Source organism: Eubalaena glacialis, chromosome 17 (assembly GCF_028564815.1).
Source record: "Eubalaena glacialis isolate mEubGla1 chromosome 17, mEubGla1.1.hap2.+ XY, whole genome shotgun sequence".
Taxonomy (NCBI): Eukaryota; Metazoa; Chordata; class Mammalia; order Artiodactyla; family Balaenidae; genus Eubalaena; species Eubalaena glacialis.
The window spans coordinates 2,959,930-3,104,108 of record NC_083732.1 but is presented as its reverse complement, the minus strand read 5'-3'; the positions used below and the strand labels follow the sequence as shown (position 1 = coordinate 3,104,108).

The window sequence follows — 144,179 nt, the reverse complement described above, 5'->3', positions numbered from 1 at the left end:
GTCCTTTCCTCACAACCATGGTCCTTGTTTACGTTGATAAGTTCCTCTAGGCTGCATGACTAGAAGCTCTTGGGGCAGCAGGGTCAACATTGCTATGGTCCGGTTTCACTTCTATAATTCCATTGATGTTTCACTCAGATTTCACTTCCAGCATGGTCAGTTTTTGCTTCTTTGCTGCACTTTTGTCTTCGTCGGCCAGTTTCCTTTTCTGTGTCTATTTTCAGGAAATGTCACAGGGGTTTACAACTGGGAGAGAAGGAGGCAACAGAGCTACATGCTTTGCTGCCTGTGTGTGACCTGAGTAAGCGCTCAGGGACCCATCACCAAAGGACTCTGAAAGATGTGATGACACACACCCGCTATTTATGTAATGACATACACGCTGAAGATCTAGCAGTTAAATTTGTACTTTATCCACTTACAGTTCATGTATCATGGGCACTGACGTTTTAACTGAGTTGTTGGGGGGCTGCTTTATTGAGCTGAACGGGGGTAAATGAAAATTCATGCATATCGGGACCAACCAACACAGGGGCTGCCTGTACTGTTCTTACTTGCACATGCCAATAACTTGGAGGAAACTTAGGGAGAGAATAGGACCTAAGCCCTGCCTCCTATTCCCTACATTATTTCTATGCAAGATCTTTCCTTTACCTATTTGCTACAGTAGCTAAAATCCCACTGATGGTCAGCCACCCTTTGGTGTTAATACCCTGCCCTCCTTTGATCAATAGTTACTGAGTATGTCCTGTTCCAAACACAAGGAACGTAGTGGGAGACGAGCAGAGAGGGATGTAAACGGAGCTTCCACTGCAAAGGAGAGAGTCAGAAAACAAAATGAACAAATAAACCTAAAGCATGATTTCTGCCTGTGAAACTTGCTTTGGAAAAAGTAGAAAGGGCGACGTGATAGAACCGAAGGCAGAGTGGGTGGGAGGAGGCTTGTAAGCGTGAAGGAGAGCAAAGGCCCGCTGAGATTTCAGATGAGCTGCGCCCTGATGATGAGAAGGAACCAGGTTTCAGAAAATGAAAATGCATTTGGAGTGTTTGAAAAAAAAGCAAGGAGTGCGGCTGGGGCCCCCGGGTGAGGAGGGGAGGAAGGGGACGTGGGATGGCAGAGCTGGGCCAGATCTCGGAAGGCCTGCAGGGCCCCAGAACGGAATGGGGTTTTATTCCACTTACAATGGGAAAAGGTTGGAAAGTGTTAGGCAAAGGACTGGTGTGATAAGAGCTTTGTTAAGATGGAAATATATCTGGGAAGGGTGACAAGCTGCTGCCAGTTGGAAATAGAAATGGTAATTCTGTAGCTGAGCTGAGCAGAATAATTTGGGATGAGGGGTGCCAGCCACACTGAGTAAGATGAATTGGAGCTCCTCCGTGCAGGGATGCAGATGCTCCAGGGCACCCAGGACTATCAGGAGGACAATGGGCACCCCTGGGCAGGAGGCCGACCCACGCTGCCAGGTGCTCTCCGGGCTCGGTGATCCGGCCAACAGCAGCCAGTGTGCTGGAGGCATAGACACTGCCTGCTAAAAACGGCAGTTTTCTATCCTGAAGGTTGTCATTGCCTGGCGTCCTTTTTCATTCCTTATCTATTGTCGCTAACCCAGATCCCCTAAACCCAGCAGAGAGGAGAAGTCGCTAAGAAAGAAAGAAGATGCATAGTGAGAGGCAGGAGGAATTGTTACTTCGCTGTGTTTCCAAGATCTCGGAAGGCAGTTGAATCTTTCCTCAATGCCTGGGGTCCTGGAAGTAAACCTGGAGGTCTGAAAACTGAAAGAAATCAGATTAAGAGCCCTTCCTATGATATTGTGAAATAAGGATCTTTTGTTAACAGAGCCTCTTTGGGTTGGGGGATGGAATAGACAGGCTTTAAAGTCAAACAGGCTTAGATTCAAATTCCAGGGGTAAATCATTTTATGTCTGAACCTCAGCTTCCTATTTGTATGGAAAACGGGTTTTATAATGATATTGACCCCACATGCTCCTCAGCAGGAGAGATGAGGCAAATATATAATATGTCAAAATCCCTGGCCCATAATGAGTGTGAAATAAATGTCTGGTATGTGAAATACGGAATCCATGGAAGTTCCTGTCTCAGATAGATTAGTCATCTTCCTCGCCCTCCGGCCATTCCTCTCCCCGCCTCCCTCCCTTGAATGGGATGCATGGCAGGCCCAGACTATCTGAATTTTCTTCAGTATTAAAATATTATTATAAGGTGCCAGGATAGGAAAAAGAGAAAAAGGAAAACAGGAAGTCAACAGGAACAGGCAACGTGGAGCGGTTCTGGGGGAGGTGGAGAGCAGATCGAGGCAGCGCCGTCTTCCAGCGCTGGTTTGTGCAGCTGGGCGGGAGCAGTTTGTTAAAATGATGGGATCGCACCCCATCCCGGCCCTGAAGCATCAGCCATCAATTCCCCGTGCACAGCACACTCTGGCGCAGCTGTTCCGTGAACGGGGAAGAGGGCCCTCCAGGCAGGCTCGCAAACACATTCTTAACTTTTTAAAACATCAAGTGACTGTGAAATGGTATTGAATGCTAAAATCAGAGTGGCAAGCTAGACAAGAATCTGGAAAGGTCATCCTACCAATTTCTTTGTCTTATGGCCCAAATAGGGAAGACGCCAAAAATTAATGACATTCAATTTAACAAATATTAATAGTGCACATACCACATTCTAGACACCTAGCTGGGCAGGGAGACTACAGAGATGGGTGTACCCAAAGGGAAGAAGATCTAACATCCGATAGCAAACTATTTTTCCGTTTAATAACCCTTCACCAACTTGTCCCTGACATTTTATTCTGTCCCCAAAGTAGAGAAAGCCATGACCTCTCATGGGGATACCGGAGACATTTAAAGACTGAGACTCGGGGCGGCTAGAGGACGCAGGCGGGAGCGTGCGCGGCTGCACCCGTGGGTGGCAGTTCGGGTGAGGCTGCTCCTGGGGGTCGTGGCCATCCAGTGCCATCAAGGGTCCCAGATGGTGCCTGCCATCTACTGAGGCCAGGTGGATGACCCTCCACTGCTCCGCAGCAGATGATCTGTAAGATGGCCTGGTCCAGGCTTCTAGCAGATTTGGATCTCTCTCTTCAGTCCAAGTGCAAATGCTGAACACACCAGTCTCCTGGGGCTACCGTCGGGACACTTGTCGCTTCAGCAGCAGAAATCCCAGGATGTGAGAGCTAGAAGACACCTGAGAGATGATCCCTTCCGTGGATGACAGGTTCTCCTGGGGACTCTGCAGTGGTTTGGGTGCCGTGTTGTCTGCTTCCAGAACAAGGATCTTCACCGTACATCAGGACCCAGGCCCCTCTGACATCTCCTGAATGAGAAACAAGGGATATTTAATAAAACGGTGTAAAATTTGTAGTTCAAAAAAAAAAAAAAAAAAAGACTGAGACTCTTAGCTGATTTCAAAGTTTTGGCTCAAACAAACAAGGCAGATAAGCAGAAGAGATGATGTCAGACTCCAAACTCTGTGTCACTTACAAAATGTCTAATACCCAAGGTATGCATATTTGGACACCCTAAGGAGATGTTTCCAGCAAAATAGAAAATTAACCTCTTTAGAACTATAGATAACTGGTCTACTAGCCTAGAGCAAACAAACTCCTGTCTCGTGTGTATCCCTGTAATTTGCATGACTTGAATATAAGTTCTGTCTGAAATAGAGGTACATCTTTTTTTTTTAAACTGGGTTGAAATGGAATTGAAATAGTAAATTTTTCCTTTTTATCATTTCCCTCCGCTTCCATCTGATGTTGTTATGTAGACCATGTTAGGCTTTCCTGATATCAGAGGGGCAGAACTGAAAGAGAAGAGAAAGAGTGATAGAAAAACTGTCTCGGGTTTGCTAAGGGAAGTTGGCAAACAGGGCTGGAGTAGGAATCTTGAGATTAAACCCCATCCTGGGGCAGAATTTTCCATTTATGTTTGAATCAGGTAGGTATACATTCTTTTATCATCTTTCTTAGTGTAAGAACCAGAGGAGAATTGGTAAATCATTTCAGAAGCAAAGTCAGACTGAGCTATGTGGTTGTTTTGTGCCTTATATAAAATGTATATAAGAATCGCCAAGCAATTAACAAAACTAGGCAAAAATTGGGGGGAAATTTACGTCTTACAGGTACAACGCAAACCATTTCTATACTCTATGCTTGCTCCTAGTTGCAGCCATTTAATCACTTTGACCTTCTTTAAAATTTTATATTCTATTTTCTTTATGTTCCTGTTAAAAGCAAGTTCAGAATAAAATCAAATACTCAAATAATCCACCAACTTTTTTTGCATTCAAAAATAAATGAAATTCATCACAAGCCCAATTAGAATCCCAGCAGTCTTTTTTGTAGGAATTGACCAGCTAGTTCTTAAGTTTATATGGAAAAGTCTATAGAATATGCAAAAAAGTCTTAAGAAGACTAAAGTTGGAGAACTTATACCACCTGACTTCAAGACATACTATAAATCTACAGTTTCAAAACAGTGTAATATTTATATAAGGATCAACCACTACAGCAATGGGATGGAATACAGAGGAGAAAAACGGACCGAAGCTTATAAGGTTATTTGATTTTCAGCAAAGAAGACAAAGAAATCAGAAATGGACAACCTTTTCATCAAATAGTGCTAGAACAACTGGATATTTTTGGGAAAAAAAAAAAAGCATGATCCCTACCTCACACCATACACAAAAATTATTTTCAGATGGATCATACACCTAAATGTAAAAGCTCAAACCATAAAACTTTCAGGAGGAAACATAGGCTATTTTTCTGACTTGAGGGTAGGTAAAGGTTTCCTAGAAAAAAACATAGAAAACAATAACAATAGGAAAAAAGTAATCATTGAAAACAAAAGACATTAAAAGAGAAAAGTGATAACTTGGATTTAATTATAATTTTAAATTTTTTATTAAAAGACACCTTTTAAAAAATGAATAACCAAGCCACAAGCTGAGGGAACATATATCTGTCAGAGGACTGGTATTAAGGATAAGTAAAGACTCCTTACAACTTAGTAATAAAAACAAATAACCCAATGAAAAAATGGACATAAGATTTGAACAGATACTTCATAAAGAAGATATACGATTGGTCAGTAATCTCATTAAAAGCTACCCAGTGTCGGGGCTTCCCTGGTGGCACAGTGGTTGAGAATCTGCCTGCCAATGCAGGGGACACGGGTTCGAGCCCTGGTCTGGGAAGATCCCACATGCCGCGGAGCGACTAGGCCCGTGAGCCACGACTACTGAGCCTGCGCGTCTGGAGCTTGTGCTCCGCAACAAGAGAGGCCGCGATAGTGAGAGGCCCGCGCACCGCGATGAAGAGTGGCCCCCGCTTGCCGCAACTAGAGAAAGCCCTCGCACAGAAACGAAGACCCAACACAGCCAAAAAATAAATAAATAAATAAATAAATTAATTAATTAATTAAAAAAAAAAAAAAAAAGAATCACTCAATGCCCCCAGTTCATTAAAGGAAGGGGAATAGCCAGGAGAATGCCAACCTTCTAAAAAAAAAAGCTACCCAGTGTCATTATTCATTAACGATATGCAAATTAAAATTGCGTAAGATGTCATTGCACACCCGCAGTAGCAAGTGCTAGCAAGCATGAGGAGTAACTGAAGCCTCAGACATTACTGGTGGGAATGTGAAAATGGAACAACTACTTTGTAAAATGACCCCACGCTTCCTTCAAAAGGGAACCATACACCTACCCTAGCAATTCTCCTCCTGCATATAAGCCAAGTATCCATCAATAGGAGAATGGAAAAACATACTATGGTATATACATAAAATGGAACACCAATTAACAATAAAAAAGGAACAAGCTATGAATACACACAACTACTGGAGGGGAATCTCAAAAGCATTATGCTGAGTGAAAGCCTAACCGAAAAGAGTACAAAGCGTATGATTCCATTTACATGAAGTTCTGGAACAGGAAAAACTAACCTGGAATGTAGAAATAAACATAATGACTGCCTCTGGGTGGGCAGGGACAAAGATTGGCTGGAGATGAGAAGGGGGGTGAGTTTCTCAGGTGAAGAAGTTCTAACTCTTGATAGAGGTTTGGAATGCATAGATGTATGCATTCATCAAAACTCACAGAATAGTAGACAAGATTTGTCTATTTCATTGTGTGTAAATTTTACCTTAAAAAAAAAAAAACTGTAAACAATATAGAGTTTAGGGGAATCCCCTGCTGGTCCAGTGGTTAGGACTCTGCACTTCCACTGCCGAGGGCATGGGTTCAATCCCTGGTCAGGGAACTAAGATCCCACAAGCCATGCGGTGCAGCCAAAAAAAATTTAAAAATATATATATATGTGTATATATATATATATATATATATATATATATGTATAGCTTAGGGAAAGTGTACTGATTTCTGCAACTTACTTTGAAATGCATCAGAAAATAAGATGGGTTGACGGATAACAGAGGGATGGACAGATTGATAATAGGCAATAAAGCAAATAAAATAAAATGTTAATGGTAAAAATCTAGGTTGTGGGTATACAGGTTTATAGTGTAAAATTCTTTCAACTTCTATGTATATTTAAAACTTTTCATAATTAAATGATGAAAAAAATGAACTTGAAAGCTTTTCTTATACTTCTTGTAAGTTTAGAATTAATGCAGCACTATATTATTAACATCCATCTGGAACTGTCTGCATCTTCCAGATCTGGGCCAAAATTGGCATTGCCAATCACGTTCTCACCCAGGCACCCCTCTTTATATTTTCACAGTTCATCATTCCCCCCCGACCCCTGAGCCCCCATGCTCTACACTCTATTCAAATCTGTCAAGAGGCATCGTGATGATTACTGATCATGCCTCCATCTTTGTGGTCATTTTGAAACCATATACCTGTCAATCCTCTACCCCCAAACCAGGGCTGTGGTTTTCCAGGGCTTTTTACTCCATCTGATCTCTGGGCAGAGGGTGGGAAAATAGCAGTCTCCTGGGCTGGTCACTAGGTAGCATGTTTGTCCAGGTGCCTAATTTCAAGAGTCGTCATACTGAGATTATTTTTAGCCACATAAATTTTTCAGCCAGCAGGTACCTTACACACCAGATGGCTCCCTGCTCCTGCTTTTCTCAATAGGACCTTCTAATGAGACTATTATATGGTGTGCTTAGGGTACCACAATTAGAGGTAAAATGAAGAGAGAAATCCAGGCTTTCTGATTTCACAAAGGTCCTTCCAGTGAATCCCCACCGATCTCAGTTATGTTAATCTTATTTTAAAAAGAGAAAGAGTAGAGATAAGGGGAAAGTTCTCCTTAATGTGACTAATTCAGACAATAAAAATATTATTCCAATGGTTATTTGTGGAAATGTTTTATAGGAATACATTTACTCTTATAAAGCACAGTAGGATTTCTGTGTGCTTAGAAGGCTGGGTGTCTGCTGGCCCACGAAAGCTATCATTAGAAGGAATTAAATGGTCTGAATGCCAACAGCCAGGTGCCATCAGGATTCTCAGATAAATAGATATGGATGGGGGAGAGAGTCAGATAGGAGAGGAGGAGGGAGCAGGATAATGAAAATGAAGATTAAATCTTGATTGTAATCTTTTCAATTCTGTAAGGCCATTTTCTAAAATTCTGTCATGTTGAAATGTTACCTTATTAATGACCATGAGCACGTCTCAAAAGATTCCAAACTTCTCCATACTCTGGTTTTTCAAAGATATTTTTTAATGCGGATTCAGACATTCTCTGTGATACTGGAGAGAGCCCTCTTGGGCAGCAGGGCCCACGACCATTACCAATGCCCCAGGGAGCCTCCAGTTGGGCTGCAGCAACTGGAATAATAACACCGAGCATTCTGATCTAGCCTGCATCCTCCCTTTGGAGCCCATGGACCACCTGCCCACCTGTTTCCATGCTTTCTATCAAGGCTACTTTCTACAGTAAGTGCACTTACCTCCACCTTTCGTCTCTTTCCTCTTGACTCATCACCTTAGTGTGAACATGATTTTCAACAATTGGTTAATTCTTTGCATTATACCTTACTTGTCCATTTTTGACCTTAGACCATTGTTTCCCTGTGATATTCCCATGACTTTACCTATTGGTATTCACACATCTACCAATGTAGATGTTCTTGTCTACGAGATTGGATCTCGTAGACAGGAACACACCTTGATAGAGAGGTTCAATATAGGAATTCAAGGTATAAGGGAAAGAACATAGAATCTGAAATCAGGAGACTAGTTCATCTCTCAACTCAGAATCTTACTAGATGGGTGGCTTTGAAAAGTGCACAACCTCTGTTCCCTTTTTAAAAGTGAAATAATATTATTCTGCCATCCTCTAAAAGTTAAGCTGATGGCCAAATGACAAAATGTTTGTAAATTAGTTTGGGTCCCCCTCCCCCGTCCCGTGCAGATGAGACAAGGATTTAAATGCAAGGAGTGTATTTGGAAGGTTTTGGAAACACTGGTAGAGAAGGGAAGAAGTGACACCGGGAGGAGAGAAGTGACACCAGGAGGAGAAGAAAGTGACAAGGCAAGAAAATTCTGGGGAAAAGTACAAAATGCAAGTCTCAGAGTCATCCAACCCAAGACACAAGGAAGCTGAATTGTTGGCTATGGAATGTTTCCGATGGACTTATCCCCCAGCAATATAAAAACAATTGTTTCTATCCCACCTGAGAGTTCCTTTGTAGATGACCAATAAATGGAAATCAAAGCCACACTGAGCAGCAGTGATTTTTAATCAACTGTAAGAACTGTTTACATTAAGCACTGGTTTAGAGGATTTACTCTGGGTCTTTCAGGGTAAACACTTTACAACATTCTTTCAGTACATGTGCCACTAACCATGTACTTAAAAAGTTCTGCCCTGGGATAAGTGAGGGTTAGACAGGTAGATGTGTAATTTATTGTAATTTTCTGTCTGAACTGGTACACTTTTGAGAGTGAGAGGGGGTGATATTAATAATCACGCCAGGATACATGGTCACCCTGAGTTTAGGTATAATGTGGCTGATTATTTTCAAAACATTTATAAACTTAGTGCGAACAAACTTGGCCTCGAGATGATGTTAGTCAATTTAAAATGTCTCTCACAAAAGCATTCCATGGTCTCATAGCAGACACCCTCGAAAATTTTCAGCTGTGAACTAATTCCTGTACCTTCTTCCCCTGTAGTTAGGTGGTTTTATACTTTTGTTTCAAAGACAGTTGTTATTGGTTTGACGTTCTTCGAAGATAAGCCTTTCTAAAATCAAACACACACAAGCACACACACAACTTTTCTTTCTTTATAATTTCTATTCTAAGTTTGACCTTTACTATAATATTTAGTTTCTTTTGCTTTTTGAACGGTAGCTTGGAAAGCATTAAAGTTTCTGCAAATATGTCTTAATAATCTCTTCTTTTCCTATTGTATTTTTCAAAAATACTAACTTTACAGGTCAAATTTATTTGTATTTTTTTTGGCACTTTTTCCTTCTTTAACAATACGGCTAAATTCTCCCAAATTTTAAAATAAATAGAAATATTTTTGCATGTATATTAAACCACTAAGGCCTATATAGTACGTCACATCCTTCCCAAATACATTCCTGTGGGATTGTAGTTTATGCAGGTGACTGCGTTACTACACAGCGAGGCCAATGCCATGGAAAGAAGAACTTATTACTTACATTTCCCAAGGGAAGGGGGCATGCACTCCATGCAGGGCACAGGGAAAATCCTACACGATGAGACAGGACTATGTTGTGGTACCAGAAAGTAAGAAAGTACACACACACACACACACACACACACACACACAGAGTGATGGGGTTGTGTCCAACCGACACAGAAGTCAACCAAAAGATCTCCAAATGCTCAAAGCTGGAACTAAAGAACGTAACATTGGGTCATAACTGAAAATATAAAGTAAATATCCATGAGTCCATACTGATATAAATAAATGACTGAATTTGTAAATGGGGAAGAATACACAAATCTCTTGGGCGAAAGAATTCCGAATAATTTCAGTAGATACTCTTCCGTCCAGGTGGTGAAGTGTAACTCCCGCTCTTCAAGTGTGGGCTGTGCACAAAGCCAGGGAATACCGCAGTGAAAAGGGGAAACGACAGTAACTTTACAGCGGAGGACCTGATCGATTCTATCTCAGCCAGTTGGTCAAGGTTAGCCCTGACCGCGGTGGGCCGTGTTGGTGGTGTGTATCCTGGATACAGATGATAAAAACGGCCTATACCCTGGCAGCCCCCCCCAAAACACAGAACTCCACTTGAATCAAGAGAAAAACATGGGACACGTCTCAGCTGAGGGACATTCTACAAAATGCCTGACCACTACTCCTTAAAATTGTCAAGACCCCCCAAAACAGAGAACACATGAGGGAAACACGACGGAAACATGACAACTGAATATATGGAGCTGTGAGCTCCTGGGTGGGACCCTGGAAGAGGGATAGGTCGTGGGGCAAAAACTAAGGAAATCTGAACAACATCGGAACTTTAGTTAAGGTTAACGTCTCAATATTGGTTAGTTAATTGTAACACGTGCACCGTACTAGTGTAAGATGTTAATAGCAGGGGGAGCTGGATGTGGGGTGTGTACTATCTTCACACTTTTTTCTGGAAATTTTCTACAAATCTATTCTTATTTAAAAAAAAACAACTCAAATTTTGAGAGATTAAGCTTTCCAGTCAGCAAAAGTAACTTCAACAATTTGTTTTTTACATTTGTTAATAAAAGTCATGTGTTTTTTTTTTAAGTTTCAGCTACTGTTTCTTTCTTTTTTTTTTTTTAAATTAATTAATTAATTTACTTATTCTTGGCTGTATTGGGTCTTCGTTTCTGTGCGAGGGCTTTCTCCAGTTGCGGCAAGCGGGGGCCACTCCTCATCGCGGTGCACGGGCCTCTCACTATCGCGGCCTCTCTTGTTGCGGAGCACAGACTCCAGACGCGCAGGCTCAGTAGTTGTGGCTCACGAGCCCAGTTGCTCCGTGGCATGTGGGATCTTCCCAGACCAGGGCTCGAACCCGTGTCCCCTGCATTGGCAGGCAGATTCTCAACCACTGCGCCACCAGGGAAGCCCAAAAGTCATGTTTTAAAAACTGTTCACCTATACAAAGGTTTATTTTCTGACTGGGTCCATTCACTCATGACTGGCATAAATAAATGATGAACCAAGAGGCTCAGAGAGAGGAGAGCGTTTTCTCACTTGACGGATTATTTTCTGACGCCGGACACACTGTCGGGCTCCGGCCACACAGCCGAGGACATGCGGGCTCTGCGCTCCACGTCCACTCGGGCTCAGCCAGGATGCCCAGGCAGACCGGAGACCACCAGAGCTATTCCCCACCCGCCAGCAGCTGGCGACACACCGGTCCTTTGGAAGACAATGGTCCTTTGCCTCTGCAAACACAAGAGAAAATGTTTGTAGAATGATTGTGTATATGCTGCAAACCACGTTAAAAGATAGGGAAAATGATTGCGTCTCTCTGCAGGAGACTTTGCGCTTATCTGCACCTTGGTTTCTGGGTCACCACTTAGCCTTGCCAGGTAGACCAGCGCTATTATTAGTCATAATAATTTTGGTAGTTGTTCAGTTTAAGAGTACATAGTGAAAATAAAGCACTGATAGATCAGGGGTCATTCATGTTTCACCTTGTCCTCAACAGATTGGACGGAGCAGCTAGCTGCCCTGGGCCCGGAGCACGTGCCTTATCTTGTGCCCCTCGCAGGTCCGAGCAACGCAGATCCATGACAAGCAGTCACGATGCAGCCAGCTAACTACTGTAGCAGGGATTTGTCTTGGGGTTGCTGCTGAGGTCCGCATGCTAAGTTCAGACATCAGAGTCAGAAAGCGGCATCTCTTCCCAAAACTGTTTCCAGATCACTAACTGCTCCCACATCCAAAAAACGCTCTCAAATCTCCACCACTCCTAGTTATTACTACTGTTAAAAATCAAAATTTCAACTGAATAAATTTTAAGACCCAGTTGACTCTCCTAAATGACTCATGAATCAGGTGGCATCCCACCTAGCTACTAGGGAACTCTGAGGGGTTGTACAAAAGGGAAGGTTTTTATGGACAGAAGGAGGGTGGGGCAAGAAGGTATTAGTAAAAGTGAAGAAAGGATCAGGGCGGGCCAGTTCACTTTGGGGGGAGGGAATAGCAGGGGCTTTGTAATGCAGATTACCTCACTTGTGAACCAGGAAATTTCAGATTGACTATTTATTTGTTTGTTTACTTATTTATTTTATTATTAATTAATTTAATTGGAGTATAGTTGCTTTACAATGTTGTGTTAGCTTCTACTGCACAGCAAAATGAATCAGCGATACATATACATATATCCCCTCCATTTAGGTCGCCACAGTGCATTAAGTAGAGTTCCCTGTGCTATACAGTATATTCCCATCAGTTTTCTATTTTATACATAGTATCAATAGTGTATATGTGTAGGGCTTCCCTGCTGGCGCAGTGGTTAAGAATCCACCTGCCAATGCAGGGGACACGGGTTCGAGCCCTGGTCTGGGAAGATCCCACATGACGCGGAGCAACTAAGCCCATGCGCCACAACTACTGAGCCTGCGCTCTAGAGCCCGTGAGCCACAACTACTGAGCCCGCGAGCCACAACTATGGAGCCTGCGCTCTAGAGCCCACGAGCCACAACTACTGAGCCCACGAGCCACAACTACTGAAGCCCGCATGCCTAGAGCCCGTGCTCCGCAACAAGAGAAGCCACCGCAATGAGAAGCCTGCGCGCCGCAACGAAGAGTAGCCCCCGCTCGCCTCAACTAGAGAAAGCCCGCGCGCAGCAACAAAGACCCGACGCAGCCAAAAATAAATAAATAAGTAAATTAAAAAAAAAATAGTGTATATGTGTCAACGCCAGTCTCCCAGTTCCTCCCACCCCACCCCTTTCCCCCTTGGTATCCATACATTTGTTCTCTACATCTGTGTCTCTGTTTCTGCTTTGCAAATAAGGTCATCAGATTGTTTTAAAGATCACACATCTGGCAGGGGTTGAAACTGAAATCAAGTCTCAGTTTGCTATCCTGGGGCAAATGACTTTTGGGCTTGTTACCTCTTTTAAACACTGTCAAATACAGACTCCCTGATTGCTGCCCACCGTCCACGGAGGGGTCTGGGGATGAGATAACGCAATCTTTATAAAGTTCTTAACACAGTGCCAAGCACGTAGCAAAGGCTCAATTCCTATAAGCTGTTGTTGTTATGATTACTTTTCTACTTTGACTCACAATCTTCCTTTCCTTCCCAACTCCTGCCAGAATTCTGGTGGTTCTACTGTGAAACAGACCATTCATTTCCTCCCGCTTTAGCCTTTGAGACCCCCCCCCCCTCAAGAGTTGGACCATTCACGGCCTTTCTCTCTCTCGTATTTGACGTACACTCCCATTACCAGGAAGGGGTCAGGGCACACCTTTAAAAGAGTGACACAGCCACTGAGAACACGACGCAAACTGGTTAGAGCCAACTAGTTCCAACATGGCGGACTTCCACTAGACCCTGAGCCTCATCATACGCTCCCTGTAACACATCAGCTAAATGACACACCCACAGGTGCCACGACTGTTCCGAGGCTAACCATAAAAGGCCAAAAAGTGGGCAGTGGCCGAATTCCAGGAAATCTCTGCTCCTTCCCCAAAATAGTTGGAATAATCCTCCTACTCATTAGCCTATGAAATTACCCAGCCCATAAAAACTAACCACCCCATATTTCGGGGCCTCTCTCACTTTCTGAGACAACGGCAGTCTGTCTGAGGCAGGAGGTAGATGGCCCCAGGCTGAACAGTTTCTCCCTTGTGGACAGAAACTCCATAATAGCAGAAGCTCCATAAAAGCAGGATGATGGAGGAGGCTGGGCCCTGCCCAGATAGAAGATAAGAGACCGCATATTCCTCATTCTCGAAGTCAAGGAGACCTCCCCGACTACACATGCGCAGAAAGGCTCCTTGGAGGTCAAAAGGGGAGGGGGTGCCACCCCATAGTAAGTGGTGTCAACTACCCATAGGCCTCTTCACTGGAATCCATCTTGGCTAAGAGATGCTCGCACACAGGGTAGGACCCTGAGGTAAACCAAATACGGACTCAGAACCAGGGAAAGCAAGGTGATTGATCAAAGGAAACCCAGAAGAAATGCCCCATACAAGTGATTCAAACTGCCACAAGCGCTCGACTCTCTCTCTGAGCCCGCCCATGTGTCTACCCACAAGTTCTGTACTCTTTTTCCTCCTAATAAACACTTTACTTGCTTCACTACTTTCCATCTCTGTGTGGAAATTCATTTCTTCATAGCTGATGGGCCAGGGCCTTGTCACTGGCCACTTGTCCGTGGTGGTCTGGAGGCCAGCATTCAGCGCTCTCACTGCCACTCCCGACGTCAGTCTGTGGCCGGGAACCGAAATCCTGCTTCAAGCCGCTGCAGGCCGAGGCAACCGAGATCATGTCTATGGAATGTGTATCTCTCTAAATAAACCTGCTTTCACTTTACTATGGCTCTCTCTTGAATTCTTTCCTGCACGAAGCCAAGGACCCACACTTCGTGGCCCGTCCCGTCCCAGGGACTCGCCTGAGACCTGGGACGTGACCCTCCTCCCACGCCCCACTCTTTCCTGCAACGACATGGAATCCTTCCACATTGTAAGTTCTCAGTGTTCTCCCCTCTAATCCAAGCTCTCTCTGAGAATAAGGGCTGGGGTGTGATCTTCCTGAAGTACTAGTCTGATTATGACCTCAGCCAGTTAAAAAACCTTCAAGGGCTTCCCCTGGTAAAATTCAGTGCCTTTAGCCTGTCATGAGTAAATTCACAATCCTGATTCAATGTAATTCTTCTCCGTTAATCTCAAGCCACAGATACTACACCCTCCAAACTCAAAACTCTCAACTCCAAGGATACCTTATCCTTTTTCCCTTTCTAGCCTGGGTGGCTGCAGAAGCTGGTCCTTAGGCTGGGGCAATGGAAGGGGAGAGGGCCTTTCTCCCTTCTAGGCCAGATGCTCTGGTTTACCTTTCATTTGCGTAGAGAACACTCCTGCAGCGGGACCTTTCCAAACCCCTTCTCTGACTCTCATCTCCCTTCCCTTTGTGTCACCTCAAGGTCAGTGTCCCTCTGTAATGCCCAGCTGTCCAGCACTGTTTGTGCATTGGGGCACCGACCGCAGAACTGAAGTGTCATGGCACCCGAAGGCTTTCTTCTCCCTCCTTTCCAGAGACTGTAAGTCCTCTGAGGATAAGACCTGGTCTGGTTGGATTTTTTTTTTTTTTAACTTTCTAGGCTTAGTGCTGCCTGGAACACAGGAGGCAACCAACAACTGCTAACTGAGCCGGATGAATCCATCTCATCTATTCCAGCCTGGAACTTGAAACTCTCCCACAAAGATTCACAATGTCCCCGCCTCCTGGGATAAATCTCCTCAAGGAAGGACGGACATAACTCCTACCTGAAGATCAAAAGGCCCTTTCATCTTCTTTTAAATTTAAAAGAAGATGGTTAGGAGAGGGGTATAAGCATAAATACCCCAAAGAGAATTTAAAGGTCTGTGAATTTACACTAACCTTTTCTGCAATATCCGCTTTCTTTTGCCTCTACAGGTCTTCCAGGAAAAGACGAGTGAGACTAAATTTTTTAAATGTAAATGAGATGTTTTTTTCCAATTGCTTTGTATTTCAAGTACAGAAAAAAAAGTGCTGAATTTATTTTTTGCCAGCTTAAAGAGTGAAAATAGTTGTCTTTTGAACATTTAGTTTGCCCTTAAATCAAATGAATTTGAAAAAAATATGTTTTAAAAACATTCTTCCGAGGCTTCCCTGGTGGCGCAGTGGTTGAGAGTCTGCCTGCTAATGCAGGGGACACGGGTTCGAGCCCTGGTCTGGGAAGATCCCACATGCCGCGGAGCAACTAAGCCCGTGCGCCACAACTACTGAGCCTGCGCGTCTGGAGCCTGTGCTCCGCAACAAGAGAGGCCGCGACAGTGAGAGGCCCGCGCACCGCGATGAAGAGTGGCCCCCGCTTGCCGCAACTAGAGAAAGCCCTCGCACAGAAACGAATACCCAACATAGCAATCAATCAATCAATCAATCAATAAATCTTAAAGTGTACAGTGGTTTAAAAAAAAAAACATTCTTCCTTGTAGATTATTCTATTTAACTGTGAATTAGATAATTTTCAAGAAATGAGATGCTAAATTAATCCTTAAATCATTGACTCACCAGAGTGTCTTCAGAAAGGCAGCATGTTTACTTTGAAGTTTATTATCTTTAAAGTTGAATGTTTTAGGGTAAATGTTTGAGTTCAAATGATTGTGAACTAAAGTACATTTGAAGGGAATGAATACTTGGGGCTAGTAGTCCAAGTATTTACTGCTTTCTGTTGTAGTGTTTCAACTCTTTGTATTTTCACTGACTTCTTTCTAAAGATGTGCTTAATTGTCATGATCTACTTGAGGGTCTTACCCATTTTAAGTACATAATTTGATGTTGACTAATGTATACAGTTGTGTCATTACCACCCAAATTATGATATAAAATATTTCCATCACTCCAAAAAGTTCCACTGTGCTCCATTAGAGTCTGTTCCCTCCCCCATCCCTGCAACCCATTAATCTGCTTTCTGTCACTATAGTTTATCATTTCTAGAATTTCATGAGTGGAATCATACAGTATGCAGTCTTTTGTTCAGGACAGGAGTAGTGTGAGAGGAGTGCTTTTCTGTCTGACTTCCTTTGGTTAGCATAACGCCTTTGAGATTCTTCTACGTTGTTGCCTGATTCTGTAGTTTGGTCCTTTGATGTTACCAAATCCAATGAACCAGTGTACCGTAGTTTATTTATCTACTCATCTGTTGATGGACACTGGGTTGTTTCCAGTTTTTGGTTGTTGTGAGTAAAGCTTCTTTAAAGATCTGCTATACTAGTATTTGTGTGGACATAGGGATTTATTTCTCTTGGCTAAATACAAGAGTGGGACTACTGAGTTGTAGGGTAAGCATTTAATATATTTTTTAAATTATTTATTTATTTATTTACGTATTTATGGCTGTGTTGGGTCTTCGTTGTTGAGCGCGGGCTTTGTCTAGTTGTGGCGAGCAGGGGTTACTCTTTGTTGTGGCGCATGGGCTTCTCATTGCGGTGGTTTCTCTTGTTGCAGAGCGCGGTCTCTAGGCACGCGGGCTCAGTAGTTGTGGCTCGCGGCTCTAGAGCGCAGGCTCAGTAGTTGTGGCGCACGGGCTTAGTTGCTCCGCAGCATGTGAGATCTTCCTGGACCAGGGCTCGAACCCGTGTCCCCTGCATTGGCAGGCGGATTCTTAACCACTGCGCCACCAGGGAAGTCCTAAGCATTTAATTTTTAAAGACTTAAACTTTTCCCAAAGTTGCTCTACCAATTTACATTCCCACCAGAAATGTATGAGACTTACAGTTGCTTTGTGTCTTTGCCAACATTTGGTATTGGAAGCCTTTTTAAGTTTTGCATTTAGTAGGTATGGAGTGGCTTCTCATTTTGATTTTATTTCCCTGATGACTAATAATCATGGGCAGATTTTCATGTGCTAATTTGCCATTTACTTCTCAGTGAGATGTACTTTGTTAATCTTCCTGTTTCTTTTACTTGGGGTATGTTGAGCTTTGACCTGTTCATTTTATAGTTTTCATCATATGACAAATATTCAGGCATTATCTCTTCACACATTTTTTGTCTGAACCCCTTCTCCCTCCTTTCTAAGACTAATTATATGTGTGATGTATATTAAGCTGTATTATGTTGCTCTATTCATTTTTTTAAAACCTTTTCCCTCTGAGTTTCATTTTGGTTATTTTCAATTGCTTTGTCTTCAATTTCACAAGCTTTTCTGCAGTGTCTTATGGTGTCTTACGTGCTGTTAATCTCATCCACTGTTTTTTATCACCTCAGATGTGATATTTTTCACATCTAGAAATTTAACTTGGATCTTTTTACAATTTATGTTTCTTTTCTCTAATCCCCTTGAGCATAAGAAGTATATCTTTAATAGCTGTTTTAATATCTTGTCTGCTGACTATATTAGTTATGTCATTTCTGTATCTGCATCCTGGTTTTTTCCTCTTGGTGTTGGGACATGTTTTACTGCTTAATTGTATGTCTGACAATATATGATTAGATGCCAATGCTGTCAATTATATGCTATTGGATGTTGGGTTTTTTTAAAAATTCCTTTAAATATGTTAGGGTTTCAGTTCTAAAATGCAGTTAAATTACTTGAAATCCATTTGATCCTTTTGAGGCTTATTTGTCTAGCTCTATTAGTGCAAACTATGAATGTATGATATGTAGCTAAATAGTCTGTTTAATCTGATTTCAATTATAACCAAATAGCTGGGTAGGAAAAAAAAGGTGGTCCTGAGAGCTAATCCAATTCCCTTTATTCCATCATGGCCAGAAGTAGAAATCTATCCAGAATCTTTTTTGATAGCAGTTCCATGAGAATATTTAAGTTCTCTTATCAGCCTTCAAGCACATCATACAGTACTGTTAACTGTAGTCACCATGCTATGTATTAGGTTCCCAGAAATTATTCATCTTATGACTAGGAGTTTGTACCCTCTGAACAACCTCTCCCCATTTCCCCCACCTACCAGCCACGGCTACCACCACTGTTTCTATGAGTTCAGCTTTTTTAGATCCCACATATAGGTGAGATCATCCAGTATTTGTCTTTCTCTGATTTATTTTGCTTAGCATAATGTCCTCAGGGTTCATCCATGTGACCATAAATGTCAGGATTTCCTTTTTTATGGCTGGGCTATATTTCACTGTGTATTATTACCACATCATCTTTATCCATTCATCCATCAGTGGACACTGAGGTTGTTTCCATATATTGCCTACTATGAATAATGCTGCTATGAACATGGGAGTGCCGATATTTCGCAGAGATTCCGTTTTCATTTCCTTCGGATATATAGCCAGAGGTGGAATTGCTGAATTATGTGATGGGTTTTAGTCACTTGTATTTCTTTAGTTACCTGTTGGTGTCATTTTGTCTTATTTCCTCCTTTTGAGTTCTTCATGTTTTTCTTAGAGATTTGTATGAGCTATTTAGCTAATAAGCATACAATCATTTTTTATGAATATTATTTCCTACTTTATTCTCTCATTTGATTCACAATCAATTCACAACCATTGTGATGTATAGACATTTAGATCTTTTATAGTCAGATCTCCCTACCCTTTCCTTTCAGAGGCCTGCCATAACTCAATGAATGGCTCAACAGCCAAACCAGAAACCTGAAAGATACATTATTATGTAAAGGCCCCTCCTTTGTTAAAAATTATTATAAATATAAGTTTATTATTAATGCCTAAGCTAGTAGTAGGCACGGTTGGCACCAGGACACCACAGAGACAAAAATAAACAACACCCAGCCAGTCATCCTGCCTCTCCCAGTATTTCCCTCTTCACTCCCATGTCCATCATCTTAGTTGCCATCTGCACCTCCTGCCTCTATTAATCTACGCATTGCTCCCTGATTGCCAGAGTGATTTTCCAAAAAGCCAAAACTGTTTCTGCCACTCCTGTGTTTAAACACCTTCCATACCTCCTTGAAGATTAAGTCTCAGCAGTGTAGCTTGACTTTATTCATAGTTCATCTCTCCCCTTTTATTTAGTCACGCCCTAAATCCCACGGATTTTGCACACAAATTATTCCCTGTGGTGTTGGGAAAGTTTTAAATATCTTTTCTCTTTAAACAATTTTTCTTCATTTAATATTACTGTCCTCTCTAATACACTCTACACTTTAATTGTCATAGCTGCAAACCTCCTTGGTTCCCCAAACAAGTGGAAATCTAACAAGTCCTTTCCACATTCTGATTTGCTTTCCCTTGAAGGAAGGATGGACATGCAAAGGCCATAATAAACGTATGCCCTGTCTACATTATAATGAAATACACAAGAGTCTACAGCGCCTTTTTTTTTTTTTTTTTTTTTTTTGCCGCATGACTTGAGGGATCTTAGTCCCCCCACCAGGGGTCGAACCCATGCCCCCTGCCGTGGAAGCACGGAGTCCTAACCCCTGGACTGCCAGGGAATTCCCCAGTGTCTTTTTAAATTTGCCTTCTCAGGGGTGAGGAAATATGCGTGATGGCAACCACACAGCAAGTCAAATGAAGTAGTCACATTCTTTTTTTTAATTTTATTTATTTATTTTTGGCTGTGTTGGGTCTTCGTTGCTGTGCGAGGGCTTTCTCTAGTTGCGGCAAGCGGGGGCCATTCTTCATCGCGGTGCGCGGGCCTCTCACTGTCGCGGCCTCTCTTGTTGCGGAGCACAGGCTCCAGACGCGCAGGGTCAGTAGTTGTGGCTCACGGGCCCAGTTGCTCCGCGGCATGTGGGACCTTCCCAGACCAGGGCTCGGACCCGTGTGCCCTGCATTGGCAGGCGGATTCTCAACCACTGCGCCACCAGGGAAGCCCGAAGTAGTCACATTCTTAAGATGAACTTCACAGTAATGATTATTTGTGACTGAAAATTGCACGCATTTTCGTTCATAATTTTTTTGCCCCCTAACTTATAGCTTCTGGAGGGGCAATTCATAAATAATCCAAAGGATGAGGGCAAGCATTCAGCCTCAGTGTGACTGGCTCTTTTAGGTGAAGGTACTGATTCATGTATAGGTTAGGCTGCTAATAAGCAGAATTGCACTTATCATGACTGGCCAGTGGCTTCTGTGGGGCAAGTTTGCTGGGTGCTGAATTACCCCAGCACAGATCTAACTGTAGCTAAAAGCAAACCTACAACACAACCCATCCTTGCTTATCCTTTACAAATAAGAGAAATCAGACTGAAATTCCTATGGTAGAGTTTCTCAACCTAAGATCCTTGGTTCTTTATTGGTAAACACTGAATTTTGTGCATCTTTCTGGGTCAGAATGTCTGTAGCTATAAGCAAATTCCAGAAGGGGTTAATGATCCCCTAAAATGCTAAAATCTATAGTTTGGTAACCGGAACTCTATTTCCTGTATATACCCTATCCCACCTGACCCCAAAATTGAAAAGTATTCTATCTAATCTTCAACCTGAATTTATTCTTCCTGTTGTCCTTATCCTTCATTTGCCTGTTTATTTTGAATAATAAATACCGAATTTATTTTGTTGTGGCTTAATATTCAAATAAAAATCATGTGATTGACATGAACTCAACATTTAAAAACATTTGAAGGTTTCTAGCTTATAGTGACCCCTGGTGTTATTTTGAAAAATATGCAGTATGCTATTCATATCTTTAAGATCATCTTTAAGATCTTTAAGATCATCTACTGATGGTCTACTGGCCGGAGTGGGCAAACTGTATAGAAAGCTACTCCTTCCTGGTGACCCATGGGGTAAATAGCAAATTTATCCATGTGAAATTAGATTCTGTGCACTAAACATACAAAAGAGCACCATTGTATTAGGTAATACCTGCACATGCTATTTTAAAATTTTACAATAAAACCATTTGGGAAATAAATTCATTTTATCAACTCAGAACTATTAAAGCAATAGGAAAAATAAAAAGTGATTATAGGAATTCAGACTTACCTAATTTAGTGGAAGGCAATATCTAAAAGGAGAAACATAGATATTTTTCAAGTGCCTTAAAATCCACAATTATGCAGAATTAGGTGTTCCCCCAAGAAGAGTAAATTTAAGAGATCAGTTGTCTATGTAATAATATGAGATAAATCTAAGTAACTCATACTGAATACTAGAACATTTATCTCTGGATATGCTATTGTAATGAAAACAAAATGTTCACCTCAAATCCTTCATGGATGTATAATCATAATTTAACTTGTCTTCTATTAATGAACAATCCATATTTTACTACTACAAACAGTAATTATTCTTGTTCATGTGTTCTTGTTCAGTTCCCATACGTGCAGTTATATCTATAGAATAAATTAGAATTGACACTTTTATGGTAACATTAATCACAATGGATTGTCAAATTGCCCTCCTTTGAGGTTGTAATACACTTACATTCCCTGAAATAAATATGTGCCCACTTTCTCACCTCCTTTCCAACACTATTTTTTACTTAAATACTACATTTTGGAGATATATATAGCTCTAGTTCACGCATTGAATAGTATTCAATCGTATAACTTGAATATACTGCTATTTATTTATCCACATCCCCACTAGTGGACAATTATGTTTTTCCCATGTCACTTTATCCTTGTCAGAGTGCCTGGTCCATGATAAATGTTTGTTGAGTGAATGAATAAACTAATGAATCAATGAGTAACAAAGAAACTGATTGCAAAGTATGCTAGACATCTGGTATGGACTGTAGTTGAGAATCCCTACTACAAATTGCAGTGTCAGAGGGATGCCCAAGAAACTCCAAGCCCAGCTACCTGCTGTCTTTTCAAGACCTTAGAGGTGGATGGGAAGGGTTGGGGAAGAATAGCCTTTCACTGCTTTTAAGCTCTGTATAATTTTTCAGTTTTCATAATTGGCATTAATATCCTCAATTATCACTTAATTGAAGTGTATATTAAGGATAATTTTTCTACTTTTAAATGTAAACAGTACGTTATTAGTGATCTTTTGAATTGTAGGGACACACCCAGCTAGCTACAGGCCACCACAACCTGAGCGTGGCTTATATTTACTGAATCAAGAATAAATCCGGCTAGGTTGCTTTGTTGTTAAAACGAGACCAGTTATTTGAAGCTCAAGTTTGAGTTCATATATTCTGATTCACCAGCTGGTTTTTATATCATGACAAAGGGGCAGCTTCCACATAAGAACTTTACAACACTGACCATCCAATGATGGCAAGTTTTGGCATAGGACATTATTCAATATTTGGGAACGATGCATTTTGTGCTGGGGCAAAGGAACGCTGAAATGTGGTCGACTGAGGCCAAGCTTAGAAATTTCTGATTCCATGGCAAAATGCCACACATCCTTCTTGCTGGTATCTAGCTTTCTACTATGGGAATAGAATTCACTCCAAAAGTTTTACAATTGTAAGTAAGAGAGAACATTTTAGGAGTATGTTAAAAGACACTAGTTTTGTTTCTCTCCTGTCCTATATTTTAGAATTGTACTTTATCTTAATGATTCTACCTCCTCTTATTATTTACCTGTCTTTCAAAATAAAATTGTGCACCAAGACTTTCCTGAAAGAGCCATTTCCGGACAATTTTTCTTTGAGCTGAGTTCATGTTGACTAGGCAAGCTACAAACTTAATACATTATTCATTTGGCAAGGGTTAATTAAATGCAAGACTAAGCATCTAGGGCTTCCCTTGTGGCGCAGTGGTTAAGAATCCGCCTGCCAGTGCAGGGGACATGGGTTCGAGCCCTGGTCCGGGAAGATCCCACATGCCGCGGAGCAACTAAGCCCGTGCGCCACAATTACTGAGCCTGCGCTCTAGAGCCTGTGAGCCACAACTACTGAGCCCGCGTGCCACAACTAACTACTGAAGCCCACGCGCCTAGAGCCCATGCTCCACAACAAGAGAAGCCACCGCAATGAGAAGCCCGCGCACCGCAACAAAGAGTGGCCCCCACTTGCTGCAACTAGAGAAAGCCCGCGTGCAGCAACGAAGACCCAATGCAGCCAAAAATAAATAAATTAATTAATTAATTAAAAAATAAAGTATGTTCTATTATTAAAAATAAATAAATAAAATAAAATAAAATACATGTATGTACTAATATTTCCATAATCTTGAGACAATTGTCTTGCCATGAAGTATACTAATGTCCCAGAAAGATATTCTTATTAAGAACTAAGAAAGTGCAGAAGTTTAAAAGTTACTAATTATATAAATAGTGTGCTACTATATTGTTTGGTTTTGAGAGAGCAATAATCAGCCCAAGACTGAGATAGCAACAAATCTGCCAATACAAATTATTCATGCTATTTAGAATTTTAAATAGAATTTGAGGAAAAACAGCCACTTAAGTAAGCCTGAGCTTGTATATAAAGCACCTACCATGAAACCTCACACATGCTCATTCCATTTTATTAGTTCCCTCTCCTTCTCTGAAATCAGTGGTGTACCCATTTAAAAATTTTTTTTAATTGAAGTATAATGGATGTACAATATTATATAAGTTACAGGTGTACAATATTGTAATTCACAATATACTTCATTCATAGTTATTATAAAATATATGCTATATTCCTTGTGTTGTACAATATACCCTTGTAGCTTATTTTATACATAATAGTTTGTACATCTTAATCCCCTACCCCTGTATGGCCCCTCCCCCTTCCCTCTCCCCAGTGGTGACCACTAGTTTGTTCTCTATATCTGTGAGTCTGCTTCTGTTTTGTTATAGTCACTAGTTTGTTGTGTTTTAGATTCCACATATAAGTGAGATCATACAGTATTTGTCTTTCTTTGTCTGACTTATTTCACTTAGCATAATACCCTCCAAGTCCATCCATGTTGCTGCAAATGGCAAAATTTCATTCTTTTTAATGGCTGGGTAGTATTCCACTGTATATATACCACATCTTCTTTATCCATTCATCTGTTGATGGACATTTAGGTTGTTTCCACATCTTGACAATTGTAAATAATGGTGCTATGAACATGGGGGTGCATGTATCTTTTCAAATTAGTGTTTTGTTTTGTTTTTTTTTGGAGTATATACTCAGGAGTGGAATTGCTGGGTCATATAATGATTCTATTTTTAGTTCCTCTGTACTGTTTTCCATAGCAGGGGCACCAATTTACATTCCTACCAACAGTGTACAAGTGTTCTCTTTTCTCTACATCCTCACCAGCATTTGTTATTTGTAGACTTTTTGATGGTAGCCATTCTGACAGGTGTGAAGTGATATCTCATTGTGGTTTTGATTTGCATTTCCTTGATGATGAATGATGTTGAGCATCTTTTCATGTGCCTGTTGGTCATCTGCACTTCCTCTTTGGAAAAATGTTTATTCAGGTCTTCTGCCCATTTTTTAAAAGTGGGTTGTTTTTTTGATGTTGAGTTGTATGAGCTGATTATATATTTTGTATATTAACCCCTTATTGGTCATATCATTTGCAAGTAATTCCCTTATTCAGTAGGTTGTCTTTTTATTTTATGGTTTCCTTCACAGTGCAAAAGCTTTTGTATCTAATTAGGTCCCATTTATTTATTTTTGCTTTTATTTCCTTTGCTTTAGGAGACAGGTTAAAAAAATATCTCTATGATTTATGTCAAAGAGTGTTCTGCCTATATTTTCCTCTAGTAGTTTTATGGTTTCCACTCTTACATTTAGGTTTTTTAGCCTCCTACAATAAAGAATTATCTGGCCAAAAATAATAACAGACTGAGAAAACCTGAGTTGGATTAACAAAAGATTTTTTGGGGGAGAAGTATTTTTTTGGAGCATTGTTTAAGATTGATGGCACATAGTGATAATAAAAGCAGACTGATTAAAGTTATATTTATTATTGTTAAATAATTAACATCGACAGTGCACTACCTCATTGCCTGCACCCAGGGCCAATCGTTAGATTTCCATTAGATTTCTCCTTCTAAAGGACTGCCACTTCAAGTGAGGGCTAAATCAGATTCCTGCTTTCAAAGTACTTTTAAAGCACTTCAGTGATAGTTAAGTGAACTAGAGCTTAGCAACAGGTGATTCATGTGGCTATATTTTTCTGTTTACTACTTATCTCATTTGACTTTTAAAGATATAATTTTAAAATGTTGTGAACTTTTTATTGAAATATAATTCACATACCAAAAATTCACCATTTTGGAACTTCCCTGGTGGCCCAGTGGGTAAGATTCCACACTCCCAATGCAGGGGGCCCGGGTTCGATCCCTGGTCGGGGAACTAGATCCCGCATGCCGCAACTAAGGCCTGGCGCAGCCAAAATAAATAAATAAAAATTTTAAAAAATAAAGAAATATTTTTAAAAAACAAAGCAAAAACTTCACCATGTTGAAGTGTAATTCAGTGGTTTTTAGTGTAGTCATAAATTTTTGTAACAATCATCACTATTTAGTTTCAGAATATTTTCGTCATTCCTATTTTCATCATTCCCCAAAGAAACATGCACATAATTTTTTTAAAAAAATATTTATTTTTTTATTTGGCTGTGCTGGGTCTTAGTTGTGGCACACGGAATCTTTTTTAGTTGTGGCATGCAGGATCTTTAGTTGCACCACGTGGGATCTAGGGATCGAACCCAGGCCCCCTGCATCTGGAGCGTGGAGTCTTAGCCACTGGACCACCAGGGAAGTCCCAAAACATGCACATAAGTATTCATATCTCATTCTTCCCTTTCCCTAGTCCCTAACAACCACTAATCTACTCTCTGTCTAGGAATTTGCCTATTCGGCACATTTTATATAAGTGGAATTATAGAGTATGTGACTTTTTCTGAGTAGCTTCTTTCACTTAGTATGTTTCCATGGTTCATCCATGTTGTAGCAAGTATCAGTACATTCCTTTTTATTGCCAGATAATATTCCATTGTATGAATAAGCCACATTTGGTATATCCATTCATCAGTCGATATTTGGGTTGCTTCCACTTTTTGGCTACTAAGGATCCTATGAACATTTGTGTCCACATCTTTGTGTGGACATAAGTTTTTAATTACCTTGGGTATATACCTAGGAGTGGAATTACTGGGTCATATAGTAATCCTGATTGTCATGTGAGGAACGGAAATTCTTGCATCACATATATTCTACTGTGTGGATATGCCACATTTTGTTTATCCATTGATCAGCTGGTGGATGTTAGGATTGTTTCCACTTTTTAACTGTTACGAATAATGTGGTATGAACATTTGTGTACAAGTTTTTGGTGGAGACGTGCTTTTGTTTCTCTAAGAATGGAATTGTGGGGCTATGTGATAGATAACTCTATGTTTAACCTTTTGAGGAGCTGCCAATCTGTTTTCCAAAGTGGCTGCACCATTTTACAATCTCACCAGCAACATATAGAGTTCCAATTTCTCCACATCCTTGTTATTGCCTGTCTTTGATTTTAGGCATCCTAGCCAATATGAAGTGGTATCTTGTAATTTTGATTTGCATTTCCCTAATAACTAACAAAATTGAGCATGTCTTCATGTGCTTATTGGCTATCTGTATATCTTTGTTGAAATGTACATTCAAATCTTCAGCCCATTTAAAAAAACTGGGTTGTCTTTTTATTATTGAGTTGTAAGAGTTCATTAGAGAGGCTGGGTACTTGTTCTTTATATGATATGTAATTTGAAAATATGTTCTCACCTTCTGTGTAGTCTTTTCACTTTTTGATGGTGTCCTTTGAAGTACAAGTTTTTAATTTTGATGAGGTCCAATTTATCTAATTTGTGTGTGTATGTGTATTGCCTGCATTTTTGGTGTTATATCTAAGAAACCATTGCCTAATGCAAGGTCATAAAGATTTACTCCTATGCTTTCCTGTAAGAGTTTTATAGTTCTAGCTATTACCTTTAAGTCTTTGATCCAGTTTGAGTTAATTTTTGTAAGTGGTATGGGGTAGGAGCCCCACTTCATCTTTTGCATATAGATATCCAGTTGTTCCAACACTGTTTGTTAAGAAGGCTATTCTTCCTCCATTGAAACGTCCTGGTACTCTTTGAAAATCCATTAACTTTAACAGTTCATTTCTGGACTCTCAATTCATTTCCTTTAATCTGTCTAACCTTATGTCAGTACCACACTGTCTTGATTATCGTAGCCTTGTAGTAAGTTTTCAAAGTGGGAAGTGTGAACGCTCCACATTTGTTCTTTTTCAAGATTGTTTTGGCTATTCTGGTCCCTTGCATTTCCATCTGAATTTTATGGTGAGCTTGCCAGTTTCTGCAAAAAAACCTACCTGGGATCTTGGTAGGGCCTATGTTGAATCTGTAGATCAACGTGGAAAGCATTGTCGTGTTAGTAAGTCTTCTAATTCATGCACAGGGGATGCCTTTAATTTCTTTCAACATTTGCAATTTTCAGTGTACAAGTCCTACATTTCTTTGGTTAAACTTATTCCTATTATATGCTTTTAAAATGGATGCTATTAAAATGGAATTGATTTCTCAATTTCGTTTTTTAAATTTATTGCTACATTACAGAAATCTAATAAAAATGTTTTTAAGTAAACAATACCACTGAGGCAGATGCATGAAATAGGAAAAGGATGTTTCTTTAATCACTTAGTGTGGACTTTTGCTTTTTTTGAATCTGTACTATCTGCTCTGTTGAAGACATCCATTCCATAAGTTCTCTAAAAAGGCTGGATGAACTTTCAGGAAACCTGTGATTCTCAGCTTATTTCTTGGTGATGTTGGACATTTTTCAAAATGATAATCCTTTTTTTTTTTTTTTTTGATAGGTAAGAAGTGATTTAGAGAGAAACACACTCCACAGACAGAGTGTGGGCCACCTCAGAAGGTGACAGCGGCAACAAAACAATAACCTTCTTGAAACAGGAGTAAAAAGTGTTCTCGGGAGCCTTGTATAGAAAGGAAAAGACAAGCATTTCACACAAAGATCTCTCTTGGGTCAGCTTCTAGGAATTTAGGGGTGTAAAGGAAGGAAGGGAAAAAGGGGAAGAGGTAAAAAGCCTATAATATGAATGTGACAAGAAAGATGTAAAATAAAGAAATTTGGGAAATTCTTTTATGTTTTAAATGTAACTAGATGTGTGTACTGACAAACACTTTATTAATTTCAAGAACTGATGGAGTTGCATTTTTCAAAACGTATCGAGTGGCCATTGTATAATTATTGTTCTGGGCCAACACAAAATGTCTTGAGTTGCAGTATATTTTACATGCCTTTTTTTTTTTTTTTTTGGCTCGCTGCACGGCTTGCGGGATCTTAGCTGCTCTGACCAGGGATTGAACTGGGGCTCTCAGCAGTGAAAATGCAGAGTCCTAACCACTGGACTGCTGGGAATTCCCTACATGATATTTTTTTATTTTAACCTAGAGAGTTAATGTAGAGTAGCTACAATAGGTATTGCCAACACCACTTTAACAGGAGGAACTTCAGATCATAGATTTTCCAAATCCAAATGAGATCTCAGGTTTTCCACCCCCTAAATGCCAAAAACCTTATGAACTAGTTATGTAGAAATATACACATATTTTAAAAAATTAGGGCAGGGACACATGATTTTAGAGGGCAGGAGCTCTCTGTGTTCCCCTTTGCCTGGCAAAACAATAAAGCTATTCTTGACCAGAGGGCAGACAGCAGAAGCTAGAAGAACTACAATTCTGTAGCCTGTGGAAGGAAAACCACATTCACAGAAAGATAGACAAAATGAAAAGACAGAGGACTTTGTACTAGATGAAGGAACAAGATAAAACCTCAGAAAAACAACTAAATGAAGTGGAGATAGGCAACCTTCCAGAAAAAGAATTCAGAATAATGACAGTGAAGATGATCCAGGACCTCGGAAAAAGAACGGAGGCAAAGATCGAGAAGATGCAAGACGTGTTTAACAAAGACCTAGAAGAATTAAAGAACAAACAAACAGAGATGAACAATACAATAACTGAAATGAAAAATACACTAGAAGGAACCAATAGCAGAATAACAAGGCAGAAGAACTGATAAGTGACCTGGAAGACAGAATGGTGGAATTCACTGCTGCGGAACAGAATAAAGAAAAAAGAATGAGAAGAAATGAAGACAGCCTAAGAGACCTCTGGGACAACATTAAATGCAACAATATTCGCATTATAGGGGTCCCAGAAGGAGAAGAGAGAGAGAAAGGACACGACAAAATATCTGAAGAGATTGTAGTCGAAAACTTCCCTAACATGGGAAAGGAAATAGCCACCCAACTCCAGGAAGCGCAGAGAGTCCCATACAGGAAAAACCCAAAGAGAAACACACCGAGACACATAGTAATCAAATTGGCAAAAATTAAAGACAAAGAAAAATTATTGAAAGCAACAAGGGAAAAATGACAAATAACATACAAGGGAACTCCCATAAGGTTAACATCTGATTTCTCAGCAGAAACTCTACAAGCCAGAAGGGAGTGGCATGAGATATTTAAAGTGATGAAAGGGAAAAACCTACAACCAAGATTACTCTACCCAGCAAGGATCTCATTCAGATTCAACGGAGAAATCCAAAGCTTTACAGACAAGCAAAAGCTAAGAGAATTCAGCACTACCAAAACAGCTCTACAACAAATGCTAAAAAACTTCTCTAAGTGGGAAACACAAGAGAAGAAAAGGACCTACAAAAACAAACCCAAAACAATTCAGAAAATGGTCATAGGAACATACATATCGATAATTACCTTAAACGTGAATGGATTAAATGCTCCAACCAAAAGACACAGGCTCACTGAATGGATACAAAAACAAGACCCATATATATGCTGTCTACAAGAGACCCACTTCAGACCTAGGGACACATACAGACTGAAAGTGAGGGGATGGAAAAAGATATTCCATGCAAATGGAAATCAAAGGAAAGCTGGAGTAGCAATACTCATATCAGATAAAATAGACTTTCAAATACAGAATGTTACAAGAGACAACGAAGGACACTACATAATGATCAAGGGATCAATCCAAGAGGAAGATATAACAATTAGAAATATATATGCACCCAACATAGGAGCACCTCAATACATAAGGCAACTGCTAACAGCTATAAAAGAGGAAATAGACAGTAACACAATAATAGTGGCGGACTTTAACACCTCACTTACGCCAATGGACAGATCATCCAGACAGAAAATTAATAAGGAAACACAAGCTTTGAATGACATAATAGAGCAAATAGATTTAACTGATATTTACAGGACATTCCATCCAGAAACAGCAGATTACACTTTCTTCTCAAGTACACACAGAATATTCTCCAGGAGGATCACATCTTGGGTCACAAATCAAGCCTCAGTAAATTTAAGAAAATTGAAGTCATAGCAAGCATCTTTTCTTACCACAACGCTATGAGATTAGCAGTCAATTACAGGGGGGAAAAAACGTAAAAAACACAAACACATGGAGGCTAAACAATACATTACTAAATAACCAAGAGATCACTGAAGAAATCAAAGAGGAAATCAAAAAATACCTAGAGACAAACGACAAGGAAAATACGACGATCCAAAACCTATGGGATGCAGCAAAAGCAGTTCTAAGAGGGGAAGTTTATAGCAATACAAGCCTACCTCAAGAAACAAGAAAATTCTCAAATAAACAATCTAACCTTACACCTAAAGGAACAAGAGAAAGAAGAACAAACAAAACCCAAAGTTCGCAGAAGGAAAGAAATCATAAAGATCAGAGCAGAAATAAATGAAATAGAAACAAAGGAACCAATAGCAAAGATCAATAAAACTAAAAGCTGGTTGTTTGAGAAGATAAACAAAATTGATAAACCTTTAGCCAGACTCATCAAGAAAAAGAGGGAGAGGACTCAAATCAATGAAATTAGAAGTGAAAAAGGAGAAGTTACAATGGACACTGCAGAAATACAAAGCATCCTAAGAGACTACTAAAAGCAACTCTATGCCAATAAAATGGACAACCTGGAAGAAATGGACAAATTCTTAGAAAGGTATAACCTTCCAAGACTGAACCAGGAAGAAATAGAGAATATGAACAGATCAATCACAAGTAATGAAATTGAAACTGTGATTAAAAATCTTCCAACAAACAAACAAAAGTCCAGGACCAGATGGCTTCACAGGTGAATTCTATCAAGCATTTAGAGAAGAGCTAACACCCATCCTTCTCAAACTCTATCAAAAAATTGCAGAGGAAGGAACACTCCCAAACTCATTCTATGAGACCACCATCACCCTGATACCAAAACCAGACAAGGATACTACAAAAAAAGAAAATTACAGACCAATGTCACTGACGAATATAGATGCAAAAATCCTCAACAAAATCCTAGCAAACAGAATCCAACAACACATTAAAAGGATCATACAACATGACCAAGTGGGATTTATCCCAGGGATGCAAGGATTCTTCAATACAGGCAAATCAATCAATGTGATACACCATATTAACAAACTGAAGAATAAAAACCATATGATCATCACAATAGATGCAGAAAAAGCTTTTGACAAAATTCAACACCCATTTATGATAAAAACTCTCCAGAAAGTGGGCATAGAGGGAACCTACCTCAACATAATAAAGGCCATAGATGAAACACCCACAGCAAATATCATTCTCAATGGTGAAAAACTGAAAGCATTTCCTCTAAGATCAGGAACAAGACAGGGATGTCCACTCTCGCCACTATTATTCAACATAGTTTTGGAAGTCCTTGCCACGGCAATCAGAGAAGAAAAAGAAATAAAAGGAATACAAATTGGAAAAGAAGAAGTAAAACTGTCACTGTTTGCAGACGACATGATACTATACATAGAGAATTCTCAAGATGCCACCAGAAAACTACTAGAGCTAATCAATGAATTTGGTAAAGTTGCAGGATACAGAATTAATGCACAGAAATCTCTGGCATTCCTATACACTAACAACAAAAGATCAGAAAGAGAAATTAAGGCAGCAATCCCATTCACCGTTGCAACAAAAAGAATAAAATATCTAGGAATAAACCTACCTAAGGGGACAAAAGACCTGTATGCAGAAAACTATAAGACACTGATGAAAGAAATCAAAGATGACACAAACAGATGGAGAGATATACCATGTTTTTGCATTGGAAGAATCAATATTGTGAAAATGACTATACTACCCAAAGCAATCTACAGATTCAATGCAATCCCTATCAAATTACCAGTGGCATTTTTTACAGAGCTAGAAGAAAAAAATCGTAAAATTTGTATGGAGACACAAAAGACCCCGAATAGCCAAAGCAGTCTTGAGGGAAAGAAATGGAGCTGGAGGAATCAGACTCCCTGGCTTCAGGCTATACTACAAAGCTACAGTAATCAAGACAGTATGGTACTGGCACAAAAACAGAAATATAGATCAATGGAACAGGATAGAAAGCCCAGAGATAAACCCACGCACCTATGGTCAACTAATCTATGACAAAGGAGGCAAGGATATACAATGGAGAAAAGACAGTCTCTTCAATAAGTGGTGCTGGGAAAACTGGACAGCTACATGTAAAAGAATAGAATTAGAATACTCCCTAACACCATGCACAAAAATAAACTCAAAATGGATTAAAGACCTAAATGTAAGACCAGACAATGGGCATCATCAGAAAATCTACAAATAACAAATACTGCAGAGGGTGTGGAGGAAAGCGAACCCTCTTGTGCTGTTGGTGGGAATGTAAACTGATACAGCCACTATGGAGAACAGTATGGAGGTTCCTTAAAAAACTAAAAATTGAATTACCGTATGACCCAGCAATCCCACTACTGGGCATATACCCAGAGAAAACCATAATTCAAAAAGACACATGCACCCTAATGTTCATTGCAGCACTACTTACAATAGCCAGGACATGGAAGCAACCTAAATGCCCATCGACAGACAAATGGATAAAGAAGATGTGGTACATATATACAGTGGATTACTCAGCCATAAAAAGGAACGAAATTGGGTCATTTGTAGAGACGTGGATGGATCTAGAGACTGTCATACAGAGTGAAGTAAGTCAGAAAGAGAAAAATAAATATCGTATATTAATGCATATATGTGGAACCTAGAAAAATGGTACAGATGAACCGGTTTGCAGGGCAGAAATAGAGACACAGATGTAGAGAACAAACGTATGGACACCAAGCGGGGAAAGCGGCGGGTGGGTGGGTGGTGTGATGAATTGGGCGATTGGGACTGACATGTATACACTGATGTGTATAAAATTGATCACTAATAAGGACCTGCTGTATAAAAAAATAAATAAAATAAAATTCAAAAAAAAATTAGGGCACATTTGAAAATGACAAGTGATTTCCAATGAATCCCTTCAACAGTACAAACATATAGAAAGTTGTGAATGAATTAGTATTTATCTGATGAATTCATTTTGAGAGAGAGGGTAGCACTATGGATTAAAAGGAGAAGGAATATTTAGTAGGACTGTAAGGAGTTTTAGAGATTTAGTCCTTTGTTTCTCAAGGCCATCATCTGCATTAGAATTCCCTTTAGAGCATGTTAAAAAAGAGTCTTGGACCCTGTCACTGGTATATATCTAGTGTATTAAAGAGTGGATAAATTTCTAATACTCCATTTTTCTATATAACAAAATTGGTTTAAGTAACAATCATGAAATAATAATAATGGCCAAAAAAGAAAGACTGAAAAATTTTTTTTTAAGACTGAAAGTTTTTATTGAAAATTCATATAATCAAGGCAGTCAAAACTAAAGTTAAAAAATAAATATTACAGAAACAAAAAGGAAAACAATTTTTCTATAGTTTTTATATCTGCCTAAGAGTTTTAACATTAATCTTTTGTTAAGAGATCAACATGACATGTCATGTAAATAACTCTCTAGCAAGTAATAAGTGAATTTTAATAAAACTGAGAGATCAAAAGATGTCTTACGTAACTACTAAATCTTACTGCTGATGTAATGCTTTCTTACTTGATTTTAGTTTTAAGTGGAACAACAGGCAATTAAGGATAAATTCCAATTTCAAAAGATGTTACTTAAATTCTGTAAAACATTTGCAATGTACACTAAATTTGGCACTTACCAAGGGGTCCCACAGAATGACTGAATGAGATGGTGGGATGGAGTCAGGAGCCCACCACTCCCTCAGTAGAAGGGACAGAAGAGTGACTGGAGCGGGTACCAACAGTAGGCATGGATAGGTTTGCAGATTACTTGGCAGGAGAGTGGAGTTCTTTCTCACAGCTTCCATTTCCTCGTGATGTAGGAGGTGAGATTACTGACCAAGAGAGAGGAATTGCAAAGGGGTGGGGATTAGGGATTTAAGAGCAGTGCAGTTTGATGGAGAGCAGAGTTGACTACTAGGGAAACAAACAGAGCACAGACGGCTGAGGCAGGAATGGACACCAGGTTTCCAGACACCCAGTTCAGTGCTCCCTTTAATAAACCCTATTAAAAAGGATGCCTACTGGGAAGTGTTTTACATGTATGGGCAGCAGGTAGGGTTCACTAAAACAAATGGATGATTTGAGGAAGCAGTAGTTTCTGCTTTTTTTTTTTTTTTTTAATAGATCTAAGACAACCCAGTTCTACTTTTTGACATTTTAAGCTCTTTGTCAAAATAATGAAAGACAGGAACTCGATGTGAAAAAATGACTGTTTTGTCTCAATCTATTGGTTTAAATCTGCTGGAAAATGAAGGATGCTGTATTTTCTTGTGGGTGTTGCATTAGAAACAATGTTGCTCACCAAGCTCACTAGCTTTGAAGATCCTCACTTGTAAATTAACTATCATCATCATCATTAATAACATGTGAGTACCAGCAGAGCAGCTGACTGGGGCAGCTTTAAGGTCTGTAAATAGCACTGGACAGATTAACTTAATAATCACATGCCAGAAGCCTCCAAGTATTGTACGTGACCATATCTTACACACCAAATAGCTATGGTCTTCAAAACAAAGTCCAAGACTTCTTAAAGGGGCTAACTTTTAAAAATGGAAAATTATGATTCATACTTTAAGTCATGTCAGTCGTGGTTACTGCTGTTTGAATATAATCTAAAAAATCAGGCTAATGACACGAAATTGTTTGAGAAATATCTGACACAAATGGAGAATGAAATCCCCAATCAGGCAGAGTTAACAAAATTAAGCTGTGTACTGTGATCTTCCCAATATCCTGATGTATTTTTGGTTAAAACATTAATGTCATAAACTTGTCACTACAATGATTTTTGAATGATCCCCTGTCCAAGTTTTTGAGATACTTGAGGGCAGAAATTTTCCACAGTACCTTACCTACTCAACCTTCAACTTGAATATTTGCATAATTTATTACATTCAATATTTTATTAATTGCTAAGTGCCCAGCTCTCTATAAAGTTCTAGGAACTTAAAAATGAGTAATTCATAGTTCCTTGTCTTAAGGGTTTCAGATTTAGATGGGGAGACAACAATTTACAGTTGTGTGATACGACGCCGAGGTGGTGGAAGGGGGCATGATCACTATATTGTCTAGAGGCTGGCAGCTGGCTGAGGTCCAAGCTCTGTTTTAAAGGATGACTTTGAAAGATGAACAAGAGTGGAAGAACATCCCTGGATGATGAAACTCGTACCAGGCATGTGTAAATGTGACAAGTGCCAGGAGATACCCTAGAGGTGGGTTGGGACCTAAGAGATTTTTATGCTAAGAAGCTTAAATTGTATCTAAAATGCCAAACAAAATCAGTGAAGGTTGTAGGCGGTAAGAGACAGGATGAGATTGGTCTTAGATTGAGTAAATAACGAAAGATGAGTTGGGTGGTGAGCTGAGGTATCAACTAAAAAAAACTGTAGGGCACTGTCACCAAATGTGTGAGTGCTCCGCACTGTACAGCATGCATTTGGGGAAACAGCTCCATTAAAGGACTTACATTTCAGCAGGTCAGATAGATGCTGAAAGATACAAGGATCTAGGGGAACTACGGGCATGTCAGGGAAGACTCCCTGAGAAAGTGACACTGAAGTTGAGACCTAGAGGAAACAGAGGTGTTAAAGACTGGAACTGATCTGAAGTACTTAGGGTGTTTAACAGCAAACTCTTCCTACTCCTCTTAAAGACTCAGAAAGAGAACCACTGTCTTTTGCCCTCATGGGAAATCTGTCAAAGGACCTAAAATGTTTATCAAATTAACGAAGTAATGTGCTGAGGACAAGATCAAGTCTCTTATCTCTGCGCCCACAGCACCTTATATTTTCATCATTTGCATCCGTATTATAATTACTTGAGAATTTGGAAGAGGTCCAAGTAAAAGAACAGATTTAAGAGCCAAGAGGGAGACACTACAAAGGGAAGGGGGAGAAAAAAAGATTTTAAAATGTGAAAGGGCAAACGGTTTAGAAAGTTCAAATTAAGTCTCAGCATTGTCCATTTAATGCAATAATTTGGGGGTCCTTATTAATCCGCAATTTCAGCAAGAAAAGTACAGTTGGCAAAAATGAGACTGTGGGTCGAGGACTTCCTATCAAGAAGCTTGGTTGAGAAGGAATGCTGCATGAGGATTGTTTGTTCTTGTTTTCATTTATTAAGGGAGAGGGCAGAGGGTTTTCAATATCCTTGGTTTGAAGGAAAATGTGACTTACTGAGAACTATTATGGACACACGCGGCATCAGGAAACTGTAACAGTGTTTTCTCTAGACAGCTAGATATATGTCAAAAAACTAATGTTGATACATTTTCACTTATCACTAGGAAAGGACATGAGGCATATAAACTCTTACTATTTACACTCTGGAGAAGAGGAAGATGAGGATCGAATTAGGTTTTGTTTTGGTTTTTTCCCCCAAATAAAGAAGTCAGGCAAGTAACATTTAAAACATTTTATTTAATAGATTATCACTGGCATATTCCAGTCATGATTTTACATTCTAAGGTGTATTTAATTTGTACTGATGAATGTCATTGATAACTAAAAGGAAGGTCAAGCACCAATATATTCTTTAGAGGCCTAATCCTGTGCTCCGCTTGCCAATTTTCTGGCTGAATCCCTTCTGACCACTTACTTTCTTTATGCTGGTTACGATGCTGTGCCTGATAAAATCAGCTCCTTTCTTCATCTCGCCAGTTCACACCTTCCCCCAAGGCATAACAACGGTTTAGCCTCTTAATTTTCAGTTCCCTGCAGAAGTACCTTGTTGGGGTGGTGTAATAAAACTCCGTCTTTCCAAAAAAAAAAAGTAAAAATGACTCGCCAAAGACAAGACCTCTCCAGGATCGGCAGGAGTGTAAACTTAAGAATCAAGTGGTAACACGTGTTGGCCCATCTCAGCCATAACTTTCAGATACCGGGTCAGCGCGATGGAAACTGAAAATCCGTAATGCTTACCAGCTGTTCGACGTTTTCTTTCAGTTCCCACCATTACAAACGAAGGAGCGCAGATTTCGCTTGCCCGTAGCGTGTGTTCTGCTTGGGCGCCCTCGAAAAGGGTGCTGACACGCCTCTTTACGCAATCGGAACTCAAAAGCCCTCTAGTGACTCAGCGGTAGCACCTCCAAGCTGTTACTCATACCAGATATTCCTGGACCTAACAGGAAGCCTAGAAGTCTTACGTATTACTTTACCTGCAACTCCAGCTCCTCAGACTTGAATACTTGCGCGCTGCGGCTCCGAGCCATTGCCCGTAACTCACCGTCTTCACAGCATCAGGACCCCCGACACTGCTTTCCTTAGGGGGCTCGTGCTAACCCACTAGAGAGCTCAGGCTCGAGCTGAAAAATGGGGTGGTCGCGGCGCTTTCGACCTCCTCCCCACCGACCCAGCCTTAACTGCCTTCTTTCCCTTCCCTGATCTGAGCCTGTGCCGCCAGCGCCTGCAGGCTTGCCAGGCCCCTGGCCGGCGGCCTGCAAGCCCGGCGGGGGGACACGCAGCCCCCCGCCCCGGCGCCCCGTCCCCTCACGGGGCCTGGGCCGGTGGCGGGCGCCCAGGGGCCGCGACAGGCCGAGGGGGCCGAGCTCTTCCGCCCGGGCTAACCCAGGATTCGGTGGGTCGGCGAGCGCAGGCCCACTCGCTGGAGCGGAGGTCAGGCTCACCTTGGGGCAGTGGCGCCCGGACAGCGGCCAGCACCACCCCGGGCCGCCCAGCGGAGCCTCCCGGGTCACGTGAGGACGCCAGGGCCCCGAGCTGGACAGCACCAGCACCGGCACCGGGCGGAGCCGGGGCCAACCCTTCCCGGCGGCCCGCCGACTTCCGGACCTGCGCGGAGCCGTCCTGCACCCTCCGCGCCGCCCCTCCCCCGCCCGCTTCCCGGCGTGCCCCGCGCAGGAAGGGCCGGAGTCGACAATAACAAACCCGCGGCGGCCGTGTCCGCGGCCCTGCCGAGCCCGGCGCTGCCTCGGCTCCCCGTCGCCCGGCCCCTCGGCTCTGACCGGCCGCGGCCCGCCCTCCCCCGGCCCCCGACCCAGAGCCGAGGGGCCTGCCCGTCCCCGCCGCCCGGAGGCGGCGGCCCCGGCCGCGGCGGTTGTGTCGGTTGGCGGCGCCGATGGACGGTTGGTAGCAGCCGCCGAGGACGAGGCGGCGGCGGAAGATGGTGCCGGGAGCCGCGGGCCCTGCTGCTGCCGCCGGAGGAGGAGGAGGCTCTGCCCGGTGAGTGCGGCGTCCTGCCCTTCGGGCGCGGCCCAGGGAGCGGGTGCCCGGGCGGGGGAGGCGGGGGCGGGCGGCTCCGCGGAGGCCTGTGCAGCCCCGGCCTCCCGGTGCCTCCCGCCGGCGTCGGGAGCGCCGGGGCCCAGGGACGCACCCTCGCCGCCGCCGCCGCCGCCGCCGGGCTGGGCCCCGAGGTGTCAGGCTCGGAGGCCGGACGGGGCGAGGGTCCCAGACGCGGCTCCGTCCCGCCGCGGAGCGCGAGGCTCCCCCGAGGGCACCATGCGGATAAAGTTACTCCCGGGAATGACTCAGCCTCCGCCGCCCCGCGGGCGGGCGCGGGACGGGGCGCGGGTGCGGGTTTCACAGCTTCCGCGGCCGGAGCCGGACGGCCCTCGTGGGGGGTCATCGCCGCCGTGCCTCCCACCGCCTGCCGCGTGCGCTGCGTTCGTTGTAGATGGTTTCGTGCCCGCGTCCCCTCCGTCTGAAGTGTAGTCGCCCCGCGGGGCCCTGGGCCGGCGCAGGTGCCCGCTGTTGATAAAGAGGCGCGTTGCTGCGAGACCCGGAGCCGGAGAGGAGCGTCCGCTAGGCAGGGAGCAATGATTTGGGCCGCAGGAGCAGGGCCTAACCGCCGTTTTGTATAGTTTCTAGGTTTTCGTGTGTGGGTGGTGCTTGTGTGCTTTCTCCCGAGGGTGGGAAGGTGAGCCGCTTAGGAGCCGGGTACTCAGTTTAAGCAGACAGCCTGTTTGGTGAAGCATCTCGCTGTTGTATGTCCGTATTTGATGTAAGCAGCGCCCTTCCGACCCTGACGTTACTATGAGGAGCAGCCGGGGACCCCTGAGGAAGGTGGCTGACTTGATCCGGAAGGAGACCCTTGCTGGCGATGTGAAGACCTCTTTTTCCTTTCTGTTTTTAATGTTGCCACAACAGAATACGGTCTGGATGAACACATTTTCTCAGCAACATTTTCGTGTTTAATACTGTGTTTAAAACCTAGAGTTTTAGAAAAGAGATGCTTCCTGTTGATAAATGTTTGTGTTGGCAAATGCCTGTTGATGGACATCGGACATGGAGTCAGACCACGGTTTTAAAAAGTAATTTTATTTCGTCTGTTTGGAACCTTTTATGTTAGTCACAGTTAAGATTAGTTTGGGGCCTGATTCTCATATGGTGATGTTGGATGACAGGGAAGGCGAGGAGGCGAAACTCTTGTCTCTGAGGACAGTGTCTTTTGGCCCTTGCCGACAAGCACAGGGTCGGAACACATGGCAGATTTGACTCCTAGCAAATGAAGTTCACTAAGTCAGGAGGGCAGAGGGCCCAAGACTTTTGTTTTTGAAAAGCCACACTTCTGAACTTAAAATTTTTATTATGTAAGCTTGAGGAGCTTTTATTTAGCCTCTGATTTTGAGACTGTCTTTAATTCTCATGCATTCAAGCAAATGTTTGAACACCTGCCTTATGCTTTACTTTGCAGCTGTATATAACCCTTCACAAAAAGTAGTGGGTAGTGAAATTTTCTCATTCAGGTAATGCTATTCTGTAACCCCAGTTAAGCTTTCTGTGTTCAGAAAATACTGGCTCAGGCAACTCAGGTAAAAATCTAGCAGCCTTTTTCCATGCACACTCATTTAGATGGTTATTCTTTTCTTACCAAGGCAGACCGTTGAACCAGTTACTGCAAGGAATACGGGAATGTGTTCGATATTGTTTTTGCCTTTTATAAAGAAAGAAAATTGAAGTCCTGTATACAGTTAATTACTATTTAAGCATTAATTGGAAATCTGAAGGAAAGACCCAAGAGAAGTGAGGAAGCTGACTGCGTGACTGTTTGGGGAAAGAAGGAATTGTAAATGCAAAGGCTCTGAGGACCTTGGTGTGTACGAGGAAAGGGGAGAAGGTTACTGAGGTGGGCGGGACGAGTGAGGGGACGCTAGAAGGAGCATGTGGTGATAGCAGAGGCTCTACAGATACTCAGGTTTCGGGGCTCTGAGTAAGGAGAGTAGCGTGCTCTAAGCCCCACGTGCAAAGGCACAGAGGTTTGTTCAGTAAACCGGGCAGAGCTGGGAAGCAGCTTGGGCTGAGAGTCATTCCTTTGCTCGTGAAATGTTAAACCCCAGCAGGGCCCAGTTAGCTCCAGCAACACGAGCAGTGAACAAAAGGAACTTTATATGTAAGCTTTGTATACAAGGTTGCAGGAAATGGTGAAACACCAGAAGTTTTCAGGAAGATAAATCGCAAACGCAGACTGCTCTGAGATGCTGAAGCAGACACAGTGCTGGCGGAGCCGACTGTGGAGTGCTGGGTTGAAGATTCCGTACTTGCCGTCTCTACGTAGTGATGAAAAGGATGCACATTCTCATTATTACATGACTCTGATTCTTCCATATTGGGGACCTAGTAAGGCTAATTTATCTGTAATCTGGACCCACTGTGCACGGCCCTGGGAGGGGGGCCTTTCTTCCATGGCTCGGTGAAGTTGCTGTTCGGTTAAATCTCTCTGCAAGTACGGTGCTGGAGCGCTGCAAGGGTCCCTTCCTCCGTCGGTTAGCGTCTGCTTTCACAGCCGTCCAGTGGGGACCCAGAGGGTTACGCAGTGTCTCCCCGCAACCGCCCCCCTCCCCCGATTTTGCTCTCTCTTGAATTCTCATATTTTATTGGCTTGTAATTACGCTAAGAGACGAAATAATGGTGACTCCCCCTCCTTTGGTTGCTGGTTCAAGACTATTTGCATCATGTTTTCCTTCATGTGCCGCACATAACTGGTCAGTAACCAGCAGAATATCGAAATGTTAGTCGCATCAGTACAGTACCTGTTCATATTTCCATGGCTGTTTTAGCCATTATACTGCAAATTCCAGATGTGCACATCCTTTTTTGATATTGCTGTATATTTACATATAGTCTTGGTTTAATAGAATGAAACTAATTCAACATTTGCTGTAAAAGATAGTTTTGGTTCCATTTCTTTACTCTTAGTATCTATTATAAAATGAAGCGTAGAACTAGAAAATTTTGCTGTAGATACTATTGTATGAGACTTCAGAGTTTAAAAAAGAAACAATTCGTTTTTACAGAAGGTGTTATAAGTCGATATTGATATTTCAAAATTGTACCACACACAGCCCTGGATTTAGCATCATCACGATGACACTAATACAGAAAAAACGGTTGTGGCTTCCATGGTTGGTATTTGGAGGCCGGAGAGCTATTTTGTAGCAGACTGACTTAAATTCATTTTAATGGTTATTCTGAGAATCTATCAAATGACACATGAAAATTTTTTAAATGTATTAAGGATGAAATCGACTGATACTCTCTATTGGGACTAATTTTTTAGACTGTGTATTTACAGTGTGACTGTGTATTTAGACTGTGTATTAAATATTTAATTTAATATTTCCAGTTCCAAATTATCTTTAAGTCATGTGTTTTACGCAGTTTTTATGAGTGTCAGGACACCACGGTGTGTAATACATTTATATGTACTGATATGGAAAGATTCCCATGATATTATATTATTCAACTCAAACAAATTGCATGTATGCGTGATGTTATCTCATTTCTGAGAAACCAGACTGTCCACACATAGACATGTACTTCCTGTACATGTAGGAAAAACCCGAAGGACCTACTCCACACTGCTGAGAGTATTCCTCTTGCCTCCATTCTTGTCTGTCGTGCTGCCCTTCGATCAGGTGGCCTGTCTAGTTGCAGGCAAGGCATTCATTTAGGACGCCCTGGACCTTTATGGAAAGGTTCTCTTTCGGGGAGTGTAAGGAAGATGGCTGACCTACTCTTCTTTCCTTCTTTTTCTCTTTTTCTTTTCTTCTTGGCAGAGAAAGAGGAGGATCAGATGGGAATAAATCTGATCTGGAGAGGTTGAAGCCCAGTTTGCAGTCCCTGGGTAACCCGGACAACTCCATTTGTGGTGAACATTACTAGTTTCCTTGATGTAGCGCCCGTGGCCCTCACTGAGGTCCACCTCTGAATTACAGTTTGCAGAATTGCAGATCAGGAGTTTCCTAATCCTTGTTCTTCATGAAGCTTTTGGTCCACCTTGTCCGGCGTCATCCACGTTGCCTGTGTTCTGCTAGACTTGAAAGCAACTTGCGGGTCTGTGTACTCCCAGCACCTGGCATAGTGTCTGGTTTATGTCGGGTGTTCAGTAAAAGTAGGGTGAATAATGACTGGCTTTGTTCAGTTTGGGAGGGCAGAGTTGTTGTCTGGGGCTTTCCCCTTGGTCTCCCCAAGTAGGGAAGCTGATTCTGAGTTTTGAATGGATTAGACCGGTTGACAGTAAGCTGGAGTGACTGACCTGATCATTGTGGTGGTAATCTCTCAAAGAGGAAACTACAAATTAATCTCCAATGATAAATGATAGACAGTGTTTTTTATGAGTATGAGAGATGCTTTCTTTTTTTATGGGCATGAAAGTACAATTGTAACATCTGTATGTCTGGGAATAAATGCAGCGGAATCAGTATTTTTAAAAATACATGTCTCCTTTCCCCTTCACTTATAGCTGACTTTATCCCAGGAGGATCCAGAAGAAACAGATGTCCTTTCATGATGGGAGATTATCCCCCCCCCAATAAGATAATTCACACCACTTGATAGTGAAGAGCTCTGTAAGTTCAAGGCAGAGAAGGGAAGACTGTGGGCCACCTGTGACTAAGGAAGACTTCCCAGAAGGGCTTTTTTTTTTTTTAAGATTTTTTAAAAATTGTTTATTTATTTTGGGCTGCCTCAGGTCTTAGTTGCAGTGCACGGGCTTCTCTCTAGTTGCGGCCTGCAGGATTTCTCTCTCTGGTTGTGGCGTGTGGGCTCTGTAGTTTGCGGCACGCGGGCTCAGTAGTTGTGACACAGTGGGCTTAGTTGCCCCGCGGCATGTGGGATCTTTGTTACCAGGGATCGAACCCGCGTCCTTTGCATTGCAAGGTAGATTTTTTTTACCACGGGACCACCAGGGAAGTACCCAGAAGGGCTTTTGACCACAGTTGGATGAGTAAAGTTCAGATGAGCCGAAATGGGGCGAGTATTTTATCTGGTAAGACTATGTATAGATAAAGTGAGAGTGTGGGTTTCGTGTAGGAGAGTAGCTGGAGATACTTTTAAGAAAGACAAACTGGGGTTGATTATGAAGTCCTAGAATGTTGAAGATTACTTAAAATTACAATTGGCACCATTTTAGAAGCTTTTATCATATTCCTTACACCATAATCTGAAATGCATTATTGCTATCCCTCTCATACACTCTGCAGAAGGTATGATTTCAGTTCATAAACTGATGTGCAGAGGTTCACTGAGAGTGGGAGAGTTGGCACTCAAATACAGGTGACTCTTGCCATTTTAATGCTAATCTAGCTTTAGGCCAGAGCTGGTGGATTCACACGTTTGACGGGGCAGGCAGAAGATGAAGCTCAGGGAGACTGTCTGTGCACCGAACCGGGTCCTGCACCCAGGTCACAGGCGGCAGGGGTGGAGGGGCGAGGCGGCTTTGCCCGCAGTGGTTGTAAGTGGAGGGCGTGTTCAGGAAGGGCTGGAGCAGGATGAGGAGAGCTTCCAGGCTCTAAAAGAAGGATTATGTCTTGGAAAATGAGGGGTTGGATTATAAAGGGAAAAAGGGATAGGATTTAGACAGAAGTAACTGAAGTCTTGGGTAGCAGAACCATCGTTTTGTTCACAAAAGAACTTAGGGAATAGCTTTAAAGGAAAAGCACTGAGTTGAAATGTAGATGTGTTGAGCTTGAGGAACAGTGTGGTTTCTGACTGGAGACAGTTAGCAGCGGCCGGGCGCTGGTCCTGAGCTGAGGACAGAGGTCTGGGAGAGTTCATTGTCTTGCCCTCGATTTGCATAACCTTCCTGTGTATGTGTAGTTTCTTCTCTACATTCTCACAACCTGTGAGTTGGGAAGTCTCCTTCCTTTTTGTATCAGAATAATTCAGGTTAGTTGAGGTCCATCAGCATCACACAGTCGGTAGTGGGGACAGGACTTGCATATAGGTCTTCTGACCCGTGATCTCACGTTCTTTTCACAGTTCTCTTCTCCCTCTTATGTGCACTTCAAGACAGTGAATGAAACTTGAATGGCCATCTAGGGAAGTGTGCAGAGTAAGCGGGGTGGGTCTCCCTGGGGCCCCGATTGGGGGCCAGCCTGGGACCAGCAAGTGGGGAGGGTTGTCTTGTCTCTTAGCTGGACCAGCTCTTCTAGGGCAGTATCTTCAGGTCCTTTATTTCTTTGGAATGTGTAGAGTGTTGTCTTTTTTTCTTTTTCAAAATGGAAGCAAGTATTTTTAACCCCAGATTATAAATGTGATTTTACAGACACCAGAGAGCATGAAAGTCCTGCATCCAGAGATAGACTTTGTTAAAAACATTGATGTTAAGTTGTTCCAAACTTTTTTAATGCTTGTGTCTGCGTATATATCCCTCAGTATTAGTTAATAAAATAAAAATAAAATCCACAAACAGAATCACATGATATATTCTGTAACTTGCTTTCTGTAACGAAATGATAGATATATCACTAATCGATGGGTCTAGATCTAATGAACATTTTAAAATGTCTGAGTAATGTCACATTATATAGTTGCACTGTAATTTATTTGACCGGCACCTATGATAGTCATTGTTCTGATGTTTCATTGTTAGTAACAGTGTAATGGAAATCATTGAATATATACCTTTGTACACTTGCCTGGTTATCTGCTTCCGATACCTTTCAAGAAGTGGAATTTCTGCTTTGCACATTTTAAATTTTGGTGCATATCGCCAGATTAAATCTCCTTAAAAGTTATACCAGTTTATATTCTTGTCAGAACTGTGCCAGTGTGCTCACTGTTACCTTGTCAGCAGTTTTATTTGTTAATCATTAATAAATAGTAATCTGAAGTGTAAAAATGGTATTTAAATAGACTTTGTTTTTCTGCATGCTGTGGATAGCCATTTAGTATAATACTTTGTTTGAACAGTTTTTACTTTCTCTCAGTTTGGATTTTTCCTATTGTGTATCTGTGTGTATGTGTTTAAAGATATGTTTGAATCTCTTCTGTTCCACGTGTTATCTATTAATGGGCCAGAATCCTAGTTTTAATTGCTGTTATAGTATGTCTGATGTGTTTTGATCAATGTTCTTTCCTACAGTGTCTGAATATAAGTACAGCAGGCTGGTAAGTTATATTCTCTACCGATAGAAACTAAAGACAGTGTCTATGCAAAGGGCCACATAATTTTAAGAAAATTTTGTGTCAGTGGTTGAGTTACTAATCATTTGATTTTTTTTTTTAATCTAATATTGGCTTATTTTCTTTCTTTTTAAAAAAATTGTATTTTTATTTTTGGCTGCATTGGGTCTTCGTTGCTGCGTGCGGGCTTTCTCTAGTTGCGGCGAGCGGGGGCTACTCTTCGTTGCAGTGTGCGGGCTTCTCACTGCGGTGGCCTCTCTTGTTGTGGAGCACGGGCTGTAGGTGCGCGGGCTTCAGTAGTTGTGGCACATGGGCTCAGTAGTTGTGGCACACGGGTTCGGTAGTTGTGGCTTGCGGGCTATAACCCGCAGGCTCAGTAGTTGTGGTGCACGGGCTTAGTTGCTCCGCGGCATGTGGGATCTTCCCGGACCAGGGATTGAACCCATGTCCCCTGCATTGGCAGGCAGATTCTTACCCACTGCGCCACCAGGGAAGCCCCTGACCCTTTGGTTTTAATTTAGAATTGCATTGTGTTAACTTGTGTAATATTGAGTATGATTTCATTTTGTAGAAATTAAGAAAAAGTTTATATATAAAATGAACATGCCAAATTTTAGAAAATCTTGACTGGTGGAAAGTAATGTTACATTATGAACTAAGCTTATATTTTATATGAGGCACATAAAGTTAGTTTCTAATTCCTTCAGCAGCAGTTGGCTTCTGTGTTGGTACTTTATAATTAATTGCATGTAAGGAAGGATGTCTGTGACCTCTTTGCTTACAAAATGGAGGCAATGAAATGATAAGAGCAAGGGCACGAAAGGTGAAGCTTATTCCTCCCTGTTCAGGAGGTCAGTGTAAACGGCGTGCAGCTTTATGTAGCGAGCTGTAGAAATGCGATGCTGGAGTGTTAGTCCAAGGAATTTAGTTGACTGAGTAGATGTTATCAAGCGTTTTTAGTTTGGGGAGAAGTACAGTGACATTAAAATGAGACCTAAGATTGCGTAGTTGGTGATGTCCTCCAGGATGGCTTTGACATGACCGCTGCGGGTAGAAGGAGCTGAGCTAGGCTGTTGGCCCAGGTGTGCAGTAGTAGCGCTGAGTTAGATCGCTTCCTGGGAGTAAAGTGGACAGAGGGGCGCACAGACTTGGGGCTGTTAGGTCTGCGCCAGGGAGTACTTCTTCACATAAGACATGTTAAACCAAACTGATCACCACCGGTAAAACCAAAGAGGTGGGTAGGAGGCGTAGTTATAAAGAGGAGGATATGTTTAAGGTAGAGGTGATTATTACTGTTTTGGTTTTTTATTAAGGAACCTTGGAATATGTTGGCTGCTAAAGAAACTACCAAAAATTAGCTGCTTGGATGTGATCTCTCTCAGTTACTGTTTGAACTCTGCTTTGTCATTTACTTACGGCTAGTAGTGGAGTTTTTGTTTGTGAGGACCTATTCACTCAACAGATAATCTTGAGTACTTTGTGTTATGTCACAAGATATTTCCTGTCCCTGGGCAGCATTTTGGAGTATTTACTGTGGAGTTGGCAGTGTGCTGAATATGCTCTTTTGCGGGGATTATTTTACTTGTTTTCCACAAAAGCGGTATGAGGCAGGTATTGCTAATATCCCTATTTGACAGGTTAGGAAATGGAAATTTAGATGGATGTGCACTGATGAGGACGTTGGGTTTTTTTTGTTTTTAACTCTGTTTACTTGACAGTGAAGCCATGTGGCTCATGGATTGGCTGGAGAAGATGTAACTCAGTAAAATTTTATAACTTTGATTTAGATTAAACAAAATTGGTCTTTATATAGGTCTTATGACATTTCTTTTAAAATAATTTAAAATATTAGCATGAATAAATATATTTTGTTCAGTCTGTTACACTTTTTAGCACATTTAACTTTATAACCCATACTTTTCAGTTAGAATCTGACCAGAGCTTTTATTTCGCTCACATACAGATTCCTATTTCCATTCCCTTTTTATTGTGTCCAGTCTGCAGATTATGAAAAAAATAAAATTAAATGTAGAAATAAAACCTTTCCTCTACCAAACAAACTTACCTTGCTGTGAAGCAGTGACATGACCACCTAAAAATTAGTAATACAAGGTTGAAGTAACCGCTCAAGATAGAAATAGATGGTTTTAAAGGACTTTAGTCTTAGAGGAGCTAAGGTAAAGGAGAGAGAACTTGAGATCAGGCAGCTTTATGAGGAAATGCAGGTGGTGGAAAAGCAGGGGTCTCTGTGATACGCCTTGGCTTGGACTGGGACAGAGTGCTTGCGTGAGAGTCACGGGACATCTTTCTCGTTTACTGTTTATTTCACATCTGGCTCTTTGAATTGTTAGTTACATCTTGTTACCCCCGCAAGATCGTACACACTTCAGGACAGAGACTCAATTTTGTCTGTTTCCACGTACACAAAATTTACCTTATAGAACCTCCCTCGAGTAGGTCGGCACTGTGGGTGTCGTCCAGGGCGTCTTTCCTCTCAGGGCAGTGACAGGTTTGGGGAACTCTTAACTCAGAAGTAATTTCATTTTTCTTGTCTGTAGTTTGAGAATAAGAAAGCCTGGATTGACCTTTATACTGTATATCGATCAGGTGTTGGTGCACAATGGAAGTTTGGTTTGTATGTTTCTGTATATTCATGCTTACTTGTAGGAAGTTATGATTTTCATTGCACTGGCAGTTGTTTCTGTTGCTTTTAGGCAGTGAAGCATAATGTTTATGCCTTGCTGTGGACACAGTGGCCACAGAGTCCCTCTGTACAGGCATTATTTGTATATTTTGCTCATTTTCATGGATTGGCTGCAAATATGATATGCTGAGAGCTGATAGGAGATGCTGGGTCCAGACTTACTTGAAAGTGGGATGAAGACGGCCTTGGAGAAATTATGGAAAAGAAAATTTCTTAGCTCTGTCTTACCACAGTGAAAGGCTGCTCCAAAAGTGTTTCAGTGACTTGTATCCATCAGCGTGAGAAAGGATGACCAAAAGGTGTGGGGGGAATTAAGTTTTTGTCCAGCATGAACGGTGGGAGATCAGGTTCATAATTTCTGGTGTGCGTGTAACCCTCGCACAGGCATATGTAAGTGTCATTTTGTTCAGTAGTTATCTCATGGCCAATCTTGCTTCATGTATGTTCCCCCCCCCCCCACTTCCTCTTGTCTCACTACTTTGATCTCGTAAATTATTTATTTATTTATTTATTTATTTATTTTTGGCTGTGTTGGGTCTTCGTTTCTGCGTGAGGGCTTTCTCCAGTTGCGGCAAGCGGGGGCCACTCTTCCTCGCGGTGCGCGGGCCTCTCACTGTCGCGGCCTCTCCCGTTGCGGAGCACAGGCTCCAGACGCGCAGGCTCAGCAGTTGTGGCTCACGGGCCCAGTTGCTCCGCGGCATGTGGGATCCTCCCAGACCAGGGCTCGAACCCGTGTCCCCTGCATTGGCAGGCAGATTCTCAACCACTGCGCCACCAGGGAAGCCCCTGATCTTGTAAATTTTGAAGAACAGATATGCCCCCGATAGCTCTGCAAGGAAGGTATTATCTCTGCTTTTGAGATGAGAGAGGTGTGTGTTTATTAAAGTTTTACTTACCTATCCCAGGAACACCGTTGCTTTTCAGGAAGGTCATAATTATTTATAGTAGATTCCCACTTATAATATATGAATGCTGAATGTCTTGTGTGCTTTAGTAATTACCAGTATTTTGCTGATCTTATCTATCCCCCTGTCTAGCTAAACTCTCCCCTCCCTCCCTCTCTTCCTTCCTTCCTTCTTTCATTTGTTTTTGCTAGACTGTTTTAGAACATTTCAACTATCATTTTACACATGAATTTTTTTAGAACTAATTATTTTTTACAACTATTATTTTATAACCAAAATGCTATTATCATCCAAAAAGGGGAATTGTAATTCTTTTTTTTTTTAGTTAATTAATTAATTTATTTATTTTTGGCTTTGCTGGGTCTTCGTTGCTGCGCGCGGGCTTTCTCTAGTTGCAGCGAGTGGGGAGTGCTCTTCCTTGTGGTGCGCGGGCTTCTCACTGTGGTGGCTTCTCTTGTTGCGGAGCACGGGCTCTAGGTGCGTGGGCTTCAGTAGTTGTGGCTTGCGGGCTCTAGGCGCGTGGACTCAGTAGTTGTGGCTCGTGGGCTCAGTAGCTGTGGCGCACGGGCTTAGCTGCTCCGCCGCATGTGGGATCTTCCCGGACCAGGGCTGGAACCCGTGTCCCCTGCATTGGCAGGCGGATTCTTAACCACTGCGCCACCAGGGAAGCCCTGTGCATTGGTTTAGTCGAATCTGGACTTAGATGGAGTGGTCCTCACAAGACCACTCTCACTTGGGATACCAGCCACAGGTTTGGTGGTGCCCAGGACCACCCTCACTTCGGACCAGCTGACTGCAAAGTCAGGCGTTCCCCAAGCTCACAGAATTCAGGAAAGTGCTGTGCTTATGATTACAGTTCTATTATAGTGAAAGGATACACATTAAGATGAAAAGCAGACAGAGGCAGATCCGCACGGAGGGGAGTCTGGAAGGACTCCAGGTGCTGAGCGCTGGTGGTGCCCTCCACGGGGTCGAGGGAGGCTCCGTGCTGCCCTCTCTGCCGCAGCACAGAGTATGGCGCCCTGGGGCTTACCCGAGTCGTTGGGCAGAGTTGTAACTGGGGCTTCATCACCTAGCGTCCAGTGGCTGGTCTTTAGTCTCTGGCTGCTCCTGGAGGCCAGACACACGTCTTTATTCCCCATTTCCTCTGGGGATCGGGACTGATGCCGTGTTTCCCAGCTGTACACACAGTTGAAGGAATAAAACAGAAAAGAGTGAGCGTAGATGTTGGAATTGCTTTTACTTAAAAATAATGTGCTTTTTTTTTTTCCTTCTTCTTTTGCTATTCTTTCTGAAAGTAGATATCATGGAGTTTGTGTTTAGATATAAAATTTTCATGTTGCCCACTAGGATGTAGGCTTTATGAGAGAAGGCAATTTTATCATATTGTTTTCTCTTTATTCCCAAAGCCAAGAAAATGCCTAGGACGTACTAGAGCCTCAGGTGAATTTTTATTGAATGAATGTTATTCATTGACCTGGGTTCAAGGCCCTGCAACATTTATTTACTAAGTTTCTGCCTTCGGCAAGTTGAGGAACCTCTGAGTCTTTTTGTTCATTTGCAGAGGGGGACAGTAATACTATAGATATCTTACACGTTGTGAAAAGTGAGTGAAGGAACGCGGAGCGTAATGACTGGCATGTGGTGCATCGCTGCGTAAGTGCTAGCGATGATTGTTTCATGTACCGTCTCCTCAGGACAGTGGAATAGATAGCATTTGTGGTCCTGGCAGCCAGCAGCCTGACATTTGCACGCAGACCCTCAGTGCTGTGGACCCCGGAAATGATGACTGACCTCACCAGCTGGGTTTTCTGCACGCCGTTCAGGGGAGGCCCTTGGTGTGGGCTGACGGTGAGAATGCGGAGTGAAGATTCGGAAGGGGGCTCTGGTTCACGCTGCCGGTTTGATGGCTGTAAACCGTAGTCAGGGGATGAAAACATGGGACATCCTATCAGGGCGGGTGGGCTTCGGAGCTGTTGAAGTGAGCTAAATGCACAGTGATGGGGTCAAGTGTGCCGATACAGTGGAGTGGAGTTCTGCTGAGTTCCAGAGCCACTGACATCAAAACTATCCTTGAAATTGGCTACATTGCTCATCAGGTGTGCAGACCGACTCAGTCTCAGATAAGTTTTGTTCAGGTTTTTGTCGGCGTTGTGAACGACTGCGGGTCACAGGTTGAGCTGCGGCTTTGGGTGAGCGCCCAAAGAAGACTGGTGTTTGTTTGAAGGACACAGGAGCTGCTGCAGCTTGTCAGAGTTTCTCTCATTTGCTGCAGGTGTTGTGGAGGAGGGCGGCGACACTGAGGCCGTCGCTAATCTCTGATGCTCCTGATTGAGAGTGAGGTCGTGAAAAGGAAAAGGAAAGATGGAGTGTTCCAGATTGAAGGAGATTAAATAGATTTTACAGCTAAATGCCGCATATGGTCCTGAGTTGGATCCTGTATTGGGAGAAAAAAAACTTTAGAGAATATTATTGGGGCAGTAATTTGAATATTGACTGTGGATTAGATAAACAGTAGTGATCAGTGATTTGATAAATGTACTTTGATTATGTACAAGAAAATCCTTGCTGTTAGGAAATACACATTCTGAAATATTTATGGGTAAAGAGACATTCTATTCTGTCTTCAAATTACTCTCATAGTTCAGAAAAAATATATCTAATATTTATATGTATCTAAAGAGAGAGAGGAAGAAAGAAAGAAAACTGTGCACATAGCATGAACTGGTCCAAATGGTGAAGCAGTGGAGCACAGTGGGTGAATCTGGGCAAAGGGCAGAAGGGAGTTTTTTGTACTATTTTTGTTAGCTTTTTTCTTATGTGTGAAACTATATCAAAACAAAAAAGATAAATAATGTTGAAAAGGAAACAAAAAAAGAAAACTTAGAATAATATAGTGGTTATTACAGACTTTATGTTTAGTCTCAGAGAAATGCTGTGTCTTCCTGCAGTGCTTTCCCCACCTTCCCAGGACAGGCTTCCTCTCACCCACTGCGACCTTGTCTAAACGGACCCACACAGAGGCCTGCTGCCATCACCCCAGCCTAAAGTAGGTCCTCCTTCCTGCCCACTCTTCGTTCATTGTAATGATCACAACTTACGTCCTGTTTGCTTTCTTCTTGTTTGATGCCTTCTTCTCCCTCAAGACGGTGGACTCCATCAGGGCCAAGACCATATCTGTTCTGTTCACAGAATTCCCAGTCCTGGCACATAAGTTCATAGGCGTTGGTTGGATTTGGATGAATGAATGAATGAGTGAGTGAAAGAATGAATCATCTCCGCCACCAGTGTTATTATATTTCTGTTTTAGTCACATACTTCAGCTACATAATCTGTCGTGAAACAAGATGGCTCCTCTTCACCTGTAAGATAAAGTTTGTGCATTCACTGACATTTTTTAACTAATTCGCCCCTTTATCCGTGAAACCTTCATTGACTGCAGTCATGCGATCCTCTGCTTAATCTCTAGTTTCCTCTCTTATAACAGCTCAGGTCTGCATCCTTTTTCCGGGGATGCAGCCTCTGGCTACTCTTTTCTTGTCAATCTGAGTGCCTTTCGTGTTTCCTTATCACTCTCTACACACTTCTTAGACAGTATTGCGATTATGGTCATTCTGCCTACTTTTCCTGGTGGCAGATGTTACGTTTTTTTTCATTGTACAGAATCTACGTGTGTTGAGTACGTTTCTCGAGTGCTTGTCTTAGGCATTGCATTGGATGTTTATATATATATCGTGTTGCTTAATTTTTAAGCTCACTGGATAAGATGAGCTTCCATTTTTTCTGGTAATTGAGGTTCACAGAAGTTCTGGGACTGTGCTGGTCTTATTTACTGTTACATCCCATGTCTAACATAGTCATGGTACGTAGTAGGCAACCTATGCGTGAATAAAGTCAAACTCACAAATAATCAGAGACAGGGTTTACATATAAAATAATGAAGTAGTATTAGCAAGCATTTGAAAATAGGTTGATGGCAAGGATACAGTGACCTTGTTGACTGGGTGCGTTCCCTGAGGAGTATAAATTGGTAAGAGAAGCAAGCCTAACAGCCTTAAAATCTTTGAATGCTTTGACCCAGCGATTTTACTTCTAGGAATCTACTCTATGGGAATAATCCTAAGCATAAGAAAAAATGTGTACCTGTGAGATTAAAAAACAAAAGCCTGGAGATAGTAAATAGACTGTGGTGAATTCACAGGTTGGAATGCTTTTTGGCCATCAATATTGATGTTTATGAAGTATTTGTAATGGTGTGGAAGGATGATTATTAAGTGATGGACAAGTAATTTAGATAAGTCAAGACACATTGGATAATGCTCTGGTATGAAATTCTCATTTAAACTTCCAGTGATTTTTCACATGTTTTTCTCTCACACTACAAGCCCCACAGGGGTGGGCAGGGGACCGTGCTTATTGCTACTACCCAGAGACCCAGCTCTGCTGCTTGGGATGCCCTGATAATCAGCTCTTTATTTATCACTTCCATCTGTTGGCTTCCTCGTCACTTTCCCTCATTCATTAAAAGATTTGGTTCTACTCTGTAGTGTAACAGGAGCATACATATCTCTTCGTGTAAGTTAGGTATCTGTTTAGTTGGGCTGAGCCACTGGGGTTGCATTTGTAGAGTAGTTGCATCGCCCATAATCGGTAGTGGGGCGAGTGTGTTGGTGGTGGGTGAAATGCAGCCTTACTTATCCTTGGTGGAGATAAAGAACCTGTGGTCAGTGCCACGCATGTGACTTCTTAGCAGTCTTCACAAGGATATAGAATAATCCTTTACTGGTGTAAGATTAATCGTTCATTTTATTGAGAAAGTATTTTAGAGCTAGTTCCCAGGAGTACAGGGTCCTTGCTTTAAAGAAGCTTGCCGTTCACTAGAGGTGAGAACTCTGCAAAGAAACATCACAATATATGCAGCGTAGAAGCGCACGTGGAGTGCATAGTCAGCACAGCTAATGGCAGGATTGTGTGATTAACTCTGTGAAAGACTGGGGGGGGGCAGGGGGAGGGTGCTCACAGCAGACAGAGGAAGGAGGTTCTAGGCTGGGGAGCAGCCCTCATGAAGGCTCAGAGACTCGACAGGGCTAGTTTTGTTCAGGAAGTTAGGCAGGGTGGTATCTGGGAGTGACAAGCTGGGGAGGGGTGGGAAGGGGTGGGGAGGCTGAGGGTGGAGAGGAAGAAGCCACGCAGCGTCTGCTGTTTTCCTGGATGTTATCATCGTGGTTAGAGACTCGAGAAGATGGAATTGGACTGTCTGGGTTTGAGTCCTCACTCATTAACCTGTGACATTACTGAAGCCCTTAATTCTTAGTTTCCTTGTCTATAAAGTGAGGATGATGATAGTATCTACCGTAAAGGATTCTTGTGAGGATCCAATGAAAACGTTTCATTTAGTAAAGCGTTTAGAACAGTCGCCTGGGACATAGTAAATACTGATAAATGGTGGCCGCTGCCATAAAGGTCATCTTGACCCTGGTGGGTGTTGGGGAGCAGAAGTGCCTGACCACCTGGCGTTGCGAACGGCCTCCCTGAGGGCGGTGGGAGGGTATATGCTGGGGGGGTGGGTCAAGGAGGTGGGGAGCCGGTTGAGAAAGTCCAGAGCCAGTGAGGGCTTGATAAAGCAGTAGCCACAGGAATAGGGGTAGGTAGCGTAGACACTGCGTCAGAACCAAGCAGACGTGGACCGTTACTGACGTTTGTGGATCTGTGAGGAAGACGAAAGATCTAGGACAGCACGCGAGAGAGTGGGTGAATGTCGGTTCCATCAACAAAGAGAAGCGAACATGAACAGTGAGAGTTTTAGGTGGCAGAGCGGATTCGAGAGGGGTTGTGTAGAGAACTTGGGTCCAGGGAGTGATTCAGGCTGGGTTTGGTCGTCAGCAGTGGTGGCTTTGCAGCCCCAGGAGGCGGTGAGGTCCCAGCCGAACGCTGGAGAGGAGGAGGAGGAGCCCAAGACGGGGTTGGGGAGGCGGCCTTGCCCCTGCCCAGCACTGTCCTGTGAGGCCCCTGTGATGTTAGTACTGTGTCACCTGTCGCTGAGGAAGAAGTTACCACGATCTTCGCTGTTTAAAACAGCACAGACCTATTATTTCACGTTTGTGGGCGCGGCTCGGTGGGGTCCTCTGCCTCACGGTCTCTCACAAGACTCCGGTGAAGGTCTCGGCCCGGGTGGGGTCTCGTCCTCCGGGGAGGGTCTCGGCCCGGGTGGGGTCTCGTCCTCCGGGGAGGGTCTCGGCCCGGGTGGGGTCTCGTCCTCCGGGGAGGGTCTCGGCCCGGGTGGGGTCTCGTCCTCCAGGGGGGGTCTCAGCCTGGGTGGGGTCTCGTCTGAGGCTCAGCAGGAAGGATCTGCTTCCGAGAGCTCGCAGTGGTTGTCGAGAACCAGCCGGTTCCTCGCAGGCTGTTGGACGGATGCCCTCAGCTTCTTGCTGGCTGTTGGCTTCGGTTTCTTGCCACGTGGGCCTCTCCATATGACAGCGCGTTCCATGGAAGCTGGTAAGAGGGAGGTCACAGTCCTGAGTAGCCATCATGTAAGTGACACCGCATCACCTTGGCCGAATCTCAGTGGTTAAAACAGATCACAGGCTCTGCCCACGTCCAAGGGGACTTGGGGAAGCGGAGGGGCTGGCTCAGAGGCCCGGTGCTACGGGTACCATTTTATTCCTGTCTTACAAAAGAAGAAACTGAAACAGTTAAGCATACAAGTAATGGGACCGTTATATTTTAAGGACTGAAAAATGGCTCTATGCTTTGACAGTGTTGGGGAGTTCTTTGGGGACTTTTGTTTGGTGTCTTTTTAATGCAGTGGTGTAGGTCAAGGTCATATGCTTGTGGTTCAGTGAATGTGCAGGTAGGAAGAGAAGCTGAGTAGAGATTACTCTTTCAGAAGGTAATGTTAAAAGGAAGAGCACTTAACCGTTTTTGTAGTCACACTGAATTATTTCTCTCTATAATCAGAAATTTTTCTTTTCCAGTTCACTGAGTTTAACCAGTAATGCCATTCAGTTGCCAATATCAAGCAAAGCAAACATAAGCCACTTTTAATCTGCTTTTTAAGGAAAGTGGTAAAATCCTTTTCACAGTGCCTGACGGTAAGTCACAGTTCCTGCCTTCATAACGGAGTTTTGATCTAATGCATTTAAAATAGCTTTTTTGGAAACATTAATTTTAAAGCCTTATTTGCTTTTTTCTTCTTCCCTCATAATCCTGCTCTAAGCTCATGTGGAGAGAGCATAAAGAAAGATAACTACTAGTTTCTGGAAATTTATTTATCATCATCTTTCGTCACTTACATTGATATTGGGGATTTTTACCTCCAATTGTTAAAAATAAAACGCTAGCTCTTGACATCTGTCCCTTTTATTTATAGATGAGGAAGCTTTATTTTATATACGGGGTTTTGACCTGGACAACTACGTAATGGCAGGGTTGCTTTAAATATTCTGATTTCCAGACCTGGGCACTTGCTGCTGTTCCACAAAGTGATGAACTGTTAGGGCCAGAGTTTCTTACGTGAGGTGTTTCTAACTCAGCGTGGAGGTGGAACTCAGAGTAAGAGGCACCTGGTGGAAGAAATAGGGACTGACTCTTTCCCTCCTATTGCAAGTGGTGGCTCTTCTTATTTGCTGTTAGTAAGTTTAACCTTAAGACTTTTTCATTGTTACAAGGAAGAAGCAGGGGAAGAACTTTTGGAGTTAGGAAGATGTTGGACCAAATTTTTAATTTTAATTTTTCTTCTTAATGTAGGGTGGTCCGTGAGAACAGTGTGAAATATACACCAAACTGTTCTAACTACTGTCCTCTTTCTTCCTCAGAACAAATTATTTTTCTTTATGATAGAAGTTACGCTTCTCATTAGCCTCATTACTGTTAATTTTTGTTTTTTAAGCAACAAGTTTACTGAATTGTCCAGTTAGCCGTTCTAGACATCAAAACCTATTCTGTTTTTTTGTTGCTTATGTAGTATAACTGTGCTCTGTCTTACGTGAGCATAATTGTCTTTGTACTTGCGTTTGTAAATTGACCACTTTTCTTGTCTGTTTCTTTCAGTAATCGTTATCAGAGTGAGGTATAAGCTCACAGAATCCAGAGAAATCATCATGAAGTTGTATGTATTTCTGGTGAACACTGGAACCACCCTGACATTTGACACTGAACTTACAGTGCAAACGTGAGCTGGGTTTCATTGATTCTCATCAGTTTTGCATTTTGTACATGTAAAAAGTTAAAGAAAGATTTGATTTTTGAGAATACTGTTCCTTTATTAAATAAGAGTAGCAATATGGCAAGTCTTAACTTTTTCATCCTCAGCATATTACGTATACAGTTGTCGTCTTCCTCTAAAGTGCTAATGATAAATTTGTTAAGTTGTGCTTTGTTCTGTTTGCGTGACTGTATTTTTCAGAGTAAACATACTGATTTCAAACCAAAGCAGTCGAATAGAAGTAAGTTTTCATAGCTGGTTGCTCTTCTGAGTTTCACAGGACGCTGCTGGGGGGGTTATTGCTAGCTACATAAACCAGCACGTACCAGTCCTGTGGTTTTTTGTCATTGTTTTTATTATTTTATGTGAATAAAGTCAATAGTGTTTGTTTTGTTTGTTAATGATAGATTAAAATTTCAAATTAATCTTATTTTTTTAATGGAATTATGAAATTATTTTTTTGAAAGTTCTAGTATAAAATCTGATTTGACCTGTAAAGGAATGGTTTTTTGAAAGATTAGGAAAAGGAAGCAATTTTCATATGATGTAGACTTCATGTGTTTCGTGTAATGTGATGTGGAGATTTTAACACACATCCTTTGTTCTGAGGATTTTAACAGACCTGATGCTAATTTGAGCATGTTCCTTTGCTACGTTATATAAAGATCACAAAAATAAATGTTTCCGCTGCCTGCATTTCATAGACTCACTTTTAGGTGTGGCACACGGGTGATCGTTGACCTTCTAGTTATTTATGATTGGCTGGTTGATTATGGAATCCAGCTGCAGAAACAAGAAGCTTGTAGTTTTTGCTACTGTTTTTGGGGAAATTTTTAGAGTGAAGTTCATTTATCTGTCAGGTATTTTTACATAGTGCCACTTGGATAATGAAAAAAGTTGTCATTGGGCAAATGTAAATAGCTGATGTCTTGGCCCCCTGCCCCCCCTCTTTTAAAGTGTGGCTGACCTGAAGCATGCCATCCACAGCAAGTACAAGATCGCTATTCAGCACCAGGTGTTGGTGGTCAACGGGGGAGAGTGCATGGCTGCAGACCGGAGAGTGTGCACCTACAGCGCCGGGACGGTAGGTGTCCAGGGCCTTTCCTTCCATGCAGACGCACGCCAGCTTCACGGAGGGGCTTGGGGCTCGTGGTCGCGAGGAATGTGTATCTGATTGGTGTATGGAGGGCAGTGTGCACGTTCAGTATTTGTAACATTTTACTTCTTTTTTTCTGCATTTTTACTTCTATAGGACACAAATCCAATTTTTCTTTTTAACAAGGAAATGATCTTATCTGAACGTCTACCTGCTATTCCTAAAACTACCTTTTCAACAGAAAATGACATGGAAATAAAAGTTGAAGAGTCCCTTATGATGCCTGCAGTTTTTCACACTGTTGCTTCAAGGACACAACTTGCAGTGGTAATTGTAATATTTATTTATACCAGTTTAAAATTAAAAATTGGCATTATTTAACAGAATAATGTCTTATTCACATGCTTGGTAATGTTTTTGTGGACATTATTAGCTTACTAGGCATTGGCGAATGATCTAACAAATTGATTGCTTCTAAAAGCATTCAAATCTTGGGCTTCCCTGGTGGCGCAGTGGTTAAGAATCCGCCTGCCAATGCCGGGGGCATGGGTTCGAGCCCTGGTCCGGGAAGATCCCACATGCCACGGAGCAACTAAGCCCATGCACCACAACCACTGAGCCTGCGCTCTAGAGCCCGCGAGCCACAACTACTGAAGCCCGTGTGCCTAGAGCCCATGCTCCGCAACAAGAGAAGCCACAGCAGTGAGAAGCCCGCGCACGCAATGAAGAGTAGCCCCTGCTCGGTGCAACTAGAGAAAGCCCGTGTGCAGCAACAAAGGCACAATGCAGCCAAAAATTAATAAAAAATAAATTTATTAAAAAATAAAAAAAGCATTCAAATCTAAATAGCAGAGTAGTCTAAATTATAGAAGAAGCATGCCAAAAACATGAAAAATAACAAACTTTGAAAAAATATTTTGTGATTACTTTGTCTGGTTTTTAAATTTCAGGCGTGTGCTTTGTTAGTCATCCTACGTTTGCAAACAGTTACAAGATCTTAGAGTAGAACAACTGTCTTAAACATGGTTTGTTTACTCTTTCCTAGATGATGGTGTGCAGATAATGACTTCAGGACATTGCTTTGATCAGTGCAGTACCTATGTTTGAGTAGGCAGACATAGGCACAGAGAGCTTAAAGAACTCTTAAGATTGCGACTCTTTCTCTCATATCCATACTTAGGTCCTGGAGGGGCACCCAGTTTCTTCCTAATACGTACCTCTTGTGTTGCTGCCTGCGGTCCCCATGCATTGCTTCCCAGTCATTTGGTTCATGTTTTGTTTTTGTTTTTGTTTTTTTGTGTTTGTTTTTGACTTGCTGGTACTTTACTGTAATACTGGCTATAAGCTATCAGTAGTGGGACACATTTTGCTTTCAGACAAAAAAAAAATGTTATCTTTTAGAATCAACTGAAAAAGAGTACTTACCTTTTATAAAAATAATGAAATAAACTATTAAGTAGTAATATTTGTGTTTTTAAAGAAATATCAGAGCAGGTTGTTTTAATGTAGTACATACATTTGTGAAACTATACCATTTTTCACACAGGATACAACGTAAAAAGAGAATAACCCCATCTTTCTGGAGTATGCTTAATAAACATTAAAGAGTCTGGAAATGATTTTTAGAAAGCAAAATTATTTTTAAAAAGACAAACTGTAAACTGAATTTATGTAATAGAGTCCTTTAGATTTCTGATTATTGGTCTATAAATAAATTAATAAAACAAATAAAGATAGGTTACACAGTTGCATGCCACTTAAAAAGCAATAGTTTTGATTTAATTGAAAAATATAGATATTACATGCTAATAGAAAAGTGTAATATTAGATATAAAAATTATAGGCTAACCAAATAGGATGTATGATTGTTAAGTGATTAGAGTAAGAAATCAAAAGAACAAATAAAACTTGATAAAAAGATTTAAAAATCAGACAGATGAAATGAGAGAGAGGATTAGTGTAGCAGTAAACAGTCTTTGCAGTATCTAGTGATGCCAGGTGACAAGTTAAAGAATTGTAAAGGTTTCATCCAGGCATGGATTAAGTCAAGTAGGAAAGAGAAGGGGATATAAATAGTAGCAGAGAAGAGCTAGGAATGGAGTTCCTTAAACTAGCAAAAATCTGGATAGGATAAAATAGAAATAATAAAGTGAATACTAAACATAAAATAGTGAGATTAATACAGTCTAGTATTTGGTTATTAATTAGCCAACTTTTCTCTTATTAAAAGAAATTTTATGGTATGATCAAAACAGAAAACAACTATGCCATCACAAGAAATACTGCTAAAACAGGTTGCTAAAGTATGAGAAGAAAGATATGCACAGAACTAGTAGATAGTGGTTGTTAAAAGCAAACAGAAAAAGGTGAAATTAATAATAAAAGATTTAATTTATGAAAAAGGCAAGCCACATCTGTATTTGCCTATCAACACAGGCTAAAGATAACAATATTAATCCCAGGAGAACTTTTAATATAATGACGTACGTCAGTGTTCATAGCAAATGGTGGAAACAGCTCAAATGTCCAGCGGATGGATACACAAAATGCAGTATATTCGAATGTACAGTGGGATATCATTCCGCCTTCAACAGGAAGGAAATTTGTGATACGAGCTACAACATGGTGGAACCTTGAAGAAAGTATACTAAGTGAAATACGCCAGACACGAAAGGACAAATAGCATAGCATTCCAATTATATGAGGTCTCTAGAATAGTCAAATTCATAGAGACAGACAAGAGAATAGATGTTACCAGGGGCTGAGGAGTGAGGGGAATGTTGAGTTAATTGTTTAATGGATGCAGAGTTCCAGTTTGGGATGATGAAAGAATCCTGGAGATATGGGTGGTGGTGATGGTTGCCCAGCAACGTGAATGAGTTCATGGTACTGAGCCATACACTTAAAGATGGGTTAAAACGGTAAAATTTACGTGTGTTTCACCACAAAAATTTTTTTAAGGGAGATTTTAATACATTTGTCTCATAATCAAAAAGATCTTGTGGACTAGATTGAATTCTCTGAATCCTAAAAATATAGAATATACTTTTTTTCTTATAGATAAAAACCCAAAAGAGTATCAAAAGACTAATATATTAATAGCAAAAAGCAGATGTTATAGGGATGCAAGGATGGTTCAATATTTGGAAATGTATTAATATAATTAATTGCCTCAATCACTAATACTTTACAGGAGAAAACACAGCACGTCATATTAATGTTGTCTGGAAGAGGCATGTGTTAAAATTCAGCAGCTGTTCCTAATAAATTAAATAGCCCTAGAAGGGAGCAAAATAAATGTAACACAGACTTGACCAAATATAAAAAGATAATCAGCTTTCAAGTAAGTGAAAAGCTAGAGTCACTTGCATAAATCAGAATAAACCTGTTCAGTATTCTTTTGGAACTTCTGAGAAATTTACTGAAATAAAAAAAATCAAGTAAGTGGTGAAGTTAATGGAAAAGAAGCGAAAAACATCCATTTTAGGTGATATGATTGCATATTTGGGAAATTTGAGAGAATTTAATAAAAACCCACTGGAAGGAATTGTAAGGTTGATTGGGTGTTTGATAAATATATAAACATCATTCCTATATCTCTGTATTGGCCCTACTTTAGAACAGAAATGGGAAACATATTGCATTCTCAATAGCAACAACAACAAAAGTCTATAAAGTTCCAGAACATAAAAAATTATTATTTTTTTAATCTTTTAAAAATTTTTTATTTTATAATGGAACATAGTTTATTAACAATAAAACATAATCAAATGAAAAGATATATTCTTAATGTTCATGATCATATTCTGATTACTATCTGTTCACTAGCTTAATTAGTTACAGTTAATTGCTATGATGAAGCATTTTTGCTTTGGGGGGTGAGGGGAATTTGGTTGTTTTGTTTGTTTGTTTTATTTGTTTTACATAAAATGGATGTTAAGTTTGCTTGGAAGGATCAGTGTCCAGGAGTAGCTAAGAAAGTGATGAGAAAGAAGAATGGGAAGTGGAGGGAAGAATGTACCTCTCAGATTGTAACATTCACCCAAAGCTACTCTAACCAAGACAGAGACCGACAGTCAAACTGTCCATCACGTCAGCAATTAGAGGCTCGGTCTTTTTTTTTTTTTTTTTTTTGCTGCGTCACTGGGTTTGTGGGATCTTAGTTCCCCCACCAGGCATCAAACCTGGGCCCCCAGCAGTGGGAGCGCGGAGTCCTAACCACTGGACGCCAGGGAAGTCCCGAGCCTCTGTCTTTTAACCATCCAGAGCGTGGTCTCCAGAGTCAGGTTTCCCAGTTACTTGTGTGACCTTGGACTGTTGTCTTTACTGCTAGTAAATTTAATAGTAGAGTGTTGTTTATTGATAAACATATTTGAAAATGGACATATCACAATTATACATTCATAATTTTTAGTGCAGTTTCACAAAGTGAACACAAATTTTAAAATACGGTGTCACCCCAAAAGCCCTACGTCACGCTTTCTCCCTTTCAGGACCCGTTATTTCTCTTCCATGAAGTTAACCAATATCCTGACTCCTAAAATGGTTTGTTTTCTTTTGTGTCTGGCCTCTTGGACTCACCATTACGTTCCTGAGGCTCGTTCATGTAGTTGCGTGTATTAGTGGTTTGTATTCATTGCCGTGTAGTATTCCACCATAGAAAGTTCACAGTTTTACTTTTGATGGTTATTGCTGCGTTGTCCTGTGTGGACCTCTAGCCGCATGTACTCCCAGGAGCAATGAGTTCGTCCTCATTATCACGGCAACAAGCAGGAACCAGAAACTGAAACTTTCCTGTAACAGTGCTTCCTTTGAAATGAGTTCAGAGCACATCCATGCGTGTACGTAAGTACACATACGCAGACGTGCACACAAACATTACCTGCTTTTACCGATTATTTCTTCTTTTCCAATATAGGAAATGTATGAAGTTGCCAAGAAACTTTGCTCTTTCTGTGAAGGTCTGGTCCATGATGAACATCTTCAACACCAAGGCTGGGCTGCAATCATGGCCAATCTGGAGGATTGTTCAAATTCCTACCAAAAGCTACTTTTCAAATTTGAAAGCATTTATTCGAATTATCTGCAATCCGTAGAGGACATCAAGTTAAAACTTACTCAGTATGTTTGCCATTAAAATGGATAATAAGATGTTTGTTTAAAATACCTTTGCAGTTTATCAGTAGTTTTAGTAACAGTAATTTCGTTTCTAGTAGGCCATATATTTATTATAATTGAGGTTCATGTTTTTGAGACTTTTATGATGAGTTTTATGGACTGTAAAATTTTTTAAATTATGGACAGTTTTATCCTCCATATGTTTTATGGATCTGCCATGTTTCTTTTTCTTGTATTTTCTTTATGTAAAAGACTCAAAATACTTTTGAAATCGTTTAGAAACCCAGGAACCTTTGTCTCTTGCCTTGCTACCAATTTTACAATAAAGTAAAGCAAAATGCAGAAATAACAATCTAATGGGAGTGGAAAAGTTTTCAAACATTAGGCAGTCAAGGAAAATTTTATTTTTCTTTTTAAATATTGCCATATGATGAAAGCTTGCTGAGATGGAAAAAAGCCTTTGTGTTCTGGTTCTCATTTAGATGTTTTTCTGGTTCTTTGCATATAAGCCCATCTGATACCCATTGGTTCTTTTTTAAAAGGGCTATAATGAATGTAAAAAAATACGGCAATAATTCCACACAAATGTAGCCCTTTGTTGTGTGTGTGTGTTTGTGCTTTCAGTGTTTTGTATTCATTTTTTTGGTTCTTCTTAAATTTTTTATTTAACTAGAGTTGGAGGGAAGTATCATTTTCTTTTTCTTCTTTCAAGTGAACTTTATTAATTCAAGTTTCTCTATTTTGTGGTATGAATATTTAGAACACTTTGGCCTTAAGTGGACAATGGGATGCATCTTGGGAAGGAAGGAATGATTAATGAAGACTGGAAAGAGCATTTAAAATTTTTTATAACCTGAAATTTCAAGTAACTGTTTTTTGGGGGGCGGGTAGTTCTCTCAGATGTTAATTTAATGTAGGAGCCTGAATCATTTTACATATGTTTTTACAGAAGTCAAATCATCAAGATTTCATCTTTTCCCCATGTTTTTTTTGACAGCATACGTCTATCTACCTGTTTATTTTCAGGGAGTGATGAATGCAAGAGTTAACCTTAATCTCTAATAAGAGTGTTAATTTTATGCTTTGCTTTCAATATATCAAAAATGTTTTGTCTTTAAGCTAATCGAACATTAAACTTTCTATGGTAAATCTTTTTTATAAGTTCCAATTTTTTATACCTTAAGGTTTGTTAAAAACCAAGTGTCCACATGTCTAGTGTAAACTTGCTATCTTTACTTTAGAGGGTGTTTCAGTGTGTGAACGATATCCTCCTTCTCTCTGTCTTCTTTTAAAGAACACCTCATGGACTACTTAGATGCATGTAGTGTTAACAGGGAGGTGGTGAGATTTCTGTGTGTGATAATAACATATTATTTCTTTCAAAATGCTAACCTCTGACTAGAGCAGTCCCATTATTTTACTGACAGGTCTTTTGTACTTTAAGTTTAGGAACTGCGGTTTCAGTCATGGCCAAGATTCCACTGTTGGAGTGCCTAACCAGACATAGTTACAGGGAATGTTTGGGAAGACTGGATTCCTTGCCTGAACGTGAAGGCTCAGAAAAGGCCGAGATGAAAACCTCCACTGAACTGGTGCTCTCTCCCGATATGCCTGCAACAATGAACAAACCCTCCTTAACCTCATTTCACAAGTCTGTGGAACATGTAGCCCCAGATACCACAGATGCTGAAAGTGGAAAAGAAATGAGGAAACCTTGTCCAAGTCCTGTCCAGCAGGACGAAGCTGCAGTAGATGCTAAAGACGGTGACCTGCCCGTTTTTAATGTTTCTTTGTTAGACTGGATCAACGTGCAGGATAGGCCTAATGACGTGGAATCCCTGGTCAGGAGGTGCTTTGACTCCATGAGCAGGGTAAGAGTCTTCTGATTTTTCTTGTCATTTAGCCACTTGAAACTATGTCACCTGTACTAAATATTTTCTGTACAGTAATGGGAGAAGGGGCGGGGGGTGGTACCATGTTATAGCGGAAATAATGAGCCTTGGAATAAAACTTTATAACCATGTCTAAGACTTTGGACAAATCAGATCATTTAATGCATAACCTTATTTATGAACTGATAGTAAATTTGGGAAGATTATTAGAAGTAATATAGGTAAAATCTGTATGCAGTGCCGAGCCTTGAGGTGTCCACTCCAATGGGGATGGTCTTGGTGGTGGTGGTACTTTGAATTTTTTTCCCCTGATCCTGTAATATTACTTGGACTTTTTAATATCTCCTATCCTCTAATTTGTCCCTACAGTTAGGCTCTTTGATCTGCTAGGTAAAACTTGAACAGTCTTGCTGGTTTTCATTATTGTGCCTTGAGTACTGAGCATTCTCTACAAGTAAATCTACAAGTAAATCGGTAAAATGATAATATTTGGCCATTGCTGTTTCTTACATTAACTTAATAATTCATATGTTCACATTTACAGATGCTGTAGAACTTTCAAGCTTTTGGGGGGAAAATATTAATGATATAATTTCGTTTTTATCTATAACAGTTTTTTACACTGAGAATGATTGACGTTCGATGAAATACACAAGTCTCGAGTGGTTAGTTCACGGAGTAACCAACATCCAAAGGCAGATACATTGGACCTTTCCGCCTCCCGGAGAACCCCCATGGGCCTCTTTTGCATCACTCCGCCCCGCCCCCCCCCCCCACAGGGAACTCCTCTCTGAGGTTTAAAAGAAGTAATTTTAGATACTGTATCTGCCTGAGATATTTTAAAATTCAAAACCTAGACATTGTATTTTTAGTTTTAGTTTGTAGCTATAGTGACTTGTGTTTTGGATTAAGTTCTCCCCCAAGTACACTTATAAAAACTTTTAAACCTGGGGAATAAATCTGGAATAAACCTCTTCAGATCTGATCAGTAAGTGGATAGAAAATCTTTGAGGCCTGAGAGGAAGTTGCTGAGGCACATGCGTCAGTGATGCAGACCATATGAAACAATATTTTGAAGGCTGCTGTTGTCTAAAGATGATGGGCAGAATACTTAAACTTTTCTCAAAGGTAAACTTTTGACTCAGTTGGAAAAGACACTTATTAATCTTTGGTTGGTTATTGGGGGAAAGGCAGCGCACTGTCTGGGATACCTGGAAAATGGCAACATTTTTTCTTGTTTAAGTTATTGGACAGTAAAAATGGAATGCATTCTAAAGTTTATTCTTAATTCTTTCAGTACACCCATTTCCTTGATGACATCCTTTAGGCATTTCTTTCATTTTGGCCATTTATTATTTGTTGTCAAAGAACGCTTCAATTAAGACATTTGCCAGGGCGGGGAAGCATGGAATATATTGTGCAAAGATTACTGCCAAAAATGAATGAAAACTAGTGTTCCTATTCAAACTGTTGACATTTTAGTAGCCTAAAAATTCCATCTGTGATTGTGGAAAATCAACCACATGATTGTGATAGGGTGATTGAAGCGTCATTTTGTATAATTCCACATGAATCAGAGAACAGGGCTCTAGGCTGCGAGAACCACTTTTTTCAAGGGCTTGCAGTTGGCTTTGTGTTTGCATGTTTAAGTGAAATCTAGCAAAGCCTTAAGTTTTATTCACTTTATATGACAAGAGAGAAGAAACAATTATCCTTTTCTGGCTTAATAACGAAAATTCACAATAATTTATACCTACAGACTTCAGTGAATCTTAAAATACTCTTTCATGCTTGTCTGTGTAGTTGTGTTGTACTCTGAGTGAATTATGAGATACAGAAACATTAGAACCAGGAGCCATGGTTTAGAGTTTGTTTTTTCTTCCTTAAATCACTGCTGTGTTTTATGTATAGCTGTAATTTGGCCCAAGTTGAAATTTTGAATTATTTTAGTCATCTTTTTTAGCCTTTTATCACCCTCATAATTTATAAATAGTCAATACTTTGGATTGGAAATGTGTGCACATTGGACTCACCATGGAAATGAGGAAATGTTCACATATGCACAAGTTTTAGTTAATATTGTGTGAAGCAGGTGCTGCCCGTGTTAAATAATGGCTGTGTTAACTTTTTTGTGATGTTAGAAATGCAGCTTCTTATTGACTACACTGAATTCTTGATAACAGTAAAATAGTTCATTTTTAACTGCTTTTGTATGTTGTCTGTGAGCCTAACACTGTACCTAAAACGAGTAATTTACAGTCCCTTTGATTGTGGTGATCAGGGAAGACGTGAAGGAGGTGGTATTTGACTAGGTCCCTCACAGGGAGGCTGAGGTGGGCTTCAGCAGCTGGCAGGACAATCCGTGTGAACAAAGATCAAGCTAGAGAAACACAGCATTTGTCTGCAGTTCAGTGTTCTGTGCTTTTGGGACGTGTCTGTGGGCCGAGGGAGCCATTTCGGGATTTCAGCAGAGCACAGCTTAGTAATCATGGCTGATGTCCACGTGGAGGTGTGAGCGGGCAGGCAGAAACCCAGGCTGAACATTTGTGAGAAGGATGAAGGGTTGAACAGGCGTTGGGAGTTACCTCCTTCGAAATACTGTAAGAAACAGTAAGGATGGGCCATAGCCCAGAGTCCTCCGGGATCTCGCCTGTTTATGGAGGAGACGGAAGAGGAGCCAGACCCAGCGGAGGGGACGCCCGAAGCTGCGAGGGGGTGGTCTCCCTCCCACGGGTAGGTGGGCTACACTGTGAGCCCCGCCGGAAGCCAGTGCACCGAAGACGCCAGTGTGCAGTGTTCTTCCGAGGGAAAGTGGAGCAGGGTGGAGAGAATTTTGGGGGTTCCTTGAATTACCTAAATTCCAGAAATCTTGGAGAATTAAAGCCCGGGAACAGGAGAGATTGCAGAGTAAGAGAGTGTAGTTGATCAAGCAGCTTCCTTGAGGAGCTACAGACTGAAACTAAAGGTCTCTCCAGGAGGGAGGGAGGTTTGAAGGTGTTGGCTATGTTTTAGGAGGAAGTTGATTGATCAGACAGGTAATGACCGAAGAATGTGTTTTCGTTATTAATTCTGCTCCACTTCATAAGACCTTGAAAATAACATTTTCAGTGGGATATTGAGAATTGAATGAATTGTGGCTTGAATTGAAAGGTGTAATGGGGCTTCGCTGGTGGCGCAGTGGTTAAGAATCCGCCTGCCAGTGCAGGGGACACGAGTTCGAGCCCTGGTCCGGGAAGATCCCACATGCCGCGGAGCAACTAAACCTGTGTGCCACAATTACTGAGCCTGTGCTCTAGAGCCCACGAGCCACAACTACTGAGCCCACGTGCCACAACTACTGAAGCCCGCACGCCTAGAGCCCGTGCTCCACAACAAGAGAAGCCGCCGCAATGAGAAGCCCACGCACTGCAACAAAGAGTAGCCTCTGCTCGCTGCAACTAGAGAAAGCCCGTGCGCAGCAACAAAGACCCAACACAGCCAAAAATAAATAAATTAATTAATTTAAAAAAAGTGTAACGCCTAGAACTAGATTCCTACTTATGTATCCCAATATAATCAGTAATAATTGTGTTTTATTAACACCGTAATTACCCTGTTCTTGACCTTCTTGTGGAAATACAACCTTGATTTCTCGTGCTTTTGCTTTTCTGTATTTTTCACTATTACTGTTTTTCATTAAAGCTGTGTATCAAAATAGTGTGAAATACATTTTAAGCTATTGGCTGAAAATTTCATTCGCACGTGTTTCCTTGTCATTCAGCTTGATCCACGGATCATCCGACCCTTTATAGCAGAATGCCGTCAGACTATTGCCAATCTCGATAATCAGAACATGAAGGCCATCAAGGGGCTGGAGGACCGGCTGTACGCCCTGGACCAGATGATCGCCAGCTGCGGCCGACTCGTCAACGAGCAGAAAGAACTCGCTCAGGTGCTTATCGCAGACTTCTCTCAGGAAAAGGAATTTGCGGTTTTCTAGACACGTCTTTTACGTGTGCTGTCAGTTTGCTGTGCGCCGTGTTCTCACTTCACCCATGAATACTGTTAACGCGGTATTACTGGTTCCACGTAGTAAAGAAGGAGGCCAGTTCTTCACGTTCAGGTTTGAGAACACCACGTGAGCTGAGGCTGCGGAGGGTGACAGCCGGGAGGTGGCCCGGAGACGCTGTGAGTGGCAGGGGAGACCTGCGCACGCTGACAGCCCCGTGCTCGACCCCCGAGCAACCTCTGCTCCCTCCTCGGGGAAAACGGGGAACCTCAGAAAATTTAGGTCTAGTTTAATGCAGTGTTCTCGGAGCCCTGTTGCCAGGTTAGGTTGATGACCAGAAGAAGGTGGTGGAATCGTGGGGAGTTTTCCCCTGGTGACTGGCTGTGACTCTGGACTGCTTTGTGTGCCCCCTTCCCTGGCGAGAGCACTCCGTGGAAGCAGCCTGGAGCCAGAAGAGGTCGCTCTTCTAACCTCGACGCTCACACACGCTCTTCTGGTTCCACTTTCCCTGCCACCGTTTTTCCTCTAAATGTGTTCTTTCATTAGAACATCAGAGTGGTCGTTTTAATGTGTACAAATGTTTTATTTCACCTGCGCGGCTGAGGACGTGCAGTATCGGGTAGGTAGGTAAAGTGTGTAGATGGAGCCTTGCTGTGTTCTTTTTAAACATGTTTAAAATATGTATAGCATTTTTATAGTTTACTGAGTTCATCTTGTAATTACCAGATTCTCTTTTTCTGTCTCTTGATTTTGGATCCGGCCCCCTTACTGTGAACTGAATTTCTTTATCTTGTGTTTGCACCGAATGGAGCCCTCCCAGTGCAATGCTAAGATAGATGTGATACTGGGTGTCCTTGGTTAATTCCTGATCTGTAGAAAATGATCAACATTTCACCATTACAGTGTTCATAGTAGGTTTTTTTCCTCCTTGTTTTAAGAGAAACCCTTTTTCAGATTAAGAAAGGTACATTCTACTTCTAATCTTGGACCATCCTTGGATTCTTGGAATAAGCTCAACGTGGTCATAGTATATTGTCTTTTTAATGTATTAGCTGTATTCCTTTTAAGGAATACATACATCCTTGATGTATTAAAGTCTATCATGCGTTAAAATATCCTTTAGTATTTCCTTCCAGGGGCAAATTCAGGTTTTGTCATTTGAAAATCCTTTGTTTCTGAAGGATATTTTCTCTCAATAGAGAATTCTAGGCTGTTACTGATTTACTTGTAGCACTTTGCCTTTGGTTTGGGTTTTAGCAGTTTGACTGTGAGATGGTGAGGTGTGGCTTTCTTTGTATTTCTCCTGCATTGGGCTTGTACTTCATGAATTGTGGATTGATGCCATATTTTTCTTGGATTCAGTAAAAAGCAATTGAAAACCTATTAAGATTTTATTAAAGGAGAATAAAGCAGTAAGTTACTTTTTAAAAATAGATTAAATTACAGAAAAAGCATAGCCACAGTTAAGCACGCAGCATATTGGAAGAAAAATAAGATATAAAATAATTACTAAAATTATCTTATTTTCAGATATTGAATCATCTCAACTTTTTTTTAACACACATCATTTAAACTTAAATATTTTCATGATATTTAGAAAAAAACATGAAACAGAAAAGAGAGAGAGAACTACCAGAAAGTAAGAAGACACACTTGCTGTCCTTTGTTGGTTGTGTGGTTGAGCCCTGCAAGGATAATTATCTATAGTAGCAAGTGTGACAGCGAGATGGGTGTGCAGATCCTAAAACTTCTATAACATGGTAACTAGTGAGTAGAGTAGGGAAGAAACCTGTAAATACAGTGAAATACTCAGCAAGATGTCTCATCAAGATGTCTTTGGACTTTTTTTTTTTTAAGTGTTTGCTCTTGGCTTTGGCACATCTGTCTGAATTAATCTATAGCCTAAAAACAATCCCTGCCTAACAAAAAGATGCAAGGTTCACCTGTGAAAATAAATAAGGATAGCTAAGAAAAAAGTGTGATAATTACTTTTCCTATGAAACAATAAAATATACTGTAGAAGTCATTGTTCTAAAGATAATGATCACAGATCAGTGGAACAAAGTATATAATAGCCCAGAAACACCGGAGGAAGGAATGACTTTTCAGTGAGTAGTGCAGAGTCGATTGATTGATTTTTATTGGGGGAAGTGTATAATATGCTGTTGAATATCATTGATTAGGTTAAATCTGTTGTTAGTTTTCACGGGGCTTAAAGTCAGTGCCCCTGTTTTTATTTACCCGTGCTCTGACTGAACTGTGGTGTAGCAGGAGTTTACAGTCATAGGTTCTAGTTCTGATTTGCCTGCTGTGTCCTTGGATGTGTTGCTTTAGCTTCCTGGGTCTCATTTTCTTTTTCTAGCACGAAAATGGAACAGAATTAGATGAGCATAAATTTCTTAAGAACTCTGACTCTTTTGCTATGGACACACCTACTACACTCAGAAAAGTAGGAGATTTTAACATCTTACTTGAAAGTAGAACAGTTCATGTCTAATGTAAAGCTTTTCCTCTTAAGTGAATGCTCATGGTTTTCATGAAAGTTAATATCCTTTAAAATATTTTCTCCCAAAGGGATTTTTAGCTAATCAGATGAGAGCTGAAAACTTGAAGGATGCGTCTGTGTTACCTGATTTGTGCCTGAGTCATGCAAATCAGTTGATGATTATGTTGCAAAATCATAGAAAACTGTTGGATATTAAACAGAAGTGCACCACTGCCAAACAAGAACTAGCAAATAACCTTCATGTCAGACTGAAGTAAGTGATTCTAGGGTATCTAATTCGGGATGTTGAGAGTTGATTTTTTTTTATTTCTCCCGAGTGATGGCATAATCTTATCACCATGTTGACATACTTCACTGGTTGATTAACATGGGCTTGGATGATTTTTACCGAGTTTGTGTGTCTTGATTTCTTTCTGTAGGTGGTGTTGCTTTGTGATGCTTCATGCTGATCAGGATGGAGAGAAGTTGCAGGCTTTGCTCCGCCTCGTTATAGAGCTCTTAGAGAGAGTCAAGATCGTTGAAGCTCTGAGTACAGTTCCTCAGATGTACTGCTTAGCTGCTGTTGAGGTTGTCAGGAGAAAAATGTTCATAAAACACTACAGGGAGGTATGCAGGTTGGATTGTACTTTGATTGTGCCTGAGCCTCAGTGACTTGGTATGTGACACTAACAGAGGCTCTCCTTTTCTCAGTGGGCTGGTGCTTTAGTCAAAGACGGAAAGCGATTATATGAGGCTGAAAAGTCAAAAAGGGAATCCTTTGGGAAATTATTTAGTAAGTGTTCTTTATTAATAACTTATACTTTTTAAGAAAAAATGCTGTTTTTATTTCATAGATATGAATAGCATTATATAGCATGAGTTGTAAAATAACCATATTGTTAATTTCTTTACACAGGGAAGTCCTTTTTAAGAAATCGTCTGTTTAGGGGATTGGACTCCTGGCCCCCATCCTTTTGTGTATGTAATTTATTTTCTGATATGACTAAATCCTGTGTGTGTTCACACCTTTATTTCAGAAGTAGAGATATTTATCAGAAACAAATTTTTTATCAAAATGTTTTTGGCTTTAAGATGAGTTCATAGTTTTTGGTCAGGAGTCTTCACTGCATGGGACGATGAAGTCCTATTGCACTGTCGAGATGGGTGGGAACAGATTCTCCCCCTCACTTCATCTGTCTCCGCCCCTCCTGTCCCTGCCGCCCTTTCCCTCCCCCTCCCCACCCCTCCCCCTCCCCCTCCCCTCCCCTCCCCTCCCCTCCCCTCCCCTCCCCCTCCCCTCCCCTCCCCTCCCCTCCCCTCCCCTCCCCCTCCCCTCCCCTCCCCTCCCCTCCCCTCCCCTCCCCTCCCCTGCCCTTTCCTTCCCTTCCCTTCCCTTCATTCATGTTGCACAAATTAGAATAGGGTGACCCATCAGGTCATCTTCATTGAAACCATGAAAAATAAGGTTGCTGTATTTCTAAACCAGAGTGGTCTGGGGACCACTTATTTTATTACATGAAAAAAATGATTCCGTGATAAAAGAAGTTTTGGAAATGCTGTAGGTTTGTTGTTTTCTCCTCAGACACACTGCTTAACTGTTAAACATGTGTTTGTACTGCAGGATTCCTTAGGGCTTTAAATGTATGTGTTTTTGTGTATCTATGAATGAGCGTCGTAATAGGCAGGATTTCCCACACTCCTTTATCTAGGAACCCTGCTTAATGAAGGGTGTCTTGACATCTCTAAATCTGCGTAAGTGATGACTGAGACCATTGGAGTTATCCTAAAAGGTGCATTTCTTGGCAATATTTATAAAGAAATGGTAGATAATTTTTTTATGAATCTGAAATTGACTAAGACTTTGTATTTTGGAAAATGTAATGAAAAGGTGAAGAAAAGGGCAAGGAGAAAGTTTTGCGTAAGAAAAAACGATCTTTACTGCATTAAAACAACACAGCACACTAGTGGGTGACAGGAATAGATACAGACGGCTGGGGCTGTCCTCACGACTGTGCTGTCGGTCAGGTAGAAACTTGGGAATAGCCTGTGTAATAGCGAGACAATTGGGTTCCTTTAATGCTGGCGGGAATACCAGAATTCCCATGAAAAGATGCTGAGAACAGAGAAGTGGGGAGTGAGCACGGCAGTTGATCACCAACAGCTTGCACGTCCCTGTTATTTCAGACTCAGAAAAGTGGTCTCCCCATCCTCACTGAATAGTCCTGCATTTGCATTTTATTATTTTATTCTGTTTCTTAGGCGTGAGTAGATCATTTGAAGCATTTTTGTTTATTTGTTATTGAATTTCATTATACTAAGAAACCAGTTACAAAATTATACTGTATATTTTTTGGTAAATTATTATTTTTTTAATATAGACACAGAAGCCTCGAAAGTTTGACTGTGAACTTCCAGATATTTCATTAAAAGATTTACAGTTTCTGCAATCATTTTGTCCTTCCGAAGTTCAGCCATTCCTCAGGTAAATACAGTTCATGTTTTTAGCTTCAGTTACTGCCTTGTGGTGATTTCGGTGTTCGGGAGCTGTGGGAAGGGCAGCAGCACCCCTAGGAGATGCCGGAGTAGAGGAGGACATCCTGGTAACTGGCTCCTTCGTGGCTGCTTTGGGAAGTTTCTGGCGAGTATAAAAATGATCCAGAAAAAAAGATCAGAAAATGAAGAAGATAAAGTAGGAGGAAATTAATGCCTTACATGAAGTTAATTCTTTTCTGGTAGTGCTCTGACGTTGTTGCATACTGTGAGAGATTTCTGATTTATCACTTTATTTATTTATTTAATATATATATATATATATTTTTTTTAATTGGAGTATAATTGCTTTACAATGGTGTGTTAGTTTCTGTTGTACAGTGAAGTGAATCAGCCACATGTATACCTATATCCCCTCCCTCTTGGACCTCCCACCCCTCTAGGTCACCACAGAGCACTGAGCTGATCTCCCTGTGCTCTACAGCAGGTTCCCACTAGCTGTCTGTTTTACACACGGTAGTGTATATATGTCCATCCTGATCTCCCGATTCGTCCCACCCTCCCCTTCCCCCCCCTTTAGTGATATGTCTTAGTCTGCTTAAACTATTCCTGGTATTGATTGAAAGAGGATGGTGAGTTGCTTTTGACATAGATTATAGTATTTGGTTGCAGTTATCCATTTTTCATTGAGAAATTAGAAATCTAATTTGATTGTGCTCTGTTTCAGGGTGCCCTTACTTTGTGACTTTGACCCTCTACACCAGCATGTACTTGCTCTACATAATTTGGTAAAAGCAGCACAAAGTTTGGATGAAATGTCACAGACCATTACAGACCTACTGAGTGAACAAAAGGCAAATCCCGTTCTTTGCAGTGGTTCGCCCCGTTAGCGTAAATGCCTGTGTCGCTGCAGCTCTGTAAGCCTGTCCCTCTCTTTTCCAGGCGTCCGCGAGTCAGACCTCCCCACAGGCGGCTTCCTCACCCCGGATAGAAAGCACGACAGGAATCACAGCTACTACCTCACCCAGAACACCCCCTCCACTCACTGTGCGTGGCCCCTTGTGTCCTGCAGTCTGTCCCTTAGAGGAGTTGTCTCCGGATAGCATTGATGCACACACATTTGATTTTGAAACTATCCCCCATCCAAGCATAGGACAGAGTCTTCACCAGGCTTCGCTAGACTTGGATTCATTAGCAGAAAGTCCTGAGTCAGATTTCATGTCTGCAGTGAATGAGTTTGTCATAGAGGAAAACTTGTCATCTCCCAATCCTGTCAGTGACCCACAGAGTCCAGAGATGATGGTGGAATCCCTTTACTCCTCAGTCATCAATGCCATCGACAGCAGGCGAATGCAGGACACGAGTGCCCGAGGTCAGGAGCACTCGGGCCACCACGCGTCTCTCAGCGTCCAGTTGGAGAAGTGCCGTGTCACTGCCCACGACTCGCACCTCAGTGTACAAACCATAAAGGAGGACCTTTGCCACTTCCGAACGTTTGTGCAGAAGGAACAGTGTGACTTCTCAAATTCTTTAAAGTGTACAGCAGTAGAAATAAGAAACATTATTGAAAAAGTAAAATGCTCTTTGGAGATAACACTAAATGAAAGACACCAAAAAGAACTACAGTCTTTAAAAAGTGAATATGAGGGCAAACTTGCCGCGCTAGTAAAAGAGAGTGAAGAAAATGAAAACAAAATCACAAAGCTGAAAGGAGACTTGGTGTGCCTTGAGGAGGTTTTACAAAATAAAGATAACGAATTTGCTTTGGTTAAACGTGAGAAAGAAGCTGTCATCTGCCTGCAGAAGGAAAAGGATCAGAAGTTGTTAGAGATGGAAAATATAATGCACACGCAACACTGTGAGATTGAAGAACTGAAGCAGTCACGAGAGACCGTGCTGGAAGACTTAAAGAAGCTCCGCGTGGAGAACGATGAGAAGCTCCGGCTGTTGAGGGCGGAGCTCCAGTGCCTGGAGCAGGGCCATCTGAAGGACTTAGAGGACACTCTGCAGGTCAGGCACACTCAGGAGCTCAAGAAGGTCATGACCGGCCACGAGGTCTGTTTGGAGAAATTAGAAAAGGAAAATCAACAAAGAATCGAGCAGATGCAAGATTCTCATGCCACAGCCATCCAGGAAAAAGAACAGCAGCTCCAGGAATTAAAACTCAAGGTTTCTGATTTGTCGGACATGAGATGTAAGTTAGAAGTTGAACTTGCCCTGAAGGAAGCAGAAACGGACGAAATAAAAATTTTGCTGGAAGAAAGCAGAGCCCAGCAGAAGGAGACCTTAAAATCTCTCGTCGAGCAAGAGACAGAACATTTGAGAACAGAGATAAGTAAACTAAACCAAAAGATTCAAGATGATAATGAAAATTATCAGGTGGGCTTGGCCGAACTAAGAACTTTAATGACAATTGAAAAAGATCAGTGCATTTCAGAGTTAATTAGTAGACATGAAGAAGAATCTGATATGCTTAGAGCCGAATTAAACAAAGTGACATCATTGCATCACCAAGCATTTGAAGTAGAAAAAGGCCTGAAAGAAGAATTGGCTGAACTGCAGAGTAACCTGGACTCAGAATTGAGTGCTCTTGAGAAACAAAAAGAGGAGACAATCACCCAGCAAGAAGAGAAATACGAAGCTATTATCCAGAAACTTGAAAAAGACAAAGAGGAATGTGTCATGAGGCACGAACAGGACCGAGAACAGCTGATTCAGAGGCTTAATTGTGAAAAAGAGGCAGCTATTGAGACTGCCCGTAAAGAAATGAACTTGGAAAGAGAAGCTGTTGAGAAGGAGTTGTTAGAAAAAATTAAACATCTTGAGAGTCAAATAGCAAAAAGGTAAGAATGAACTTTAGTCTACAATCATAAAATTAAAGTCTCGGTGATGGAGATTTTAATTGTGAGTGTAATCCCAGTACCTTGATTTACTCATTTACCTGAGGTGACGGTAACAGTGAGATACTTTATGAAGTAAAAACGTACTTTTTAAAGTAGCGTTTCTCACAGACATCTAAAAAAAATTAACAGGCTATGTGAATCCATTAGGATGGCTTTTAAAAATGGATTCGTATTTTGGCTTTTGAGAGGAATTTTTGAAAATTTCCTATGTTTTCGGGATCTTCTTATTCCTTTTTTAAGTTATAAATTTCCTTTTGGTTTATTTGTAGTTCTTTCCCTAAATTCTTCATTTGAAAGTTACTTATTTTCATTCTTTTAAAATTATGTATGTATGTATAAAAGAGCCGTAGCTAGTAACTTCTAGGTTGGTGCTGTATAGCTTTCTGGTGGTTATTTTCTTGATATTACAATTTCCGTTATTTCCTCTGTGATTCAAAAGATAATGTTAAATGCTGGGTTTATGCAGTGGTGAGGGTTTTTGCGTTGTTGTTATTGTTGCTGCCGGACGTTACTGCCTTGGCTGAGAGAAAGTGGGCTTCCGCATTTCCACTCGTTAAAATTCATTGAAGGCGTTTGTGGCCTAATAAACAATTTCTAGAACATTATCAGTTGGTTCTATCGTTAATTTTTCCAAGGGAACATATGTATAGGTATATTTGCATTGGCCATTTTAACCTCCGGCCAGAGGTTCAAGGGACTTTTACACCGTGTCCTGTGATCGACTGTCCGCTGTGTGGTGTTCATACCCTGGAGCACAGGGTATGAACCCTCCGCGTCTGTTTTGAAGGCAGAAAGCCTTTATGTGTTCTGGAGGGATGGCGGGCTCTTAGAGGAGCTAGGCCCTACACGAACCTTCTCAGAGCTTGGGGGACGCCGAGGTCCGGGCAGTCACCGCAGCAGGCCAGGAGGGCGCCGGTGACACAGCAGGAGGACAGACGCCGGCGGGGCCCCTGGGACGGCGCGGCGGCTCCGGGCGTCCCCGCGGGGCCCAGTGATGGGCTCGGGGTGCGGCTCAGCCCGGGACTGTGTTCCTGGGCGACAGGGAGCGGGCCCGGCCGCCCTTCTCCTTCCAGACTCCACGCTCGTCCTTCTCTTTGGCGGATTTGCGGTTGCAGAGGGGGTTCCGGGAATAATCCGGCGCAGGGGAGGCTCCGGCACGGGGGTGAGCGCAGCACGGCGGGCCGCCCGGCACCGAGCACATGGTCCTCACGTGGCTCCCGCGTCCTCTCACCCGCGCTGACCCGCCGATGCCAGGCTCCCGCGACGCGGCCTCTGTGCCCCGTCTCCCCTCCCTGGAGCCGTTCCCGCCACCCGGATGCGCGGCTCTTCGTTCACCTTTCCCCACGGACGGTCTCTCTCTGATACTCCGTTGGCTGGTCCTCCCCCGGGTGGGCGTCCTCGAGTTCACTGCTGATCTCGGGCGCCCCGCCCGCCGGGCTCTTGTCCTGCCCCTGGGCTCTGGAGCCGGGCCCGCGTGTTGTGCGGCGTCCTCTGGAAACCGGGCCCGCCAGTCTGCTTCCCTGCGGGCTCGCGGTGGCTGTGATGGAGGGAAGGGAGGCACCTCCCGTGCCCGCCTGGCGCTGCCGCGGCTCGTGTGGGCCCGCCTCGCGTCCACCACGTCGTCACCCGAGTGTCCCCCCCGGCGTCCGGGCTCCGTGGGCGAGACAGTGTCCACTTCCTGACAGGCGGCTCAGGTCACACGGTAACTGGGCAGAGCACGGTCAGGCTCTCGGCCTCTGCAGACCCAGGCGCGAGCCCTAAGCCATCTTACGGAAGGGAAACGCTCACCTGCTTCAGAATCCTGAGGGCCGCAGCCGCGATGCTCCTGCAGGACTTGCCGAGGCTCCGTACGCTGCCCATTTCTGCTACAGACACTTCAGGCACCCGCTGGGAGGCGGGCCCCGCCGCAGGGCAGCTGGCACGTGTTGCAGGGGCTCACACACAGCCGGAGGCGGGGCAGGTGTCCAGGGGGAGCCGAGCGTCCCAGGTGCCGCCCGCAGCCTTCGGGACCCTCACCCGCACCTCGGGCGGACGTCTCGCGGGCCTGGACCGCTGGGCACTTAGAAATCTCGCTGTGCTGGCAGGCTTGTGGGCTTCCACGGCCCTTGTTGCTCACCCCACTGGCACTCACGTGTCTTGCCCTGGTAGCTCAAGTAGTGGCTAATTCCTGTTTACCAGGCCTGAGGAGCATATTGCCATAAATGGGTTGGATTAGTGTGATTTCTTGAGGAATAGCAGGAAGATCAATATCCCTGCCAACTAGATTTTAACAGAGGACCGGAGAGTTGATCTAATCCTGGATGAGACCGAGTCGATTGCGGTCCCTGTTGGTGAAATCACACTGCTTCCTGTGGTCTCTACCCGGGATCGATAGTCTGTGGCCTGTGGGCATCCAGCCCACAGCCTGGTTTTGTAAACACAGCTGTACTGGCTCACAGAGAGGCCATTTCTCTAGCTGTGGCCTGTGGCTGCTTTCGGCAGAGTTGAGTAGCTGTGACAGAGATTGTCTGAGTAACATCTATAAATACTATTCAGTATTTGTCTTTACGAAGAAAAGTTTGTTTATCCCTGGTCTGTACTAATAAGAATAAAGGGGGAAGAAATCACCGAATCAGTAGCTACGTGTCAGGTAGTAGTGGTCTTGTTAATTTGCTCCAGTAAAGAGGTTATGTATGAAATAGCAGTTTTATTGGAGGCACTACCTGATTAAATTATGATAACCCATTGCTTGTTTTGATGTGTTTTCGACAGGACGCGTGCTGAAGCTGAGCAAGGTTGTGGTAGAAATCTCTGTGTTTTAGGGGTTTTACCTGGCTCTTTCTGCCATGATGGTCCTCGTTCCATCAGTAGGGGGACCAGCAGTGATTCGCCAACAGTTGCTTTTACATCTGTTCCATTTCAGATCCTGGATGGAAGGATGTGTCTCTCGTGTATGGTTGTCAGTGGTGTCCTGGTGGACCACAGCGGCATTAGAGTCCCGTGAGAGCCAGTGCTCAGTATTCCCTCAAAAGTTGATTACTTACCTTTCTTGAATACACACTCAGCCTGGAAAATGGCCGTGGGTCCCTTTGAAGGTTGGAAAGAAAACAAAGTATAAAATTTTGGCATTGTCGTTGGTGACTGACTTAGGTCTTGGAATTGGGTGAGAGATGGCGATTCTCTGGAAGTTAGATCTCTGAACGCCAGCTACTGGGTTTTTAAAAAATCAGTTTAATAAGCCTTTATCGGCCCATTCTGTTAGAGCCCTAGTGACAGGCACTGCCAGAGGTTTTTCTGGGTCAGACTTCTGGTTGCTCTGGCTCTGCTGCCTGTGAGGGCACCACGTCCTGCGTCTGGTTAAGTGATGCTGGTCGGCCTCTCCCCTCCAGAACCTGTCCTGCCCGTGAAGCTCGTTGAATTTTACTGGCTTGTCCCGCCACTCTCCCTGTCCTGCAGGTGCCCTGCAGAGCCTTTGGGGTGGTGTTTCTGAAAGCCTTGGTGAAGGAGCATTCTCTGGGCCCTACCAGGGGGTATACAATAAATCCCAAGATTTTAGTTTCTTTTTAAAGAGTCACATTTTGTCAGTGGTAACAAATTATGTCACTTATTCATTGAAGTGATGTTGATCATTTTTGAGAAAACATCTGTCAAAAACGCAAGTCTCAATAACCAAAGCTTGTCATTTTTCAACTAGAAGTAGTGCACCATGAAAGAAGGCGCTCCTTTGGCGCACACAGAACAGCCGTGCAGGTGCTTTTCCATGAGACAGACGTGCCTTGTGATGCAGAAGGGCTTCGTAGGTACTCCTCATTTTGTCACACAGAGGATTAAAAGATGTAGGCTCAGTGGTCAGGATCCAGTAATATTAATAATTTTACTGCATCAAGGATATTCCAAAATCAACCTGCCTTCACTTGGAGTGCCTTGAAGTGCAGGATACAGTCATTGAGAGTATAGTTGGTGCTACTGTCTCTCCAGTAAGGTGTCAACAGTTTTATTATCTGTGCGATGCCAGCAGGGAGTAAAAGACAGATAGCATCCTGGCATCATCGTGTGAGTAGTTTTGACCTTAGTGATCCCTTGACAAGTGTTTTAGTTACCTCCGGGGTTCTATGGACCACCCTTTGAGAGTCACTGGTGTAGAGAGCCAGTTGGCAGTTTCTGTAAAGGCTTCCTTTTCAATATTCTAGGCTTTGTGGGCTAAGTGGTCTCTGAGCTATTTAGCTTCGCTGTTGTATCAAGAGGAGTGAGAGAGATGAATGAACAGGTGCGGCTGTGCTCCGGTGAAACTCAACAGGTCACAGGCCGGATCTGGCCTGCAGGCCGTGGTTTACCCGTTAGGTCCAGGTTTCAGGCAATCACCATAGCAAACTGATAATAGCTAATATTGAATCTAGAATCTCTGGTTTTTACATCCACGCAAATTTTGGCCTGATTCTTCCTGTTCTAACTCTCATTGGATCCATCCCTGTACATATTTCCTATGATTCTGCCAAAATAAATGAAGAAAATCTTGCAGTTGTATTTTCTCCTTGGTTAGATTTTTAGCTCCTCTGGGATCTGGGGATTGAAAGCCGCGCTGGGTCGGGAAGTAGTGAAATGGTGGGCGAGGTTGTCGAGAAGAAAGGTCAGCTTAACTGAGAAGGGATCTCAGGAAGGTGGTCCTGATCTCTCCAGATAAGGGGGCAGGGGAGCTTGGTGGGCCCTGGGGGCTCCGCTGGATGTTTCCAGACTCTCGCTCCCGGAAGACACAGCTGTCCGGTTCTGCAGTGGGGGGCCCGGTCCTCCAGGGCGCCCATTGCCCTGGCGCCGAGGTGGTTACTGCCTTCAGGTTGGAGCAGATCAGAGAATCGGTTCCAGGTTCCTGTCTTGATGGTTTTTTCCCCCTAGGGTCGTATTTGTGTCTGTCTGGTATGAGCTTAGAGAAATAGAACCTCTTTTAAGTATTCCAAGAATAAAGAGTTTAATATTAGGTTTAGAACTTGTATGAATTTGGGGAGGGCTGGCGGAGTGCAGGGTAAGCGTTGCTGCTGAAGGGCTGGGGATTGGTAGGTTCACAGCCCCCTTAAGTACAAAAAGCTGGTGGCTCATCAGGAAACCGTTACAGATTCTTTGGAGATTTCTGCCAGTTGTCTACTGAGACGTCAGCCTAGGGAGTTCACCTGGAAACCCCTTGTGAACCTTATTGCCCTCCTGTCTGGTCACAGCCCCCTCTGGAGTGATAGACTCTTTAGCACTCCTTTGTGCAGGTAACTTTTTGTTGCCAAACTTGAAACCAGAGCTTCCTGGGAAGGGGATTCTGGATGGTGTCGTTCTCGGCTGCTGTCGCACAGAGGAAACCCTTGGAGAGGAGAGAGGAGACTTGAAGGGAGTCACCCAGGCCAGCTCCTCTCCCAGCCGCCCCCACCCGGCCGGTTGTGCATCTGCCAGCAGCAGCGTTGAGAGGCCACCTGCCTGGGAGGAACGTTGGCGAGATGTAAATGGGAGTATTAATTATGTCTGTAATGTCAGAGAGGTCCCACAGATCAGCGAGAAAAGGGCCAACAGTCCATGAGAAAAATGGGCAGAGGATGTGAATCGACAGATGGGAGAGGACAGAGAGCCGGCCAGGGTGCGAACAGCTGCTCTGTCCACTTGGGATTAAGCAAGTGCAAAATTGAAAGTGGGTACCTTTCCCCCATGTAACTGGGAAAAGTGAAGTCAGTGGTGTAGATCATTCTGAGAGTTGAGGGCAAGGGCTTTCTCACAGCCCGTGCACACGGAACATGCGTGCAGGACACGCGTGTGTGGTTTGTATGTGTCGGGAAGCCTGCCTCCCGTGCTGCTCGTAGCCGTGTGTCCAGGAGCAGTTGCTGTGGGTCTGCCTGGGGACGGGAACACTGGAATAGGGTGTCGTTTCCAATCTGTTATTCTGTGATCTCAGAAGAGTTTTTAAAAACCCACGGTAAACTACTCGGTTACTAGGCCCAAATCTAATGCAGTCACTGATGGGGGAGAGGCCACTCTGGTGTGTGTTCAGCGCGGGTCTCCTAGTTACTAGGAGCACTGGGTGTGATAGCTTTGCTCGCACACACTGGCTCATGGACGTGGGGGAACCAGAGTTGCTCTGTTTCAGGTTCCCTGTGATGGGATGACGTTCCCAGCTGGTAACAGATACACCTTGCTTCCTTGAGGTTTAAGTTCAAGGCCTTTTTAAGGTTTTAAATTAATATATGGAAAGATAGGGTTATGTAAGTTTCTCTTTTGGGGGAGGGCAGCCTTTGTTGATAAATTTCTTAGATTTCCATGGTAGCACCGCTGGATCAGAAACACCTTTAACTAAATTGTGAGATACTGTAACCCTTTTTTATGTCTTCTCCCCACGCAACGCACACGTGGCTCCTAATCCCCCAAAGGAAGCCAGCCAGTGATGCTGTTAAAAAAACTATGTAAAATATTCAGCTATTACTTACTGCTGAATTGCTAGGGTTAATTCCCCCTGAGGTCAGAGCCGTTTGGGGTCTTCGAGTCCTGCAAACCAAAGCTGAATGATGTGGCTGATGGTAATCTGGATCATCTTCTACTGGGAGCCTCCAACAGTGTGACACAGTGTGTACTTTTGGTCAGACTAATAATACGGTCCCTCGATGTCATGGGGATTGGTTCCAGGACCTCCCCCGAATACCAAAACCCGCCGAAGCTCAAGTCAACTTGTATAGAGTGGTGTGGTATTTGCATATAACCTCCTGTACGCTTCAGATCATCTCTAGATTACCTGTAATACCTAACACAATGCAGATGCTGTGTAAATAGTTGCCAGCCCTCAGGCAAATTCAAGTTTTGCTTTCTGGAACTTTCTGGGATACTTTCAACTCGTGGTTGGTTGAATCCGTGGATGCGGAACCCAAGGATAAGGAGGGCTGACCATAAAGCCACAAGAAGCCCTGCCCCAGCACAGCATGGTTCTTGATCATTCTTTGTGTTATAAGCTCTTTTTTTTTTTTTTGGCTGCGTTGGGTCTTCGTTGCTGTGTGTGGGCTTTCTCTAGTTGCTGCGCGTGGGCTTTCTCTAGTTGCGGCGAGCGGGGGCTGCTCTTCCTTGTGGTGCGCGGGCTTCTCATTGTGGTGGCTTCTCTTGTTGCGGAGCACAGGCTCTAGGCGCACGGGCTTCAGTAGTTGTGGCACCCAGGCTCAGTAGTTGTGACGCGCAGGCTCAGTAGTTGTGGTGCGCAGGCTTAGTTGCTCCGCGGCAGGTGGGATCTTCCCAGACCAGGGCTCGAACCCGTGTCCCCTGCACTGGCAGGCGGATTCTTAGCCACTGTGCCACCAGGGAAGCCCCATAAGCTCTCCTTTCTTTGTTTTTACTGCCGAAGCGTTCACCTTGCGGGTCAGCACGTACCCTGTGCTGATGTCACGGGTGCTTATCCTGGGTGTTGGGGATGACCGTGTGTTCACAGAGCCAGTAGTGTCTGAACGTCCTTGTGCCTGAGCTGTCCTCTCCTTCCTGCCTCATCCTCGCACAGCACTGACCCTGAAACAGAAACAGCACTCCCCTCGGTGCACTGGGCAGCGCACAGGGGCAGGGCACCTAGGAAGGAAGGTGCTTACTGCCCGTGCACGCCCACGCGATGTGGGCGCACAATTGCACTCCTACAGGATTCTTATTACTTAGCGTCCTGTGTCCGCTGAAACGTCTCATGCAGACATGCCCCAGTGTTCTGACCAGGATCCTTACAACAGTCTTTTAAAAATCTAAATTCACTATGTGTCATTCTTTCTAGACAAAATTCTTCAGTGACTTTACATTGTACTTAAAATACATTTGGTTACTTTTTTAAAAAAATGTTATTGAACTATAGTTGATTTACAATGTTGTGTTCTGTGTAATTTTGAAAAAATTAATGCTGTATTTAATTTATAAAGTCATACCGTTGAATCTACCAAAGAAGATTCTTCAAGCCTAGTCGCTGAACTTCAAGAAAAGCTCCAGGAAGAAAAAGCTAAGTTTCTAGAACAACTTGAAGAGCAGGAGAAAAGAAAAAACGAAGAAATGCAGAATGTGCGAACATCTTTGATTGCTGAACAACAGGTATGTAGGTCTCCCACCTTGCTGCATTCATTCTAGGTCTAGAGGAGATGAACATACATTAACAAGTGCAGTTTCTTTGTGTAGCTGAGGTTTCTTATATCTTAAACGTGATTTTCCCACATTGATCCTGATGGTATTTATTATTAAATATCTTCTTCGTGATAGAAGCATTTTCTTTTTAATGGTCATTATGTCACATAGGTGCTTCAGAATGAAGCAGTGCTAGATTAGGAATTAGGAAATGTAAATTCTGTTCCTGGTTCCTTAGCTACCTATGTGATCTCGTAAACATCATTTAACCTTTTCACGTCAGTTTGGTTTTTTTGCAAGTGAGAGTGTTTGTATCACTGCATAGATGATACTTGAATTTTTTTTCTAAGCTGTAAAATTTTATTCTAAATGACATGCTGACAATTCTTATCCCTGTGGTAGGCTGGCGGTAGGTTAGGGTGGAGCACTGTTGAGCTTTGGTGATCCCGTATTACTGTGGATCAGTGGTGAGAGCTGGTGCTTGTGAGGTCGGCAGCGGCCAGTCCGCTGAGGGTCACGATGCCCTGTGAGGGAGCATTACCTCAGCAAGGTGCTGGGCGGCAGTGGGAGAGGAAATAAAGGGGCGACGCGGCTGGATTTCTACGTAATCAGGATTGCTGGCTGGGGCGCGGGGCAGAGTGAGGGCTGCCAGACCAGGCCGGTGTGAGAGCAGGTGTTAAGTCAGGCCAGGGGTAACACGACATCCTTTTTTATTCCGAGGAATACGTTTCTGAGACTGGTAGGCATGTTACAGTTGATGTGCACATTTAATGTGGTGTGGTGCAGTTTTCCTTTTCTTACTGTCTTTTTAGAGTTTAAAAAAAATGTCAACCAGAGAACAGAAAGAAAATGTAGAAGTATAGTTCCAAACACTTAGGAACTTTAAATGTTAAGGCCTGGGGAAAGACAGAGGAGCCTGGAAAAGGGGGAATGAGAAAGAGTAACCAGAAACAAAGCAGTGTGTGCTTCATGGAAACCAAGGAAATGAACTGTCCAGGGCTGGGGAGGAGCCACCAGGTTTAAGTAAGAATTGTCAGTGAAGAGACCATTCAGGTCTCTGTTTTTAGACGTCTGAAGTTGTGCGTGCTTTCATGTTTCCTCCTCCGTGAGCTAGGTCTTTCTCTCCCGCTTTCTTGCTGCCTGTCTCTGTGCTCCTGTGAGCCTGTGCAACTGCAGACTTGCAGCATTAAGGGGGGTGAAATAAGACGGAAACCAGCGCGTAAAGCAGCCAGCCATCTGATCCAAATGTAGTTCTTCTTTCAGTAGTTGTCAAACGAGAGGGGAGGTGACTCCTGAGGTACCTGCCAATTTTAAGTGGTGTTTGGATGTTAAGTGGTAGTTACCTGAGTTGATTTGTAACTCGCTTTATAAGGGCTACTTGGGCCTAGTTGGCTCTTACCTTAACTAGTCTTGTTTCTAATATGTGTATTATAAATTGTGTTAACTTTTCTGAAAATCCATTTGATATTGCAGAAACAGCCAGAGGTTATGAAAACAAAGTAACTAATGTACTATTATAAATATTTGTTAATTTTCTACCATAAATGTTACAGAGCAATGGCTTAATACAAAGGCATATCATAAATATTCTTTTTGAGGGGATCTTCCTGTCTGCTGTCTGGCTAGAAATGAGTTTAACTCAGTATTTAACAAATTCACTAATTTTGGCCCAAGAATGCCACCTTCTTGTTAAATGTCTCTGTTTCTAGCATCATTGGCATTAATGATTGATTGGAGTATCTTTGACTCTTAATTTTGGAAATTGGCTGACGGGATCTCTGCAGGCAGTTGGTATGTATGAGATCCGCAGTGAGAAGGCTTTCCTAGAAGTCGAGGAGTGGCAGGTCCAGCCATTATAAACCAGCAGATATCCAGATGAGAGGAGGAGATGAGATACAGTCATGTCCAAAATGTGACTGGAATCGAGATTTAGCTAAGGACAGAAGGAAGATTCCAGAGGCAGGGAAATCACTAAAAGAAACAGTTAAGTATATAACAGCACTGGTTAAAGTGTTGCCTATTTTATTTCTTTCCCCCAAATTTAAGAAATATTTACTAATGCTTTTCCTCTGACAATAAATATGTGGACAATAATGTGAAAATAGCATTCATTTTCAAGATATTAAATTGGAACACGTCTTAATACAGAACTAGGAAAATACAATCGAATGTGTTTACCACAGCGTGGCATTTTTATTTCAAAATAAACATCACTTGTGACTTACGCTTTTTCTTCTCCCCATAGAGACGCACCATGCAAAAATAAACATATTTTCTTTAGCTCTAGCTGCCCTGTGCATGCAGATAGATAATTTAAGTAGTTATCGTTCTGTTGTTCCAGACCAATTTTAATACTGTTTTAACAAGAGAGAAAATGAGAAAAGAGAACATAATCAGTGAACTCAGTGACAAGCTGAAAAGCACGATGCAGCAGCAAGAGCGGGACAAAGGTCAGTGACGCTTCCTAATGCGACATTGTTAGTTCCGTGTCACACGCAACGATTGTAACGCTCACATCCGCCCGGGGCTGCAGATTTGATCGAGTCCCTGTCCGAGGACCGCGCACGCTTGCTGGAGGAGAAGAAGAGGCTGGAGGAGGAGGTCAGCCGGCTGCGGGGCGGCGGGCCTGTCCCCTCCCCGGGGGTGGCCGCCGCCCCCGAGCTGTATGGGGCCTGTGCGCCCGAGCCCCCGGCGGAGGCCCCGGATGCCCTCGGCGAAGGCAGGCTGGACTCAGCGCTGGAGACCAGCATGATGTCTGTCCGGTGAGTGCCCCGTCCTGCTCGCCGGGGGCCGCGGCCCCTGGACCTGAGAGCTGCGCGTGTGAATTCTCCGTGCCACGGCCCGTGTTAGCGCCACTGATGGTGTGCGGGAATCCACTTCGGCACGCTTTCATACCGTGCCCAGGTGCCACCACAGCGTGCAGGCAGCCGGTGGGGACCCTGCAGGGGGGTCCAGGCCTTGAGGCCATGACGTCAGGGGCGCAGGGCTTCCTTAGGGTCGCTGGTGCGTTCAGCATGCTGAGGCCGTGCTGGGGCGAGGGAGTTGTCACTTCTGCATGGAAACTGAAGTAAAATCAGATAAAAGTCAAACTCACGGAAGCAGAGAGCAGGAAAGCGGCTGCCAGGGGCTGGGGTGGAGCGTGGGCCGTGTTCTCACCGAAGAGGCGGGTAAATGATGTGAGGAGATGGGTGTGTTAGGTAACTTGGTGGAGGGACCCCTCCCCCAGCGCGCACGTGTGTCAGACCATCGCGCTGCGCACTCCGGGTATATTACGGTTTTACTTGTCAGTTATGGTTCAGCGTAAAAAAGTGAAAGAAAAGCCCGCACGGTCTTTCTTGTTTTCTTTTCTGATTAGTTTCTGACTACCTCAGTGTGATGGGCAAGTTCACACATGACAGTGACTAGCGCTTTGTAGGCATGTAGGAATACTTTTGTAGTCTTTATATAGATTTGGTTTGTTCTTTATGAACTGAAGCTTTGAGTTTTACAGCTCACTCAAGGGCTTGTGGCATTTTGTTTGTTTTTAGTTTTAATGGTGAAGCCGCCCAAGAATGACCGTTTTATCTGTAACACGGATAAGAAGAATGGTCCCTGGGAGAAAGCTTGAAATTTCAAAGACATTATCCCTAGAAAAATGCATGCACAAAGTTTTGCTCATAATTTCAAAAGGTTTATCAATCTAGGTTCAGGATCTGTGGTATAAATTTTATACCATCCTACACCATCAAAATGTGTCCTAATTTAAACAGGCTGCTTCTGAAAATTTAGTACAAACCCTTAAATCTGTAAAGTGCTCTGTATTAACAGTTACATTTTCCAAAACCTTATTAGAGACCGTGAAGTCCAGAATTTTAAGACTTAAACTGAAATAAGCCATTCTCTCTTAGAGAAAACGTCCACATGCTCTCTGAAGAAAGGCAGAGGATAATGCTGTTGGAACGAGTAAGTGCATCATTTTCTTGAAACACAGGGTTTAATAAATATGTTCACTCTGGGATGCAGTGAAGTAAACCTTACGCTGAAAGCAGACTTTATTTGTGTTTATAGATTAGGTTTTTTTTTTTCTTTTCTTTTCTTTTTTTTTAATTTATTTTTTGTCTGCACCGCGTGGCTTGTAGGATCTTAGTTCCCCGACCAGGGCTCAAACCCGGGCCCTGGCAGTGAAAGTGCTGAGCACTAACCACTGGACCGCCAGGGACTTCCCCAAATTAGATCTTTTTTAATGGTTATTTTTGTGGTTACTTTCGAGAAGTCCTGTCATCTCTGATCCAAGTGGCCAGGAACAGTTCAGGATTCAGCAATACAATAGAAGTGTGAATTTCACATATTAATTTCAAAAAACAAAATATTAACTATTTTCCAAAATAGGGCACAAGTAGAATATGTGAATAATGAAGAAAAGTTAGGGTTTTTATAGTGATTAATTGAAGTGAAGAGAAAAAAATGGTAATAAGGGGTTTCTTGTCAGTTGCAGACTTTACACATCTTTGTTCAGAGACCACTTTTCTTTGCTTAGGCTTTGAAGATTTTTAACACTTTAGCTCCCTACAAGATAACTGTCTGATAAGGACTCAGAGTCAGAATTTTACAGATTTGTGCTCTTGCACGTGTGCTCTTGTTAGTGAAGGTTCATCAGCGTCTGCTGGCATGAGTATTATAACTGCAGATTCCTCCTCTTGGGCCCGACCTCCTAACAGAGCCTCTGGGGATGGATCTCAGATAGTTACTGCATGTTTACAAGGTCACAAGTGGTTCTAATGCATATTAAACTTTGAGAATCCTTGGCTTAAGGAAATAAACCTAAAATTGTTCTAATTCTCTTTTAAGCCAGTAAATAAGACAGTTGGAAAGGATTCCTAGAAGAGAAATGTCCCCACAAACCTTTTATAGTAGAACCAGACTTGAGTACGCAGACTATATTTTCGAGCATAAACCAGGGGGTCTCTCTTTCCCACCCCTGCAGACACTACAGTTGAAAGAAGAAGAAAACAAGCGGTTGAATCAGAGACTGGTAAGGTCTTCTCGCCCAGTTGATCTTGACATTTAAACTGCTTGCATTGCATTTCATTGTAAAGATCAGAAGGCTGTGTGGTGTGATTAGTTCTTTTCTGGCAGTTTTCGTTGAGCTGCGCTGGTCATTGAGGACAGTTGACTCTTAAGCCTGACCACGTGCACTGCCTCAGTCTTACAACATTAAAAGCAGCCAGCAAAATCCAGATTGTCTTTTCTGATTACTAAGAAGCTGTAATCTCTTAGGATTACATGATTATATGTGTTTATAACGTCAGGTTAGGGCTCTTCGTCAAGTGAGCAGGTCGTCAGAGCTCCTCCTCACGGGGCTCTTGTTGACGCGTCCGCCCGTAGGTGTGTGGAATCAGCACGTTCTGTCCGTCATGGGTGTTTTTTCTTTCTTTTTTTAACTCAAGGCGTTTGAACCTGACACCTTGCCTGAGACCCTGCGTGGCCCTCTCGATTGCCTTGGCTTTCCTCTAGCCTGTGAATCTAACCAAGTGCTCGATGAGTCAGTTTTACAGTCAGTCTTACCTGCTTTAATAAAGCAACTGCTTCATTTTTCAAATTCTAATGATGACAGTTTATGAGCAAATAGGAACAGTTTAAGGCCTGTATTCAGGACTTTTGAAAAATTTTAAGGTACTGATTAGAATTGAGTTTTTTTAAAATAAAGTGTCTTGTAGGGAAATATCTGCTTTCTTTCCTTTGCCTTTCTTAACTTGAACAGCAAAAATTACGTATTAATTCCATAGCTCTGCCAGACTGTCAATCATGAATTTATCACCAAAACAATTTTTTGAAGGCTATTTGCTGTTTCCGTGAGTGAAGCAAACCCTTTTCAAGGAGGCTTGGAGGAGTTGCCTGCGGCCCCTGGGGCTGCTGCACAGAACAGACGTGCTCCATGTGTGCTCCGTGCAGCGTCCCCAGGGGGATGGACGCTGTGCTGGGCGAGGGTTTAGGCACTTTGTTCACAGGTGCGCTCCTGGCGCCCAAAACAGTAGGTGGTGCACAGCACACAGTAGATGCTGGGGAAAGGCTTACGAGGGAAAGGGTCTGGTCCTTCAGATCCAGAGCGCACCCGCTCCCCCGCGAGCGGCGCCTCCGCGTCACTCATACTTTCATATCGATTGACAACTCTGTTCAGCCGGTGCTTCCTCACGTCTAAGCCCTTGTTTGTAACAAATACGTGGAGAGCTTAAGCTTTCTTAAGAAAATCTAAACAGAGTTGAATACAGTCTGAAAAATGGATCATTAAACTTGTTCTCACTGGCAGCATGTAGACTATTTGGATGATTGTGAAAACAGGTTGGAATACACTTTTAGGTCTTTCTAGTCATTATTTGTTGTTCTCTTTCTCTTTTGTTTTTAAACATTAATTGAGACCCTTCATAGTGTTCAAAGGGAAATGGAAGAAATTCTGAGCATCAGAATTAAACTTACGAACAAAGAGAAATCCATTTTATCTGTCCTTGATTTGTGTGGTTATAATTGGGCCCACTCTGCTTGGGAGGGATACCTTGGGACCCGTGTCCCATGTAACATGTGACAGTGTGAGAAATGTGCTGAAGCCTGACTGAGGAGCGGAGAGTCCCGGCCGAGCTGAGACAGCCACAGACCAGTTAGCCTGTCCCGTCCCATCCCGTCATGTCCCCCTGCGATGCTCATTAGGAGAGGAGGGGGAGCAGCCCCTTCCTTGTGTAATGCTTGCTCGGAAGGGTGGGTTTTAAACTCTTCTCGAAAAACATCAGTCTCCTTCCTAGTGATATTTTTTAGGATTAAATATGTATTTATAAATAAAATGATTCTATATTCAGTTTTTAATCCAGCCAAACCTGATTAAGAAATAACATAAGTAAAAGTGTAGGTAAATTTGTCCACTGAAAGTAATTGTTGAAGGAAAGGAATTACATTAATGGAGCAGAGAAGTTTGGACCCTGAAAACTGGGACACAGACGTGAATGTGTGTAACGTTGGAAGAGATGTTTGCAGTGTGGACCTAGTAAGTGCATCGAGAGAGAACATGTTACTTGTGTAAGCTTTGTGAACTGTTCTCTTTCTAGATGTCTCAGAGCATGTCCTCCGTATCCTCAAGGCATTCGGAAAAGATAGCTATTAGAGAGTAAGTATTTGATTTGTATTTTGTGCTTTTTTCTGTGAAAATAATGTAAGGAACTGAGTAACTCAGTATTGAATTGTCAATGAAAAAATGTATTTCAATGGCTATAATCTTTCAACTTCAGGTTCAGTCAGCTGAGTGTTTTGTACTCATTCGTAGTTAACTTTTTTTTTTTATTGAAAAGCGAGGTTTTTCTAAATTATTTTGGGAACATTAGGATTGTATTCGAAGTCCTTCCTATCATAGCTTTAATTATCACTTACACATACATTCCTGAAGCCTTTTGGATTCTACTTCCTTTTCAGCTGTCGCCACCTCTTTTAAATCCCATTTATCACCTTAGTCTTTTTCATTTTAGATTGGAGAATCTTGATATTTGAAGTTGGAGTGTTTCTTCATTTTTATTTCTCAGACTTCATTTTATTGATATGCTACAAATCCATAATACACTGTTAAAATTATCACTTGAATAATTTAATAGACAATATTCCAGGACCAAATTACCCCATAGTGATGTATTGGTTTTGGGCATGGGCTACTGGAAAGGAGGGTGTCTGATAAAGCATTGTTAGCAGCTCGTGAATACTGGTCATTTCTTCTGTACTTGTCAGGACTGACTTAAAAATAAATAAGACCCTCTATTTTGTCTGTAATAGGTCCATCGACCATATGTTCGGTTATCAGGCACTCCTGGTTACTGATCTTTAACTTCTCATTAGAGTTTTATCTTTTCTCAGTGATTTGAAAGAGCTGGGTGTATCAGTCTTTATCTGCCAGCTGTATGTCAAGTCAAATCAATATAAGGTTTTTCAAAGATTAGAGAGAGATGAGCTTAAAAAAAAAGAAAACTGCCTCAGAGAGGCCCTATCTTCCTTTTTTAAGGTATTATCCTCCAAAACAGTGCCTGTCACATCTTTTTAGGCAGGCAGTTAATTGTAGGATAAATAATTAGTGAATGATAGACTGTTATCTTTTTAAAGTTTCCCCAGTGATGTTAATGATTTATTAGGTATAGGACCCACTAAGTTATCTTAGATCTAGATTAACTTTGAACTGATACTCCAAACGACAGTTCTGAAGGACCCTGAAGAGACAGACACCAGCTGAGACACCCTAGGCGGTCACACCTACTCTTTCCTTCCTGCTCCCTCCTTCCTGGCTTCACCCCGAGTCAGTCATCGCTGTTGACTTGTTGAAGCCTAACTAAGTACATGCAGCTGGTTCAGTTGGGTTTTCTTTCAAATTGAGGAGACTGCTTGGAGACTGGAGAAGTAGTATAAGGTAGTTCTTTCTTTCCCACTGTGACTGTAAGTTTGCTCCCTCAATTTATGTTTATTATTGTAAAATGGAAGATTAGGATGAATACCTTCTTTCTATAGCTAGATGAACTATAATGGCTATTCTTTTTCTCCCCCTCACCCAAGCATTTTTTCGGGTTGTGTTCTTTTAAACAGTAGATTGTATTGGAAATTTTATTTTTAAAAATTTTGGGTCTTTGGCAGTTGCTCGCGTTAGCCTGTGAGCGTCTGTGTATGTCCAGCATTCCCGTGAGGGCCTGGGTAGAGTAAAAAAAAATCATGTAAATATGAAATTTCCTATTGCATTGTTTTTTTTTGTTTTAAATTTATTTATTTACGTTTGGCTGTGTTGGGTCTTTGTTTCTGTGCAAGGGCTTTCTCTAGTTGCGGCAAGCGGGGGCCACTCTTCATCGCGATGCGCGGGCCTCTCACCGTCGCGGCCTCTCTTGTTGCGGAGCACAGGCTCCAGACGCGCAGGCTCAGTAGTTGTGGCTCACGGGCCTAGTTGCTCCGCGGCATGTGGGATCTTCCCAAACCAGGGCTCGAACCCGTGTCCCCTGCATTAGCAGGCAGATTCTCAACCACTGTGCCACCAGGGAAGCCCCCTATTGCATTGTTAATTGAGTGTTTCGTTGAACATTGCAGAATCAAGGTGACTCCTTAGATCAATGAAATCATTCCTTTGTTCAGTTTTCAGGTGGGAGATCTGGTCCTCATCATCCTGGACGAACGCCATGACAATTACGTGCTCTTCACCGTGAGTCCCACCTTGTACTTCCTGCACTCGGAGTCGCTGCCTGCCCTGGACCTCAAACCAGGTGAGGGGGGTAAGTGTCACATCTGTAACCAAAACAATTAACCTAGAGTGGAGAGAATATATTAAAGATTTTTCTCCCACATTGTCTAATTATATCAGAATTAAATAGGTAAGCAGGAACTCTGCCTAATCTGGTTTTTGTTTGTTTGTTTTTCTAAAATCTTCATTATCCAGATTATTTTCCTGGATTCTGCTGATGCAGTTGGATCAAATATCTCATACTCTAGCAGTAGCAGAATTACACTGTTAAAATTCTCATACCTATTTAAGCTTCAATATAACATGCTCATTTGTTTATAAGGGCATTACTTGTTTTGGCAAAAATAAATTCTTTTAAATTATAAGGTGTCTTTTCTCTCCTATTTATCATCCTGTTTCTACCTTTTTCTTTCATTGAACTTGTCAGTAAATTTTTTTAAAAAGGCAATAAGCTTTGTTAAAGTATACTAAATTACAATTAGTATATTACTATCGTCTATTACATTGATCTTTAAAGAACTCAAAAAGAACAGAATAGGTACCCTGGGATACTTAGGCTAAATAGAATTATTCAAAAACAAGAGTGTGTGTCCATTTGGTTTGATGTTCCTGTTTGGAATGACTTGTGAACATGGTCATATGCCCGTTCTCTGAAGTAGGCCGCACACGATCACGCCACCCTGGCTGTTGGCGGTGGGTTATGTAGAATGTGACCATGAAAAATGAGAAGAGAAGCTTGCAATTTAATTTACTGGTTTTGTACCTTGAAAACAGTGAACTTGATTTTTTTCCTTGAATTTTTTTGTAGGTTTTTTGTTTTTCATTTATTTAGACTTATTTGAAAATGATTTTTAAATTTACCAAAAAAGTTGCATAAATAAGTACAGTATAAAAAAGCCCGATATCCCTTCACGCAGAGTCACGTGCTGTTAACGTTCTGCCCCGTTTGCATTACCTCTGCCTGTGCACGTCTAGATGTACTGATCCACGGCTGTACACAAGCATGCGCACGTTTGTTTCCGGGCAGAGTGACGTCCTGCCCCTTTAACTACTTCACTCTGCATTTCCTAAGAACAGGAAGAGTTCAGTGTTTGCATCTAGTAACCGCTCACTGTCTACCACGTGCGTTTGCATTGTGAAGACTCTCACGAGTCCCACAGAAAAGAATTTATTTAACAGTCTTTACCACAGAACTCAAGCCCCCTCTTTTTTCCTCTTCCTCCGTCCCTCCGTCCCTCCCTCCTTCCCTGCATACATACATGCGTACATACGTACATGCATACATACAGAACAGGATGCCAGTTGGGGTAATGCTGCCTACCGACTCCTTGCCCTGGGGGTGTGTGGGTGACCAGGGCGTTGTTATGCCCGTGACGGGAACTCATCACTCCTTGGACATGAGTGTTAGATGATTCTTTTCAGAAATTGTGAACTATCTGTGAAGGGCTCTATTAGTCCTTAGAGTAGACTTGCCATATCCTGTGGTCCAGGAGCTTTTTTATCTTTGTATCACATGGTAGTATCTGTATGTTCATTTCAGATGGTTTATTCAGGATATCTTTTTTTAATATCATGCCAAGTAAGGTTTATGGAATAAAAATCAGTTTTAGCTTCTCAGAGGCTTTACCCTTAACAGATAATTTATTGGTCGAATACTTTTGGAATCAACTCTTTTATGACAACTTCTCTTCTGATGAATTTTAAAAGAGAATGAGTATTTATCTCTTACACACTTTGCCGTGTGAGAACTAGCTTTTTCATCGTGTCTCCGTCCACATTTTTTAATCTCCCCTCCACACAAGTACTGCCCTTTAGACTTTCTTTCATCCGTAATCCTTATAATTATAGTTATTTATTGTGCACTGACTGTGTTTGCGTTGTGGTGCCAAAAAAAAGAGAGAAGACAATGCTTTGCTTTGAACCTAGAATATAAATTTTGTCTGTTTAACTGCTTTCAGTAGCAGAAAAGGTCATGTGTTAGCACTTTCTGTAGGTGGCACTGCGGAGCTAATTTAGAATTCCTAGATTTATTTGTTCATGATTTGTACTCAGATTGTGTTTTTGTTTCTTGAACTTTGTCAGTTCTGTGGTTTGACTTACCATCTGCACTTAATGAGTAAGTGAAGCCAAAATTAGTGGTTGAAAAGTAAAATTCAGTTTTGTTTTATAAATTGTTATGCATTTCTGTGATTTCACTCTCGAGAATGTCATTAAACTGTTTTGACTCTGGCAGTTATGTTTTCATGAATAATTATAGTTGTACTTTCTAAAAGAATTTAATGGTTTGCTTCCATAGCCTCAGGTGCATCTCGAAGACCATGGGTCCTTGGAAAAGTGATGGAGAAGGAGTACTGTCAGGCCAAAAAGGTAAGCGCATTGTGGGACATGGACCTAGGAGTTGTAAGAAGATTCTCAGGATGCTTTATGCAGAACAGTGCTCTTCTTGGCCTTCTGATTCACTTGAATTAGGCCTGAATTTAATGAGTGTGAGTTTGCACCAGCAATTTTATGAATATTTATGTGATTTACCTTCCAGTAGTAGAGGTAGATGGCCAACAAGCTATCAACATATCCAGGAAAACTACAACAAGTTTCTGTTCTGAGTATTAAATTACTAGTGTTTTCATGTGCAAAAAAGGAACACAGCATAACTGGTGATTAATCTGTTTGTAGGTAGAGCTGATGTTTCCTTACTTTTATAATGCTACCCCCACTGAAGAAAGATAATGTGAGATATTGATGGCTCAGAATGCACCTGACTGATGTCGGCAGTGTCGGTGCTGTAGAGTCAGAGAGATCCAGTGAGCAGTCTTCCTAGCTCGTTTGTGGACCCCGTGCGCCAAAACAGCAATGGAACTTGACCTGTGTGTTGTTGAGGTTTCTTTGATGTTTAAAATAATAACATATGGCTCACTTTGTACTGTATTATTTAGCAGTGATTACCGACCCTTCCGTCAGTATTAGTGGCTCGTCTGTTACATGCTCATCTGGTGAGGGGCGGATCTGTGTCCTTTGATAAAGACACCCCTCTCCCCGCAATGATCGAGCATTGCATAGTGTGGTAGGATGGTACCTCTGTAATTTGGTTTAATCACCCTTTTCTTTCTGTCTTAGGCACAAAACAGATTTAAAGTTCCTTTGGGGACAAAGTTTTACAGAGTGAAAGCTGTGTCATGGAATAAGAAAGTATAATTTATGGAAGAAATTGAGGCATTCTGTGACGTTTTTCTGATCTGTCCCAACAGTGCTCATTCATCACTCCAAAAACAGCAGGCCATCTTTTTATATACAGGTCAACACGACAGCGTACTTCTTTAGTGTATATCATTTACTTTTTACCTGGCTACATTTTAGGAACAATAAATTCGTCAAAACCCTTGGCTGAGTTAAAATGGTTTTGTTTTTGTTTTTCTACCCAAGTAACTCTAGAAATGCGGACCAAACTAGTTCACTTTCTCAAAGGGCACACCCCGTGCATTGTGGTTTATGATCAGCCATATTCTTTGCCTGTTACATGTACCTTAGCTTGAACTTAGATATTCAGTGTTAGTTGTTATTACCAGCATTTGTCCTTTTGTGAAATCAATATCAGAAAACTTGCACTCTTTAACACATTCTTTATAAAATGTATAAATTCTTCAAAACTATTTAAAGAGGAGTGTTACTGCATGCAGATAATCATAATTTTGAGTTTGCCTCTGTAGATTACTAAAACAAATTGTTTCATTTATTTTTTTAAATGCCCTTTGATGTTTCAAAACAAAAAGGAACTCTAATTTGATTGACTGACTTTAAGATCAGCCATAATCAGCAATCTTCAAAAGCACTTTGAACAGATTGGTCGCCTGGGTTCTACAGGGAGGAGTGAGCTAGTGGGGGTTTCTCAAGCAGCACACAGACCTTCCCAACACTTTATTATTCTGTTCAGAATAATCTTATTGATGACGTCGTAATTCATGGTTCAGTTTCAGAAAAAACGTACTCATTGTACATTAACCATTTAGAGGTCATTTAAATATAACAAAATGTTGTATTGTAAAAGACATGTAGAATTTTAAAACAATAAAGATTTGAACCTGTAAATGTGTGTGCCTTTTAAAGAAGGATACAATTTTTAATATATTTGAGTGATTGCTGGGAAGTGTGAAAAACTTGTTCTGTATCATATCAAAAGAGAAACATGTTTATTACAAAAATGTTCTTTAACTATATGCTATGTAACAGGGTAAAACAGTGTTACGTAGAATAGAATTGTGTGAAGCCGATCTTTAGCTAAGTTGCCACGGAGCAGAGGTATTTAAATGAGTAGTTGAGCTGGTTGAGACTTGTTTCAGGTTTGTTGCTAGAGAACAATAATAAAGTGATTCTTTTTTTCAGAAAATATTTAATTTCTTCATAAAAATAAGTTAAATATTTTTTTAAATATGTATGTCTAATAGTACAGAAAATGGAATAAACACCATAGTGTATAGAAAACTGAATTTGACAACATATTAATGAATAAATGAACAAATGATTTCACATGTTTCTATTCAATCCTTCCATTACATCTTCACGCAGAGAATATCAAAGCACTAAAGAACTTTATATACAGAGTGGTCCTGCTAAGCAGATGTGGTGGGTCTGAATGAATCTGCCGGGGGCCTGTTTGACTTGAGATTTCATGTGGTCGTTGTGCTGTGGGGCTGTGGGCTGACGTGTGACATGTCAGGAGTGTCGCTCTTTAACGTTGGCTTCTGTTGCTTAGAGTTTTTCTTACATCCCATTTCATATCCATGCTATCAGTGGTCACATAAACCTTCACAAAGCAAACAAAAAGAAAATGCAGTTTTCTTAGTTAAAAAGAAGAAAAATGAAGCCTGCTTGAGTTCTTACCATTGGGTCGTTGAGGTGAGCCTTGGCATCAGAATGTCCACGCTTCAGTCCCAGATGTAACTTTAATTTTGGCCAAGTTGCATAAACTCTGAGCCTCAGTTTTCTCATGTATACAATGGTGTAATAATAAGACCTACCTCGTAGGGTTATTTTGAAAATTAAGTGATGAAAATTATAAAGGGCTTTGAACAATTTCAGATAAACAGGTTAAGTACTGAATAAACATTAGCTATTATAAAGATTTCTTTATCAGAATCTGTAAATTCACTATTCAAACTCGAGTAGAAATGTAGCTCTCTTTATTATGAGAATGAAAGTTTAAGTCACATTTAACTGCAAGTAAACTTGAAGCGTACATGAATTACGTGGATAGTTTTACTTTTGCAAAAGTACCTGGATATCCTAAGAACAGAATGAGCAAAAATTATACAAACTTTCATTTTTATTTATTTTAAAAAATTATCATGGTATAAAACATGTACGTGCTTTCAAAAAATTAATATGCCCTTAAACCCCTGTCCTATTTCCCAGTTTTGCCACGTGGAAGTAGTTTTGCTTGTTTGGCCATTTTTTTTTTTTTATGTGCCAGACTATACGACTATACTGGTATTTCTCGATAAATCAATTTATATTATCAGTTTACTTTCTCATATGATACGAAGATTTAGTTACTTCACAAGAACCTTTTCTGCTTCTATCTTTCCTGCACTGTATACTACTTTCTAGTTGGTTCATTAGCATTTATATTATCATGACTTTTTTTTTAGTAGCCATCCTAAGTGGGTGTTTTATGTGCTTGTGGGGCATTTGTATATCTTTGTTGGAGAAATACCAGTTCAAGCACTTTGCCCATTTTTTTCAGTTGTCTTTCTGTTATTGAGTCGTAAGAGTTTTTTTTATATATTCTGGATACTAGGCTCATATGATTTACAAATATTTTCTCCCATTCTGTAGGTCATCTTGTCAATTTCTTGATAATCTCCTTTGATGTGCAGAAGTTTATCATCTTGATAAAGTCCAATTTAATTTTTTTTTGCCTGTGGTTTTGATGTCATATCTAAGAGTTTTGTGGTATTAACTCATATTTAGATTGTTGATTCATTTTAAATTGACTTGTGTATTTGGTGTGAGGTAGGCGTCCAACTTCATTCTTTTGTATGTGGATATCCAGTAATCCCAGTACCACCTGAAGAAACTTTTTTTCCTCCAATTGAATTGTCGTCGAAAATCATTTGACCATTGACGTATGGGCTTATTGCTGGACTCTCAGTTCTGATTCATTGGGGGGCGGGGGGTGTGTGTGTGTGTGTGTCCTTACGTCAGTACTACAGTCTTTACTATATTGAGTTTTATAGTAAACTTTGTAATAAGTTTTAAAATCTGGACTTATGAGTCCTCCAACTTTGATCCTCTTTGAAAATTGTTTGACTCTTTAGGGTACATTGAGTTTCCATATGATTTTTTTTTTGCCACGCCGTGAGGCATGCAGAATCCTAGTTCCCTGACCAGGGAGCAAACCTGTACCCCTTGCAGTAGCAGCATGGAATCCTAACCACTGGACGACCAGGGAATTCCCTCCATATGAATTTTTGAATTGGTTTTTCCATTTTGGAAGAATGACTATTGGAATTTTGTTAAGGATTGCATCAAATCTGTAGGTTACTTTATGGCAGTACTGCCAATCTTTTTTTTTTAATTAATTAATTAATTTATTTTTGGCTGCGTTGGGTCTTTGTTGCTGTACGCGGGCTTTCTCTAGTTGCGGCGAGCGGGGGCTACTCTTCGTTGCGGCGCGCGGGCTTCTCATTGCGGTGGCTTCTTGTTGCGGAACACGGGCTCTAGGTGCGTGGGCTTCAGTAGTTGTGGCACGTGGGCGCCATAGTTGTGGCTCGCGGGCTCTGGAGCGCAGGCACAGTAGTTGTGGCACGCGGGCTTAGTTGTTCCGCAGCATGTGGGATCTTCCCAGACCAGGGCTCGAACCCGTGTCCCCTGCATTGGCAGGCGGATTCTTAACCACTGCGCCACCAGGGAAGTCCCTGTATTGACAATCTTAGTATTGTCTTTCAGTTCATAAATACATGATGTCTTTCCATTTATTTATATCCTCTTTATTTTAGAAACATTTTGTAGCCTTTGGTATACAGTCCTTTTTTAGTTAAATTTATTTTTAAGTATTTTATTCTTTTGGATTTTGTAAGTGGAGTTGCTTCTTTAATTATCAGATTGTCTGCAAATAGAAATTGTTCTACTTCTTCCCTTCCAATTTGGATGCCTTTTATTTCTTTTTCTTGCCTGATTGCTCTGGCTAGAACTTCCAATACTGTGTTGAAAAGAAGCAGTGAAAATGAGAATCTTTGTGTTCCTATCTTAGAGGGAAAGCTTTCAGTCTCTCGCCATTATGTATGCTACTCACTGTGGTGGGTTTTTCACGTATGGCTTTCATGTTGAGGAACTTCCCTTCAGTTTCTAGTTTGTTGAATGTTTTTAATGACGAAGCGGTGTTGAAGTTTGTCAAATGCTTATTCTGTATTCATTGAGATGGCCATGTGTTTTTCTTGTCCTTCCTTCTATTAATGTTATGTGTTACATTGATTTTCATATGTTGAGTCATGCTTGCATTTCTGGAATAGACCTCCCCACCCCACCCGGCGGTCATTTTGTGTAATCCTTTTAATCTGTTGAATTCAGTTCCTAGAATTTTGTTGAGGATTTTTGCATCTTAAGTGGAGGGACACATTCTCTGGATACTAATCCACCATCTTTTGTGACGTCACTATTGGATTGATCCTTTTAAAGACAAGAAAACAGGTTTGGAGTGATTAGTGACTTGGCCAATGTCTCAGAATTAGGAGCTCAGTGAGAATCACATCGATCACTCCTGACTTAGCATAATGTTCTTCCAGTTGAGGGAGAGAGAGGAAAACCCCAAAACCCTGGGTTTATGGCTCAGTTTATTCCGATGGTTGGAGTAGTTTACATGAATTCCATTTCTTTCAGGCATTGGCCTGAGAGAACAAAGACACTGAAAGATATGTATTTGCTAGAAATTAAGACTATGCATTTATCATAAGTGCTCTAAAGTGGATCGTTTATATCCTCCTTCCTGCTTACTCAAAGTTGGGGGTCGAGAGGTCTTATTTATTTTTAAAATGTCTTTGTGCATATATGTTTATCAAAGTACAACTCCCTTAAAAATGCTGTGGGTTTCCTATAAAACTGTTCGGAGTTCCCTAAATGTCCTTTAAAAGCTAAATCGTGATTCACACAGACCTCTCTGGAATAGTGGAGTGCTCTGGGAAAAATCTCTTAAGATGCTTAAGAACTCCTTTGTCTAGCTGAGAGGATTTTCTAGGTGCTGACGTAACCCTGAAGTCTTAATAAAGGGCATAGCAGTTACAGTTTTGATTTGATCATGATCCAGAAACCATTTCTTACTTTGAGAATCTTCAGCTCTGGAGAGAGTGGACCCAACCTTACAGGTCCTGCGTCTTCTATATTTTTGCTGAACTCTTCTTGCAAATGAAAAGTTTCTTCTCTGTTTCATGTCCCTCTTCCCGTGCCTCATACAGAGCTGAAGGAAACCAGTGGACACTTTGAACATTTCTTAGAAAGTTTCTTAGCCAAAAACACACATTTGCTAGTTTTGCCAGTTGTTCTGCTACTTAAAGACGTAAGTCACCATCTTTCCAGCTTCCAATAGCAGTTCTGCTTTTCCAACCTTCACAGACAGACAGTTCCCTGTTCTCCCAGGCTTGTCAGGCAGTGCCAGGTGTTCTGGGTTTGGGTACCAGTTTCTGTGTCGAGTATATCGTAACTGCTCATTCAGTGAGCAGTGGCTTAAAGTATCGTTCATTTGCTTTACGTGGCTGCAGTCATCTGTCGATTCACTTCAGGCTGGCTGACATCGCTCAGTTGGCTGGAACTGAGTTAGGGTCACCGGGGATGCCTCGGTTCCTTATGTGTCCTGTCAAAGTGCCCCGGTTTCTAAACAGCGGCTGCAGGGCTGCAGTATTCCTAAAAGAGGGGGCAACAAAGTCGGAGGCTTAGAAGTCAAATTATGTCACTTCTACCGCAGTCTTTTGATCATACTGAGTGACTGAGCCAACTCAAAGTATAGGAGTAGCTATTGGCCTTTAATATTAGGTATAAATGTCCTTGAAGATTTTTTAAAGCATGTGATTTAATGGATGCCTAAAGCCACAAAACTGAATACTGTTTTGTTTTGTTTTTTAAGATTTTTTTTGATGTGGACCATTTTTAAAGTCCTTATTGAATTTGTTACAGTATCGCTTCTCTTTTGTGTTTTGGTTTTTTGGCCATGAGGCATGTGGGATCTTAGCTCCCCAACCAGGGATCGAACCCGCACCCCCTGCATTGGAAGGCAAAGTCTTAACCACTGGGTCGCCAGGGAAGTCCCCAGTACTGTTTGCTTTAAAATCTAATTTTCATAAATTTACCCTTTTACTTAAACACTTACTAGTGATGACTGGGAAGCAGTTTAAAATGTTATTAATGTCCATTAATTGATGGCTTTTATGTTAGTCATACTCTTAGAATATAAACAAGCCATCTTTGGCCGATTTTGAAAAACACTTTGTATAATTTATAATCTTTAAGGGTAAGATGGAAATTCAAACAATTCCTAACACAGTGGTAATGAGACATACTGTCAGCTGTAAGCTATTTGGTTTACATACTTCTTAGGTGTCTCAGACACCACTGATTGTTTCCTTCTCACCTTAAGATAGATGAGGCTTAGTAGCAGCGTCACTTCCAGTGTTAGCGGAAACAAGCCTCAAGCCTCCGCATAACAAAATGGACCATCAGTCCTCTGCATACCCTTGTAGTGAAAGCAGTACGTGTGTGTGTGTGTGTGTGTGTGTGTCACGTAGGGACACTTCTGTCCAGGGTCTGTGCCTCACTAAAATGCTGGGCCGTCAAACCACTTTAACAGATGTTACCCTTTTCCTTGAGAGCCGGGCACTAGGCAGGAATCCTCCATCTTCACTGTCACTAGAGTTTAATGGCAATTTAGGAAATTCCAACACTTTCAGTGGCTTTCAGGGACTATTTTTACAAACGTTATATGTCGCTTCAGAAGGATCTCTCCAGCTTTGTGGACCCTAATAGCACAGATGCTTCTCTGACAGTCTGATTCTGAATTGATGCTGTAATACTTCTTAGACTGATTTAGAAATGCCACCAACTAATTCCCCCACCGGTCAGAGTAGTACTGTCGCTCGGTGAATAGCTAGCGTCGGTGTCACTTGTAATCTCTTTGGAATTCTGTTCGGCCAGTGGGTGTCTGCTTAACCAGCGTGGGCTTCTAACATGAACTTGGTTTCTTAAAGAACGAGTTCTTAATAATTCCTACGGAAGTGTAGAGCCTAACCTTACAAGCATATACGATGCCTGAATTCTCGGCAATTTCAGTCACAGTCATACACAAGCTTCTGTCTTCATCCTACCTGTTTGAGAAGTATGGTTTCTGGAGATGTCACTGTCTATATAGGTGGTACTACTTTTAAAACAGGTTGTACATGGTCTAGTCAAAATGCATACTTTTCCCTGTGTTTTCATGCCACCATGTACTGAATTAGGTCCTTTTAAAAAAGTGACATTTTCACGAATGTTACTCAGATTTAGCCTGTAGCATTGAAGAATACAAGGGAGCATGAATGCGCAACTTTTTCAACTATGACAATGGCCATTTACGCTCTGGAAATCTTACCAGAGGGCTCTTCTTTACCAATTAGCACTAAAAGCAATTGTGCATAATTTAAAATATTTTGAGATGCCTTACAAATAATAGTATCATTATGTAATACGTAAGAGCATTCAAAAATTCAACACTCTACAAGAATTCTCTCATCACTCTGATCCTGATATTTCCACGGCGATCCAGAGTACTAGACAGAGGCCACCTTTCAACTTTGGTACCTGATACTTCCCAAAGCATTTCTATATTAACCAGTGATAATATGAACCACTGTGTACTCCTTAAGACATTGGAGAGGCTTTTCAAACCATGAAGTTTTGATTTCTTGAAAAACTAACTGGCCATTTACTGTTATCAGTAATCATGGTATTCTCAGCTGAGGTAGCTGAAACCTCACAGCATGAACTAAATGATAATTCCTAGTGGGTAGAGGCTTGTGGATATAACTGGAACGTCAAAAAAGTTTCTCCACTTTCGAAGCATAAACGCTGTCTTCTTATTCGCCTTGAATTACTTATCACTTTCCTTCCATAAGTATGTCAGTGCTGCTCTGTCTTCTAAATATCTTTACGCAAAACTGTTTCCTAAATATATATATAGACACATAGATATATATTTATGAATCAGTAGTAACAATTTTTCCATGATTATGTATAAAGGCAGACCATGTCACAGGGGGTGTGGTTCTGGTATAAAGCAAAACCATGCTGATTTGTGGTGAGTAATATAGTTGCCAAGGGAACATAGGATACACAATGGTTCAACTTTAACTTTTCGACTACCATGTGAAAACGATATGCATTCAGTAGAAACCGTACTTCGACTTATGGATTTTGATCTTCTCCTGGGCAGCGAGATGCGGTGGATCCCCTCGTGAATGCTGGGCAGGACAGCAGCAGCTCCTGTCACCACGAGGTCTCCAGGATGATCCACTGATGCACTGGCAACCGTTCTGATTTTCGCTTTCAGTACAGTGTTCAGTAAACCGCATGAGATAGGCAGCACTTTCGTATAAAACAGGCTCTGTGTGAGATGATTTTGCCCAGCTGTAGGCTAATGTGAGTGTTCTGAGCGCGTCTGAGGGAGGTGAGGCTGAGCTACGATGTCCAGTAGGTTAAGTGTATTTGATGCCTTTTCCACTTGAAATACTTTCGACTTAACGCTGGGTTTATCAGGATGTAAATCCAATGTAAGTCAGGGAAGATCTATACTAATAGATGAAGTCTTTCCCGTGTTGGAAGCCACACATCCACAGCCTCTAGGACTATTTTTCCAGATGACTAATGCATTTTTTCTCTAAACTTTTCTAATTTTACTCAAGTTCTAGGGGTGCCTGCATGTGTTCTCTGCAGTGTCCATTAGAATAAGCAAACTTAAATTGGAAATACACAGATTATTCACAAAAATCTTGACAATTCCAACACTTCTGACATACCAAAATGCCTGCTGAGTGCTCACTGCCATATTATTTCTATTTCGTTAAAGAATTACAGAGCTTGTCGCTAAAAGTTTATGGTTAGAATGAAGTTCAGAAAGTTTCCATTAAATAAATGCCTGACATCAAAATGATCCTGCTATTCAGGCAACAGCGAAATTCAAAGTTTGATTGGGGTTAGAAGGACCAAAGCCAAATGCCTTCTACTTCACTCGCAGCGTTACTTAGGAGGGTGCCATTGCGAAATGGGAGATGACTGACATTTAGACTATCAATTTATTACAATTTTGCTCAATATTTTCTCGTATATTTTTTTCAGTGTTTGGGGAGCCTCTATATTCAAGTTTCCCATAATAACGAAGTTGGATGTTACAGAAAGTGATGAGTGGTGGCTGTGGTCCTTTCGGGGAGCAAGTCCTGTACGTGACTATAAGAGCACAAGCAGACCATGTAAGGATAGGGTTTGTCCGATGAGGAGCGTGTTGACTATTTCCTGCTTGTGATCCTCTTATAATAGGAAGAACTGCTCTGCTCCAGGAGTCTTTCCGAGTGAATGCAGGCAGAGGAGGAAACAAGAAATCCGTAATTTCACCATTAAAGCCGCACCTACTGCTGAACCTATGTTTATGGGAACCAGGTGCGTTCTGAGATGGACTTAGACATTTTCACAAGGTATTAAGTGTTCAGTGACCAAGTACTTGTAGAGAATTGAATTTGGTAAACTAGTCCCACTGGGTGCATCAGGGAAACTGTGATCAATACTTACATCAGGAGGGGTTTTTTTTAGTTATCTTATGAAGAATATGTGGAATTTTATTTCTTAAAAACATCACAGCCAAAATATACACAAATATTTCTTCTTGTAGCTGATGTTGCCATTCACAAGCAAGAGCTAAAAATGTGCTTTTCTAATTAAAAGATAATTTATAATTTGCAGTGTAAACACAGATAGCATGAATATCTATAATAATTATAATAAATGCCAAGATTAAAGACAAATGGATGTAATATTTTTTTTACTCATAAAAAATAGGAAAAGGAAAAGTTAAAATCCCAGGTTATAGCACTAGCTGTTATTTCTCTGAGATCTCAAAACATTTGTAGAATATTTCTAGTAGGTATCCATATATACAACCAGGAATATAGAAAATGAATTATGAACAATGCAAAATAAAGGCTCCTTAGGCGTTCATGTAATTTCACTTTGTTTTCTGGATATTGGGTTAAGGGACATATTAAATTTTGTATTATTTTTTCTATTAGAAAAAGTAGATGTAATAGAATTTATAGTAAAAAATGTCTGGATCACCACTGCCAGTGCATGGCCTGCAGCTCTCTGCCATCTTTGTCCTTATAAAGAGATGGAAAGTAAGTCAGGGAAAAGAATCAAAAGAACTCTACCAAAGCAAATGCATTCATGTCTCCACCTAAAAATAGCATCTTGGGAAATGACTGTCTCTGGCCTCACAATCCAGTTACGGTTTCTGCTCACAGGGTAAAATGGAAAAGAAACAGAGTCCAGAAATAGACTCACATATATACAGTCACCTGATTTACTACAAAGGCACCATTGCAATTCAGTGGGGAAAGGATGGTCTTCTTAATAATAGATACCAGATGCAAAATAAATGCACCTTGGCCTTGACTGCAGATTATGCACAAAATGTATTTGAAACACACAAAAAATGTATTTTGAAATGGATCATAAAATTAAATGTAAAAAGTAAAACAATAAAGCTTTTAGGAGAAAAAAAAATAGAAAAATATCCCTTTTTTTCCCTCTGGGGAAGGACCAAAGAAAACATTAAAAGAAAAGATTGAGACATTGGATTTCATTGAAACTAAGAACTACTATTTATCAAAAGACCCCCTTAATTAGAGTAAAAGGACAAGTCACAGACTGGGAGAAGATATTTGCAATACATGCATCTGACAAAGGACTAGTATCTAGAATATATAAAGAACTACAAATCGATAAAAAAAAAGACAAGCTGACTTAAAAGTGAACAAAAGACTTGATGGGTTCTTCACGAAAGAGGCTAACCAGTGGCCAATAAGCTATTAACAAAGTGCTTATATCATTAATCATCAGGAAAATGCAAGTCAAAACCACGATGAGGTGCCACTACACACCCACTTGACTGGCTTATATTCAAAAGACTAACAATACCAAGTGTTGACAAAGAAGTGAGACAATTGGAACTCTCGTACACTGCAGGGGGGAAGAGATTTGAAAGCACAGCAGTATCTTTTGAAATTACACACTGCACTGACTTGGTAATCCCACTCTTAGGTATTTACCCAAGAATAATAAGTGCATATGTTTACCAAAAGATGCATATAATGATGTATAGAGATAAAACCTGGAAACAACCCAAATGCTTTTCAGTAAGAAGTGGATAAGTAAATTGTGGTATATTCACACAGTGGTATATTATGTAGCAATTTAGAAAAGAATGAGCTATTGGTACACATAAAAACATAAAGAAATGTCACAGACATAACAATGAATTAAAATGACAGATACAGAGATTTCGTACTTAATGATTCCATTTATATGAAGTTCAAGAATGGGCAAATGAACCATGCTGACAGAAGTTAATTTTGTAGAAGGGCCCTGAGGGAGACTTCTTAGGTGCTAGGAATATATTTTTTCATTGGGGTGGGGTTAAGTGGGTATATTCACAGACTTTACTAAATGTGTGTTTTACCTCAACTTTTTAAAATAACTGCAATGGTTGATTTATGTATTTCTTCTCACTATTTTGCCATATGTTGTTCTATGCATTTTTAGAGTATAGTGTTAGGTAGATCTATGTTCATAATTATTACATTTTCTTGATATATTTTCCCATTAACCTTTATACAACCTTCTTCTTTGTTTAGTATGATGCTTTTAGTTTTAAAAAATATATTTTGTCTTATATTTAATAGCTATCCTTGCTTTCTTTCAATCCATATTTGCCTGACATCCTTTTTCGATCTCTTCATTTTTATCCTTTCTTGCATTTTGTTTTACATGTGTCTCTTGTAGAAAATATATTGATGGATTTTTAGAAAACATTTACTTTAAATACTGTTATTTTAGGACTTAATTCTTTTTCCTGATATTGGCAGTATTTTACTCTGCTTCCTTTTTATTTCTACTTATGTGAAAGTTATACACTTAAAAAAATCTTTCTGGTGATTATCTGTAATTTATTAAGACCCACCTATATGCTTCATTTTCCCATAAGTGTCTAAAGCTTTATTTATATTTATTTCTATCTATGCTTTTCCCTAAATAAAACCTTTCCTCTATATAGTCTTAGCATGCTCATTAGTCCCTTTTGTTTCTCTTGACACTGCCTGAATTAGTGTTGTTCAGAGGATTTTTTCCAAATTTTTTTAAAATGTATTTATTTATTTATTTATTTATCTTGGCTCTGTTGGGCATTGCTGCGTGCAGGCTTTCTATAGTTGCGGCGAGCCGGGGCTACTCTTCGTTGCGGTGCGCAGGCTTCTCATCACGGTGGCTTCTCTTGTTGCGGAGCATGGGCTCTAGGCACGTGGGCTTTAGTATCTGTGGCTCGTGGGCTTCAGTAGTTGTGGCTCGCGGGCTCTAGAGCGCAGGCTCAGTAGCTGTGGCGCACGGGCTTAGCTGCTCTGCGGCATGTAGGATCTTCCGGGACCAGGGCTTGAATCCATGTCCCCTGCATTGGCAGGCGACTTCCCAACCACTGCGCCACCAGGGAAGTCCCTTTCCAAATTTTTTGACAATGTATTTCTTTCCTAGAAGTTCAAGGATTGAGCTGAGCCAGAGAGCCAGGTTCACCATCTTTTCCAACCTCGAAATAAATCTCTTTCTCTGTTTTCACACATAAGGACACTGATAACTCACAGGGGTTAATGGAGTAGCTCAGGGTCAGGACCACGAATTCTGTCCATCACTCACCAGTTCAACAGTTACAGAGAAATGGAAATACTCGCAATTAACTCCTTTTCCTGGCTTCCCATTTCCTACTGCAGGCAGCCTCACTCCGCCTTCTCCCTCTCACTTCCACTGGGAGATCCATGTGTCCTTCAGACCCTTGCTCAGTACTTACTATATGCAAGTCATCGTGAGGGTGACGGGGTGTGCTGGGGAGAGTGTGTGTCCCCGGTGGACACGACCTTCCCATTGGTCCCCAATTTCAAACATAGTAAGCATATTGGACCACTGCTCTGAGATGTTCAGTTTCCATGGAAGACGTCTTAGACTTTTAAATGTATTGTCTGCCCTTGTATGTCTTTGTCTCGCATTCATCAGCCTCCAGGCTGTGAGTCCCAGAGAGGCAAGAACGGTGCCTGGCAGAGGTGCTCAGAGCAAGTTTGCTTCCTTCTCAGTTTGGGGAAGTCCTTTACCTCAAGTCTAAATCCAGCCTGACGCAATTTTATTTTATTTTATTTTTATTGAAGTAGAGTTGATTTACAATGTTGTGTCAGTTTCTGGTGTATAGAAAAGTGATTCAGTCATACATTATTTTTTTCAGATCCTTTTCCATTATAGGTTATTGTAAGGCATTGAATATAGTTCCCTGTGGTATACAGTAAATCCTTGTTGCTTATCTATTTTATATATAGTAGTGTGTATCTGCTAATCCCAAACTCCTTATGTATCCCTACCCAACCTCCTTGGTAACCATAAGTCTGTTTTCTATGTCTGTGAGTCTATTTCTGTTTCATAAATAAGTTCATGTCATATTTTAGATTCCACATATAAGTGATATCATATTTGTCTTTGTCTGGCTTGCTTCACTTAGTATGATAATCTCTAGGTCCACCCATGTTGCTGCAAATGGCATTATTTCATTCTTTTTTATGGCTGAGTAATATTCCATTGTATATATGTACCACATATTCTGTATCCATTCATCTGCCAGTGGACACTTAGGTTGCTTCCATGTCTTTGCTATTGTAAATAGTGCTGCAATGAACATTGGGGTGCATGTATCTTTCTGAATTAGAATTTTCTCTGGATATATGACCAGGAGTGGGATTGCAGGATCATATGGTAGTTCTGTTTTTAGCTTTTTAAGGAACCTCCATACTGTTCTCCATAGTGACTGCACCGATTTACATTCCCACCCACAGTATAGGAGGGTTCCCTTTTCTCCACACCCTCTCCAACATTTGTTATTTGTAGACTTTCGGATGATGGCCATTCTGACTGGTACGAGGTGATACCTCATTATAGTTTTGATTTGGATTTCTCTAATGATTTGCAATGTTGAGCATCTTTTCATGTGCCTGTTGGCCATCTGTACGCAGCCTCATGCAATTTTAGACTGCAGAACCCTTGGTCCATGTCTGCTCACAGGAGGAACATGGTCAGAGAGGGGAGTTCAAAGGAAGACAATGGGGGAGGGCCGTGTTTTGCCTGTCGCCGGTACTTTACGGAGCGTGCAGTGCTCCGTGGCTAGCATGCCCAGCACAGTCGGGGCTCAGGACAGATGATCTGTCCGATTCTGAGATTCAAGTTAAATCAAATTCAGTGGTATAGTGTGAGCCTGTAGGAGGTGTGTGTATGAACAGAGAAGGGCAGATCCACATCTGATGATGGGGAAGGACGACAAGAGAGCCTGTAGGAGGTGTGTGCGCGAACAAAGAAGGGCAGATCCACATCTGATGACAGGGAAAGGGCAACAAGGGAGCCTGTAGGAGGTGTGTGCGTGAACAGAGAAGGACAGATCCACATCTGATGACGGGGAAGGACGACGAGAGCCTGTAGGAGGTGTGTGCGTGAACAGAGAAGGGCAGATCCACATCTGATGACGGGAAAGGACAAGAGAGCGATGATCTATTTTGCGTTTCTAAGCCCCTCCCCACATCGAGGGGCCTCCTTGGTCACCGCTGGGTGCCTGGTAGCGCCGGGTGGAACCCCACAAAGTGACCCTCGCCAGCATCTTGCACCTCAGTCCTTGAACAAGACCTCTAGCAGCTCTCTTTGCCCTCGGCTAAACCCATCACCCAAGGCTGAAACACACCACAACGGAAGAGCTGAGTCCCGAACCCTTTTATAAAGCAGCGGAGGAAAGAGGCCCGTTTAGCCAAACCAGCACACTTTATAAATGTAGGCAGCTGGCTCGCTTGCAAAAAAACATCAACCTAGTTTCTTGACCAAAATAACATCCAGATGAACTGAAGATAGAAAATGTAGATGCCATTTAAAAACCAGCCCAGTGATGGAGTTAAATACTTGTTACCACCCCGGAAGGGAAAAGACTTTCTAATCTTACTAAGAGAAGAAATTACGAAGGAAAGAAAAAAAGGTAAACTTGTCTGTGCTAATGGAAAAGTATCTTCGGTGAATGGAATAACCAAAATAAAATGGCCAGCAGCTCACAAAGAAATATTATTTCTACAGTTATGATAAAGGCTTACTATTTTATGTAACTAAAAATAAATACAAATTAATACGAAAGTTACAGTACATGAATGGGTCCAGTTACTACAAAAGATGCCAAGAAATTTTCTGAACAAATCGGAACCTGTTTTACTTTTTACCTTTTAAAAAGAGTGTATCAAAAGAGAAAGTTGAAACTAAAAACGCTGGGTCTCCATGGCCTAAATCACAGACTATTTACCGGCAGCCTTAATAGTTAAATCCCACCTACTTCTTGGTGGGTTTTAATTTCTCTTTCAGGAGAACTTCAACTTTTCAGACACATGAAAATTGTTCTATCAAAACGTTTAGTTTTATTTCTGTTTGTGACTTAAAAGCCTTGGATAATCATGAGTTGTTATATACGGGTTCAAGCCTGCCCTTCACCTACCATTTTCCTTCTTTCTTTTTTCCTACTTCTGATCTGTGTGTTTCCGCTTCGCGCTTAGCATGAGCTCCCTGGTTAGTGAGCTCTCTAGGTGCATCGGGTACAGATGCTTGTGGGAAATCTCAGAGCTCCCAGCCTGAATTTGGAGAGCAAAAAGTATAAGTAGGTGTCAATAAATTCAGCAGTACTGTGGCAATCTCGTCCAACTTGGGTTCATCTGTCCAGTACTAGTTGTTAAGTCACAGCCCTTGAAGACGTTCGGGAAACGTGCCTTTTTGCAAAAGCGTCGAATTCCCCAGACTTAAAGTGCCAGCATTTACAGGTCTCTCTACTGAACTCCAGTGACGGACCTTCCTGGGTGTCCGGTGCTGCGTTAAGTGCACTGGGGGACGATGCCCAGGCTGTCGCATTTGCTTTCTGTCTTTGGAAATTTAGTCCGAGGCCTCTTCTTCCACGCTCGGCTCGTTTCACTGAATTCGCTGGCTGCCACCTCGCTGACGAAAGAGGCCTGGAGAGCAGAGGTGGCTTGCAGCTCGGCTCACGACGGCCACCGGCAGCACCCCCAGAAGGGGGTCCGGGGGAGTCCGTGTCACCCTCCCGTTAAGCATCAGAGGCGCTGTGCTTATTCCTCCGTGGCTGGAGCGGGCTGCGTGTGCAAGGCTGACACTGAGCATCCAAGGACCGTCTGGTTTCTACACATCCTGTGTTGTTTATGAACAATTTTTAGATTAGTGTATACTTAAGACTAAAATTCTTAAGAATTGCCTTAAATTAGGAAATCATGCCATAAATAAATGCTACCTCATTAGCATCTTCAGGGCAGGAACAAGCACAATGGAAGCTACTTCTGTAAAGGCCTTAGTGTCCGTCCGGGGGGTTGCCGAGCTCCAGGCGAAGGGCTCCGTGTGCCCTGGTGGTGCCAGCCGTGCCCGGGTGACGTGGAGGAGTGCTACTGCCAGCCGACGCTGCCTCCCAGACGGCCGCCGGCCACTGGCTACTGTCCACGGTGGCCCTTTTGGGGCTGTTGCATCCTCACAGACACCTCTCCTCGTGGGGAAGCTGGAGCGCGTTATCTCAGCAGTTATGTAGAATGCTTGCAGCCAAGCCAAGGACCTAATTGCTAATTTTGCAGAGACGCAGACGTGCTGCCTGGAGAGGGAAGCCAAGCTCAGAGCAAGCTCTCCGCACCTCCCCAGACAGGTCAGAGCCAGAGCCTCCTGACCGGCGAAGCTGGTGACGTCGGATTTGGTTCAGATGATTCTGTTCGGTGGATGAATTCGTGTAGAAGGAAGAAACAGGAAGACGATGGCGTCGGCTGGGCACAGAGAGCGTGAAGTCTGCAAGTTCAAGTCCTGACTCTGCCGTTCTCGAGCTCTGACCCTGGACCAGTGACCTCCTCCAGGATTCAGTCTCTCCATCTATATGATGCAGATGGGGATGGTCGTAGTATTAACATCTCATAGGTGGCTGTGAGGACTAAAGCCGTCATCAGCTGTAAAGGGCTTGGAACGAAGCTGGCACGGTCTCCACGGTGGATGTGAGCTGTTGTCATTGCGTGGCCTCCATCCTCCTGGTTAGCACTTGCTTATCTTCCCTGTAATGAGCACATTACCCCCCAGAGTCAAATATACTAACAAGAGAGGGAATAAATTACGATATATTTCAGTAAAAGTACTTAATCCTCTTAGGGAGTTATTAGTAATTTTTACTGGTGAGTATTGATTATTTCAAGAGTGTGATCTATTAGAAATTGTGACTCAGAACCAGTGGCAAAGAGCCTTAGCAGCCTTAGCAACTCAGTTTTGTTTCATCAGACTTAATACTGACAACAGTTTGAATCAAATATGATCTGAATAGCCATTTATTCTTTAAAATGATATCCTTTATGATCCTAAAGATGTTCTAAAACATGTTATAAGGCAGGATTTCTCAAGCTAGTGTTCACAGCCATATTCTCATGATTCCATTAAAGAATTCTGTTAATTTAGAGGTGATACTTAAAATGAAATTATTTTAGCAGTAATAATGACTAAACATCTAGTTTATAGGGCTACATCACAGTTGAAAGATATTTTCATACAAGAAGATTACATTTAGTGCTTCTAAGACAGCTTTTCTTTTTTTTTTTTTTAATTCTGATTTCTTCTAAAAGGCTGAGAATCAATTTACAAAAAGGCCTTAAATGTACATTCCAAAGTATGTTAGCCTGGAGGTACAATAAAGGCCTCAACACCAATTGCTGACAGCATCAGGAAAAAAAAAGCTCATGTATTAGCAACTGAAACAGTATCCTGTAACTTAGAGATGCCTCAGTGACGTGACTTCAAACCCTAACCCTAACCCAACCCTGAACCTAACCCTAACCCTAACCAAGTAGTCTGAACTCCTCTAACAGTACAATAAGGACAAAGATAAGTGAAAGGGCATTTAGAGTTTGAGTGATACACCTAGGAAACACATATTATTACTCACCATCTGCTCCTCTAAAATATGCCTGGACGTGATTCCTAGTGACAGAAGGTGAGACCAGGCAAAGTCTCACAACTGTCGAGGATGGTCCCACTGAAAACAACAATCATCATCTTACTAAAGTGATTGTGGTGTTTCAGCGATTGGTAATCAAGTTTACGATGATCTATTTCCTCTCTTCCACTTGACATCGATGAGTACTGGTTATAAAGGTGGCAACTGCTTTAATAATTAGGGCACCAAAAGAGCATATGAAATTAACTGTGTTTCTTTGCAACTGGCTAGTATTTACATGCAGGGTGCAGCAAGGCCTCTTTATCATACAGCTACGCTCAAATCTCTTTGAGCTGAGGAATAATGGATGAAAAAATCTAATATAAACCTGGAATTTTTTCAACTATCTAGATCTCATTCATACAATAGGTATTTGATGGAGTCTTCCTGCAATTGATGGCTTAAAATCTATTCTCTTCATTAGTTGGCAACTTCTTAGGAAACTCAAAATTTAATAGATGGGTCCTTTGAATGGCATATGAGCTTTTGCACTGTGATTTGGATACAAAGCATGAATTCAAACAGTTACCTTGGTTCCAGTATTCTAAAATTCAAACCTATTATAACTCATCAATAGAGTTGTATAAAATCAGAAAATATCAATATCAGAGACCACCGAGGCCATCATCACCAAAAACCGAAACGATGCTTCTTGTCTGTAGCATATATGAATTTCCTAGGGCTATCCAACTGAAGGTTGAATTGCTCCAGAGACGCAAAATTTACTACCACCCAGGACAGGGTTGAAAAAGTGTAAACCTTTACTGTAAAAGTGGTGTCTGAGCAGATCAGAGGAATGAACGTCTCAAACTAAAGGGCAGGGCTCTCAGCCCTGAGGTTCTGGGCAGAGTGAGAGGTGTTGAAACACCTGTTCAGTGTGATAGAAAAAGGCAAGGCTACTTAGCAGTGACACGGCTCAAGGGACAGAATCATTGTCGTCGCTGCATAAATTTTTAATTTCCCCAAAGAGAATTGCAGGCGAGAGGCGGAGCATAGAAGGAAGGTCTTCTCAGGTGAGATGTCCGTGGCATGACCTTGGGATTTAACTGTGAAGGAGGCAAGCCTGGGGCGAAGGTGTCGTCTGTGGAGGACACAGCTCAGGTTCTGGCCCCAGACTGGGAATGCAGGAGCAGCCCACAGACGCCCCAGAATGATGCTGAGCATCTGGGAGGAAAAAGACCGGCTGTAAAGGAGAAAGTAACTAATACCCTCATAAAACTGTCAAAACCCCCCTTTGGACAGTGGGTTTAAGTAATCATATTAATCACCCTCATGAGGTTTACAAGGAGACTCGCAGATAAATAAGGTCACTTGTTTCCTTAAAGGGTTTGGATTGGTTTTATAGTTAAGACTGTTTCAGAAGATAGAAGATGGAAATTGAAACAAACTTTACAGTAAGTTTAAGGAGCACAGCATCCCTGGACAGCTGGAGATTTTCCCTCTCACTGCGTTCTCAGCCCAACCATCGACCTCACTCAGAAAACATTCATTGATTTGACTCGTGGCACCGAGTCCATTCATAAGAAATAAACCATCCTGTGAATGGTTTATTTAAAGCCAATAGTTCTATCTATATACCTCAAATTATATTTTTCAATTTTTTTAAATAAATGAGCATTCTTTCTGCTGCTAAATAAATAAAACTAGGAACAGCAAGTAAGTCAATAGTCCTTTGAGTCATAAAAAGCCATTTCCCTCATTATTCTCATCATTTGTAAGCATTTTAATCGAAGTAGAAGATAGTACTTTCTTCAGAGGACTCAAGTAACCAGAGTGAATTTCCTTCATTGCTAAGGATGGCAATCAATTAGTTTGTTTATGGCTCGTAGTAACAAAGAGTATTTACATGAGTTATTGCAGTGGAAGTAAAAGATGCTCCCCTGCGCCCTGATCTCACGGAACCTCTTCCAGGCTTTGTGAAGTTAGCACAAGAGATAAGAGGGCTGCCCTCTTCTGCTGATGAGGAAGTCAAGACTCCGCTCGTTAGTGATTTGCCCAAATTCACACACTCGGAAGTGGAGAAGCTGCTTCTAAACCCTAGTGTGTGTTTTTTGTTTTTGTTGTTTTTTAACCCAAACTTCAAATCGACTCTCTTTCCTGACTTCCTGCTTCAGGTCCTTCTTTGGAATGAAGTCAAAGTTACACAAACATACATACAACTGCTGTTGGGTCTACTTAAACATACTAACTTTTTACAGCATTTTGAACTACAATAACGTGTTTTATCAGTTTTTCTACGATGGTTCCTTATACAGCAAGCCTCAGGACATCCAGAGCTCTCAAAAGACCAGCATTAAGAAAAAAAAAGAAAAACAAAACCAAACAAAACCCTTTTCCAATACTGCTAAGAAGTCCTGGTGTTACAATCTTGAATGAAAACCAGTGCTTCTTTGTCCCCCACAAATGCTTTCCTGCAGTGGGCAGAGAAGCTGATGGGTCCTGGGGGAGTGATGACCCTGAATGAAGTAATTCCCCTGATACTTCAGGGGGGAAACCCTTCTGAAGCAGCGAGACCACCTGTCGTGATTAGAACGATGTCAAAGTGACTGAGAAGCCCTTGTGCCCGAGCAGCGGTTCCCAGGTGTGGTCCTTGCTCACCTGCATCTCAGTCATCGAGCATCCACAGTGACAAACGCAGATTCCAGGCTGCTGTCCTGAGCCAGGTTCTCTGGAGCTGGTCTCTATGTTCGTTTCCTAAGCAATTCTATAGGAGCGCCTGGCAGACACCAGAAATTCAGTGATATCCTCAGCCTGATACAGCAGGCTTGTGGAAAATAAGTGATGCTAATCCATCTCATCTGGGTCTGATTAATAAACTAGAATGTTCTCAAGAGCAAGGACTATATCTGACTCACTTATGTGTCTCAGAGCTTAGAGACGGCCTAAGTGATCACAGAAGCTCAGTAACTATTGGCTGAACACATGCTAGAACAGAGTTTCTCAAACATAGACAAGGAAATGAATAAATATAAATAAGTATGGAAATAAATAAATGGGAGAGAAAAAGAATCTAAAAAAAAGAGTGGATATATGTATATGTATAACTGATTCATTTTGCTGTACCGCAGAAACTAACACAATATTGTAAATCAACTATACTCCAATAAGAATTTTCAAACAAAAACAAAAAAGAAAACCAAAACCAAAAATAAATAAATACATAAATGGGGGAGAAAGGCTGGTTCTGCCTTAAATAGACTGCCAACTAATAAATGTAGACTATTGATAAAAGTGGCAAATTACCGTTAAGCAAACACACAGGAATAATCGTTGCAATCCAGAATCAGCAATGGATGCTAAAATTAGATGTTTAAAGTATGATGAGAAGATATTTGGTCAAGAAGTACCTCTCCACAAGATACCTATTCATTACAAAGGGAAAACTAGTAAATTTAGAGTGGGGATGTCTGTCAGACAAATGATCAAAGATGACAGCAGTAATGATACGTAGTCCCCAAAATATAATTTATTCATTGTGAAGTCCCCTGCTTTCCTTTTCCTTGTTATATTTGAAAGTTGCTAAGACAGTAGTATTAAATGTTCTCACCACACACACAAAAATGATAATTAGGTGATGGCGGTGTTAACTAACCCTATGGTGGTAATCATTTTGTAATATATGTGCATCACATCATCACGTTTAAACTTACACAATGTTATATGCCAACTTATCTCAATAACACTGGAAAAAATTATACACAATCTAGGCTTTTGTTTAAATAAACTGTTTAATTTAGAACAATTTTAGATTTATAGAAAAACTGTGAACATATTACAGAGTGTTCCCGTATACCCCACACCCAGTTTCCCATATTATAACACCTTACATGAATATGGTACACTTGTGACAATTAATGAACCTGTATTAAACATTGTTATTCCTAAAAGTCCATCCTTCATTCAGATTTCCTTAGTTTTTAGCTGCTGTCTCTTTCCTGCTCAGGATCCCATCCAGGAAACATTATGTTTGGTAATTGTGTCTCCTTTGCCTCCTCTTGGCTGTGACAGTTTCTCAGACTTTCCTCGTTTTTGATGACCTTGATGGTTTTGTTCAGGAATTTTGTAGAATGTCCCTCAGTTGGGGTTTGTCCGAGATTTCTCTCATGACTGGGTGATGGGTTTATAGGACAAGGACCACAGAGGTAAGGTATTAATACCGTTTGACTGCATCCCATTTGAGGTGGGATATGTACTCTCCTCGTGACATGTCTCTTTATGTTGACCTCACTCACCTGGCTGAGGTGGTTTGGTCAGTTTTTAGTAATTATAGATAAAGCCACTATAAACATTTGCATGCAAATGTGTGGACATAATTTCCAGATCAGTTGGGTAAATAGGAGTGTGATTGCTAGATTGTATCTTAAGACAATGTTCAGCTTTGTAGAAACTATCAAATTGTCTTCCAAAGTGGCTGCATGTTGAGCAGGGGCTGATGCGATCAGACCGGCTTTTATGAACATGATTTAGTAGAAATCCCAGAGGCGGCTTAAAGAGTTGAGACAGAGAAGTCTAGCTGAGGGAATTCCTACAACTCCAACTGTTCTGACCGCCGTAGCTTAGGGCAGCGGCAGACAGAGCTGAGAGAGCCGGGGAGGGCTTTGGAGCCCGGTAGAAAGCACAATGCAGGGATGGAATATGAAATCGGGCACATTTGGCAGTTTACTGCCTTTCTGGTATAATCATCTGTCCAGAAATTAAGTCACCACTGCCACCTATTGGTGAGTAAGCCGCCTGTTCTAACCTTGTCCTGCACAGAAATATACCGACAAGAATCTTGTTGATTTCTCTCACTCACTCCAGTCAACCCACCCCAGAATATCTATTGAGCTCTGTTCGTGAACAATAAATGCCCTGTGTTCAGGCTGGGAGAGTTTAAGGTTTAAGAGAATATATGCAAAACAGCTACCCGCTCATCTGTTTAAGTGCAAGGTGAGGGCCCAGGGGGAGAATTGGACGGGACTAATTTAGCTTGCTGCCGGCTGAAACGGCGGTGGAAGGTGGCCCATCCATAAAGGACACACGCAGACGGAAACTTTACATGTGGTCTGAAAGGGGAGTCCCCAGGTCCAATGCACCCTAGAGCAGGGGTCCTCAACCCCCGGGCCGCAGACCGGTAGCGGTCCGAGGCCTGTTGGGAACCGGTCCACACAGCAGAAGGTGAGCGGCGGGCGGGCGAGCAAAGCTTCATCTCCCGCTCCCCATCACCCCCCATCGCTCGCATTACCGCCCGAGCCATCCCCCCATGCCCCCCCCACCCCCAGAGAAAAACCGTCTTCCACGAAACTGGTCCCTGGTGCCAAAAACGTTGGGGAGCACTGCCCTAGAGAACCGTCAGCCTCAGACTCCAGTGGCATTTCTAACAAGCAGGTTTGAGAGTTAATTGTCCCAAGCTTTGAGCCAGGTGTCCTTTTCCAAGATGTATGAGATGCTACAAGGAGAAGAACATCTCCTTTCTTTAAAGACACCATTTCCAGGCAAGAGCCTGCTGTGGCCACCTCCTCGAAAGGAGAAGACCCAGATGCATCCAAAGATATGAAAACATTATTCACATCACTAGCAAAGGACTGAAAATTGTTCGTGCTAAACTAGAGGATCAAATGGCAGCCGGTCTCTAGCTGTCCCGGGATTTGTATTTATTTTAAAGGAGACTAAAAATTAAGTCTAGCCTAGATGTGGCCATCACCAAAAGTGAGTGGGAGACAGAGGCTTGGAGAGAGTTAGGTACCCCTAAGGTCACACAGCTATGAAGTGCAGAGCTGGGATTTGCATCCAAGTAGGCTGATTTGGGACCCCTTTTTCTGGAAATGTCACGTTAGACTGTTTCCTCGACTTTCACTTGAGTTAACTGCAGCTACTTGATACAGCATTAGTAACTTGCTGGTACCATGAACTATGACTAATTTTTATTATTTTAAGCACAGTCTAACATACACTATCTTGTTTTTCCATTAAGATCAGAGTAGTGTCTTACCATTTTTCTCCGTATAATATTTTACATATAAAACTTTATTACTTTCAAATTCCAGTCTTTTACTTTTTTGAATTAGTCCCAATCACTTGGATGGTTTATGTCTACTTAGCCATGACATAAATGTTTTAAAAGTTTGTAATGATTCAAATATTTACCTAAGAACATTGCAGTTTGTTTCTTTATCTTTCTGAGTATCTCAGCTCAAAAATATGAATAGAATGCACTATGATGCCCTTGCTAGAGAATTATGTCTACTATATTTTTCCTCCTATTGCATTTAAGTATGCCAGTTAGCTGATTCAGAATCATAAAAGTGACATAAAGGTAGCTCAGACTAAACATGTATGAGAGAAAGTACACAAATTAAGCTTTTTATAATTCTTGACGTAATTTAGTACTATCTTTAAAGACCCCCATGTGTTCAGAGTGACCACCTTGACAGCACTGTCACGTGTGTTTGCATGGAGCCAGAGCCGCTTTCCTGTGTTGCCTTCTTTGGCAGAGACCATCAGTGTGGAATCAGGAAGCATACGTCACCAAAGAGAAACGTGTAGTACAAATATACTGTATAATTCTCTTCTGGCCTCGCCTTGATTAAAAGGGACATATGGGCAAGGAGTCTTGCACAGAGAGAAAGCAATTTTCTAATCTCCCCAGACCTAAACGTCGTTTCTTTATTTGGATGCTGCGCTATACTGTGAATCGTTTTCTTTTTCCTAAGATGATAAGAAATATGGAATACTTGCCACTCAGCACACTGAACAAAAAGCCTCGCGTTACCGGTCTGCTCAGTCTAACTCCATGATTGTAAATGAGATCGGCTGTCACATTTATTATAGGCTATGGATTCTCTGTTTTATTTTCCTGATATTTAGCATAGAGATAAGAACTTTGTGTTGTCCATGGTTTTACTATAGAATCTTTAACTGTCCATAATGTAACTCATTAACTCCAAAGCTTGTTAATTGTAAACATTTCTGAAACGTGTTTGTGAAAATTGCATGTTATCACAAAACCAGTTTGTTATAGGAAATGTTAGTCATAAATATGCCTATTACTTACTGATTTGTTATAAATGACCGTATCAATTTTCTCCCTTCTTTTTCTTTCCCTTGTCATACTATAGAATTGTACGAATCACATATATACACACAGTGAAAACTCTGAAGAGCTGGTAGATAAAAAAGCCAAAATTAAACACACATTTGAAAAATAAGTTTAAGGAAAGCCTTTATTAAATTTAGAGTGGGAACAACAACTTGAACTTGTGACCTTTGCAACTTAGGTCTTTGATACCCAGCTGATGTGTCATCCCACTCACAAACCTCACCATATTTTGTCATGTGGAGCAATATGATTCATCTCCACCAAATCCTCCTGGAAAGTAAGTGATTCCAGCTCTCTTCCTGACAGAGAGGTATCAGGGAACTCAAGACGTGTCGGGCACCTTTGTTGGTGCTGGAGAGCAAGGATGCTTGGTGCTGTCACAGATGTTGGTGGAGTGTCAAGGGGAAAGGAGACAGCTTATAGACTTCCAGCTGACCAAGTTGTGTTGTTCAAGCATCAAAATAAATAAGTAATTTTGTCAAAATTATCATGAATTCTTAATGTTGCTTAAAGGTGTGGGCAAAACATACATGATTTTTCCATCGTATTTGCAGAACATGTTGTCTGTTACTCAATTCAAACTACATGTGTATTGAATGAAGTTGAGGTCAAATCAGACAGTAAAATATTATGTAACAATCTTGCAGCCTGGAGTGTGTGTGTGTGTGTGTGTGTGTGCAAAATTCCATTAATATAGGCAGAAAAAAAGCTGTGAGAGAAATTATTTTAAGAGTTGTGTGAGAGATTATAGTTAAAAAGAGAAAAAGGTAAGTGTGAAATGTAATACACCAAGTTCTAGAGAGAAATGATCTTGAAAGATTTTATTACTATCAGAAAGGGCTTGATTCCATGAACTCCATGACACCCTTTGTCTTGGAAGCTCCCCCAGGTTTTTGTGTTACAGTCCTAACCTGTTCCCTGAATTCAAAACTGAATTGGGGTCCTGAATTTCTAACAGACAACCTTGACTCGATAATCGCAGCTGACATGAAATAGGACTTGTATTCACTTTGCTCAGGAAAAATAATCTTGTTACCCAAGAAGGTACAAAATACACATGGAGGGCGCCTTCAAGATGGTGGAGGAGTAAGACATGGAGATCACCTTCCTCCCCACAAATACATCAGAAATACATCTATATGTGGAACAACTCCTACAGAACACCTACTGAACGCTGGCAGAAGACCTCAGACTTCCCAAAAGGCAAGAAACTCCCCACGTACCTGGGAAGGGCAAAAGAAAAAAGAAAAACCAGAGACAAAAGAATAGGGACAGGACCTGCCCCTCTGGGAGGAAGCTGTGAAGGAGGAAAAGTTTCCACACACTAGGAAGCCCCTTCACTGGTGGAGATGGGGGGTGGCCAGTGGGAAGCTTTGGAGCCATGGAGGAGAGCGCAGCAACAGGGGTGCAGAGGGCCAAGCGGAGAGATTCCCACATGGAGGATCGGTGCCGACCAGCACTCACCAGCCTGAGAGGCTTGTCTGCTCACCCGCCGGGGCGGGCGGGGGCTGGGAGCTGAGGCTCAGGCTTCGGAGGTCAGACCCCAGGGAGAGGACTGGGGTTGGCGGCGTGAACACAGCCTGAAGGGGGCTAGTACACCACAGCTAGCTGGGAGGGAGTTCGGGAAAAAGTCTGGAACTGCCGAAGAGGCAAGAGACCATTGTTTCGGGGTGCACGAGGAGAGGGGATTCAGAGCACCACCTAAATGAGCTCCAGAGACGGGCGCGAGCCGCGGCTATCAGCGCGGACCCCAGAGACGGGCATGGGACACTAAGGCTGCTGCTGCAGCCACCAAGAGGCCTGTGTGCAAGCACAGGTCACTATCCACACCTCTCCTCCTGGGAGCCTGTGCAGCCCGCCACTGCCAGGGTCCCGTGATCCAGGGACAACTTCCCCGGGAGAACACACAACACGCATCGGGCTGTTGCAACGTCATGCTGGCCTCTGCCGCTGCAGGCTCACCCCGCATCCATACCCCTCCCTCCCCCGGCCTGAGTGAGCCAGAGCCCCCAAATCAGCTGCTCCTTTAACCCCCTTCTGTCTGGGTGAAGAACAGACGCCCTCAGGTGACCTGCATGTAGAGGAGGGGCCAAATCCAAAGCTGAACCCCGGGAGCTGTGTGAACAAAGAAGAGAAAGGGAAATCTCTCCCAGCAGCCTCAGGAGCAGCAGATTCAATCTCCACAATCAACTTGAGGTACCCTGCATTTCTGGAATACCTGAATAGACAATGAATCATCCCAAAATTGAGGCAGTGGACTTTGGGAGCAACTGTAGACTTGGGGTTTACTTTCTTCATCTAATTTGTTTCTGGTTTTATGTTTATCTTAGTTTAGTATTTAAAGCTTATTATCATTGGTAGACTTGTTTATTGATTTGGTTGCTCTCTTCCTTTTTTTTAATATATATATATGTTTCTTTTTTCCTTTTTCTCTTTTTGTTACTGTGTATGTGTATGCTTCTTTGTGTGATTTTATCTGTATAGCTTTGCTTTTGCCATTTGTCCTAGTGTTCTGACTGTCCGGTTTTTTTTTGTTTGTGGTTTTGGGTTTTTTTAGTATAGTTTTTAGTGCTTGTTATAATTGGTGGATTTGTTTTTTGGTTTTGTTCCTCTCTTCTTTCTTTCTCTCTTTTTTTAAAATTACTTTTTAATTTTTTTATTTTTCAAAAATTGTTTCTATTTTTATAACTTTATTTTGTTTATTTATTTTTTCTTTCTTTCTTTTTCTCCCTTTCTTCTGAGCCATGTGGGTGACAGGGTCTTGGTGCTCTGGCTGGGTGTCAGGCCTGAGCCTCTGAGGTGGGAGAGCTGAGTTCAGGACATTGGACCACCAGAGACCTGCCGGCCCCACGTAATATCAAACGGCGAAAGCTCTCCCAGAGATCTCCATCTCAACACTAAGACCCAGCTCCACTCACCGACCAGCAAGCTACAGAGCTGGAAACCCCATGCCAAACAACTAGCAAGACAGGAACACAACCCCACCCATTTGCAGAGAGGGTGCCTAAAATCATAATAAGGTCACAGACACCCCAAAACACACCACCGGACGTGGTCCTGCCCACCAGAAAGACAAGATCCAGCCTCATCCACCAGAACACAGTCACCAGTCCCGTCCACCAGGAAGCCTACATAACCCACTGAACCAACCTTAGCCACTGGGGGCAGACACCAAAAACAACAGGAACTACGAACCTGCAGCCTGTGAAAAGGAGAGCCCACACACAGTAAGTTAAGCAAAATGAGAAAACAGAGAAATACACAGCAGATGAAGGAGCAAGGTAAAAACCCACCAGGCCAAACAAATGAAGAGGAAATAGGCAGTCTACCTGAAAACTAATTCAGAGAAATGATAGAAAAGATGATCCAAAATCTTGGAAATAGAATGGAAAAATTCAACAAGGACATAGAAAAACTAAGGAGCAAACAAACAATGACGAACAACACAATAAATGAAATTTAAAATTCTCTAGAAGGAATCAATAGCAGAATAACTGAGGTAGAAGAACGGATACGTGACCTGGAAGATAAAATACTGGGAATAACTACTGCAGAGCAGAATAAAGAAAAAAGAAAAGAATTGAGGACAATCTCAGAGACCTCTGGGACAACATTAAAAACACCAACATTTGAATTATATGGGTCCCAGAAAAAGAGGAGAAAGAAAAAGGGACTGAGAAAATATTTGAACAGTTTATAGTTGAAAACTTCCCTAATATGGGTAAGGAAATAGTCAGTAAGTCCAGGAAGCACAGAGAGTCCCATACAGGATAAATCCAAGGAGAAACATGCCAAGACACATATTAATCAAACTATCAAAAATTAAATACAAAGAAAAAATATTAAAAGCAGCAAGGGAAAAGCAACAATTAACATACAAGGGAATCCCCATAAAGTTAAGAGCTGATCTTTCAGCAGAAACGCTGCAAGCCAGAAGGGACTGGCAGGACATATTTAAAGTGTTGAAAGGGAAAAACCTACAACCAAGATTACTCTACCCAGCAAGGATCTCATTCAGATTCGATGGAGAAATTAAAACCTTTACAGACAAGCAAAAACTAAGAGAATTCAGCACCACCAAACCAGCTCTACAACAAATGCTAAAGGAACTTCTCTAGGCAGGAAACACAAAAGAAGGAAAAGACTTACAATAACAAACCCCAAACAGTTAAGAAAATGGTAATACGAACATACATATTGATAACTACCTTAAATGTAAATGGATTAAATGCTCCAACCAAAAGACATAGACTGGCTGAATGGATACAAAAACAAGACCCGTATATATGCTGTCTACAAGAGACCCACTTCAGACCTAGGGACATATACAGACTGAAAGTGAGGGTATGGAAAAAGATATTCCATGCAAATGGAAATCAAAAGAAAGCTGGAGTAGCAATTCTCATATCAGACAAAATAGACTTTAAAATAAAGACTATTACAAGAGACAAAGAAGGACACTACATAATGATCAAGGGATCAATCCAAAAAGAAGATATAACAATTGTAAATATTTATGCACCCAACATAGGAGCACCTCAATACATAAGACAAATGCTAACAGCCATAAAAGGGGAAATTGACAGTAACACAATAATAGTAGGGGACTTTAACACCCCACTTTCACCAATGGACAGATCATCCAAAATGAAAATTAATAAGGAAACACAAGCTTTAAATGATACATTAAACAAGATGAACTTAATTGATATTTATAAGACATTCCATCCAAAAACAGCAGATTACACTTTCTTCTCAAGTGCTCGTGGAACATTCTCCAGGATAGATCATATCTGGGTCACAAACCAAGCCTTGGTAAATTTAAGAAAATTGAAATCGTATCAAGTATCTTTTTTGACCACAATGCTATGAGACTAGATATCAATTACAGGAAAAACTCTGTAAAAAATACAAACACATGGAGGCTAAACAATACACTACTAAATAACCAAGAGATCACTGAAGAAATCAAAGAGGAAATTAAAAAATACCTAGAAACAGATGACAATGAAAACACGATGACCCAAAACCTATGGGATGCAGCAAAAGCAGTTCTAAGAGGGAAGTTTATAGCTATACAATTCTACCTCAAGAGACAAGAAACATCTCAAATAAACAACCTAACCTTACACCTAAAGCAATTAGAGAAAGTAGAACAAAAAAAACCCCCAAAGTTAGCAGAAGGAAAGATATCATAAAGATCAGATCAGAAATAAATGAAAAAGAAATGAAGGAAACAGTAGCAAAGATCAATAAAACTAAAAGCTGGTTCTTTAAGAAGATAAACAAAAGTGATAAACCATTAGCCAGACTCATCAAGAAAAAAAGGGAGAAGACTCAAATCAATAGAATTAGAAATGAAAAAGGAGACATGACAACTGACACTGCAGAAACACAAATGATCATGAGAGATTACTATAAGCAACTATATGCCAATAAAATGGACAACCTGGAAGAAATGGACAAATTCTTAGAAAAGCACAACCTCCCGAGACTGAAACAGGAAGAAAATAGAAAATATAAGCAGACCAATCACAAGCACTGATATTGAAACTGTGATTAAATATCTTCCAACAAACAAAAGCCCAGGACCAGATGGCTTCACAGGCAAATTCTATCAAACATTTAGAGAAGAGCTAACACCCATCCTTCTCAAACTCTTCCAAAATATAGCAGAGGGAGGAACACTCCCAAACTCATTCTACGAGGCCACCATCACCCTGATACCAAAACCAGACAAAGATGCGACAAAAATAGAAAACTACAGGCCAATATCACTGATGAACATAGATGCAAAAATCCTCAAAAAATACTAGCAAACAGAATCCAACAGCACATTAAAAGGATCATACACCATGATCAAGTGGGGTTTATCCCAGGAATGCAAGGATTCTTCAATATATGCAAATCAATCAATGTGATACACCATATTAACAAACTGAAGGAGAAAAACCATATGATCATCTCAGTAGACGCAGAAAAAGCTTTTGACAAAATTCAACACCTATTTATGATAAAAACTCTCCAGAAAGTAGGCATAGAGGGAACTTACCTCAACATAATAAAGGTCATATATGACAAACCCACAGCCAACATCATACTAAATGGTGAAAACTGAAACCATTTCCACTAAGATCAGGAATAAGACAAGGTTGCCCACTCTCACCACTATTATTCAACACAGATTTGGAAATTTTAGCCACAGCAATCAGAGAAGAAAAAGAAATAAAAGGAATACAAATCAGAAAAGAGGTAAAGCTGTCACTGTTTGCAGATGACATGATACTATACATAGATGCTACCAGAAAACTACTAGAGCTAATCAATGAATTTGGTAAAGTAGCAGGATACAAAATTAATGCACAGAAATCTCTTGCATTCCTATACACTAATGATGAAAAATCTGAAAGAGAAATTAAGGAAACACTCCCATTTACCACTGCAACAAAAAGAATAAAATACCTAGGAATAAACCTACCTAAGGAGACAAAAGACCTGTATGCAGAAAACTATAAGACACTGATGAAGTAATTAAAGATGATACAAACACATGGAGAGACATACCATGTTCTTGGTTGGAAGAATCAACATTGTGAAAATGACTATACTACCCAAAGCAGTCTACAGACTCAATGCAATCCCTACCAATCTACCAATGGCATTTTTCACAGAACTAGAATTAAAAAATTTCACAATTTGTATGGAAACACAAAAGACCCTGAATAGCCAAAGCAATCTTGAGAAAGAAAAACGGAGCTGGAGGAATCAGGCTCCCTGACTTCAGACTATACTACAAAGCTACAGTAATCAAGACAGTTATGGTACTGGCACAGAAAAAGAAATATAGATCAATGGAACAGGATAGAAAGCCCAGAGATAAACCCACACACATATGGTCACCTTATCTTTGATAAAGGAGGCAAGAATATACAAGGGAGAAAAGACAGACTCTTCAATAAGTGGTGCTGGGGAAACTGGACAGCTCCATGTAAAAGAATGAAATTAGAACACTCCCTAACACCATACACAAAAATAAACTCAAAATGGATTAAAGACCTAAATGTAAGGCCAGACACTATAAAACTCTTAGAGGAAAACATAGGCAGAACACTCTATGACATAAATCACAGCAAGATCCTTTTTGACCCACCTCCTAGAGAAATGGAAATAAAAACAAACATAAACAAATGGGACCTAATGAAACTTAAAAGCTTTTGCACAGCAAAAGAAACCATAAACAAGACAAAAAGACAACCCTCAGAATGGGAGAAAATATTTGCAAGTGAAGCAACTGGCAAAGGATTAATCTCCAAAATTTACAAGCAGCTCATGCAGCTCAATATCAAAAAAACAAACGACCCAATCCAAAAATGGGCAGAAGACCTAAATAGACATTTCTCCAAAGAAGATATACAGATTGCCAACAAACACATGAAAGGATGCTCAACATCGCTAATCATTAGAGAAATGCAAATCAAAACTACAATGAGGTATCACCTCACACCGGTCAGAATGGCCATCATCAAAAAAATCTACAATCAGTAAATGCTGGAGAGGGTGTGGAGAAAAGGGAACCCTCTTGCACTGTTGGTGGGAATGTAAATTGATACAGCCACTATGGAGAACAGTATGGAGGTTCCTTAAACAAACTAAAAATAGAACTACCATATGACCCAGCAATCCCACTACTGGGCATACACCCTGAGAAAACCATAGTTCAAAAAGAGTCATGTACCACAATGTTCATTGCAGCACTATTTACAATAGCCAGGACATGGAAACAACCTAAGTGTCCATCGACAGATGAATGGATAAAGAAGATGTGGCACATATATACAATGGAATATTACTCAGCCATAAAAAGAAATGAAATTGAGTTATTTGTAGTGAAGTGGATGGACCTAGAATCTGTCATACAGAGTGAAGTAAATCAGAAAGAGAAAAACAAATACCGTATGCTAACACATATATATGGAATCTAAAAAAAAAAAAAAAAAGGTTCTGATGAACCTAGGGGCAAGACAGGGATAAAGATGCAGATGTAGAGAATGGACTTGAGGACACGGGGAGGGGGAAGGATAAGCTGGGACGAAGTGAGAGAGTGGCATGGACATATATACACTACCAAATGTAAAATCGATAGCTAGTGGGAAGCAGCATCATAGCACAGGGAGATCAGCTCGGTGCTTTGTGACCACCTAGAGGGGTGGGATAGGGAGGGTGGGAGGGAGACGCAAGAGGGAGGAGATATGGGGATATATGTATACGTATAGCTGATTCACTTTGTTATACAGCAGAAACTAACACAATATTGTAAAGCAATTATGCTCCAATAAAGATGTAAAAACAAAAGAAAGAAAGAAAGAAAAAGAAAAAAGCTCTGCACAGCAACGGAAGCCATCCAAAAAACGGAAAAGGCAAGCCACTAAATGGGAGAAAATATTTGCAAACTATATGTCTGGCAAGGGGTTAATATCCAAAATATATTAAAAACACACACAATTCAAAACCAAAAAAACTCCTAAACCACCTGATTAAAAAATGGGCAGGGGAACTGAATAGACATTTTCCCAAAGGAGGCACACAAATGGCCAACAGATACATGAAAAGATGCTCAATGTCACTAACCATCTGGGAAATGCAAATCAAAACCGCAGTGAGATATCATCTCACACTTGTTCGTATGGCTGTGATCAAAAAGACAAGAAATAGTTAAGCACTGGTGAGCATGCAGGGAAAGGGGAACCCTTGTGCACTGTCAGTTCCCGGTTGGTTCAGAATTAGTGCAGCCACCATGGAAAACAGAACTACCATATGATCCCGCAGCCTCGCTTCTGGGTTTATAGCCAAAGGAACTGAAACCGTATCTCAAAGAGATTTGTGCACTCCCATATTCATGACAGCATTATTTACAATAGCCAAGGTATGGAACCTCCTAAGTGTCGGTCAACAACAGATGAGTGGATAAAGAAGACGTCACATACACACACACTGGAATACTATTCAGCCATGAGAAAGAAGGAAATCCTGCCGTTTGTGACAACTTGGGTGAACCTGGAGGGCATTATGCTAAGTGAAACAAGCCAGACAGGACAAATACCGCATGATATCACTTACATATGGAATTTTTAAAAAGTCAAACTGATAGAAACAGAGTAGAAAAGTGGTCGACTGGGCTGGGGAAACAGAGAGAGGCTGGTAAAAGGACAGACTTTCAGCCATAGATGATATGGTCTGAGGGTGTTTTTCCCTGACGGATAGTTGATGGGGAGTCCCTGTCCCACGGTCGTTTCCACATCCTTCCTCCGCCAGCTCCGAGCTGGGGGCGGGGCGAGGGGCTGGGGGCGGGGCTCGAGCTCAGGGGACCCGCACCTTCCCTCCCAGCAGCTGCGTCTCCGCCGCCGCGCGCTGCTCCCGCGCTGCTCTCCTCGGTCCCGGCCGCGAAGTTGGTTCTCTCGATCCCCGTGGGCTGCACGGGGCGGCGGGCAGAGCCGGCCTTGCTCGGGGAGCCCGGACACCCGCAGAGCCGAGGCGGGACCGTCGGGGAGGCCGCGCGGACCTGTGAGCATCCGCGCGCTGGGCCTCGCCCAGGTCCCCGGGGCAGCCGCGCGTCCCCGCCCGTGTCCTCGTCCTGCGTCCCTCCCCGAGGCGCGCAGGTGTCGCCCGCCGTCCGTCCTCGGGGCGCGGACCCTCCGCCTCCGCCCGGGACCCGCCTGATCTCCCTCCGACCGCTCCCGCGCGCCCATGCGACCGACGAGGCCAAGCGCCCGGCTGCCCGCGCTGCTCCTGCTGGCGCTGGTCCTGTCGCCGCGCGGGACCCAGGGGAGGCCCGGGGGCCGCAGGGGCGCGCGCGTCGCGGGCGAGGAGCCGAAGCCCTGGCGGTCCCTCCCCGCGGCCTCCCGGAGCGCAGGTAAGCAGCCCCGCGCCCGCGGCCCCGTGCGCCGAGCCCGGGGCGGGGGGACTCGGGCGGCCCGGAGAGGCGCGCGCACCGCGGGAACAGGCCGGCAGCCCTCGCCGCCGACGGCGCGCGCTCGGGGAAAGAGGCAAGGAGCTGGTGAGACGCACCGCGGCCGAGACGTAAGTATCCAGAAACCCATCCGGCGGAGGAACCGGCTCGTGCGCCCCTTCCCCGTGAGAGAGGCCGGGCCTCGGAAGCCGGGGCCCGGAGCCCGGAGCCCGAGGACAGGCGGTTCAGCCCCAGCGGCCGAGGCGGGGCGGATAGGTGAGCACCTGGCGGCGCCTCCTTCCGGGTCAGCCCGCGTTTGGGATTGGGCCAGGTCCCTGGCGTCGCGCGCCGGGACGCCCCTTTGCGCCCCCCTGGAGCTGGCGCAGGGCTGGGTGGCTGAGCAGGCTGCACCCGCCGCCGCGGCTCCCGGATCAGCTCCGGGCGCCCAGGCTCCTGGCCACTGAGCTGCCCAGCGAGTGGCGGGGATGAGAACAAGGAGAAAAGGGAGGCGACACGAGGGGTCCTGAGACACCCCAAGGCGGCCGAACGAGGAGTAACCGTGAGAAGCCCGGGGCGAAGCGGCCCGACGGGGCGGCGGGGCTGCGGGTCGCTTAGGGCAGCAAGGCCGGGGCGGGGCAGGAGGAGGGAGCCGCTCAGACGCGCCTCTGCTGGGAGCCCGCGCACCTGCGGAGCGACGACCGGCAGCGGTAGGCGCCCCTCCCCGGGGGCTGAGAGGTCGCAGCCCACGGCAGCCTTGCTGTCATCTCCTCGCTCCTCTGCCTCTTACTTCACTTTGAACAAAGCAGAGAGGGGTTTCTTAGGACCGTTTTCTTTCATGATAGTTACGATATAAATATATACATATTCACTGCACAGATTTTCCTCCAGTACTTCCTGCATGCCAGTCACCATGCAGAGGCCGAGGCCACCCAGGGGAGCGGGCAGTCAGGCGTCTGCGCTCTGAGGGCACGTTCTGGGTGGGGAGGCGGGGAGGCTGGCGCGAAGGTAGACCCAAAGAGGAGGCCAGTGACGGGCTGAAGGGGGGGCAGGGGATGGAGAAGGTCCAGGAAGCTGAGACGGGTCACTGAGCTCCAGGACCTCGTCCAGGGCTGGGCAGGGCTTTCCAGGGTGGTGGGGACGCACGGGGCTTTCCCGGAGGGGAGCTGGGCAGGGACGGTGACAACCGCAGTGATGCAGTGATGGCACCACACCCTTCGCATCCTCGGGCTTGCCACTGTTCTTGGCCCCAATGTTTATCTCAGAATGGAATGTCACTTTGGAAAGTAAAAGAGTGGGAGAAAGTCTCCAACTACAGCAACATTTGTGGTAACATTAATTCAGACCTGTGTCATTGAAGTTTAACAGATCTTTTCTCTGTAAAAGGCTGAAACCTTACCGAAGTGAGTTTCTAGGGAGAAAGGATATTTTATTAAAAGTTAAAATGTAAGTGGCAACAATCCAAAGTTTAAAAAAACAACGTAGCCCGGCAGAGAGTGATCTGTGCTCTACATCGGTTGCTTTCTCCAGCTGTTTGTGAGGTAGTCTTTGGATGATGTGAGGAGGAAGGGTGACTCTTCACATCTGTATCTGAGTCTGTGAAAGTGAAGGGAACACTCGGACATGGGTCAGGGACCAACAAGGACGTGAGTCGGCCCTATCCAGGTGGTCCTCACAGGCACACTCGGGTGTGGCGGGGGTCACAGCTCATTCGGGAGGAAACATCTCCCAGGCTCTGGAGGCTAAGGACTGTCATCCCTGCCAGGTACCTCTGGAATTCTGACCCCGTGATTCTGCGACACAGTAAACACCATCACCCGGGCCTTCGCATGCGCTCTGGGCTCTGAAACCCTTGCTGCACCTGCAGCTGTGGTGCCTCCCTTTTCTGTAGGTCAGCGGCTTCCCTAAACACTCCCATGAGGCTCGAGGTGCAGGGATCGGTCCAGTAGGGGAAGCAGTAAGTGGGGAAGCCTCAGGTGAGAGGGTGACCAGTGAGGACGCCATTAGAATTGGAGGGGGGCACTGGGAAGGAGGAGGTGTGAGAGGTAGGTACCCATCACCCTCAGGATTCACCATCCCCGGCCCCCCTTCCTCCCCGCCCCATGCATTGTTCACGCATCACCCATCCATCAGTTCATCTAGCCACTCACAGCACACACCTGACGTGCTCTGATGGGCGTGGGAATACGAAGTTAACCAACATTATTGACTCGTGCTGAAGGAGCTCAGGTTAATGACCAAACCCCACTCCCAATGTCTCTACAATCTGATCCTTCCTTTTTATTGTCCTGCCCATCGCCCTGGTTCAAGCCTCAGGACAATGTCACACTGTCTCCCTAACTCGGGTAGTGCCCCCTGCTGGGCTGCCTCATTGGGCTAAGCATGGAAAGTGTGTGTTTTCATAACCTGTATCCCTTCTCCCCACTGTTGTCTGACCATCACACTGGCAGAATGGAGCAAAGAATCGTTCCCAGAACTCTGCAAAGGAAAGGGAGCTCTGGGGTACTCGTCACTGAAATGAAGACAGAGTGAGATGTCTGAGAAATGGCAGTGGTGGGGCTAGAGAGGGGGGTTGGAGGAATTTGGGACAGAGAAGGAATTGGTGTGAAATTCGGGAGATGGAAGTATAAGGGGGACTTTTAGAAAGTTTTGATGGAAAAGCTTTGCCGTTTCAAGAGATGTCACTAAACATTTACATTCTTCTGCAGGCTTCATGGAATCAGATTTGTGTTGCTGGGTTTTTTTGTGTTTGTTTGTTTGTTTTTAATGTAAAATCTTGCTGGCATGAGGCTTAAGGCAGGAATGTGAAGACCATTTTGGAGAGGTTCTTACAAACAATTACAAATGAATATTCTTTTTTTTTAGATTAATACATCATTTTAATTGTAATTAAAAAAATAAAATACATATTACTTACGTTGATCTTATCCTAAGTGCTGAAAAGAGGTGCTTTAAGTGTCTTTTAAAAAATTTTTTGAAATTTTATATTGGACTATAGTTGATTTACAATGTTGTGTTAATTTCAGTACAAATGAATATTCTTAGTAGTGCCAGGCTGTTTCCTCCCCAGTCACAGATCTGCAGTGGCTTCTCTGGATTTTCCAAGAAAGCCCTAACTTCTCTTGAAGGCAGGACATTGAAGTCCCCTGTGACCTGCCCCATCTTCCCTTCTGTGGTTCTCACAGGGTGTGGGTCCCATGGGTTGGGCCTACTCCTTACAGATGCCGTAGCCGCTGTCTGTGCTATTCTGCCAGCTCCTGGAACGTACTTCTGTCATCTCTGCCTGTCAGAATTCACCTCTCCTTCCAGGCCCTCTTCCTTCATGATGTCTTTGCAGCTATTTCCGTGTGAAAAAAAAAAAATCTAAATCCTAAATTCTTTGTAATATTATCAGTGAAATATTACAGATACTGTACATTCCAAAAATATATTTTAGCAAGTATTGTGGTACAATTTTAAATAATTTAAACACTAGGTATGTTAAAAATCAGGGTGCCCATACATACCACACATATGTTTCTTTGCTCCGTCAGCTGCATGGGCCTGGAAACAACCATACCCCAGTAGCAACAAGCATACCTGGTACCCAGACTTTGGTTTCCTTTTTTTTGCCCTCGACGCAGCTTGTGGGTTCTTAGTTCCTCGACCAGGGATTGAACCCAGGCCCTAGGCAGTAAAAGTGCCGAGTCCTAACCACTGGACCACCAGGGAATTCCCAGACTTTGGTTTCTAATACCATTCTCTATAAGAGGAACCAGGGCTCCTTGGAGAAATGACTGATACTAACACCGAGACAGGAAATTATTCAGGATGAGCCTGGAGCATCCTGTAGTGCCTGAAAGTAAAGAAGTGATAAAAATTCAAAACACCACCAACAAAACCCCCCATGATGACATAATTTTACTGGAAAGAATTCTGTGTCTTGTCTTCTAATAATCACAGACTACAAATACATTAGTAATAATATTATAACTTATTGATTATGAAGTAATTCACTGTTGAATATTCAAGAAGTTTTGTATCTTGTTTGGAACATTTAGATTACTGCTTTCAAACTTGAATGTGCAAATAAATCTCCTAGGAGTTCTTGTGAAAGTGACTCTATAGGTCTGGGCCTGAAATGCTATATTTCTTACAAGCTCCCAGAAGACCCATGGAACAGAGTTACTAATAAACATGAATTTTTTTCAAATACTTATATTTTCCCTCAGTGATTCTCTCAGCACTGATGTAATAAATCTAGTTCTTATTTTTGAAAGTAGAATTGTTTTTATTTATTTAGAAGGAGAATAATCATGCCAGCTCCTTAACTAAAGGAAATGATAACTCAGGGAACTATATAACAAACATTTCAATTCAAGTACATGAAAAATGCTAGATTAAAACATAAAGTAATGCCCTTCAGTACCTCCAAAGGTACTAAGGATCCACTAACATGGCTTTGTAAAGAATCGATCATGGCAGAGCAAATTATCTTTATGGTAAGATATTAAGTTATATGCAAGTAAAAGCAAACACTAAACATTTTCTGTTATTTTCTAGTTGTTGTGTATTATGATTTTTTTATTATTTCACATGATCTCTGCTCATTTTTAACAAGAAGTAGGTACAAGAGATAAGCTTGCCAACATTATATACATAATATGCAAGTCTGTTCCTTTAAAAATATATTATTGTAAACTTAAAATTGTTGAGGGTGGCAGATGGTAACTGTTTTGGTTAAATGAAAACTAAAAATTTTCGTAAATTGGATGAATGAGATGATAGGTTATTCAAGTTGTTCCAGGATAATCATCAAGCATTACCTAGGGATCCTTTTATTTATTTAAATATTTATTTATTTATTTATTTATGGCTGCTTTGGGTCTTTGTTGCTGCGCATGGGCTTTCTCTAGTTGCGGCGAGCGGGAGCTACTCTTCGTTGTGGTGCGCGGGCTTCTCGTTGTGGTGGCTTCTCTTGTTGCGGAGCACGGGCTCTAGTCGCATGGGCTTCAGCAGTTGCAGCCCGCGGGCTCAGTAGCTGTGGCGCACGGACTTAGTTGCTCTGTGGCATGTGGGATCTTCCCGGACCAGGGCTCGAACCCATGTCCCCTGCATTGGCAGGCGGATTCTTAACCACTGCACCACCAGGGAAGTCCTGGGATCCTTTTATTTTTAATCCATCTGTACACGTAATCTCCTATACCGTTGTCCTTAGATACCAGAGGGGTGAAGCCTACATTCTATTCTTGTGCCGTCCAGCACGGTAGCCACTGGGTACCTACGAGTACTGAACACTTCCACTGCGGCTGGTCCAAACTGAGGTGTGCTGTGAGTGTAAAATACACCTTGGATTTTGAAAACTTAGTATAAAACATGTAGACTATCTTACTAGTAATTTTAAAATATTGATTACGTATTGAAAGGATAATATTTTGGATATAATGGGTTAAATAAAGTATTAATTTAATTTTAATTTAATGAAAATTAATTTTAATTTTTCAACTTCTTTTTACTTTTTAAAATGTGGCTACTAAAAATTTTAAATTACATATGTGGCTCCCATTTCTATAATGGAAGCCGATTGTTAAGACTGTTTTCCATCAGAGCTCAATCGTCTCATTTTGTTGTTGGGGGTAGTTCTCTCATATTCAGTCCTTCATTTGATATTTTGTCCTTCATTTGATATTTTGTTCATCAAAAGTTATCACCAGGGCATCTAATCCTTAAATACAGATTCATTTTCAATTAACTAGTTGCTTATTGAAAAATGAAAACAGATTTACGTTGAAAAAAGTTAAAGTTGGACTTCCCTGGTGACCCAACAGAGCCAAAAATAAATAAATAAATAAATAAATTAATTTTTAAAAATGTTAAAGTTAATGAAAAGAGTATGCACTGAAAAATCTCTTCCCTCCCACCCCCAGAATCCTTGCCCCTGTTGCCTCTCTGCAGACAATCACCATTTTAGTTGAATACAAATAGGATGCGACAGAGCAGGCACTGGCAACCTTTCTCTATTTCAAACATTTTCAAAATATTTGCGGCTTGGTAGGCCATACAATCTCTGCAACAATGTCTTGCCCCTGCATCGTAGCACGAAAGCAGGCGTAGGCCACACGTAAATAATGAGCATGGCTGTGGTCCAATAAAACTTTATTTACAGAAACAGGCGTGGGGCAGGATGACTCCTGAGGGCAGTTTGCTAACCCCTCCACAGGCCAGCGCTGTTCTATAGATGCACGGGTAACTTCTCTGTAAACCTTTTATCTCGTCTCTGCGTCTATTCTCGCCCCTCCATACCAGACATGATGATCTTTAAAAATGAAGCCTGATGGTATCACTCCCTTGCCTAAAATCCTGGCCTTCTCCTCACCCTTAGGCAAAGTTTATAAAGGATGGTGGGCATCCTCACCTCACCTCTGCCCGTCACCCTGGCCAGGGCTGGACACACAGACTTGGAATCAGCTGCATGAACAACCACAAGCTCATGTGTTTAGTGCTTGTCATTATAGTCTACTTGTAACTTTTTTATTGAGGCAAAATTGACATACAACATTACCTTGGTTTCAGGCATACAACATAATGATTCGATATTTGTATACATTGTAAAATGATCACCACGAGAAGTCTGGTTACCATCCGTCACCGTACATAGTTAACTTTCAGGATTTACTCTTGGCAACTTTCTAATGTGCTCTACAATATTACTGGCTATATCCTCATGCTGTCCATCGCACCACCATGACTTATTTATTTTATAACCGGAGGTTGGTACCTCTTGACCTCCTTCATCACCTATTCTGCTTCCTCCCCAATGCCCCTCCCCTCTGGCAACTACTGTTCTGTTCTCTGTTTCTGTGAACTTAGTTTTGTTTGTTCATTTGTTTTGTTTTTTAGATTCCACGTGTAAGTGAAATCATATAGTATTTGTCTTTCCTGTCTGATTTATTTCACTTAACGTAATTCCCTCTAGGTCCATCCATGTTGTCACAAATGGCAGGGTATCATTCTTTTTTATGGCTGAGTACTATTCCGTTGTATACATATATACCACATTCATTCATCCATCAATGAACAATGAACAAGCACTTAAGTTGCTTCCGTATCTTGGCTATTGTAAATAATGCTGCAATGAACACAGGGGTGCAGATATCCTTCTGAACTAGTGTTTATAAGGATATTTTTTAATGATGGAAGTGCATTCAAGAAATTCTAAAGTTTTTTTTCCTTTTCAGAAATATTCCCAAGAGATTTGAACTTAAAAGACAAATTCATAAAGCATTTCACAGGTAGGCATGAACTTTATCAGTGATTCAATTAAATAAAAAGATTGTAGCCTATTACTCCATGAGGCACTAAGGATATGAAAATAAATGTCTGTTAGAGGCTCATGGTCCTGTCAGGGAGGTAGGCAAATGCTATTAGCTTGTTTTAATGGTGATGTGAACCAGATCTGGGTGAATGATAGAAGTGTAAACAGAATTTTAGGGAGACACAGGAAGTGGACAGTTTTGCCGAGAACTACCAGAAAAGCCTGTCGTGGACACAGTATATAAGCTGGGCTCTAACGATGAATAGGGTTTTCCCGGATGAGAGAGGCATCCTGGTCAGAAGCAATCCTTTGGACACATGGTGTGGTTTGGGGCAGGACCGGGCGGCCAGTTTAGGCAAGGGTGTGTGTGGCCGCTGGGCAGAGTGTGGCTGGAAGGCGGGTGGAGTTGTATGCGATGCGTCCTCCGTGGTGTGCTAGGGATTTAGCTGGGCTCCCGGCCAGCGACACAGCGGAAGTGTTTCGCACAGGGCAGAGCAGATTCCCTTCCATATGTCACATGTAAGCACCGGTGGCTTTCTCTCCCACGACACTCCTTGGTTCTTCGTATCAACTTGGTGAATCATTACAATCATCCTGTGCCCCATGTTCTAGCAAATCACTTAATTTGAAGCGTGCACCCTGACCTTTACTCTGTTCCTAGTCATCCCCCCGCCTTTCCCTGTTTTACATCTCAGGCCTATAAGCTGGGAAAGATGTGGGTTCCCCCTTGACCAAAGCCCAGGGCCACCTTGTTAATTAACTTTGGAACGAGGGGGTGAAGACCCTCCTGAGGCACCGGGAAGTGTAAGAAATTTCCTGATGTTTCTAGAACCCTGGTAGTGGCACTGTGGGCTCCCCTACTTCTACCACGTCCATAAAAAGCAGACTCCAGATGTGGGGATGAATTTTGATGAGGACTGTCTTGGGTTTGTGGGGAAAGTAAGGGACGTCTCAACACCCTGTCCACCTTACAGTCATCCTTGACACAAATCACTCTAAGTAGAAAATGGAATAAATGTCTCTGCATATAAACATTCATTCCTATTAAATAAAAAACTGAAGAACAGAAAGTGGAAACCGTGGATATTTATTTTTTATTCTTTCACATCCACTTGATTTGCTCTCTGCAGATTTTTTTTTTTCTGTCTAGAGCTTTTCCCTCTTACTTATTCTGAGGAGCTCTCCTGAAATCGAATTATGTTCCATTATGTGAGATGTTGAGAATGTGGAATGAATTTCGATTGTTTTTCACAGATTACACCTCACTGCCTGCCCCAGAGTCTGGGGGAGGAGACGTGCCCACAGGCAAGGTCTTTTAAGGACATGGAAAGATGTAAACCAGTTATACTATCTCTATCCATAAAGTGCTGGCAGATTTGATTGGAAAACACACCTATGTGTATCGTAAGTGTTCTTTTCCTGTCCGATAGGGCCGGTCACGTTTTCAGCCGAGTGTAGCAAACATTTCCACAGGCTCTACCACAACACCAGGGATTGCTCAACACCAGCCTGTAAGTAACTTGGGTCATTTTTGTCCTTTTTTAAAAATCTTTATCCAACAGTAAATGCATGTGATTTTAAACTTCAGCTGTCTGTGAGTGGGAAATAATAGACTAAACATTGTGTGATGTGCTGTTTATAATATTGACGGTGCTTAAATTTAAGGTGTGTGCGTTCTGTTGACACCGTGAGGAATGAAACCGCATTCTAATTGGGACTATTTCAGACAGATCTGAAAATAGCCAGATTTCCTTAAGGACCACAATGTCTGTCAGGATTTATCATTTGATAAATGATAAACCTTTTATCATTTATCAAATTCCTTGGCATAAATAAGGCACTCTCATATAAATGGAAAAAAAAAAGATGACCATGAAGTATAAGTCAAAATTTCCCCCTAGGTTTTTACAAATAGTTTCATATCGCATCATTTATATGCTGAGTGATAGACTTTTCTGAATAACGGTAGCGTGCGTTTTAAAGGTTGTCTAATGAATTCTTTTGGATTCTTAAGTTACTGAACTAAATAGCAATTCTAAACATTATATTTAAATGCTCCCCTTTAAACTGCCCAAATCATCATTAAGTGTGGTAACTCAGTTGGCTATTTTTAAATTCCTTTCTAAATCTAAAGTTTCTTTTTAAAGAAAATGAACTTTAAAGGTTTTGTATTTTTTTTAATCTAAATTGGTCATCTTGAGGGATATTTAATTTTACTTGGGATGTTGAGTCAGAGTTGTTACGATTTTTTCAAAAACTACTTGTGTTTGATGACTAGAGAAAATGAATCTTGTTGGCATCTAGGCAGAATGATTAAGTGGTAGCACAGCAGGGTGGAGAAACTTTGGGCTTTGGAATGAAACTGCTTACCAGCTATGAGATTCTTAACATTTTGAGGCTGTTTTCTCATCTCTAAAGTGAAGATGACAATAACATCTAGCTGCTTACATCATCAGGAGAATTAATGAGAAAATCCAGGTTTAGAACTTGCTGTATTAGACGTTTATTAAGTTATAGCTATCATTATTAAGAATTAGTGACAATAATTTAACATGATTTTCCCCACATTTGTAGTAACCATATACACAATTTACTTTTAAATGTTTTTCCTAGATTACAAAAGATGTGCTAGATTGCTCAAAAGATTAGCAGTGAGTCCTCTGTGCTCACAGGCATAGAAGACCTACATGTGAGTATGTATTTATTAATCTTTCTTTTTCTGTTTAACAGCCTGACTCTCTTAAGAAATTCTGAACAATTTTAAAAGCCCAGGAAGCTGATTTTAGCACCACCAAATGAACTTAACCTGTGGATTTTCCACTTAGTGTTAAAGCTTGGTCTAAATGGTTTATTGAATTAATAAGAAATGTCCTCAACAGTGATTGAATTAATAGAAACAGCTTTTTGGCAGCCTTACGAGTCCTCAGTGATTTTTTTAAAATATTTCAACATTCGATGTTATGTCATTATTGTGCAGAAACCGTATGCATATACACATTAGATGAACAAAACTATTTAAAGGTCTACCTTTTTTTTAACTGGTCAAAGTATAATAAAAGTAGATATAATAAAAGTAGGGCCCTAAAATTTTGCTTTATGCAATATAGG

General features: G+C 42.0%; 2 protein-coding genes and 1 non-coding gene across 4 annotated transcripts; 2 read left to right on the top strand and 1 right to left on the bottom strand.

Annotated features, from left to right (window-relative positions):
• Positions 1 to 38,790: 38,790 nt before the first annotated feature.
• Positions 38,791 to 98,791, top strand: RB1CC1 (RB1 inducible coiled-coil 1). 2 transcript variants are annotated; one of them, XM_061171345.1, is made up of 24 exons: positions 38,791 to 39,148; positions 56,914 to 57,030; positions 57,989 to 58,109; positions 59,100 to 59,226; positions 59,395 to 59,565; positions 64,157 to 64,359; positions 65,801 to 66,227; positions 70,009 to 70,179; positions 72,811 to 72,995; positions 73,162 to 73,348; positions 73,433 to 73,514; positions 73,638 to 73,699; positions 75,100 to 75,203; positions 75,939 to 76,065; positions 76,154 to 78,054; positions 85,995 to 86,160; positions 88,532 to 88,640; positions 88,724 to 88,952; positions 90,078 to 90,132; positions 91,154 to 91,201; positions 93,264 to 93,322; positions 95,308 to 95,435; positions 97,710 to 97,780; positions 98,528 to 98,791. In XM_061171345.1, exons 3-24 carry the CDS (start codon positions 58,039 to 58,041, stop codon positions 98,603 to 98,605), a joined length of 4,761 nt encoding a protein of 1,586 aa, XP_061027328.1. In that variant the 5' UTR covers positions 38,791 to 39,148; positions 56,914 to 57,030; positions 57,989 to 58,038; the 3' UTR covers positions 98,606 to 98,791. The 2 variants fall into 2 exon arrangements, with proteins under 2 accessions (XP_061027328.1, XP_061027327.1); XM_061171344.1 differs by having other exon boundaries at positions 95,308 to 95,444.
• A 34,787-nt stretch (positions 98,792 to 133,578) lies between these two features.
• ALKAL1 (ALK and LTK ligand 1) lies at positions 133,579 to 143,749 on the top strand. The gene is made up of 4 exons (XM_061172248.1): positions 133,579 to 133,744; positions 140,995 to 141,048; positions 142,502 to 142,582; positions 143,685 to 143,749. Exons 1-4 carry the CDS (start codon positions 133,579 to 133,581, stop codon positions 143,747 to 143,749), a joined length of 366 nt encoding a protein of 121 aa, XP_061028231.1.
• TRNAK-UUU (transfer RNA lysine (anticodon UUU)) lies at positions 137,416 to 137,488 on the bottom strand. Its single transcript has one exon. It is a non-coding gene; the product is annotated as a tRNA-Lys (tRNA).
• Positions 143,750 to 144,179: the final 430 nt, after the last annotated feature.

Coding starts and splice junctions, on each gene's coding strand:
- ALKAL1 (XM_061172248.1), top strand. CDS start 133,579: ATGCGACCGACGAGGCCAAGCGCCCGGCTGCCCGCGCTGCTCCTGCTG. Junction 133,745..140,994: donor CGCGGCCTCCCGGAGCGCAG/GTAAGCAGCCCC, acceptor TTTCCTTTTCAG/AAATATTCCCAAGAGATTTG. Junction 142,583..143,684: donor GGATTGCTCAACACCAGCCT/GTAAGTAACTTG, acceptor TGTTTTTCCTAG/ATTACAAAAGATGTGCTAGA.
- RB1CC1 (XM_061171344.1), top strand. CDS start 58,039: ATGAAGTTGTATGTATTTCTGGTGAACACTGGAACCACCCTGACATTT. Junction 86,161..88,531: donor CTTTGATTGCTGAACAACAG/GTATGTAGGTCT, acceptor CTGTTGTTCCAG/ACCAATTTTAATACTGTTTT. Junction 90,133..91,153: donor GGATAATGCTGTTGGAACGA/GTAAGTGCATCA, acceptor CCACCCCTGCAG/ACACTACAGTTGAAAGAAGA.